The sequence below is a fragment of the Melospiza georgiana genome, chromosome 23 (genome assembly GCF_028018845.1).
Source record: "Melospiza georgiana isolate bMelGeo1 chromosome 23, bMelGeo1.pri, whole genome shotgun sequence".
Taxonomy (NCBI): domain Eukaryota; kingdom Metazoa; phylum Chordata; class Aves; order Passeriformes; family Passerellidae; genus Melospiza; species Melospiza georgiana.
The window spans coordinates 5,643,539-5,777,105 of NC_080452.1; the positions used below are offsets into that span (position 1 = coordinate 5,643,539).

The following is a 133,567-nucleotide window of genomic DNA, read 5'->3' on the forward strand; positions in this document are numbered from 1 at the left end:
CCCCCCAAAATATGGGATTTGAATACGAGTCCTCCAGAATAGAGGGGTTCAATATATATCACCCCAAAAATATGGCGGTCAAATGTGCATTCCCCCCAAAATATGGGGGGTTGAATACGTGTTCTCCAGAATGGAGGGGTTGAATGTATGTCCCTCCAAAAATATGGGGTTTGGATGTGTATCCCTCCACAATATGGGGGTCAAATATGTCACCCCAAAATATGGGTGGTAAATGTGTGGTCCCCCAAGATATGGGGGTTAAACACATGTTCCTCCCCAAAATACATGGGTGAAATATGTGTCCCCTGAAAATATAGGGGTCAAATGTGTATCCTCTGAAAATGTGGGGGTTTAATTCGTGTCCCCCACAAAAATATGGGGATTGGGCATGTGTCACCCCAAAACAGGGGTTTGGAAATGTGTAACCCCAAAATATGGAGGCTGAACCCATATCCCCCCAAAATATGGGGGCCAGATATGTGGTCCCTCCCAAAATATGGGGGTATAACACATGCCCCCTCCCAAATATGGGGATCAAATGTGTATCACCCCAAAATATGTGTGTCAAATGTGTGTGCCACCCCAAAATATGTGTGTCAAATGTGTGTGCCACCCCAAAATATGGAGTTTGGATGTGTGCCCCCCCAAGATATGGGGTTTGGACATATGTCACCCCAAAAGATGAGTGTTGGACACATTCCCCAAAACATGGGAGTCAAACATTCCCCCCCGCCCCCAAAATCCCAGAGCCAATTGCTGCTGTGCCCACAGACTCTCCCAGGTGATGGCAATGCCATCAGCAGGACCTAGGTGAAAATCAGGGGTCACTCCAGAGAAGGGGCAAAATAGGGGGGGCCTCATCCTGCAGAGGAGCAAAAAGGGGAGGGAGCAGCACACGGTGAGTCCCTACCCCTTCAGAACCTCTCAGGGCTGTGTCTGCTGCTCCGAGGAGTGGCTGCTCCATGCCCAGCCCCAGTGGGGGGTGTTGGGGTGCCCCCCCAGCACTCCCCAGCACCCTGTGCCTCCGTGTCCCCCCAGGTAAGGAGTGTGACCTGAACCGGCAGTGTGGGGTGCGGAACCCCGACACCAACAAGCTCTGCACCCGCCTGCTGACCTGCAAGGTAGTGGGAAACGGGGAGGGGACACCCCAATATCCCAGCCTGGGTGTTTTGGGGGGGTCCTGAGCCCCCCTCCCTGCTGTGTCTCCCCCAGATCCACTCGGTGCACCAGCGGCGGGAGGTGCAGGGTCGGGCCAAGGATTTCGATGTGCTGGTGGCCGAGCTCAAGGCCAGCACCCGCCGAGGGGACCCCCCAAAGGACAGGAGCCCCCCTGAGAAGGAGCCACTGCACCCTGCCCTGCAGGACCCCCCCTCACTGCTGCAGCCCCCCAATACCCCTCCCTGCCGAGCCAGGCTGCCCCACTGCTTGCACCCCCCCAGGTGAGTGCCCCATGGGTTTGGGGAGGGGTCTCCTCTCAGCTTTCCCCACCTGAATTGGGGGGGGATGCATGGAAAGGGCAGGAATGGGAGTGGGGATTTGTGGGGGGTTCCATGCCACCCCCTCCCCACTTGAACTGGGGGGATGTGGATGGGAGCAGGAATTTGGGGGACATGTGAATGGGAGCAGGGATTTGGGGGGTCTCATCTCATCAGCTGAATTTGGGGGATGTGGATGGGAGCAGGAATTTGGGGGATATGTGAATGGGAGCAGGGATTTGGGGGGTCTCATCTCATCAGCTGAATTTGGGGGATGTGGATGGGAGCAGGAATTTGGGGGATATGTGAATGGGAGCAGGGATTTGGGGGATCCCATCTCACCAGCTGAATTTGGGGGATGTGGATGGGAGCAAGGATTTGGGGGGGATGTGTCTCACCAGCTGAATGTGGGGGGATGTGGATGGGAGTAGGGATTTAGGGGGTTCTGTCTCACCACCTGAACTGGAGAGATGTTGGTGGGAGCTGGGATTGGAGGGGTTGTGTCTCACCAGCTGAATTTGGGGGATGTGGTTTGGAGCTGGGTTTTGGGGGGGGTCCTGTTCATCAGCTGAATTTGGGGGGGGATGTGGATGGGAGCACCGATTTCGGGGGTCCTGTCTCACCCCCTCACCACCTGAACTAGGGCAAGATGTGGCTGGGAGCTGGGTTTTGGGGTTCCCATCTCACCTTCCCCCCCTGCACTGGGGGTGTGGCAGGGCAGCAGGAATGTGAGTGCAGAATTGTGGGGTCCAGTCTTGGCCCCTCTGCACCTGAAAGGGGAGGGGAAGTGGATGGAAGCAGAGATTTGGGGTGGGGGGGTCCCATCTCTCCCCACCTGGATTGGGGGGCACATTGTAGGGATTGGGAGTGGGGATTTAGGGGGGCTGTATATTGTCTCACAGTGACCCCCCCAGTATCAGGCACCCCAAAAGTTCCTCTCTTCCTCTCTCTGGTGCAGGGCCCGCCTTTCCTCTGCCAGTGACCCTGAGGATGCTCCAGCCACCTCTGGGGAGGGGGGCACAGGAGGCCTCCCCCTGCCCCTGCCCAAGGGGGGCAGCCGCGTGTCCAGCGAGGAGAGCGAGGAGGAGGGGGCTGAGGAGCCCCCCCGGGCCCCCCTGCGCCCACCCCGGCCTCAGGCGGTGAGTGAGGGGACCCCAGAACAGGGCAGGGACCCCCAAAGCCACCAGTGACCAGAGTGGGGCAGGGATCCCCAAATCCACCTGCAACCCCCACCCATGTGAGACCCCAGTGTGGTGCAGGGACCCCCAAAGCCACCAGTGATCCATCCATGTGGGACCCCAGATTGGTGCAGGGACCCCCAAATCCACCAGCAACCCATCCATGTGGGACCCCAGAGTGAGATGAGACCCCCAACTCCACCAGTGACCCATCCATGTGAGATCCCAGAGCAGGACAGAGACCCCCAAATCCACCAGCAACCGCTCCATGTGGGACCCCAGAGCAGGGCAGGGACCCCAGAGTGGTGCAGGAACCCCCAACTCCACCAGTGACCCATCCATGTCAGACCCCAGAGTGGGGTGAGACCCCACAGTGGGACAGGAACCCCCAAATCCACCAGTGACCCATCCATGTGAGACCCCAGATTGGGGCAGGGACCCCCAACTCCACCAGCAGCCCACCCATTTCAGACCCCAGAGCAGGGCAGGGACCCCCAGCTCCACCAGTGATCCATGTCAGACCCCAGAGCTGGACAGGGACCCCCAAATCCATCAGTGACCCATCCATGTGAGACCCCAGAGCTGGACAGGGACCCCCAAATCCATCAGTGACCCATCCATGTGAGACCTCAGAGCAGGGCAGGGACCCCCAGAATGGTGCAGGGACCCCCAGCCCCACCAGCAACCCATCCATGTGGGAACCCAGAGTGGGGCAGAGACCCCCAAATCCACCAGCAGCCCATCTATGTCAGACCCCAGAGTGGGCTAGGGACCCCCAAATCCAACAGCAACACATCCATGTGAGACCCCAGAGTAAGGCAGGGACCCCCCAGCTCCACCAGGGACCCATCCATGTCAGACCCCAGAGTGGGGGTGAGACCCCAGGGTGGGGCAGGGACCCCCAAATCCATCAGCAACCCATCCATGTGAGACCCCAGAGTGGGGCTGGGACTCCCACCTCCACCAGGGACCCCCAGCTCCCCCCATGACCCATCCCCGTGTCCTGTTCCCGGCTCTGTGCCAGGTGGGTGGTTGAGGCAGGGTTGTGGGGGGGGCTGCAGTGACCCTGGCACGGTGCCCCCCCAGTTCTGCACCTTTGGCAGCCGCCTGGTGACCCCGGGCTGTTACGTGTTCGACCGGCGGCTGGACCGGTTCTGCGCCGCGCTGGGCTCCATGCTGGAGCAGCACCTCAGCGCACACAGGTGGAGGTGAGGGGGGCCCAGGGGACCAGGCCTGGACTTTGGGGTCCCCAGGGTCCCAGCATGGTGTTGGGATTGAGGGGGAGGAAGGGAGTGGGGATCTGGGGAGGTTTGTTGTACCCCCCTCTCATTCAAAGTGAGCAGGGTACGGTGGGGGTGCAGGGATTTGAGTGGGAAATGAGGGGGTCTCATTTCACCCCATTCTGATCCAAACTGAGGAGGATAAGGTGGGGATGGAGGGATGGGGGCGGGGATTTGGGACCCCCTCCCTACCTGAATCAGGAAGGATTGGGGGGACAGAGATGGGAGTGGGGATTTGAGTGGTCCCATTTCATCACCTTCTCACCCAAACTGGGAAAAGACAAAATGGGGATGCAGTACTGAGAGCAGAGATTGGGGGTGTCTGTTCACCCCCTCCTCACCTGAATTGGGGTGTAATGGACATTTGAGGGGATGTCCTGTTTCACCCCTTCCCATCCAAGCTCGGGGGGACAAGATGGGGATGCAGAGCTGGGAGTAGGGATTTATGGGGGCTCCCATCTCACCTTTCCACACCTGAATTGAGGAGGACAGGGTCGGGCTGGAGGGATGGGAGTGGGGATTTGGAGGGATCCCATCTCACCTTTCCACACCTGAATTGGGGAGGACAAAGTGGGGCTGGAGGGATGGGAATGGGGATTTGGAGGGGTCTGGAATGGGGATTTGGAGGAGTTCCATCTCACCTTTCTACAGCTGAACTGGGGAGGACAGGGTGGGGCTGGAAGGACAGGAATGGGGATTTGGAGAGGTCCCATCTCACCTTTCCACATCTGAATTGGGGAGCACCGAGTGGGGCTAGAAGGATGGGAATGGGGATTTGGAGGGCTCCCATCTCACCTTTCCACACCTGAATTGGGGAGGACAAGTTGGGGCTGGAGTGATGGGAGTGGGGATTTGTAGGGGCTCCCATCTCACCTTTCCACACCTGAACTGGGGAGCACAAGGTGGGGCTGGAGGGGTCTGGAATGGGGTTTTGGAGAGGTCTCATCTCACCTTTCCACACCTGAATTGGGGAGCACAGTGTAGGGCTGGAGGGATGGAAATGGGGTTTGGAGGGGTCCCATCTTACCTCTCTTCCCTGAACTGGGGGGATATGGTTGGGAGCAGTTTTGGGGGCTCCCCATCTCACCCACCCCCTCCCTTCCCACAGGAAGATCCCTCCAGCCGTCGTTCCCCCTCTTCACCTGCCCGCAGCCCCCCCCAGCCCCGCTGCGCCCCTTTACGGCCCCGCAGCCCCTTCCCCGCCGCTCCGGAGCCTGTCTGCGGCCGGGGGCTGCCGGCTCCCCACCAGCCTCACCTACACCGTGGGGTCCCCGCCGGCGGCGGCCGCCTGCAGCCAGCCCGAGTGCGGCGGAGGGGGCTCGCAGTCCATCACCTCCCCGCTCCCCGCCAACACCCCCTCGCCCTCCTTCAGCAAGCTGCCCCCCGGCAAGGCCAGCAGATCCCCCCGGGCACGGGACGCCGAGCCCCGGCCCTGGCAGCCCCCACCCAGGGCCGGCAGCCCGCCCTACAAACGGACCTGTTTGGGGGACAGCGTCAAGGGCAAAAATCAGGGCTTGGCTCCCCCCGGCAAGACGAAACTCACCCCGCCGGCTTCGCCCTCCATCGCCATCCTCAACGGGACCCCGCGGGTGCGGCGGCCGCCCCCCGGCCAGCCCTGCCGGGCCCCCCCCGCCGCCCGCGACCCCCAAACGCCGCCGCTGCCGCCCGGGCTGGGGCTGGGGGCGCCGCCCCGGGGGCTCTCCGAGGATGAGGTGAAGAAGCGCAAGAACGCGGCCACCTACTGCCGGGCCCTGAAGGGCAAGGCCGCGCCCGGCCTGCCCGGGCCCCCGGGCCCGCCCGGCCCCGGCAGCTCCGGCTCGGGGGGCTCCGTCCGCAGGAAGAAGCCGGGGACGCCCCTGGGGTTCGAGGAGAAGAGGAGCGCCCTGAAGGTAGGGCTGGGGGGTGGAGAGCCAGGGGGACCCCCCTGAGGGATTGGGGACATGGGGATTGGCGTCACTGTGCGCTGAGGGATGGCCTGTGCTGAGGGGGACACTGTGGGATGGAGGGGGAAATCACTGGGACATGCAGGGCTATGGGGGGACACCCTGTCCTGTGGGGGACACCCTGTCCTGTGGGGGACACCCTGTCTTGTGAGGGGACACCCTGTGCTATGGGAGGACACCCTGTCCTGTGGGGGACACCCTGTGCTATGGGAGGACACCCTGTGCTGTGGGGGACACCCTGTCCTGTGGGGGACACCCTGTGCTATTGGGGGACACCCTGTCCTGTGGGGACACTGAGCTCTGGGGGGACACCCTGTCAAGATGGGGGAACACCCTGTCGGGCTGTGGGGGGACACCCTGTGCTAGGGGCGACACCCTGTCCTTTAGGGGTACTGTGTGCTGTGAGGGGACACCCTATCCTGTAGGGGACACATTGTCCTGTAGGGGACACCCTGTGCTGAGGGGGGACACCCTGTGGGGCTGTGGAGGGGACACCCTGTCCTGTAGCGATACCCTGTGTTGTGCGGGGACACCCTGTCCTGTAGGGACACCCTGTCATTTGGGGGACACCCTGAGGACCCCCACCCCTGGGGACACCGTGGGGCTCCCCTGAGCCTGTGCAGAGTCCCTGCAGGTCCCCTCTGACTCGTCCCCTGTCCCCCCTGCAGTCCAAAGCCCATTAACAGAGGGGTCACCGGGGGCCCCCCCTGTGTCCTCCCCACCTGGAAACGCCAGAAAACCGATGAAGGGGGAAAAAAGAAAAAATCCCAAGGAAACACGAAGGAAAAAAATCCCAAACTTCCAGAAAATACCTCAAAACTCTCAGTTCTGTTCTCTTGCTGCTAAACCAGCCCCGGAAGGGGGGGGGCGGCACTGGGGACCCCCCCGGACCTCCCGGGGCCCCGTCGGCCGCGGATATTTATAAGAAACGGTTGTTGCTGTTTTTGTTCTTTTTGTAAAAAAAAAACAAACAAAGAGGAAAAAAAAAATAAAGAGTTGTGTGGTGGGGGATGGGGAAAAGGGGGATCTGTGGGTTTGGGGGTGGGGGGCTCAGTGGGGCAGGGGGATGGAATTATTGGGGGGCTGGGGGAGTGTCATTGGGGAGCTGGAAGGGGTCACTGGTGTTGTTCAGAGTGTTGGGGGTGGCAGTGGGGTACTGGGGGCTGATTGGGGGGGCTGTGGAGGAGAAAAGGGGGTCTTTGGGATGCTGGGGAGGCTCAGTGAATGGATGGGGGCATGCTTGGGACCACAGGAGGTTTTTGGGGTGCTCAAGGGACAGGTGGGGTTCATTGGGGTGCTAGAAGGGTACAGGGGACCACAGAGGGTCTTTGGGGACTTGTGGGGTCATAAAGGGGCTGGGAAGATCAGTGAATTGCTCGGGGGTGCCTCAGTACAGAGGGGGGGTCCTGGGGACCGTGGAGGGTCATTAGGGTGCTGGGGGGGTTAAAGGGGAGGTACTGGGGACCATGGGGGGTCTTTGGGGTGCTGGGGGGACAGGCAGGGGACCATAGGGGTCATTGAGGTGCTAGGGGTGTCAGTGGGGTCATTGGGGTGCTTGGGGCTGCTATAGGGGGGTGCTCAGAGCCCCCTCCCAGCACAGCGTGTCGGGGTTGGTGTCACACTGGGATGGGCACACTGGGGTGACTGGGGTGCCCCCTCCTGCCCCCCCCACATCACCCCCCTGCACCCCACATGGGGTGGGCAGGACAGCAGGTCCTCCCGACCCAGCCTCATCCTGGGAGAGTCCCCCAGCAGTGTCACCCTGTCCCCAGCCCACCCTCACCCCAGCAGGGGGACACCCCTGGGAGCCCCCCAGAAGGGTGAAGGTTGCACAGCACGAGGGAAACACGTTTATTTTGGCCAAGGCATCGCTGGGCATTGCCCAGTGCAGGGGGGAACATCAGGGGTGGGAGCACAGGGGACACAGGCTGGGCTGGCATGGGGACACCCATGGGCACCCATGGGAGGGGGCACCCCCTTTTTGGGGTGCAGGAGCCCCTGGGTCCCACCCCTGCAGGGGAGGGGGCTCTGCTTGCAGCTGTGGGTTGCAGGGGTTGTCAGGAGGTGTTGGGGGTGCCCCAGGGGGTTGACACAGCCCCGGTGTCCCCATGGGGGTGGCACATGCTCCCCGGGGGACTCATGCTTGGCCATGCACATGCCAAGGGGGGCGGGGGGAATGGGGGGGCTGCAGGAGGGGGGTTCTGCCCGGTGCTGCCGCTCCTGGGGGCTCACAGCTGTCACTGTCACTGTCCCTCAGTCCTCCAGGGCCTGGCGGGGCTGATGGCCTGCAGTTGGTGGCCACGCTGTCCTCACAGACGTGTCCCTGTGGTGACCTCGGCAGGGCCAGCAGCGATGCTCAGTCCTGAGGGGCAATGGTGGGACCCCCAAAAACGAGGGACACGGTGGTGGGAGTCTTGTCATCCCTCCTGCCCAGGGACAGGTCACAGCAGCAGATTGTCCCCTTGGTGTGTCCCCTCACTCCCTTTGTCCACTGCAGTCTCCCTTAGCAGGGGCCAGGGATGATGCTCAGTCCTGGGGGTGGTGGTGGGGTCCCCAAAAGCTGGGGACACGGTGATGGGGGTCCAGCCACCCCTCCAGCCTGGGGACAGCTCACAGTGGCACTGGGGACACAGGATGTCCCTGGGGACTCCCCACAGTGTCCCCTCACACCCCTGTCCCTCGCAGTCCCTCAGGGACCTCGGCAGGGGCCAGGGATGATGCTCAGTCCTGGGGGTGATGGTGGAACCCCCAAAAGCTGGGACATGGTGGTGGGGTCTGGCCATCCTTCCTGCCCGGTGACAGGTGACAGTGGGGGACTGCCCCATGGTGTCACATCCTTGTCCCTTGTGGCACAGTGACCTCGGTGGGGGCCAGCAGTGATGCTCTGTTCTGGGGAGCAACGGTGTTGCCCCCCAAGTTGGGGACATAGCAGCAGGGGTGCATCCACCCCTTCTGCCCATGGCATGTCCATGGGGAACAGGTGACAGCAGCAGTAGGAACCAGGGTGTCCTGGTGGACTGTCCCCATGGTGTGTCTCCTCACACCCGTGTGTCCCTCACGGTCCCTTTGTAGTCCCAGTGGGGGTGTGGGACAATTCTCAGTCCTGGGGGTTGATGATGGGACTCCCAAAAGCTGGGGCCATGGTGGTGGGGGTCTGGCCAACTCTCCCGCCCAGAGTCAGGTGACGGTGGGAGACTGTCCCCAAAGTGTGTGTCCCATCTTTGTCCCTCACTGTCCCATGGTGTCAGTGACCTCGGCGGGGCCAGCAGCGATGCTCAGTCCTGGGGTGTGATGGTGTGACCCCCCAAGCTGGGGACACGGCACTGGGGGTCTGGCCACCCCTCCTGCCCAGGGACAGCTTGCAGTGGCTGACACGGGGTGTCCCTGGGGACTGTCCCCACGGTGTCCCCTCACACCACGATGGGCGTGTCGGAGAAGACGGAACTCACCGAGTCTGGGTCCGACACCTTCCTCTGCGCCTTGGGGCCCTGCCGGGCAGGCACCGGAGGGGTCCCCCCGCCCTTGAACCGGCCGTTCTGCCCCGTGCCAGCCCCGGAGGCCACGTGGGACCCGCAGGGCTCCCCGGTGCCCCCGGCGTGGTTGGGGGTGGTGCTCAGCACCGAGGAGTTGATGCTGTCGTCGCGCGGCGCCGGCGGCTTCTCGGTGCCGCGGCAGCAGCAGCAGCGGCACGGGGTGAGGTACAGGTAGATGAGCACCAGCACCACGCTCAGGATGCAGCCCACCAGAGTGGTGTAGGCCGTGTTCAGCGTGTCGTGGGGGCCGTGCAGGGTGAAGTTGTGCACCAGCAGCTCCACGTAGAGGGTCTCGTTGAGGAGGGGCCCGACCACCCAGCAGGAGTAAGTGCCGCCATCCTCAGGGCGCAGCGCCCGCAGCTGCAGGCTGCCGTTGGCCAGCAGGACCACGCTGCCGTTGCCCCCGTCCCCCAGCACCCGCTCCCCGCCCGGCGTCACCCAGTGCCGGCTGCGCACGCCCTGCCAGCGGCTGTCGCAGCCCAGCGTCACGCTGTCCCCGAGGTGCGCCTCCAGCACGGCCTCCCGCGCCTTGCTGCAGTTGAGAGGCGGCTTGCCCGCCAGCTCCAGGATCTTGACGAGAGCCGTGGCTCCGGGCGGGACGCAGCGCAGCTCGTCCTGGAAATCCTCCACGGCGCTGAGGTGGCGGCGGCGGCCGCGGTCCAGCAGCTGGAAGAGCGGGCAGTCGCAGACCAGGGGGTTGTTGTGCAGGTAGAGGCGGTCGCGCAGCCAGGCGGGCAGCGCCTGCAGCTCCCCCGCGGGCACGGCCCGCAGCCGGTTGGCCGACAGGTCCAGCAGCGCCAGCTGCGGCAGCCGGGTGCCCTCCCGCAGCAGCTCCAGCGGGAAGCGGGCGATGCGGTTCTGCCCCAGGTAGAGCTTGCGCAGCCGGCCCAGGTTCTCGAAGGCCGTGCGATCCACCGTGGAGATCTCGTTGTTGTAGAGCAGCAGCACCTCCAGCTCGCCCAGGTCGCTGAACAGGTTCTCGTCCAGCACGCGCAGGCGGTTGGAGGACAGGTCGAGGTGGCGCAGGCGCGGCACATGGGCGAAGGCCTCGGTGGACACGAAGGCCAGCCCGTTGTGGCTCAGCAGCAGCGCGTGCAGGTGCGGCAGCCGCGCCGGGGCCCAGTCCGCGCGCAGCCGCGTCACGTTGTTGTGGCTCAGGTCCAGCACGGCCGTGAAGCGCGGCAGAGGCGTCGGCACCGTGCTCAGGTTGGCCTGCGAGCAGCTCAGCAGGTTGGAGGCGCAGACGCAGCGCAGGGGGCAGCTCCCTGCTGCAGACCCCCATAGCACAGGGGACAGCAGGGACAGAGCCAGCAGCAGGGACGGCGGCACCGTGGGGACACGCATGGCCACGCGCTGACGCGATGGTGGCATGATGGGGACAATGCGGAGTGGAGTGGGAGGGGGCTTCAGTCACATGGTGTCACGATGCGGGGTGGCTTGGTCACCCGGTGGCACTGCACAGGGTGGCTTTCAGTCACACGGTGTCACAGCAGGCGGCAGGCTGAGGGTTCAGCAGGTGTCATGGTGCAAAGGCTTGGTCACTTGGTGTCACAGTCCAAGGTGGCTTTGGTCACCTAGTGGCAGGTGCCACGTTGGTTGATCACTTGTCACAGTCCAGGATGGCTTTGGTCTGCCAGTGTCACAGCACATGCCAGGCTCAAGGCTCGCCCAGGAGTCACAGCACAGGGTGGTTTGGCCACCCAGTGTCACAGCATGTGCCAGGCACTGAGTCCCCCGGTGTCACAGCACCTGCCGATCTGGCTGCTCCCCTGGTGCCATGGTGGGGGGTGCTCGGTGTCACAGCGCTGTCACCAGGCGCCGTGGCGTGCACCCAGTGTCACTGCCTGGGTAGCTGTGCTCCCTCGGTATCACGACATGGAATGGCTTTGTGCTCCGGTGCTCCCCCGGTGTCACGACATGGAATGTGCCCCGGTGCTCCCTCAGTGTCACGGCTTGGGGGGTTTGCTCCTGGTGTCACAGGGTGTCCCAGGGTCACTGTCCACCAGGTCACGGTGCGGGGTGGCTCTGTCTCCACTGTCACGACATGTCCCCCCTGTCACGGCCCTCCCGGGGCACGTCTGGCCCGGAGCTCCTGCTGCTCCCCCCGGCCTGGATCCCCCCCCGCCCCCGGTCCCGGCCGTGCTGCGGACGGAGCGGCGGAGGATGCTCGCTGCCTCCCTCCCCCCTTCCTCCCGGGGCGTTACCGGGGCCGGGCTCGGGCCTGGGCCGGGGATGGGGTCGGAGCGTTACCGGGCCCGGTGCGGCGGCGGCCGGGCAAGGCCGGGCCCAGACGAACCGAATCGAACCGAGTCAAGCGGAGCCGAACCGCGGGAATCTCAGCGGGGCCGAACCGAGCCGAGAAAAGCCGAACCGAGACGAGCTGAGCCGAGCGAGCCCGAAGAAAGTCGAGGGGGCCGCGCCGAGCCAAGCCAGGCCGAACCGGGCCGGGACGAACCTTCCCGATCCTCCCCGAGCTCAGCCGAGCAGAGCCGAGCCCGGCCCGAACGCAGCCGAACCTTCCCGATCCTCCCCGAGCTGAGACGAGCGGAGCCGAGCCCGACCCGAACGCAGCCGAACGGATCCGACCCGGCCCGAGCGCGGCCGAACCGCCCCGATCCGCCCCGGGACGGGGTCTGGGGCCGGCCCGGTGCGCTCGGCCCGGCCCCATTGGCTGCGGCCGCTCTGCGCTCCGCCAATGGCGGCAGCGCGCGGCTTAACCCGCCCGGCGCCGCGGCACCGGCACCGACACCGGCACGGCCCGTGTGCGACACCGGCCCCAAACCCGTGTGCGACCCCTGCCCCAAACCCGTGTGCGACACCGGCCCCAAACCCGTGTGCGACCCCTGCCCCAAACCCCTGTGCGACACCGGCCCCAAACCCGTGTGCGACCCCTGCCCCAAACCCGTGTGCGACACCGGCCCCAAACCCGTGTGCGACCCCTGCCCCAAACCCGTGTGCGACACCGGCCCCAAACCCGTGTGCGACCCCTGCCCCACTTCCGACCCCTGCCCCGGCCCCATGTCCCACCCCTGCCTCGTGTCCGACACCAACCCCAGACCCGTGTCCCACCCCAGCTCCATCTCCGACCCCAGCCCCGGCCCCATGTCTGACTCCAACCCCGCTCCCGTTTCCCACCTCAGCCCCGGCCCCATCCTACACCAGCCCCATGTCCTACACACCTATCCCGTGTCCTACACCAGCCCCATGTCCTACACACCCATCCCGTGTCCTACACCAGCCCCATGTCCGCCTCCAGCCCCCGGCCCCATATCCGACCTCGATCCCCTGCCCGGCCCCAGCCCCGGCCTCGTGCTCATTTCTCTCCGCAGCCCTACGTCCGACCCTGTCCTCGTCCCTGTCCCGGCCCGTCCCCACTCCCCACTCCCCTCTCCATCCCCCTCCTCATCCCTGTTCCTGTCCCCGTCCCTTCTTTATCCTCATCCCACTCTCCCTCCCCAGCTTCTTCCCCAACCCCATCTTCATACCTCTCTTTATTCCCATCCCTATCCTGATCCCTATCCATGTCCTCTTCTCCATCATCCCAATCCCATCCCCGTCCCTATGCCCCATCTCTATCCTCACCTCATTCCCATCTCCGTCCTCTGTCCCTATCCCTGTCCTAATCCCCATCACATCCCTGTTCTCATCCCCATTTCCATTTCAGCCAGTCCAATCCAACCCAACCCAATCCCATCCCCATTCCGATCCCCTCTATTCCACCCCTGTCCCCATCTCCATCCCTCTCCTATCCCCATCCCTGTCTCCAGCATCTCTATCCCATCCCATCCCCATCCCCATCTTCATCCCCTCTATTCCATCCCTGTCCCCATCCCTCTCCTCTTCCCATCTCCATCCCCATGCCATCCCCTGCCAGCCCCAGCCCCATCCCACTGCCATCCCCTCTCCTGACAGCACAGCCCCGCATTCCCCATCCCCCCGAGTTCCTGACCCACCCCACAGCCCCCACCCCCCAAACAGAGGGGACTCCCCAGCCCCCGAGGGGCTCTCCTGGGTGTCCCAGCCCCAGCCAGCTGGGAGCCCCGCACCCCCACTCGTGGCTCTGCTTCCCGGGAGTATTTTTAGATCCAAACATTCGTGCCGGATTTTGGGTCCAAAATTAGAGGGAAAAGAGCTGGAACAAACCATGCTGGGATGATGCAGCTTTTTATTGCAAAGGGGGGGCAGGGATTAGAAGGAAGCCCTGGAACACAGAACAGGATGTCCTCAGGGTGCCCCTCACCCTGTTCCCCTCACCCCAACTTCCCCCCCCGGCTGGATGCCCCCCTAATCAGATGGGGAATTTTGTCCTTGGATCGTCCTTATTTTCCCAGCTTTAATCCTGGAGTTAATCCGCGCCCAGAACCCAGTGCCCGCACCCCTCCCGACAGCCGGCCCCACCCTCAGCCGGACACCCCCGGCCACACCGGGCTGTGGGGGGCCCTGAGTGTCCCAGGGGACAGCAGGAGGGACATGCGGAACGTGGGAGCACACGTGTGTCAGCACACACAGACACACAGGCGCACAAAACCACACACACACACACAGACACACGTGTGCACAGCCCAGGGACCTGTGTGTATGCCACTCACATGTGTGTGCACACAGACACAGACACACACAAACACACAGACACACACGTGTGCACAACCCAGGGACCTGTGTGTGCCCCTCATGAGTGTGTCAGCACACAAAGAGACACACACAGACATACAAACACACACAGGCACACAGACACACACGTGTGCACAGCCCAGGCATGTGTGTGTGCTCCTCACACGTGTGTGCACACATAGATGTATCTGCCAGATGTGTGTAATCCCCAGGCAGGCACACGTGACACAAGCGTGTACCCAGGTGTGCAAACACACAGAGACACACACACACACACACACACACACAGACACACACAAACACACACAGACACACACACACAGACACACAGACACACACAGACACAGACAGACACACACACACACACACACACACAGACACACACACACACACAGACATACACGCACAGACACACACACACAGACACACACACACAGACACACAGACACACAGACACACAGACACACACACAGACACACACACACAGACACACAGACACACAGACACACACACAGACACACACAGACACACACACACACAGACGCACACAAACACAGACACAGAGACACAGAGACAGACACAGACACACACACAGACACACACACAGAGACACACACACACACACACACAGACACACACACATACACACAGACACACACACACACACACACACACACACACAGACAGACACACACACAGACACAGACACACACACACACACACACACACACAGACACACACACACACAGAGACACACAGACACACACAGACACACAGACACACAGACACACACACACAGACACACAGACACACACACAGACACACACACAGACACACACACACACACACAGACACACAGACACACACACACAGACACACACACACACAGACACACAGACACACACACAGACACACAGACACACAGACACACACACACACACACAGACACACACACACACACACACACACACACACACACACACACAGAGGTGTGACCGTGCTTAACCCGCGTGTCCATCAGGGGCTCTGCAGAGGGGACAGGGATGGGGGTGCCAGGGTGCCAGGGGTGGGTACAGGGACACTGGTGCCCTGGGGTGTTGGGGTGCTGAGGTGTCTGGGTGCTGGGGTTTCACAACATTGGGTCCTGGGGTGCCAAGGTACTGCAGGATTTGGCTACTGAGGTATTGGGGTGCTGGGGGATGAGTACCCCAGGGTATTGGGGTGCTGGGGTGCCAGGGGCTGGGGGATGAGTACCCCAGGGTATTGGGGTGCTGGCGTGCCAGGGGCTGGGGGATGAGTACCCTGGGTGTTGGGGTGCTGAGGTGCCAGAATGTTGAGGTACTTGGGGGGCCAACTGAATTACTGGGGTGCCAGAACAATGAGGTACTGGGGTACCACTGCTCTGGAGCACTGGGGTGTTGGACTGCTGGGGTGCCAGGGTCCTGGGATAATGGGGTGCTGGGGTAGCAGGATGTTGGGGCGTTAGCAGCCTTGGGATGCCATGGTGCTGATATCCTGAGTGCCAGGATGCTGGGTACCGGGGTGCCAAGGTATTGGGTACTGGGCTCCCAAGGTGCTGGGGTAGGGGGATGCTTGAAGATTGGGGTGTTGGGGTGCCAAAATAATGAGTACTGGGAGGCCAGAGGATGGGATAAGGGGGTGCTTGAGGACTGGGGTGCTGGGTGCCAGGATGCTGGCATAGTGGGGTGACAGGGCACTGAGGTACTGGGGTGCCACTGCTCAGGGGCACTGGGATGTTCGGTTGTTGGGGTGCCAGGGTGTTGAGGCACTGGGATACTGGGGTGTGAGGGCTGGGATGCCAGGGTGCTGAGGTATTGAGTACTGGGGTGCCATGTGCTGGGTACTGGGGTGCCAAGGTATTGAATATTGGAGTGCCAGGATGTTGGGGTACTGGGGTCCCAAGGTGCTGGGATAGGAGATGCTTGAGGATTGGGGTGCCAAAATAATGGGTAGTGGGATGCCAGGGCCTGGGATAGTGGGGTGTTTGGGGACTGGGGTGTTGGGGTGCCAGGATGCTGGCATAGTGGGGTGACAGGGCACTGAGGTACTGGGGTGCCGCTGCTCAGGGGCACTGGAATGTTTGGTTGTTGGGGTGCCAGGGTGCTGAGGCACTAGGGTGCCAGGGCACTGGGATACTGGAGTGCCGGGTGTGGGAGACCGGGATGCCAGGCTGCTGAGGTATTGAGTTCTGGGATGCCATGTGCTGGGGTACTGGGGTGCCAAGGTATTGAGTACTGGGGTGCCAGGATGTTGGGGTACTGGGGTGGCAAGGTGCTGGGATAAGGGGATGCCTGAGGATTGGGGTGCCAAAATAATTCAACCATAAGGAGTACTGGGATGCCAGGGGCTGGGACAGTGGGGTGCTTGGGGACTGGGCTGTGGGGTGCCAGCAGTGTCAGGGTCCCCAGGGGTACCAGAGCGGGGTGTTTGCCACAGCTGGGTGTCCTCAGGTGTCCCACACAAGGGGAGGGTGCCCACAGGGGCTCCCAGGAAAAGGGGGGTCCGTGTGTCCCCCCACTCTGTGGGCCAGGGCTCACTCCCGTGCCCACCTTCCCCTACAGGGGCCGGAGCCCGGGCCAGGAGGGATCCCCGTGGATCTGCCGTGCTCCTTCCCGGTATTCCCGGTATTCCCGGTACTCCTGGTGTTCCCGGTGCTCCCGGTGCCCGGGGTCCCACCGGGAGCCGCCCGCGGGCCCCGGAATGCCGGGGCCGGTTCATCCGAGGTCGGGCGTTTCTAATCTGGTTTGGGTGGATTTATTTTTGGGAGCCCGTAGCCGGGCGATGGCCACGTGAGGCGCGGGGACACGCGTCACCCACGGATCACTTGTCACCCCCGTCCCGGGAATGAGAGCCGGGGGCAGCGCATCCCACCCGGGCACCCTTGGGATGCGCGGGCACTGCGGGGGCAAAGTTCGCATCCCGAGCAGGATTTGGAGGGATGGAAAAGATGGGCACCCCTTCCTGTAAGGGAATGGCATGTCCTGGGGAAACTGAGGCACGGGGCGTGGCGGGGAGGGGCACGGACTCCATCCCATTTGCTCCATTGCTGAACTGGGAGGGAGGGAAGGGGAGCTGAGGTGGGCTTAGACAGAGCTGGGGGGGCTCTGCGGCCCCTCTGAGCGGCCCCCCCGGCACCCTCCGTACCCCACTGTGAATCTGCACCCCATCCCCCCTTCCCACCTCTCCCCCCGAGACCACCTCCTCATTACACCCCCCGAGCTCCCTCTCCCCTTCCCCGAGGGGCTTCTCCTCCATGCCCTCCCCATCACTTTCGGGAGGCAAACGGGGAAACTGAGGCACGAAGCGACACGCGGGGCAGCACCCGGGGGTGTCGCACCCTCCGCTCCCCACTCGGGGGGCACAGCCAGGCTTCGGGAGGCAGCGATCGCCCCAGCGCGGGCCCCGCAGCCCCGGGCTCGGGGGCCGTTCCCGGGGTACCGAGGCGAGGCGGGCGGCACTAGGACCCAGCAGCCGGGCGGTGCGGAGCAGCCCTCGCCGCAGCGGCTCCAGCCCCGAGCATCCCCCGCCACCCCGGGGACACCCCCCGGCCCCGACCCCTCCCCCGGCCGGAGCGGGGACCCTCGGCCTCGGGCCGGCTCCATGCGGACCCCCAGGGTAGGTGCCGCGGCCGAGCAGCCCCGCCGGAGCACGGCCTGGGGAGCCGGGGAGATACCGGGGAGGTACCGGGGAGGTACCGGAGGGGTGGGCGAGACTCCCCCGGGGGTGGGAGGGGGTCCCCGACCGGGGACATCGCTCCGGGCTCTGGGAGAGGGACATGGGCTGTGAGAAGGGGAGGGGGGAGCCGCAGCTGCACCCCCGTTCTGACAGCATCCCTGCCCCGGGGGGCACGGGTGGGACCCCCGCCGCCGTGGGGAGCAGCCGGGGGGTCCGGGGTAGCCCCCACATCCCCCCCGTGTCCCCATGGAGGGGCTGCGAGCTCGGCGTGGGGGGGTCACACAAGGCCTCCGAGCACAAGGGGTGAACCCAGGACTTGGGGGTGCTGGGCCCTCCCCTCTCCTCATTCTCGGGAACCCCCAGCCATGCCGGCCCCCCCGTGTGCTCCCCACACTCTGGGCAAAGGGCTCCACTGGGGTGCTTTGGGTTGAAATGTTGGAACTGGGGGGTTTACCCCAGAACTGCTCATTTTTGGGAGAACGAGGCTTTTGGTTGGGAAGGGATTTGATGTAGAGGGTTGTGGAGATGGATGGGGGTGATGGGGACAATGTGTGGGGGTGTCACAGCTGTGCTGAACCATGCCTGGGATCTCAGGTGTTCCCCAGAGCTCTCTGTCCCCTCTGGCAGCTCCGCCTTCCCCCAGGTGCCTGGGGGCTGTGGGTGGGGGTCACAACTGGGCTGAGCCCCACCCTGTGTCACCCTGTGATCCCACCATGGCTCTCAGGGGTCCCCTCAGGGTCTCCCCTCTCTTCTGACAGCTCCACCTGCCCCCAGGTACCTGTGGGGTGCAGGTGGGGGTCCAGCTCAGCTCTCAGGGGTCCCCCCAGGGTTGTGTCTCCTCATGACAACTCCACATTCCCCCAGCACAGCTGTGGCCTCTGCATGGCTGTCAGAGGTGACCCATGAGCCCCTCCAGGCTATCAGGGGTCCCCCCAGGGTCTTCTCACCATGACAGCTCCACCTTCACCCCAGGTACTGAGGGGGCTGCAACTGGGGGTCCTGCTCAGCTCTCAGGGGTCTCCCCTGGGTCTCCCCCATGACAGCTCCACCTTCACCCCAGGTACTGAGCGGGGGTTGTAATTGGGGTCCTGCTCAGCTCTCAGGGGTCCCTTCAGAGTGTCTCCCCCTTTTCTGACAGCTCCAGCTCCCCCCAGCTACCTGGGGGCTGCAACTGGGGGTCCAGCTCAGCGCTCAGGGGTCCTCCAGGCTCCTGCCCCCTCCAGTGACAGCTGCACCTCCCCCAGGTACCCCCTGGCTGAGCAGCGGGGACATGAGCGGGGCTGGGGGGCACCTTTGGGTGCTCTGAGTGCCCCCCCACCCGCAGAGCACCAAGGATGTGACCCCCTGGCGATGCCCGGCCGTGCCACACTGGATGGAGCCCTTCCTGCCCTCGCCCTGGGGCTGGAATGGCTCTAGAGGGGGGGCCCGGCCCCCCAACAGCACCGCCGAGGCCAAGCCCAAGGACACGGCCTCCAAATCCGTGGGATTGTTCTTCATGGTGCTGCTGGACCTCACGGCCATCGTGGGCAACGCCGCCGTCATGACGGTCATCGCCAAGACGCCGGCGCTGCGCAAGTTCGTCTTCGTGTTCCACCTGTGCCTGGTGGATTTCCTGGCCGCGCTCACGCTGATGCCGCTGGAGATGCTGTCAGGCTCGGCCGTGTTCGAGAGCCCGGGGCTGGGCGAGGCCGTGTGCCGCGTGTACCTGTTCCTCAGCGTGTGCCTCACCTCCATGTGCATCCTCTCCATCTCCACCGTCAACGTGGAGCGCTACTACTACGTGGTGCACCCGCTGCGCTACGAGGTGCGCATGACGGCGGGGCTGGTGGCCGGAGTGCTGGCCGGCGTGTGGCTCAAGGCCGTGGCCACCTCGCTGGTGCCCGTGCTGGGCTGGCTGTCCCTTGACCGTCCGCCAGCACCTGGTACTCACGGCTGCTCCTTGCAGTGGAGCCGCGGGCCGTCCTGCAAGGTCTTCGTGGTCTTCTTCGCCGCCTTCTACTTCGTGCTGCCGCTCCTCATCATCGTCGTGGTCTACTGCGGCATGTTCAAGGTGGCGCGGGTGGCGGCCATGCACCACGGCCCGCCGCCCACCTGGATGGAAACGCCGCGCCGGCGCTCGGCCTCGCTCAGCAGCCGCTCCACCATGGTCACCAGCTCGGGGGCTCCTCGGACCACCCCACAGAGGATGTTTGGCGGGGGCAAGGCGGCCGCCGTGCTGCTGGCCGTGGGTGGCCAGTTCCTCTTCTGCTGGTTGCCCTACTTCTCCTTCCAGCTGTACACGGCGCTGAGCACTCGGCCCTTGGCCGGGCCGGCGGCCGAGACTGTGGTCACCTGGCTGGGCTTCTGCTGCTTCACCTCCAACCCCTTCTTCTACGGCTGCCTCAACCGGCAGATCCGCGGCGAGCTCGGCCGGCTCCTCACCTGCTTCTTCAAGCAGCCCCCCGAGGAGGACCTGCGGCTGCCGAGCCGCGAGGGCTCCATCGAGGAGAACTTCCTGCAGTTCCTCCAGAGCACCGGGCGCCCACCGGAGCCCCCCAACGCTGAGCGGGACCTGCCCCCCGTGGATTTCCGCATCCCAGGGCAGATCGAGGAGGAGGCGGCCGAGGCCAGGGAGTGGGGAGGGGGCAGCGGGGTGTTCGTGCCCGTGGCGGGCTCTGCCAAAGCGGGGCTGTAGCGTTTGGGGGGTTTGGGGTAAACGTGGCTCTGAGGGGAGACATGGTCACCGTGACTTGTTGAGGGGGGCTTTGTCACCGCCATGGAGGGTTGGAGGTCCCAAAATGCTCTCTGGGCATGGAGGGTGGGGGATCCTCACTGCAGCCATGGGGAATTGGGGGGCCCACAAGGCCCACTGGGGTGTTAGGGTGAGGGCTCCTCGCTGCAGCCATGGAGAGTTGGGGGTCCCATGGCCCTTGCTGGAGTGGGAGTGATCCACACTGCTGTGGGGGATTGGGGGTCCCACAGCACTCATTGAGGTTTGGGGGGGTCTCTGTCACCACAGAGGGGGTTGGGGGTCCTACAGCTGTCGCTGATGTGTGTGGGGTCCTTACTGCCATGAGGGATTGCGGATCCCACCGCGCTCATCGGGGTGTGGGGGGTCCCCATTGCTGCCATCACAGGTGAGGGGGGTCCTACCGCCCTGGTTGGGTTGATGCTGTGGGGGGTCAGCACGGCCACCACTGCGGGAATTGGGAGTTCCATGGCACCACCGGCCGGGGGGCAGCAGCTGGGGGCACAGGCCCAATGATGGGCCAGGGATAAGAGTGGGGGGCTCGTGTTTGGAGGGGTGTTCCCTGTACAGCCAGGGAGGGGAGGCTGCCTGAGGAGGGGGTCCCCTCCATCCCCCCGTGGCCCTGAGACCCCTCCTCACCCCGGAGACCAGCTCCCCTTCCCCGAGGCCCGGCCCTCTAGGGGTGCGGAGCCCGGTCCCCTCATGAGGGCGGGCTGGGGGGCTGGGGCCGCCATGGACCCAACAGACCCCCGCGAGGACTACAACTCCCATGATGCCCTCCAAACAGAGCCCGGAAGTAAAGCATTTCCCATCATGTCTCGCTCTATCGAGGCGGAAGTAAAGCGCTTTCCTCCCCCCCATCATACTCCGCTCTAACGTGGCGGAAAGCGATCTTTCCTCCCATAATGCCCCGCTCTACCGAGGCGGAAGCACTCACACTATCACCCCGCGGGACTTCATTTCCCGGCGTGCCCCGCGGCCAGGACCGGAAATCCGGCGCCGCCTCAGGAGCCGCCCGGGCCGAGGCAGCTGCGGCCCCGATCCCGATCCCGGTCCCGGCCCCATCCCGGTCCCGGTTCCCGTCCCCCCGCCCTCGGCCGCCCGGCCGCCCCCGCCGCCGCCATGGGGTGCACGCTGAGCGCCGAGGATAAGGCGGCGGTGGAGAGGAGTAAAATGATCGACCGCAACCTGCGGGAAGACGGCGAGAAGGCGGCCAAGGAGGTGAAGCTGCTGCTGCTCGGTGAGGAGGGGCCGGGGGGAGAGCGGAACGCGGCCTGCAGGGCTCTGGAGGGATTCTAGGGGGGGCAAGGGGGGCCTCCGCCCTCAGGAAGGAGTTTGGGAATGGAGAAGTGGGGGGGGGATCCCTGGATGGGCTGAGGAGGGTCCTGAGGGATCCTTGGAAGGGTTGAGGTGGATCCCGAGGGATCCCCGGGGGAGCTGAAGAGATTCCCGAGGGATCCCTGGATGGGCTGAGGTGGATCCCCAGGGGAGCTGAAGTGATTCCCGAGGAGTCCTTAGAGGGGCTGAGGAGAGTTCCGAGGGATCCCTGTGGGGGCTGAGGAGGGTCCTGAGGGATCCCTGGATGGGCTGAAGTGGTTCTCGAGGGATCCTTGGGGGAAGCCGAGGTGGATCCCGAGGGATCCGTGTGGGGGCTGAAGAGATTCCCGAGGGATCCCTGTGGGGGCTGGGATGATTCCCGAGGGATCCTCGGCAAGGCTGAGGAGGGTCCCGAGGGATTCCCAGGGGAACTGAAGAGATTCTCGAGGGGTCCCTGCTGGATGGGCTGAGGTGGATCCCCAGGGGAGCTGAAGTGATACCCGAGGAATCCCTGTGGAGGGTCCCGAGGGATTCCTGGAAGGGCTGAGGTTGATCCTGAGGGATCCCCAGGGGGAGCTGAGGTGGATCCCGAGGGTTCCCTGGGGGACCTGAAGAGATTCCTGAAAGGTCCCTGGATGGGCTGAGGCGGATCCCGAGGGATCCCTGTGGGGGCTGAGGCAGATCCCAAGGGATCCTTGGCAGGACTGGGGTGGATCCCGAGGGTCCCCGGGTGCTGAGGAGAGTCCCGAGGGTGCCCTGGTCCCCTTCTGAGGGAGAGGGCACGGCTTATCCCATCCTTGTGGGGGCGAGGCTGTTCTGGGCTGTCCTGGGACCGGGCCCATGGGCATTTCCCAGTGGAATGTCCCCTCTGTGTCCCCATGGAATGTCCCCTCTGTGTCCCCATGGAATTCCCCGCTGGGACTGGGCCAGGCCTGCCAGAGGCACGGCTCATCCCTGGGTCCCAGCATGGAAGGGAGGGAATGCTGGGGCTGCAGTTAAATTCCCGGTCAGGGAGAGGGGGTAAAACAGTAAAAGGGATTTCCTCTTTAGCAGCGTTTTGCTGTGTTTGGTCTGTGTTTTGGAGCTCTTGGAAGTGGTGGTGGGAGCTCAGAGGAGGCACAAACTGCCCTCCCTGAAGGGTGAGGAGCAGATTGAGATGAGATATTGGGCAGAAATCCCTCCTGGTGAGGGTGGGGATGCCCTGGCACAGGTGCCCAGAGCAGCTGTGGCTGCCCCATCCCTGGGAGTGTCCCAGGCCAGGCTGGACAGGGCTTGGAGCACCCGGGGATAGTGAAGGTGTCCCTGCCACAGCAGGGGATGGACTGGGATGAGCTTCTAACCCAAACCAGAGTAGGACTCTGGAGTTCTGTTCAAGTCCTCACAATTTTATGAGCACCACCCAGGGCTGATGAACCATCTGCTCATGCTGATTTCTCTTTTCAAGGTCTGGGTATATATTTTTGGTTATCCTGATTTTTCTTTCTCAGAGGAGACAGATGGTGTCTGTGAGGATCTGAACAGCAGCACTGAGTGGGTCCTGTTAGAGCAGGATGTGTGAAGGAACCATCCTGCTCCAGGAATCCTTTTTCTTTCCCATTTAGCCCTTTTTCTTCACTCCCTGCAGGAGCTGCTCTGAGCTTTGTACTTGCTGTGTCCATGGAAAAGCTCTTGGCTGTGTGTCAGGAGAATCCTTTGTTCTCCAGGTGTTTGTTTTGGTGTTAATAAGCAACACTTGCACATTCCCTGGAATGGAATAATTCTTTCCTCATATTTTTGGATGGCATTTTTTCTAAAGCACCCAAGGCTTGGAGGCTCAGATTGCTTTTATCAGCAAACATGGAATGGGGGGAATATCCCAAAAATCATACAGTCATCAGCTGGAATGTGTTAAAAACCAGGTGAGGCTTTAGAACTCAGAGCAGCAGCTGATTTTGGATGGCAGGAAAATTCCTGCACTCCCTGGTGTGTGTGCAGGTGAGGAGCTTTTTAGGAGGAACTGGAACCTTGATCTGGACCTCCCTCTCCATCTCCCTGATCCCAGGTCAGGTTTGCACCTGGCTGTCACTTGCAAATCTCTCTCAGGTATTTCCTGGTTTTGAAGCTGAGTGTGGTAATTCCTGGGGACACCAGGAAATGCTGCAATCTCCCCACACACATCCTTCTTGATTCCCAGAAGGAATTATCTGCAGTGGGACCATCCTTTCACTGAGAGAAGCAGAAAAGTCCATAAAGATTTTTCCATTGTTTGAAGAAAGGTTTTTTTTATCCCACATAAAACTGTCAGGATCTGCAGGATCTCTTGTGAGTGGTTTCTTCCCCTCTCAGAGAGGGTTGGTGAAAAAAAAAAAAAAATGGATTTTTCCTGAAGTTTGGAGTCCTCACATCCTTCCCAGCTCCATGAAAAGAGCTGCCCCAGTTTGAGGTGTGCAGAGCTGTGATGAGCAGGGAAAGGGCTGTGCCTGTGCAGAGGGAGCTGGATCCTTCCCAGCTGGGCTGGGATGGACCCAGAATCTGGAGGGTTGGAAGAGGAGAGGGAGAAAATGCAAATGCAGTGAAATTTGGGAGAGGAGAAGTGAAATACAGCCCAAATTGGGAGGTTTGGAAGAGGAATTAAATGCACATGAAAATCAGGAGATATGTGGGAGAGGAGAGGAAGTAAAATACACCTGAAATCAGGAGGTTTAGGAAAAGAGAGAGGAAGGTAAAGACACTGAAAATTGCGAGATTTGGGGAGACAAGAGGCAGTAAAAATCCAGCCAAAAGTGGAAGATCTGAGGAGAGGAAAAGAAGTCAAATACCCCAAAAATCAGGAGATCTGGGAGAGGACAGGAAGCTAGAAATGCCCAAATCAGGGTTTGGATGTGTTTCTCTTTCTCTTCTCCATAACCCTTATCTTCTTTTGAGGGGAGGAAAGAGAGAGAATTCCAGTTGTGTTCCTTCTTCTGTGAGCTTTGCCTTGACTTTTCCAGCACCTTCCACCTGGGAGAGGGCTCAGATGCTGGAGGAAGTGGCCCCAGCAGCAGGAGAACTGCAGGATTGCTGGGATAAAATCAACCCTGGAGCTTCTGCTCAGGGATTTCAAGTCTGGAGGGTTGGAAGAGGAGAGGGAGAAAATAGAAATGCAGTGAAATTTGGGAGAGGAGAAGTGAAATACAGCCCAAATTGGGAGGTTTGGAAGAGGAATTAAATACAGATGAAAATCAGGAGATATGTGGGAGAGGAGAGGAAGTGAAAAACACCTGAAATCAGGAGGGAAGAGAAGAGAAAGGAAGGTCGGGAGATTTGGGGAGAAAAGAGGCAGTAAAAATCCAGCCAAAAGTGGAAGATCTGAGGAGAGGACAAGAAGTCAAACACCACAAAAATCAGGAGATTTGGGAGAGGACAGGAAGCCAGAAACCCCCAATCAGGGTTTGGGTGTGTTTCCCTTTCTCTCCTCCATAACCCTTATCTTCTTTTGAGGGGAGGAAAGAGAGAGAATTCCAGTTGTGTTCCTTCTTCTGGGAGCTTTGCCTTGACTTTTCCAGCACCTTCCACCTGGGAGAGGGCTCAGATGCTGGAGGAAGTGGCCCCAGCAGCAGGAGAACTGCAGGATTGCTGGGATAAAATCAACCCTGGAGCTTCTCCTCAGGGATTTCAAGTCCCTCTGTTGTGTTTCCCTTTCACAACTCTGAATTTTGTTGAGCAATTCTAAGTTCTGGGGATATTTTATAAACCAAATGAAACCTGAGCATTGAATAATGACTGACCCTGGTTGTTACAACCCTGTGGGATGTAATTATTGTTCCATGCTGGAATGCCACCAGCAGCTCTGCTGGCATGGTTGGAGTGATGGCAACAGTGGAGTCACTCTCTGGAACAGCAGCTGAAGCTCTGGGGATGTTGGGAACAAGCTGGGGATGGCCCAGGAGCCCTCAGGCCCATTTTTCTGCTCCCATTTGCCCCCAGGAAAGGCTCTCAGCAGGCACACACAGGGTTCTGCTGGGGGGGGAAACCTGGCAGATTTTCCAGCCCAATGGAGGAGAGTGCTGGAGCTCTTCCTGCTGGGGTACAGCAAACCCAGATCCTCCACTCTGCTTGCAGTGCCTTTGCCAAGGTCTGGGATGTTGTTCAGGGGTCTGTGTCACCCTCTGGTCACCTCTGGATTCCAGAGCTGTCCCATTCCCAAATCCCTTTGGAAATGGTGGTTTTGTGGCTCTGTGGATGCACCAATGTTGGGCTGGTTTTGCCCCAAACACTCTTTATCCAGCCTGGACAGCTTCCCTGAGTTTGGGAATGCTGTGTAATTATGTTGAAGTGATGCTGCCAATTAATGCAAAAACAATTAAAAGCATGAGTTTGTTTTAAAATAACCTTAATTTGCATAATTCACCCTCCTCCACTACTCCAGGAGCCCTCAGCTTTTTCCTGACACTGATTCTTCCAACCTTTTTTCTTTCCTAAATACCCCAAGGCTTCCTCAGCACTGGTTCACTTCTGTTTTGGTTTAAGGTAGGAAAGTGTTTTCTGAGGCAGAGCTGGTGCTGCAGTTAATGATGTTGTTAATTGAAGTGGCTTTTGGAGCTCAGCAGCTCTGCCTATTCCAGAGGATCCATCTGGGGGTCGGACCTGGCTGCTCCTCAGCTCTGGAGCTGCTGGATGCCCTTGGAATGTTGATCTGAAGCTCTGTGGTGAAGGGTGGCTGTGGTGAGCTGGGGGTCGGCCTCTTTCCCCGGGCGACAACAGATAGAACAAGAGGACACAGTCTCAAGCTGCATCAAGCGAGATGTAAGTTAGAATTAAGAAGGAAATATTTCACAGAAAGAGTGGTCAGATACTGGAATCATTTACCCAGTGAGGTGGTGGAGTCATCATCCCTTGAAGAATTCAAAAAAAGACTGGATGTGACACTTGCTGCCATGATCTAGTTGAACAGTTAGAACATCGGCTGGACTTGATGATCTTATAGGTCTCTTCCAGCCTTGAACTTCTGTGATTCTGTGTTGGTCTCCAGATGTTGTCCCAGCAGTTGTTGCTGCTCCAGCACCCTCCTCCATTGGGCTGGAAAATCTGCCAGGTTTCCCCCTGTTGGATTCTCGGCTGTTTGGGTGGCCTGGAAAGGCCTGGGGTGGCTTTGGACAGCCGGAGCTTCAAAGGACGAGGAGAGACTTCAGATCTTTTCTTGGTCTTGGTGTTTATTAATTGTTTATATAAAAGATTTTCTCTTGGCTCAACAGAGGTCTGCACAGCAGCCAGCCATGAGCACACTGAGAGCCCTTGGGGCAGTCACCTATCTTTATACTCGAAGTTACGTATACAATATTTATCATTTTTCTCTAATACTTTTTACCCTTATTAACTGGTGCACTTTTAGTAATAACCAATCTCAAAGTGCCAACATCACCACAGAAGATGGAGGCCAAGAAGAAGAAGAAAAAGAACAGGACACGCCCCAATTCCTCCATCTTATTTCTTTAGACCCCCCTGTACAGAAATCCTAAACCCTGTGTCTCACACTCTAATTAACTTATCCCTTCACCATTCACCCAGTGAAATCCTCCCATCCTCATACAGGTGTCGTCTCCCATGCAGGATCAAAGTCCAGCCACCAGACACTTCTGGCAACATCCCAGGACTCCCGAGCCCCCCAAGGGTGGTCTCGGTCACTCTGCACATCAGTCCTGAGGTGCTGAGATCCCACACCCCCTGGGTGTGCCTGCTGAGAGCCTTTCCTGGGGGCAAATGGGAGCAGAAAAATGGGCCTGAGGGCTCCTGGGCCATTCCCACTTGCTTCTAACCTCCCCAGGGATTCAGCTGCTGTTCCAGAGAGGATTAGATGGGATATTGGGAAGAAATTTCTAGAGGATGGTGAGACCCTGGCACAGCTTTCCCAGACAAGTTGTGGCTCCCTCATCCCTGGAAGCAACCAGGTTCATTGGAAGGTCTCTCCGCTGTTGCCATCACTCCAACCATGCCAGCAGAGCTGCTGGTGGCATTCCAGCATGGAACAATAATTACTTGTGGGATCTGCTGTAGGAGTCCTGCTGGAGAAGCTGCAGGGAGCTGCTGTTTCTCTGATCTTGAAGGTATCTGGGTCTGCTGGAGGCTCCTGGTGACTCACAAGGACCTGCCTCAGGCCAGATTGCACCAGGGAAGGTTTGGCTTGGATATCAGGGGAATTTCTTCATGACAAAGGTTGTTCAGCCCTCCATGGGCTGCCCAGGGCAGTGGTGGAGTCGCCACCTCTGGAAATGCTCAGAAAAGATGTGGATGTGGCACCTGGGACATGGTTGGACTCAATCTCAGAGGGCTTTTCCAACCTCAGCAATTCCATGATTATAATTAATGTGACAGCAGCAGGTCAGACCTGGCTGCTCCTCAGCTCTGGAGCTACTGGATACCCTTGGAATGGTGATATGAAGCTCTGTGTTGGTCTCCAGATGTTGTCCCAGCAGTGGCTGCTGCTCCAGGTGTCCATCCTTGTAGGAATCCTGCTGGGGAAGCTGCAGGGAGCTGCTGTCTCTCTGATCTTGAAGCTATCTGGGTCTGCTCAGGCCAGATTGCACCAGGGAAGGTTTGGGTTGGATTTCAGGGGAAATTTCTTCATGACAAAGATTGTCCAGTGGTGGAATCTCCATCCCTGGAAATGCCCAAAAAACGTGTGGATGTGGCACCTGGGACATGGATTAGGGGTGGACATGGTTGGACTCGATCTCAGAGGGCTTTTCCATGATTATAATTAATGTGACAGCAGGTCAGATCTCTGTGAAGGTGCAGCTCTTCTCTGGGCTTTAAGCTCTGTGGAGATCTTTGCACAGCTGCACTGGAGGCTGGAATTTCCCTTCACCCATGTTCTCCCACCTTTCCATGGGGTCTCTGTGTACCTTCCCCTTCATTTTCTCTTCTGCCCCTTTCCCACCAAAACCAGAGGCAGGCCAGGCAAAATGTTCCTTATCTCCAGAGTGCCTGAAGCCCTCGAGTTTTACAGGAATCAGCCATGATTTATTTAATCTCCTGGGAAATAATTTATTCCACCAGGGTCAGATGCCCTCTTTTTGCACAGTGCCATTTTCCAGCTGTGGGATGGGAATTCTTCTGCCCCCTGTGTTGTGTGTACATCCTGTACTCTTGTCAGGACACCAGGCTGAGTGTCCATGCCCAGCTCTGGGATTTGGGGATGGACAATTTCCAGCTTGCTTGAGGAATTGGGATTCCATCTATGCTCCAAGAGCCCTCTGGACATGATTCAAGTTTCATTAAATTCTGAGGCAAAGCATTGAAATAACTTTTCTCAGAAGAGCAGAGGGAGCTGTAAAGAGGAATTTTTTAATTAGATCATGGATCTAATCTTCTGGAAGTTTGGAGCGAGCAGAGCTGTGCCTGCAGCTCCTGGGATGCAGAAGTGGGATGGAGAAATGGAATTGATGCCTTAGTTGGGGTTTGGAGCTGCACTGAGGGACAGATGCTGATGATTTTTCCAGCAGGCTCTTTGTGGTGATCCCTGTGCTGTCTCCTTTGTTGCTGGGGATCCGATGCCTGGCTCTGGTTTCATGTTTTCCCAGTTGGTGTTTGGTCACTTCAGTGCATCCTTTAACCTTCTCTGGTTACTGGGGTGGTGCTGCCTGGGTCAGCTTTAGAAACAAACACCGAGTGCTGGGCACAGCCTTGGCCTCCTGGAGCTCAGTGCTTGGGGTCTCCAGCCCTGCAAGCTCCTGGGGTTTGGGGAATGAGCTTATCCCTCAGCAGGGAGAGCCCAGCTGCGTGTTTGGAACAGCTCAGGGTTGTTGTTCCTGCAGAAATTCAGAGGGTGTTCGACTTTTAAAAACAGGCCTAGCACAAGGTGACTCTTGATAATCAGGAAAACGAAGAAATATCTTTTCCAAGCCCAGGTCTTGCCACTGTTCCCTCTCTTTCCAAGTTTTCTGTTGTTTTATCACCCAGCTCGTGTTTTACAGGCCTTGCTTGGCTGTTCCTCTGCTGTCACCACCCAGACTGGGATCCAAAGACACCAGACTTGGCCTTTTTATCCCATATCTCCAAGGAAATCCTGAAATGGATTGGGTTGGAATGACATTAAGGCTCATCTCATTCCATGGCAGGGACACTTCCACCATCCCAGGCTGCTCCCAGCCCTGTCCAGCCTGGCCTTGGGCACTGCCAGGGATCCAGGGGCAGCCACAGCTGCTCTGGGCACCTGTGCCAGGGCCTGCCCACCCTCACAGGGAACAATTCCTGCCCAATATCCCATCCATCCCTGCCCTCTGGCAGTGGGAGCCATTCCCTGTGTCCTGTCCTTCCATCCCTTGTCCCCAGTCCCTCTGCAGCTCTCCTGGAGCCCCTTTAGGCTCTGGAAGGGGTTCCAAGGTCTCCACCCCTGGCAGTGCCCAAGGCCAGGTTGGACAGGGCTCAGAGCAACCTGGGATAGTGGAAGGTGTCCCATGGCAGGGGTGGAATGGGAAGAGCTTTACAGCCCCTCCCAACATTCCATGATTCTGTAATCCCCTGTGAGTGGGGATGAGGAGCTGGGGGTGCCCAGGAGACTGGAGATGCTGGTTTGATGTCCAGCCAAGAGCCACACGAGGCCTCTCTCCATGGGGGTCTCCAGCCATGGTGCTCAACAGCAGCCAGAATTCCTTCAAAACACTCCTGGGGGAGATCAAAGAGCTGGGAAAACAAACTCAGATCTGAGCTCTGTGCTTATAGAATCCCTGGATGATTTGGGCTGGAAGGGATTTTAAAGCTTATCCCATTCCATCCCCTGCCATGGGCAGAGGCACCTTCCACTAGCCCAGGATGCCCCAAGCCCCATCCAGCCTGGCCTGAATCACTCTCAGGGTGCAGCAGAGGGTGTTTGCTGCTGCTGTGTGGCTTTCACCAACTCCTTTAGGAATTTCTGTGATGGAGTCTTGGTCTCCAGATGTTGTCCCAGTAGTGGCTGCTGCTCCAAGTGTCCATCCTTGTGGGATCTGCTGTAGGAATCCTGCTGAGGAAGCTGCATAGGAATCCTGCTGGGGAAGCTGCAGGGAGCTGCTGTTTCTCTGATCTCGAAGGTGTCTGGGTCTGCTGGAGGTTCCTGGTGACTCAGTGGTCACTCAGGTCTGGGGACAGGTCCCTCCAGCCTGATGGTTCCTAGGAATGGTGCAGAATTCCTGGAGATATTTCAGCCTTCTGAGTGGTCACAGGATGTTTCTAAGCTTTAAAGTAATTGTTTAGTTAGAACAGGATTGAGGCTCAAATAATTTCAAGGCAAAAAGGAAAATCCCTCTGTTCTAGAGAGAGGCTGGGAGAGCTGGGAATGCTCAGCCTGGAGAGGAGAAGGCTCCAGGGAGATCTTAGAGCTGCTTACTGTGCCTAAAGGGGCTCCAGGAGAGCTGCAGAGTGACTGGGGACAAGGGATGGAGGGACAGGACACAGGGAATGGCTCCCACTGCCAGAGGGCAGGGATGGATGGGATATTGGGCAGGAATTGTTCCCTGTGAGGGTGGGCAGGCCCTGGCACAGGTGCCCAGAGCAGCTGTGGCTGCCCCTGGATCCCTGGCAGTGCCCAAGGCCAGGCTGGACAGGGCTTGGAGCAACCTGGGACAGTGTGAGGTGCCCCTGCCATGGCATGGGATGGAATGGGGTGGGATTTAAGGTCTTTCCCAACCCAAACTAGGATTTCTTCTGTGATTCCGAATCTTCCATCAGGGCTGCTGCTCTTCCTGTGCATGTCCCAGGTACTTCTGGTGGGAGAAGCCTCATCAGCTTCAGCCCATGGGCTGCAGCAGGCCCAGCAGTGCTGGAATTTCACTGCTGTGACCCCAGGGTTGGTGTTGCTCCTGTTTCCAATATCCCATTCCTTACCCAAGCCTTCACTTTTTTCCCCTCTGCAGGCAGTGCCAGCCTCCAGTGGTTTACCCTGTGCCAGTCCTGCTGTTCCCTTTGCAGTGAGGCTGTGGCCAGCCCTTGTGCCTGTTTTATTTGAATATATTGTTTTTCCCATCATTCTTGTGGAACTGGGAGTGTCAGCCTAATCTCTCCTGGTTCCTGTTGACTTTCCCAACAATAGCTGCTTTTTTCAAGCCTGGAAGTACAACTACTGCTCCTTTCTCTGGTGTTTTTCCCTTTCTCCTGATTCCCAGTGCAGTTCTCTTGCTGTTTGTGATTCTGTGATATCCCAGAGTTTTCTAGATGTCCACTGAAATAAAAACCCTCAAGCAGGGAATATGGGATCTGTGTTAGCAGGGATGGCAGTGTTAGGAAGGTCAGGCTGTTGGGATCTGCATTCCACACAGTGAGGTTGGAAGGAGGGAAGTGGGGAAGAGGATGAGGATTTGATACTTCAGCTTTTTCCAGCTGGGCCTGCACAGGTCCATGGGGTGCTGGAGGTTGTTGGGGAGATATTCCTCATGGAATACAATCCAGGAAAGCTAAGGAGGGTCTTGGTGGGTGAGGAGAGGTGTCCATGTTCCTTGTGAGGTGGGATGAGTGTTAAATAAAGAAAATGTGTTTATCAGGGAGATACCCTGTGGGATTTGGGGTGATTTGAGCAGCTCCTGCTCCACATTTCCCATGGCTGTGAAGCCATTGGATAGTTTTGGGCCTGGACTCCTCCCAGCTTGGTTGAGCTGTTGTTTGGGCCTGTCTGAGGGGAGCTGGTTCTGTTTGGGATTTGGGAACTGTAACCACAGCCAGATGGTCCAGCATTGCTCCCAGCCTGCTCCTCACGTGGAGGATCCAGCCACAGTGCCAGGTCTGTAACTCAGCCCTGGAGCTTCAGGTGAACTCCTGGGGTTATTCCTGTGAAACAGCCCTGGACTGGGAGCTCACAAGGGCTGCAGGAGTGGGCTCTTGGAGTTCCTGCCAAATCCCTGCAGGGTTCCTGAGCTGCTGCTGGAGCTCCAAGGCACATGCCTGTGCCAGGCCCTGCAGTTTTATCTTCCTCATTTGTACTTTAATGGATTTTCCGGTGCATCCCTGTTCCCTCCCTGGAAGGATTTGTTTCAGCAGTGACCTGGTTTCTCTTCAGAAACTTGCAGATGTTCCAGGGCTTTTCCCCTTAATTATGTGTGTGGAATTCCTTTCCTGAAGTACAGTTTAATGCAGTTTTGATACAACTTCAGGGAAAAATACCACCGAAAACAGGATTTTTAGGACCTTCTGGAGCAGGAAACTGGGTGCTTGTGTCTGGAAGGTGTAGGGAGTCTGACCTACCTCCTTGGAGAGTTTCTAAAGCAAAAATCTAGAGTTGTTGCAATTCCTCTCTTGGAATCCCTGTGTTTTGTTGCTCTTTTCCCTGTAATCTCCAGCACAGGGCCATGCCAAGTTTTTTGCCATCTGCTGCTCCAGGAAATCCTCTGGAAATGGTTGGATGATCATTTCCTCTCTGTGCATCCTTTGCTTTCCCAGGGCCAGCTCTGATACAGCTGGAAAGCTGCTCCAGTTTGGCTGTGGGAGCTGACTCTAGGAATGGGTGCAGGGATTGCCACTCTTGGAGATGGAATTCCAGCACTTACATGCTGAGCTTTTCCCTAAGAACCTGTGGGATGTTACTGGGATGGTTACTGGGATGTTACTGGGATGTTACTGGGATGGTTACTGGGGTGTTACTGGGGTGTTACTGGGATGTTACTGGGATGGTTACTGGGATGTTACTGGGATGTTACTGGGATGGTTACTGGGATGGTTACTGGGATGGTTACTGGGATGTTATTGGGATGTTATTGGGATGTTACTGGGATGTTACTGGGATGGTCACTGGGATGGTCACTGGGATGGTCACTGGGATGTTACTGGGATGGTTACTGGGATGGTTACTGGGATGTTACTGGGATGTTACTGGGATGTTACTGGGATGGTTACTGGGATGGTTACTGGGATGTTACTGGGATGGTTACTGGGATGGTTACTGGGATGGTTACTGGATGGTTACTGGATGGTTACTGGGATGTTATTGGGATGTTACTGGGATGTTACTGGGATGGTTACTGGGATGGTCACTGGGATGTTACTGGGATGGTTACTGGGATGGTTACTGGGATGTTACTGGGATGTTACTGGTATGGTTACTGGGATGTTACTGGGATGGTTACTGGGATGGTTACTGGGATGTTATTGGGATGGTGACTGGGATGGTTACTGGGATGGTTACCGGGATGGTTACCGGGATGGTTACCAGGATGGTTACCGGGATGGTTACCGGGATGGTTACCGGGATGTTACTGGTATGGTTACTGGGATGGTTACTGGGATGGTTACTGGGATGGTTACCGGGATGGTTACTGGGATGGTTACTGGGATGTTACTGGGATGGTTTCTGGGATGCTATTGGGATGGTTACTGGGATGGTCACTGGGATGGTTACTGGGATGTTACTGGGATGGTTACCGGGATGTTGCCGGGATGTTACTGGGATGTTACTGGGATGTTACTTGGATGGTTACTGGGATGTTATTGGGATGGTTACTGGGATGGTTACTGGGAGGTTACTGGGATGGTTACTGGGATGGTACTGGGATGTTACCGGGATGTTACTGGGATGGTTACTGGGATGGTACTGGGATGTTACTGGGGTATCACAGGTGTGATCTGGCGTGTTGCTGGCTGAGATATGGGGCTTTTCAGAAGCTGTGGTGCCTCCTGGCTCCATCTGGTTTCCAGAGGGAATGGTTGAATGTTTGTGAAGGATGCACTGGGGACAGGGACATTGTGGAATTCCTGCCCAGTGTGTCCATGGAGTGGGACAGTCCCTGTGACAGATGAGCTGCTTTTTGTGTCCAGGGTGGGAGGCAGAGGTTCCTCACTGATATTTTGGGAAAAGGGAAGTTAAAGCTTCTGAAGCAGTTTTTCCATGGGGTTATGGCATTCACACTGAGCTCAGCCCTGGTTTCTTTGGCAGAATGTGATCCCTGCCTGGCTGTGCTCATGGGAGCAGAGGGGAAAGGTTTGCTTCTCCTTAGAAAGGCTGAAATGTCCCATGAACACCCTGATTTCCAGGGGTTTGAATCCACTCTCACATCTTCTATCTTTGAGGTCTTCCTGGCTCCCCATCTAGTCCCTGCCTAAGGTCCCAGAGTTGAAGGCTTTGCCTGAGAAATCTGTAAGAGTTCCAGTGTAACTCTATCCACTCTAGATGTGAATTTCTAGTGTGGAGCATCACTTTGCTGTAGGCTGCAGCAGTGTTTTAGTAGCATTCAAATTCTCATTTGTTACTCCCCTGCTGAACGATTCAGCCACGCTGGGTACAAACAGCACATGGAAGTCCCCAGAGGTGGGAATGAAGGGTGCAGGATAAAAGCTCCTGAGTTGGTCCAATATGGATCCCTTCAGGCAAACCCTTTCCAGTGGGTTGGGAAAAGGGGAATAGCAGCTTTGTCTGGTGTGAACATCTGCAAGTGTTTAGAGAACATCAAAGGACAGGAGTGAAACCTAGAGAGGTTGAAATTAGATCCAGAAAGGAAGAGTAAAATGGGAATGATTGGCTGGAGTGGAGTGAGAGAACCTTCCAGGCATTGCATTCCATCCCCCTGCCATGGCAGGGACACCTTCTACAGCCCAGGGTGCTCCAAGCTCTGTCCTGGGATCCAGGGGCAGCCCCAGCTGCTCTGGGCACCTGTGCCAGGGGTTTGCCACCATCACAGGGAACAATTCCTGCCCAATATCCCATCCATCCCTGTCCTCTGGCAGTGGGAGCCATCTCTCCTCATCCTGTCCTTCCAGGCTCTTGTCCAAAGTCCCTTTCAGCTCTCCTGGATCCCCTTTAGGCACAGAAAGGGCTCTAAGGTCTCCCCAGAGCCTTCTCTTCTCCAGGCTGGACACCAGCAGCTCTCCCAGCCTGGCTCCAGGATCATGGAACCCAGGGTTGTTTGGGTGGGAAGGTGTCGGTTTCTCGGCTGTTAACGAAAGGTTGGTGGTTCGAGCCCACCCAGGGACGCCACTTGTCGGTTTCTCGGCTGTTTGGGTGGCCTGGAAAGGCCCAGGGTGGCCTTGGACAGCCCGCACTCCAAGGGATGAGAAGAGGCTTCAGATCTTTTCTCGGTCTCGGTGTTTATTAATTGTTTATCTAAAAGATTTTCTCTCGGCCCAACAGAGGTCTGCTCAGCAGCCAGCCATGAGCACACTGAGAGCCCCCGGGGCGGTCACCTATCTTTATACTCGAAGTTACAATATTTACCTATTTTCCCCAATACCTTTTACCCTTATTGACCAGTGCACCTTTCACCCTTATTGACCAGTAATAACCAATCCCAAAGTGCCAACATCACCACAGAAGATGGAGGCCAAGAAGAAGAAGAAGAAGGACAGGACACGCCCCAATTCCTCCATCTTACCTCTCTAGACCCCCCTGTACAGAAATCCTAAACCCTGTGTTTCACTCTAATTAACTTATCCCTTCACCATTCACCCAGTGAAATCCTCCCATCCTCATACAGGTGTCGTCTCCCGTGCAGGATCAAAGTCCAGCCACCAGACACTTCTGGCAACATTCCAGGACCTCCGAGCCCCCAAGGGTGATCTCGGTCACTCTGCACCTCCGTCCTGAGGTGCTGAGATCCCACAGGAAGGGACCTTCAAGCTCATCTCACCCCCTGCCATGGGCAGAGACACCTTCCAATGAACCTGCTTGTTTCCAGGGATGAGGGAGCCACAGCTTCTCTGGGAAAGCTGTGCCAGGGTCTCACCACCCTCTGGCAATTCCTTCCCAAATCCCATCCAACCCTCCTTTGGTCAGTAGGGAGCTGTTCCCCTGTGCCAGCCTAGACATGGGCAGTGTTAATCCCTTCTCCCCCTGGCACTGCCCATCTCCTGGGCCATCCAGCAGCAGCTCCAGCCTCCATTGCAGAGCTGCAGCTGCAGGGGAGATGTTTGCAGTCAGGGTTACTGAGGTGCCTTGTCTGGGTGGCTCTTGCCTGAGAGAGACAACCTGGAACAACAGGAAAAACTTCTTTAGGAATAACAGCTCAGTGCTTGGGCATGGCTGAGGAGCCAGTCTGGGGTGGTGTGTTGGTGAGGAGACAGCTCAGAGGATGTGGGTTCCCACTTTCCCCTCTGAAGTAAAGTGTGAGTAACCTTGGAGAGGGGAATCCCTGCTGTCCCAGGCAGTGTTTGGGGTTGAGAGGGGTTAAATGAATCTGGTTGGAATCAGTGCTGCATTGTCTGAGTTGGATCTGATGGGGTTGCTGACAGGTAGAACAGCTTGGCTGTGGCAGGAGATGATTTTGAGATAATCTAAGGAGGAAACAGCAGTAATTGATGCTGAGAAGGCAAAAGCAGACAGGTCATGTCAAATGTCCCTTCTCAGTCTGGATTTGGGGCTCTTTGGGGACACCAGAGATTTGAAATCACTTGGATGCTGGGAATGTGGAGGGTGGGTGTGGGAAATAAAAATAAGGATTTGTGTCCTCCCAGGGTGGAAGTGCTGAGTCCACAGAGTGTTCGTGTTTTCACACCTGACCACAAACACTGAGCTGCTCTGGGAGAGCTGGGAATGTTCACCCTGGAGAAGGGAAGGATCAGGGAGACCTGGGATCTACAGGGGCTTCAGGAGAACTGGAGAGGAACTCTGGCCAAAGGCCTGGAGTGACAGACCCAGGGAATGGCTTCCCACTGCCAAGGGGCAGGGTTGGATGGGATATTGGGAGGGGATTGTTCCCTGGGAGGGTGGCAGGCCCTGGCCCATTTGCCCAGAGCAGCTGTGGCTGCTTGTCCTGGTTTAGGACAAATTATGGGAAATCTCCAAAAGGGAGCCCCCCAAAACAAAACAAACCTCCAACCACCCCTCCCCCAACACCGGGTTCGGGAAGGAATTTCTCGGAGGAGCAAAGTGGAAAACAAAACCTATTTATTTACAAGTAACAGAAGAACACTCCCCAACACAAGAAAAGAAAAGAAACCAGACTGTGTTGTGAGGGTGCCAAGCTTCTCTCACAAGCTCCGGGTGTCCTGGACGTCTCAGGTCAGGTCCAGAGCCGGTCCAGTATCTTCAGGGGAGGGTAAGAAAGAGGGAGCAAAAGAAAAGTAAAAAAAAAACAGTGCAAAAAGCAGAAAGCAAGCAAGCAAAGCAGCCAGCCAAGCCAAGCAGCCAAAAGCCAAAAAGGACCTGGTCAAACACTCCCCCCCTCTCTTCCCCGCCCCGCCGCAGCAAGACGGGGAGGGGGGAGAGAGAAAAGGCACAGCTGCCAGACACAACACAGGATATTGGGATAAAGCTGTCACCCCACGACACTGCTCCATCCCTGGATGCATCCAAGGCCAGGCTGGATGGAGCTTGGAGCAAGCTGGGACCGTGAAGGTGTCCCTGCCTGTAGCAGGGGGTGGAATAGGATGGGATTTAAGGACTCTTCCAACCCAAACCATCCTGGAATTCTATGGGTGATTTATTCCATCCAGGCTCACCTGAGTCATCTGTCCAACTCCAAGCAGGTCCAGCATCATTCCTTGCCTGCAGCTGGGGGAGTCTGGAGGCCAAGGAGCCCTGAGGCAGTGGCAGAGCCAGCTGAGCTGAGCTCCTGCTGCCACAGAGCTGAAATCCTGCAGTTCTGCTGACTTCAGGAGCTCTGGGCCTGCCCTTGGCACCTCCTGGCTGGGACAGGCATGTGGGGCTAAGCTCCACAAACCAGGAGAACTGATGTTTGCAATCCCTGTGTCCACTGCCCTGAGGGACTTCGTTTGGGAGTGCTCTGAGGCAAAAAAAAAAAAAAAAAAAAAAAAATAGGAAAAGCAGGGAACTTGCTGGGTTTTGCAGTCAGGAATAACTGACCTTGTTTCAAGGGGTAATTTGCCTTCCCAGGATAACTGGCCCTTCTTCAAGGGTTAACTGACCCCTGTCTGGGGTTAACTGACCCACCCAGGGTTAACTGACCCACCCAGGGATAACTGACCCACCCTCAGGGTTAACTGACCCACCCAGGGATAACTGCCCCACCCTCAGGGATAACTGACCCCTGTCTGGGGTTAACTGACCCACCCTCAGGGATAACTAAACCCCCTCAGGGATAACTGCCCCATCCTCAGGGATAACTGCCCCACTCCCAGGGATAACTGCCCCACCCTCAGGGATAACTGCCCCACCCCCAGGGGTAACTGCCCCACCCTCAGGGATAACTGCCCCACCCTCAGGGATAACTAAACCCCCCCAGGGATAACTGCCTCCCCCAGCCCTGCAGAGGTTTTTTAGCCAGGTGTTTTGACCAAAGGAAGGCTGTTGGGGTGCAGATGTGCCTGCAGCTCTGGGATTTCACCCCATGCCAGTTCAGGCCTTTCCTGCCCAGCTCAGCAATGGTGGTGCTGATGCACTTGGGCTGTCTTGGCCTGGAGTGAGGGATGGGAGCTGCTGTGTTGGAGAAATCCTCATCCCAGACCTGCCTCCCTTGCTGATCTCTGGAAATTGAGAAATTCCAGGGTTTTTTAGCCAATGAACTCATGGTGACTGTTGGCATCTGTAAATAAAATCCAGGAAGGATCTGCCAGGACAGTCTGGAGGAGCTCTACTACCAGCAGCAATGCACAAGGAATATCCTACTCCAAACCCCATCAACTTCTCTGTGGGAACTGGAAAAAGCACATCCTGCTTTTCCTTTCAGTTTCATGTGGTTAACTGGATGGTTTTTGTGCTTTTCAGGTGCTGGAGAGTCTGGCAAAAGCACCATTGTGAAGCAGATGAAGTAAGTGAGTGCAGGCTGCAACCTTTTGTTTTTGTGGGATAAAAAATGTGTGGTGCCTTTCTGGTTTGGCTTGGGAATAATAAGCTGGTTTCCTTCCAGGATTATCCATGAGGATGGCTACTCAGAGGAGGAATGCAAACAGTATAAAGTGGTTGTGTACAGCAACACCATCCAATCCATCATTGCCATCATCAGAGCCATGGGGAGGCTAAAGATAGACTTTGGGGAAGTTGCCAGAGCTGTGAGTATTGCATTTATTTCCTTTAGCCTGAACTTGTTAATGAATCCTGGAATTTCAGTCTGGGCCAGAATATTTTGTTTTCAAGATAAAGTAAGAAAAAAATCTGTCATAACTTCAGTGTGTTGTCAGTACAAAACATCAATATTTTACTGAGGTGCTGGGTAAGAACCTTTAGTAGTTTGAATGCTCAAAAAAGAAACAAACTCCAAATTTTTCTCTAAATGATTTGAATTTTTGGGAATTTAGAGTTTGAAGTTTTGGGAGGTTTGAGGTCCTGCTTTCACCCTTTCCTCTAGCTCTGCTCATTCCCTGGCCTGTTTCTTGCATTCATGTCCAGCACTTTGAGCTGGAAGTCAGGAAGCCTTGATGGTTGTGGTGGTGGGAAAGGCACAGAAGGGGAACTAGGGATTCCTGGAAATGTGCAGGAGAAAGGAATTGTGTCAGCACAGGGCTGCACTGTGACTGTTCTGCCTCGTGCTGCAGTTGATGCAGCCCCAGATAGTTTGAATTTATGGTATTTATTTTGGATTTATCATTCCAAGTCCTGGCCAAAGGGCACATCTTCACTCACATGTTCACCCAGGCTGTTGTTCAGCTGCTGCTTCAAATCTTCCTGGAGTTCTCTTCCATCTTTCTTGGTGCTTGTTGAAGCTGAGTTGGGATCTTGGAGCTGGAACAGGGAAGATACTGAATCCAGATCCTTTCTCAGTACCTGCCCATGCTGAGGTGGCTTCACAAGAGCTGAATGCCATGAATTTTCTCCATCTCAGAGGACAAAAACCTTCCCATGCTTTCCCAGGAAAAGGCCAAATGCATTGAGTGACCTCCAGAGATGCAGAAATGGGGTCCCTCTGCATTGGGCTGTTAACATCTGATAAGTTGGATTTGAGATCAGCACCCTGAGCTTGGCACATGCAGGGTTTGGGGCTCAGGGGAGAGCAGCTGGTGTTAGGAGGAGAATGCTGGGGTAGTGGAAGGTTTCTCACAGGTCCCAGAAGGACCTGACAGGTCTGACCAGGGTAGGAATAAAAGCAGAGGGGCCTGTAGGGCAGCGTGGGGTTCCCTGTCCTAATCCCCCTGGACAAGAGCATGATCCTGCTCTGGCTTCTGAGGGGGATTTTTCATGCTCAGATCCCAATCAGTCCATCCCATCTACTGGTGAAATGTTTTATTAAGGAATCAGTCAGCAAAATGCAAATCCCCAAAGCTTTGGTCCCATCACCTCTCAGAACTCACTTTTTTCCCCTTTTCCTGGTACTGTGCCACACCAACAGTGGTTTTCCAAGTAAAGCATCAGCATTCCCCCCTTTTCTTGAAACATGGCACCAAATGACTGAAATTCCATGGTTGTGGTGGGGATGGAAGTGCTGTGGCCATCTCTGATCAGGGCATCTCCCCCTCAGCCTGGAGCTTCCCCCCAGAAATTCCCTCTCTGGCTGCATGAGGTAAACAACTCTGACTTTTGGGAGAAAGCTGGATGGACTGGGCTGTGATTAATGAGAGCAGTGATTAATGAGTGCAGAGGTGTTGCTGTTGCTGGGAAGGTTGGGTGCATGTCTCAGGATGTGTTCCTGTCGTGCAGGACGATGCCCGGCAGCTGTTCGTGCTGGCTGGCAGTGCTGAGGAGGGGATGATGACAGCAGAGCTGGCTGGAGTCATCAAACGCCTCTGGAGAGACCCTGGAGTGCAGGCCTGCTTCAGCAGATCCAGGGAATACCAGCTCAACGATTCTGCATCCTAGTAAGGAACCAGCACCAGCTCCTGGGCTCCTCCCAGCTCCCACAATGGTCCAAGAGTGGGGTGGGACTGGGTGGGAAGGTCCTGTCTGCACTGGTCTGGCTGGGTGACACTGGGGATGGAAGGCTGTTTGTCTTTTCCCTATGGGAAAACCCCACATTGATTGTTTAGTGCCTTGGTGAATTTAATCCTGGAGTGGTTTGGGTTGGAAGGGACCTTTGAGCTGGCTGGAGTCATCAAATACCTCTGGAGAGACCCTGGAGTGCAGGCCTGCTTCAGCAGATCCAGGGAATACCAGCTGAATGATTCTGCATCCTAGTAAGGAACCAAGAGCAGCTCCTGGGCTCTTCCCAGCTCCCACAATGGTCCAAGAGTGGGGTGGGACTGGGTGGGCAGGTCCTGAATGCACTGGGTGACACTGGGGATGGAGAGCTGTTTGTTTTCTCCCTATGGAGCACTGGGGAAAATCCCACATTGCTTGTTTTGTGCCTTGGTGAATTTAATCCTGGAGTGGTTTGGGTTGGAAGGGACCTTTGAGGTCTCATCCTGATAACCATCCCAGTAACATCCCACAAGTCTTAGGGAAAAGCTCAGCATGGTGAATTTAATCCTGGAGTGGTTTGGGTTAAAAAGGACCTTTGAGGTCTCATCCCACCCCTTGCCATGGGCCTGGACACCTTCCCCTATCCCAGACTGCTCCAAGCCCCATCTCATCTGACCCTAAACTCTCCCAGGGATGGGGCAGCCACAGCTCCTCTGGGCAGCTTGGGCCAGGGCCTCTCCACCCTCACAGCGTGGGATTTAATCTGATTTTGAAAAACGTGATTTTTGAATTTACTGGTTTAATGGAAGAAACTTTGGCACCTGGTTTGGGTCAGGAACAATGAGTGTGTCCAGCAGGCCCAGGCCCATTGTCCTTCTGTTCTTGGCACTGCTGAGGCCTCACCTCCAATCTGGGGTCAGTTTTGAATTTCTGATGACAAGCAGGACATTGAGGGGCTGGAGCATGTCCAGAAAATGGAACAGAGCTGGGGAAGGGGCTGCAGCACCAGGAGCAGCTGAGGGAGCTGGAAAGGGGCTCAGCCTGGAGAAAAAGAGGCCCAGGGGGGACCTTGTGGCTCTGCACAGCTCCTGACAGGAGGGGACAGCTGGGGGGGTCAGGCTCTGCTCCCAAGGAATGGGGACAGGGTGAGGGGAAACAGCCTCAAGCTGTGCCAGAGGAGGTTCAGGTTGGACATCAGGAGGAATTTCTTCATGGCCAGGCCTTGGCAGGGGCTGCCAGGTGAGGTTTGGAGTTCCCATCCCTGGAGGTGTTCATGGACCAGCTGGACATGGCACCCAGTGCTCTGTTCTGCTCAGGGGTTGGATCCTGGAGGTCTTTTCCCAGCTCAGTGATTCTGGCATTCTGTGGAAGTGGCAGGTGCTTGGCTGTGTCACCTCCATTGTTCCTGCAGAGGAGAGCAACACTCTTAAATTTTCAACCTGCCACTTCCCTGACATTCAGCTGTTTCCAAAATGGGATCCCCTCACCTGGCAGGTCAATATTCTCAATTTTCTCCTTACAGCTTTCCTTTTCCTCCTGTCCCTGTGCCTGGCACCTCACAGGGAGCACTGTTGTAATTCTGAAATCTTCTTGTCCTGGTCCTAAATTAGCACAGCTGCTGAACAACTGGAAGGTTCCAAGTAGATAAACAGGCTGCTAATGGAATTTTTGATGAAATACCTCATCTTTTTCCAAGGGCAGGTTGGTGCAGGAAGGGGAAGCTGTTCCTTTGATGAGCAAAACAGTTGTTGGTTTTTTCCTCTTTTTTTTTTTAAACTCACATTCTTGGTCTTTGTGCAACAAATATTTGACACTCTGAAAGGTGATTTACAGCTGAAAACTCATCTCAGTTTAAGCTTGGAAAAGAAATGAGTTTAAATTAAAACTTGAAAAAAAAAGACTTGGAAAAATGAGTTGGGAAGAGCTTTGTGGAGAAGTTTTAGCTGTACCACAGCTCACTGCCTGCAGGGCTTTTCTGTTCACAGCATATTTGAGCTTGAAAATAAGGCAGAACCCTTCTTAATTTGCAGCATCTTGGCAGGGGTTTGAATCAAGGCTGATGGGAGTTTTCTTGGATTTGTGCATGCCTTTGCAGCAGGGAAGGAGGAAAATCAGGTTCCAGGGGAGGGAAGAGATTGATGAGGAGGGGAAAGGAAGGAATGGTTGAATGGAGAGATGGAAGAAGAGGAGGAAAGCTGAAGGACTTGGGCAGAGAGCAGGAATGGAGCTGAAGGAGCAATCTTGGTGTGTGTCTGGAGGGCTTTGGAAGAGGAGGAAGATGAAGGCAGCTGGAGAAATGGAGCAGATTAGGAAAGGAGGGTGTTACCCTGCTTTTGTAGGTACCTGCTTGACCCAGCTGCCCTCCAGAGGTGGAATTTTGGAGGGTTCTTCCTGTTCCTGGGTATTTGCCACCCACCCTTGTGGCTGCTGTGAGGAGCTGGCACAGCCTGGCATGGAGATTTTACACTTTCTGAGAAGTGCCCCAGAAAATTCAGCTTCCTGTCCCAAAACCACAGGAAATTGCACCAAACCAGCTTGGTGTTCTGATGTATCTGCAACTCAGCAGCTCCACAGTTGGGAAACACCAGCAGTGGTTGATTTCTTCATGGCAAATTCACCCCACTAAAGGGCTGCTTCTTCCACAGGACTTGCAGAATTCCCAGGATTTCAGGATTTTCCTCTCTCTCCTCACATGGCTCCTGACCTGCCTTATCTCTGCTGTTCCCTGGTTAATTCCCTTGTCCATGCTTAGATCATGGAATATCCTGAGCTGGAAGGGACCCACAGGGATCATCAGGTGCAACTCCTGGCCTTGCACAGGACACCCCAAAATCCCACCCTGTGTTTTTCCATGGATGTCCAAACACTCCTTGAGCTCTGTGACCATGGTCACAGCTCTCCCTTGGGGCTGTGACCATTCCCTGAGGAGCTGTTTGAGTGCCCAACCAAGGATGGATGTCCTGCACCCCTTTCTGTGGTGGGATGACACAGGCTTTGTGTCACTTCTCTTGGGAATTTCACTTCCCTGCTCCTTTCATTACCTCCTACAAACAGCACAGTGTGAGCAGCTGTTAAATCTGTGCCCCATTTGCTGGTTTTCCAGCTGAAATCCAGTTTTGTGCTGGGATTCCAGACCAGTTCTGCCTCCACAGCAGATTCTGAGGCTGAGACACATGAAATGGAGGAAGAGAGGAGCAGACAAGTAACTGCTTGTGGAAATCAGGTAGCATCAAGAGCAAGGCTGCTGTGGCAGAGAGCCAAGCATTTCAGCATAGAGTTGTTCCCAAACTCCCCTTCCTGCTGTTTCCTGCACTTCTTCCTTGTGCAGGCAGAGCTCCTGCCTGTCAGAGCACTGCCCTGGCAGGCTGGAAATGGCATGGGAGGAGAAGAGGTGGAGGATAACACTAATCCAAGCAATCTCTCCTGGAATCGTGGTGTTTTCCATGTTTTCTTCTTTTTATTATTTTTTTTTTTAAGAATACTTGAGTAGCTCCTGGTCCAAGCTGTTGATGTGGAAATGCTCAGTGCTTTTCCCAGCACGTTCTGCTAAACCCTCCTGCAGCTACCCTGGGTTTTGTGGAATGTTGCAAACGTTTATTTTTTTTAACTTGCCTTTTTGCAACTTCCTATTTGTCTTTCCCTCTGATGTGAGCAAAGAATCTGTGGCACCCAGCTCCTGCCTCCAGCCAGGGCTGTGGAGAAGCATTGGGGACCTCTGTGCACATTTGGGGAAGGGATTTAAATCCCATCTGATTCCATGGGCAGGGACACCTTCCACACCTTCCCAGGGTGCTCCAAGCCCCATCCAGCCTGGCCTTGGCACTGCCAGGGATCCAGGGGCAGCCACAGCTGCTCTGGGCACCTGTGCCAGGGCCTGCCCACCCTCACAGGGAGAATTCCTTCCCAATATCCCTGGCTCCAGAATCATGGAATCCCAGAATTCAGAGACCTTAAAGCTCATCTTGTTCCACCCCTCTGGCAGGGACACCTTCCACACCTTCCCAGGGTGCTCCAAGCCCTGTCCAACCTGGCTTTGGTCACTTCCAGGGATGGGACAGCCACAGCTTCTCTGGCCATTCCATTCCAGGGCTTCACCACCCTCACAGACAGGAATTCCTTCCCAATACCCCTGTTTGGGGTGCAGCAGGGTGAATGTGAAGGATATTTCCATTTCACACCTCTCCAGATTTTAAGGATCTTGGAAATGTCACCTAGCACATAATGTTTTAAAGTGTTTTGTTCCTAGTTTTCATACTTTTCCTGGATTTCAGGCAGATCCCAGCCTGTGGAAGCTGTAGGTAATTATCTGCAGTCTCATGGGCAATTAGCACAGTCCTGATCAACCTTCCTCTAGTCCTGCACATCTCCTCATGTTCCCAAATGCCAGTTCTGGCCTAAATTCCCTGATATGGTGCTGGATAAAACCTAGATTATTTCTAAGTGAGGTTTTTCCTTCTCCTGCTTTTCTCCTTTACTCTTTTTTCCCCCTCTCTCTTTTTTTCCCCTCCCTTCCTCTTCCACCCCATTTTTTCCCTCCCATCTTTTCCCCCTCCTCTTTTTCCTGTCCTCTTCTTCCTCCCTCCCCCCTTAAGGATTTTCAAAGCCATTTGTGGCCCTGAAATCCTTCTCAGCACCAAAAGCAGTGAATTGTAAGGAAAATCACCACTGCAAGGTTTTCCCCCCTCCTCTTTTTTCCCCCTCCCTCTTTTTTTCCTCCCCTCCTCCTCCACTGCTTTTTCCCCCTCCCCTCTTTCCCCCCTTTCTATTTTTCCTATCCTCCTCGTCATCCCCATCCCGTTAAGGACTTTCAGAGTCATTTCAATCTCATGTGAAGGGTAAGACCATACAGATGTTATAATTCACACCATTACCATCACAAACCAACTATTTCCTAATCACAATACATTATAAACTTTTCTTATCTTATCAGCTTTAGCCACACCATACTGTAATCACCTTAAAACTAATCATTTAAAATTACCCCGTATAAGTCCTACTACAATGTATCTTTTATTGTTTTATTTCTCTAAAATATCTAATCTTATTTACAAAACCATCCTTTGAAACTTATTTCTAGTTCCATTTCTCTTTCAGCCGTTTATCTTGTTCCATGGCATTTCTAAGTTAACATTTCTTATCTCAAAATTTACTTGCAGATACACACTATGTAAAAGTATAGTATAATAAAGCCTCCTGTCAGGCTTTAAAGATTTTCTATAAATCCATTTCCCACATCTTCCCAGCCAAACCATCCTGGAATTCTGGGATTCAGTGATCCCTGCACTCACTGGCCTGTGCCAGCCTGGCACAGGATGTCCCAGGAATGCTTGGAGAGTCAGCAGGACAAACAAGTGACACTGTAGGCTTGATCAGCACTTTTTTTTGTACTTAGGGCCAAATTTTAAGCATGAAAAAAGAAGGAAAACAAACCCAAAAGCCAAAATCCAAGTTGGCTTTTTGGAAGTTTGTGGTGTTGAGGGATGAGGAATAGCTGGGTCTGTAAACACAGGGATCCCAGGAGGGGAAGGAGGGATGCAGCCTCAGCCTGATGGAGGTGTGGGAAGGGATTGGAAGTGTTTGGGATGAGGGGAGGCACAGCAAGGTCAGTGTTTGCTCTCAGAGTGTTTGTGGAGCCACTGGGAACAAAGAGATTCTGCTTTCCCAGCTTTCTGGGGTATCCCTTTCAAGTTCCCCTTCATCTGAAATACAAGTGGCACTAGCTGGGCTCCACAGCCTGGATTTTTGGGAGGGCACAGCTGCTTCCTCTGCCCACACTTGGCAGGACTTCCAGGCTTTCCCAGAAATCCCCTTTGCTGGGTTTTCCAACTGCTTGTATTGCCATGGGGTTTGCCCTTTAGGTCTCCCTGGAATTAGTCTGGCCCAGTTTATTGTTTCAGGCAGCACCACTGAATCTGATATGCTTTATTCTCTGATTGAGTTTGTTTGCCAGCTCCATTCCCCCCTCTCTGGCTGCTTAATTAGGAATTATTTAGGATTTAATTAGGAATTATTCCACTTTCAGTGCCCATTGTTCCAAGTGCTGTTGGGAGCAGGTGCTTTACAGCTTCAGCTTGGCCTTGGCACTGCTGGGATAAGAATGGGGCTCTATCTTAAGGGACTTTTCAAAACAGTTTCATGATTTATCATATCAGTGGTGTGAGCTGTATCAAAGCCAGGCTTTGAGGAGCTGCTGGGTCAGTTCTTAGCATTCCCACTGATTTTTGATACACTGTGTCTCAGCTAAACTTACACTGCTAGGAGGGAGAGAGGAGAAAAAAATCTGGGCATGTTCCTGCCTCAGCAGAAATATTACTTGGTAGAAGCTGTGGAAGGTAAACACCTTCCAAATCATCAAACTGAAACTAAAGCCAGGCCCAGCCCTGGTCACACAGCAGTTTACAAAAACTGCCATCCTTCTGGAGCTGAGAGAGGGATGAGAGGAGTGGTTCTTCCTGGGCTACATCCACTCTCTGTGGGAAAAGCCCCGTGGCACTGGGCAGGTCCTGGCAGATCACTGGGATCTGGGCTTTGGAAACAGGGCAGGGCTCTGCAAGTCCTGGCCAGGGCAGTGCTGGAGCTGTTGGAGGAGGGATGTGTTGCTAGCACAGCTTCCAGGCACATGGGAAGAAGCAATGCCTGGCTGACAATGGATCTGTGATAATAATGTGTGATTTGGGAGGGTTTATTACACCCCTCAGAGCCCCTGAACCCTCCCATGACACGAGGCTGAGGTGATTAAAACCTGCTCCCAAGAAAGAACCCAGCCTGTGCCAGCCCTGCAGAGCTCTGGGATCCATCTCATCTCTGTGAGAGCAGGAGGGAAGACAGCTCAGAGGTGTTGCTGGCTGGAGTGGGATTTGTGATCCTGCTGGGAATCAGCTGTACCTCGTGCTGGTGTGTCTGAGAGCTGAACTCCAAAAGGAATGTGCTTGGGGCTGGAATTAGTTGAGGTCTTGATGGGAAAATTTCTGCAAGGATGTGGGTTGTATCATCAGAGTCAGCTTGTTGGGGAAGGGGGTGACTGGATCTGCCTGGTTTGGGATGGTTTTTAAGGGGTTTCATCCCTCCCTCCCAGCTCCCTTGATGCATCCCTGCCCTTTAACAACAAACCCTTGGATTTATTGCCTTGTGCTCTGAAGCAGAAGACCTTGACTGTGGCTTGCCCTGGGAGATCAGCCCTGGCACAGCTCTGCATTCCCTCCCTACCCTCCCCAGCCAGCTCAGCTGCACCAGCACTACCTCCAAGGTCATGCAGGGAGGGGTTAAAATCCCCAAACCCCCCTCAAGACAGCCCCAGGGGGTTGTTTGCTTCGAGGGCTGTGCTGTGTGCGGGAGATAAATAAATTCTGCGCTTTGTTCTGCAGTTTATAAAAGATTCATGGTGAGGCAGCTGACTAAAAAAAGCCTCTTGTGTTGTCTCTTCTGGTTTAGTTACCTAAATGACTTGGATAGAATATCCCAGCCGACCTACATTCCCACTCAGCAGGATGTGCTGCGGACCAGAGTGAAAACTACAGGGATTGTGGAGACTCACTTCACCTTCAAGGACCTGTACTTCAAGTGAGTGAAGGGCTGTGCCCGTGCCCTGTGCCCTGCTCTGGGGGCACACCCCACACTTGCTCCTGGTGTCACTGTCCTCCTTCCCTCCGTTATCCTCTCCTCACTGGAGAGACCAGTTTGACTTTGATTTGCCTTCTGTTCTTTTCAGCTGCTTTTATGTTGGAATCGCAGACACAGGTATTGACTGCTCGTTTCCAGGACCCAATCCCAACAATAATACTAAAAGGACACTGACTGGAGTTTGAGTTTGAGTTTAACCCTTTCCTCAGAGCAGAGGAACTGAGCTGTGTCCGTAGCCAGGCTGTGGCTCTGGGGTGCATGGTGTGCTCCATGTGTTCCTCTGGGAATTGCCAGCCTGGGCCTGGCACTGCAGGGGCTGGGACTTCCCTGTCCCCTCTGCTGATCCAGTCCCTGCCAGGCTGTGGATCCAGCCTGCTCCTGGCAGTGTCCCTTTACATGTCACTAACGAGCTTCCTCTAACCTCAGGGCAGGCTGAGGCTGCATCCCTCCTCCCTCACCTGGATCCCTGTAGCTCCCCTTCCTGCTGCTTAGGAATTCCTTGCTTCAGATCCCACAAACAGCTGGAGCCCCTCAGCATTCCTGTGCTGGAGGGTGTAGGACAGTGCAGTGCCTGTGGCTCAGCCCCCTCCCTCTGTCTGTACCAGTGGTTTGGAGTCTTTCCTGCTCACATTCCTAAAAATCCTGTGTTGGCTTATTTACAAATGGGCTGTGAAACACTTTGGTGGAGTTGCAGCAAAATCCAAGTGGTGCTTCTAAAATCCAAGGGTTTTAACAGGATCCCAGGTTGGTTTGGATTGGATGGGACCTCAAATCCCATTCAGTCCCACCCCCCTGCCATGGGCATGGACACCTTCAGCTACCCCAGGTGGCTCCACAACCTGTCCAGCCTGGCCTTGGACACTTCCAGGGATGGAGCAGCCACAGCTGCTCTGGGCACCCTGTGCCAGGGCCTCACCACCCTCACAGGGAAGGATTTATTCCCAGTATCCCATCTAACCCTCCCCTTGGGCAGTGGGAAGCCATTCAACCTGTTCTGTCCCTCCAGGCCCTAGTCCCAAATCTCTCTCCAGCTCTCATGGAGCCCCTTTAGGCACTGGAAAGGACTCTCAGCTCTCTCTGGAGCCTTTTCCTTCCCAGCTCTCCTGGATCCAGAGCAGAGGGGCTCCAGTCCTTGGAGCATCTCCATGGTGTCTTCTGCAGAAGAAAACTTTTGCACAGTTTTTGGGAGAACAGCATTTTGGCTTCCAAACTGTGCAATTTAAGAACGTTTTAAACAAAAATGCCAAAATACTCAGCATCATCAATTTATTTATGCAGCTTCTGCTCCATCCAGGGAATAACTTGTCTCCCTGTGGTGATGGATCAGGATTAGCATCTCCAGTGTGTTCTTTAATCATCTCCACCCTCCTGCCTGATCCTGCCCAGAGCCATTGATCATGTGCAGGGCCCCAGACACACGAGGTGCTGTCCCAGAGGGATTTGCTCCACAAAGGGAAGCATTAATCCATCAGAAACCCTGGTGCTGCCAGCTCTGCTCTGATATTCCATCTCAGACGTTAATAATGGGATGGGGAAGCTGCAGTGACTGGAATTGGGATGAGCTGAGGTGTCAAGGATGCTTTTCCTTCATGAATCTGTCTGTGCTAATGGCAAATGATTCAAGCTATGGAAATATCCTGGATTCTCACAGAGATTTCCATCTTTCCTTCTAGACCAGAGGGTTAAATAGAAGGTGGGAGTTAGTTTGGGATCGTTAAATCCTCTCCTGGACAGCTCCTTGTCTGCTCTGGGAACAAATCAATATCTATGACTTAATAACCCAGATATTAACTTGATTTAATTAAATCCCAATCCTGGGCTCTCATCAAAATATTTGGATGAGCAGGGGGGCTGGAACTGCCTGTGACACAAATTCCTATTTAATTAGAAATGAATTCAATTTATACAGAAATTCCATAAGCAACTGCTCAGCCTTTAACCTCTGGTACCTCAGATTATTTTTAATAAATGAAATTATTTCTTAACCCCCTTAATCTTCTCCTGGGTCCCAGCAGGAGCTTGCAGGTAGTGTGTTCCCAATAATCCATTTCCTGTGAAAAAGTGTTTGGAGTCCAGTCAAGCAAATGAGTTGTAGGAAAGAGAACAGAAAATCAGCAGAGCTCTGGATGGAGACTTCCAGTTCTTCCTGCTGAAAACCAGACTCATGGAGTGGTCTGGCTTGGAAGGGATATGAAATCTCATCCAGGGACAGCTGGAACCAGACAGACAGGGACACTTTCCACTTTCCACTAGCCCAGGTTGCTGCAAGCTCTGTCCACCATAACTTGAAAGAAAATAAAGAATACTGATTTAAAATCCCCTTTCCTGAGGGAAACTCCCGAAACCCTGCGTGTTCCCAACCCCTGCTCTGCCTCCCCATCCTTGGGGACACCACAGGGGCTGGGCAGGAGGGGTGTGCCCAGCTCCTGAGCCACTTGTGCCTCTGCCAGGATGTTCGACGTGGGAGGGCAGCGCTCGGAGCGGAAGAAGTGGATCCACTGCTTCGAGGGGGTGACAGCCATCATCTTCTGCGTGGCCCTGAGTGACTACGACCTGGTGCTGGCTGAGGACGAGGAGATGGTGCGTGCTGTGGCATTTGTGGCTGCAGGGAAGGGAGCTGGGAGCATCCTGGCTCCATCCTGCACCAGGCTGGAACGTTCCTGGTGTACTCCTCCTGTAGAATTTGCAGGGTCCCCCCACAAAGGGGAGAGAATGATGCATCTGACTCCACCTTATCAGAAAGCTGATTAATTACTTTATTATACTATACTATTCTCTACTATATTACACTGTATTACATTACATCTAAACTGATTCAATGTAATGTAGTAGAGAATAATATAATATAATAGTATAGTATAGTATATAATAGTATATAATAGTAGAGTATATAACAGTAGAGTATATAATAGTATAGTGTAGTATATAATAGTATATAATATGCATATAGTATATAATATATAATATATATAGTATATTATATATATACTATATATATTATATAGTATATATATACTATATATATACTATATATATAGTATATATTGTATGTATACTATATATACATTATATACTATATATACTATATATATTATATACTATATATATAGTATATACTATATATAGTATATACTATATATATAGTATATAATATATATATAGTATATAATATAATAGTAGAGTATATAATAGTATAGTATATAATAGTATATATTAGTATAGTATATTATACTGTATTATATTCTGTACTATATTCTATTATAGAATATAGTATTAAATTAATATATAGTCTAATATTATACTAATAATATTATATTCATATTAATATTATATTCAAATTAATATTTTATTCTATCCTATATTATATTCTATATCTGCCAAGCACTCAACTCTGCTCATATTGCCCAGAATCTCCTGACTGTCAGCCCACAGTCCCAGCAAACACACACACACACACGGTCCTGACAGGCCAAGGAAACAAAACACCATCACTGTGGGTAAACAGTCTCCATGTTGCATTCTACTTTTGCACAAACACAGACACAGCAAATGATAAGAATTGTTTTTTCTTTCTCTGAGGTTCAGAGAATGTGAAACCTAGAAATATTCTTGGGAAGAATTGTGCTTTGCTTTTAATTGTCTGAGAGCTGCAAGGATGAGCACTCTTTAGATAAGCCAGTGGAATCTTGCCCCCACAAAGTGATAAATACAACCCATCCATGAGGTTTCCACCTTCCTGGTTGCTGGGAGGTGCCTGGAGTTGTTCTCATGCCTTGTTCTCTACATGTGAGTCACTCCAGGAAGGAACAGGAGGAGGTGAATTGTCCCCCTGTGCTCCTCCTGGGGCAGTGGCAGTGAGGATGTGGCAGTGACACCCCAATTTTCAGTCTGGCCTGTGCAGCAGAGCCTCTGTCCCCCATCCCACCCTTCCCTAACATCTCCCCCGTTGGATTTCCTTTTCCAGAACCGGATGCATGAGAGTATGAAACTGTTTGACAGCATCTGTAACAACAAATGGTTCACAGACACCTCCATCATCCTCTTCCTGAACAAGAAAGACCTGTTTGAGGAGAAGATTAAGAAGAGCCCACTAACAATCTGCTACCCAGAGTACACAGGTAGGCTGGGATCTCTGGGATTGTGGGATCATCTGTGTCACTGGGCCAGCAGTCAGTGAGTCAGAGCCTTGCACAACCCAGAATCAGTTACAAACTTTTCCCCCAATTCTTTCCCTTTGCCTCCTGGACAGCTCTGGCCTATTTAGTTGGCTGGTGCTGTTTTCTTGGAAGAGCTGTGGTTGGGAGCAACCTTTATTCTTCCCTGGAATAAAGTGTTGCACTCCAATAAATCAAGGGGATTTTCTTTCACCGAAAGAGTAATAAATACTGGAATGCTCTTCCCAGGGAGGTGGTAGAATCCCCATCTCTGGATGTGTTTACAAAAAGACTGGACATGGCACTTGGTGCTGTAGTTGAGGTGTTAGGGCATAAGTTGGACTTGATGATCTTAAAGGTCTCTTCCAACCTCATTATTCTGTGATTCTATGAAGGTCACTTCCCCATTTCCACACCTAACTGGGACAATAATTCAATTTAAATTCAATTTTAGAGGCTGTGGAACTTAACCACCTCTTGCTCTGGCTCCTGTCCACCCTGGAGTGTCCGTGTTCAGCGTGGATTGTTCCAGAACCCATCCCTGCTGTGGTTCCACACAGGTGGAAGGTTTTACTTGGGCACTGCTCAAGACATTTACATGTTTAAAAAAATCCTTCAAATCTCTTCAAATCTGTTGATTTCTGTGATTCCTAGAGAAGCTGTGGATTCCCTGTCCCTGGAAGTGCTTGAGGCTAGGCTGGACAGGAGCAACAAGGTGTAGTGTAAGGTGTCCCTATTGCTGGTAGGGGGTGGAACAAGGTGGGATTGAAGGTCCCTTCCAGCCCATGGTTTGTTACTCTCTGTGCAGCCTGGCTGTCCCAGCACAGAGCAATCCCTGGATCCCATGGCCAAGGTCACTGCCCAGAGAACAGACTTCAGGTCTCCCAGAAGGAGTTAATGATGGATTTGGATTTGTAGCTGGATAAGGCAGATGGTTGCAAGCAGCTTAATAATGGACTTAAAAGCTCCCGTGAGGCGGTGGGCAAAGCCAGGGATCTTCTCCTTTGCAGGCTCCAACACGTACGAGGAGGCAGCTGCCTACATCCAGTGCCAGTTTGAGGATCTGAACCGGAGGAAGGACACCAAGGAGATCTACACCCACTTCACCTGCGCCACCGACACCAAGAACGTCCAGTTCGTCTTCGACGCCGTCACCGACGTCATCATCAAGAACAACCTCAAGGAGTGTGGGCTCTACTGAGAGGTAAATGCAGCTCTGGGTGTCCTGCTGGGAAGGGCTCTCTCTGCTCCCTTCTACATTCCCGCTTTCCTTCCCAGTGTTTGTGCCTGGTGAGCCCCAGCCTCTTGCTGCCTCGTGGGGACAGCGACGAGCGTGACCCAGGAGCAGAGAACATGTGGAATCCTGGAATTCTTTAGCACAATCTTCTGTCTTAGGGACCTTTTATTGCTGTGGGATGTGGAATTAGGGCACAGTGAAGCCACGTAGTGGGATTAGATCCTCCTGGCAACGTTGGACGACGTGATCTCCGGGATGTGCAGTGGATTCCAGCTGGATTCCAGACCTTGGATATGTAGCTTTCTCTCTTCCTTTGGTTAACAAGCCACCACTAGTCTGTTTTTAAGGTTATTTTTTTTTTCCATCGAGAAAACTATAACTTTACTAAACTTTATTTCTTTATTTGCAAACCTTGTTTTAAAAATAATAATAATTAAAAAAAGCAACAAAAAAAAAAATCACTTAACTATGCACATGTGAGCAGATCCTGCAGAAAATATTCCTCTTAGCAGGAATTCCTTGTTTTTAACACTTGCTATGGCCAGGATTTAATATTTCTGCAGCTACCAAGGGATCCTTAGAGCTTTTTTTTCCATGTGTGATTTGTTACCATCCTGCTCCCCCCAGGCTTTGGGAAAGGCTCCTGCAGCAGAAGGAAGGTTTAGGTTCTGTGGGGGGTTTGAGCCCAGTTTTATGCCAGTTTTATGGGAAGGGGTTTGTGCTCAGCATAATCCTAGCTCGGTGGGGAGAGGAGCTGAGCCCTGGCTGGGGGAAATCTGCTGCTTGCCAGCTCCCAAACCACTGATTCCTGTGCATTTTTTGGGATGAAAACGGTGCATTATTCAGTGCTGCCTTTCCCATGGCCCTCCCTGCCCCGCCCTGTCCTGAGCATGCCTTTACTTTGTCTGTGTGGTGCCAAATCCCCGTTTCCCTTTAGTGCCATCCCTAACCAGTCCTACATTCCTTTGCTGATCCATGATTGCATCCAGACTCCTCCCAGTTTGTCATGTGTACAGTTGGATCTGTTAGACTTGTTGGCAGTATTAAAATGGTGAGTAAAGATTGTAGCCTTTTCTCCACTTTATTCTTCCTTTTTCCAGGAGTGTTCCCAGCTTTTGTGCTTTGCTGGAGAAGGAGAGGAAGAGCTTTGATGGGAATTGGGTGGAATTATCTGGACAGGGATGTTCCTTGTGCTTTATCACCCACCACTGGTGGTGTTGTGCTGCTCCCAAAGACTTGAGTTGTCCTGGCACAGTTGGAACATGCCAGGAATCCCATTGCCCATGGGATTATTGGCAGATGGATAATTACTGTTTATTTGTAGCCCAAATCTCACTGGCTGCTGTGAGCCCCTTGGGGATTCTGCTCTGGGCACTTCTGTGGGACGGAGGTGGGACTGTTCTCAGAGCACTTGCTTAGAAATCCAGGGTAAATTCCTCAGGGAGGCTGCTGTGTGCTGGCAGGGGGAGCCCTGAGGGAGATTCCCTGTTCTGGAATCTTTTCCAAGCTGTCTGGAGCTGTGTCTGTTTGACAATTCCCTTCCAGCCATCCTACATGGGATAACTCATCCTTTAAACTCATCCAGGAGCTTCATCCAGGAAGGTTTTTGCCATGGTGACCCCCATCCCACCCCCAGGAGCCCAGCAGTGGCCGTGGGGTGATCCAGGTGAGATCCAGAGATCCACACACCCCCAGAATGGATGAAATATCCCTTGATCCAAGCTCTGGGACACAGGAATGGAGCAAAGTGGAAGAAAGGAAGAACATCCACATCATGCATATTCCTTTATTGTGTTTTCCTACAGTTAAATGAAGCTGGTTGGGAGATCTCTGCAGGAAACAGGGAGAGGATGGATACAGGGCTCATCTATGGATTATTTACAAACAGACAGAGCAAATGCAGCTCTAAGTAGCAGAATGAAAATCTTTCAAGTAACCATTTCCTCTTTATCCAGCCCATTGCTGGGCGGGAATTGGGATTCCCTTCCCCAGCCCCTCCTGCCTGAGAAATTCCCTCCATTTAGGGCCCAAAACAACCCCACAAACCCCTGATTTATCCTGCCAAGGGCTGAGGTTGGTTCCCAGGAATGAATGAGGGACTGAGGTTGGTTCCCAGGAGCGACTTGGGGGTAACACAGCCTCCACCTTCCCCAGAAATTTCATCCTGGATTGATCCAGCTTCGATCCAAGGGCAGGAATGGGCTGCAGAGGGATGGGCAAGGGGGCCATGTCTATCCTACCTCCCAAATTCCCTTAATATTCCTATTCCTGCTGGGCTCTCTGGTGTCAAACCTCCTGTGAAACGCTGAGAACAGGGGTTCTTCCTTGGAAAAAAAAAGAGGAAATGGCCATGAAAGGGAGCAGGAAGTTGAGCTTCAGCCCCTTCCAGGATTGGGTTTGGAAGGAGGCAGATTTGGGCAGGTCATAGAAAAAGTGGGAGCAGTGATGTGTGGTGAGGGTTGGTTCTTCCTTTGGCTCTGCTCAGCAGAACGGTGAGATGGGAATGTTTTCTTCTTCTGGGAGGGAGGGAGAGAGAACAGGGAGTTAAACACACCCAGGGAAGGGCTTAGGGGAGCAATTTTATGGAAAGAAGGGAAAAACTCAGGTGGGGTTCAGGGATTTGTGTCCCTTCATCCCTTTGCCTTCCTCCGTGATGATGAGTGTGGAGCATCCCCTCCCTCCCCCCCATTCCAAGTGTCACCTTCTGGTGCCTCCTGCCTGCAGGGAACCTGCTTGAGGTCTTTTTTATTGTTTTGGTTTCTTTTTGTAGCTTTTTCCTGCTTTTTTTGTTAATGTTCAAGGATAAGAGAAACACCAGAGGTTCCCTGAAAAGCAAAGTGCCAGAGCCAGTGGCTGGGAGCTGCTTGGAAAGGGGGGAGAGAGGATGGAATTCCTGCTGCTGCTCAGAATTAGTGTAAGATTTAGGATGATAAACCCTAATTAGAGTGATAAACCCTAATTAAAGTTTTAGGATGAGCTAAAAGACTCAGAGCAGCAGAGTGTGCCTTGGGATATTCCCATCCACTGAGGCTGGGCTGGAATTGCAACTGGAGAGAAATAAAATGATTGCCTTTAGCTCAGGTGGAGGATTTGGGAATCTCCATGTGCAAGGGGGGGAATTGTCTGGCTGAGCCCACCCCACTGTGGGGTGGGACTGAATCCCATGGGAGCTCAGCACAGGGATGTGACCATGTCCCTGGGCTGATGGGACTCCAGACTCCCCCTCCCCACTGCTCCCAGTCCATCCTCCCCTCCGCTACTCCTAGGATTTGCAGGACTTGATGGCAAAATCAGGGGGACCTACATCCCACCACCCCTCAAAGCAGGATGGAGCCAGCTCTGATCATCCTTATCCCCCCTCCCAGCTGTTTTTTGGGGGATGGAGCCAGCTCTGATCATCCTCATCCTCCTCCCCAGCTCTTCTTTTTGGGATGGTGCTGAGTCTGCTCATGCTTATCTCCAGCCCCTTCCCCAGCCTTGTTTTTGGGGGGGATGGAGCTGGCTCTGCTTTTCTTCATCCCCTTCTCCTTTCCCCAGCCCTTTTTTGGGGATGGAGCTGGTTCTGATCATCCCCATCCTCTTCCTTCTTCCCCAGCCCTTTTTTGGGGATGGAGCCAACTCTGCTCTTTCTCATCCCTGTCCTTTTTCCCAGCCCTTTATGGGAGGAATCCAGGTTTGATTGTTTTCATATCCCTCCCCTTCCCCAGCCCTTTTTTTGTGATGGAGCCAACTCTGCTCTTTCTTCTCCCCTTCCCAAGCTTTTTCTGCAATGGAACCAACTCTGATCAGCCTTACCCCTTCCCAGCCCTTTTTCTGGGATGGATCTGGCTCTGCTCTTCCTCACCTCCCTCTCCTTCCCCAGTCTTTTCTGGGATGGAGCCAACTCTGATCATTCTCATCCCAGTCCCCTTCCCCAGCCCATTTTTCAGAGAGATCCAGCTCTGATCATCTTTATTCCCCTCCCCTTTCCCAGCCCTTTTTGGGATGGAGCCAATAGTGATCATCATCCTCCTCTTCATTCCCCTTCCCTTTCCCAGCCCTTTTTGGGATGGAGCCAATAGTGATCATCTTCCTCTTCATTCCCCTTCCCTTTCCCAGCCCTTTTTGGGATGGAGCTGGCTCTGCTCATCCCCCTCCCATCTCTTTTTTCTAGGACCGAGTCAGCTCTACTCTTCCTCATCCCCTTTCCCAGCCTTTTTTGTGATGGAGCCAATAGTGATCATCTTCCTCTTCATCCCCCTTTCTCAGCCTTTTTTTCAGAGAGATCCAGCTCTGATCATCTTCATCACCCTCCCCCTTCCCAGCCCATTTTAGGATGGAGCCAATAGTGATCATCTTCCTCTTCATCCCCTTTCCATTTCCCAGCCCTCTTTGGGATGGAGCTGGCTCTGCTCATCCCCCTCCCCTTCCCCAGCTCTTTTTTAGGATGGAGCCAGCTCTGCTCTTCCTCATCCCCTTCCCCAGCCCTTTTTGGGATGGATCCAGCTCTGACCACCCTCCTGCCCTCTCCTGTCCCTGTTTTCTGGCTCCAGCCTCTCCCATACCTGCTGGTGCTCAGAAGAGGCCGCAGTCCTTGAGGTTCTCTTTGATGATCACGTCTGTGACGGCATCGAAGACGAACTTGACGTTCTGTGTGTCTGTGGCACAGGTCATGTGGCTGTAGATCTCCTTCACGTCCTTCCTCATGTTGAGATCCAGGAACTGGGTCTTGATGTAATTCCCTGCGTCCTCAAATGTGTTTGGACCTGCAGAGGGGGGGAATGCTTCCAAGCTGCTCCCATGGGGGTGGGTGTTGGAGGAAAAGGGTGGAGTGCTGACCAGGCGTAGCACAGAACTCCTTTTTACCCCATTTCTGTTCTTCCAAACACCTTCCTGAGGCCACATCCATCCTCTCCTCAGCTCCAGCCTCCCAGAATTTGGCTCACTACCTCACAGAGCAGAATGGAGCTGCTTCTGCTCATCCTCATCCCCTTCCCCAGCCTTTTTTTGGGATAGAGCCAGTTCTCATCATCCTCATCTGCCTTCCCCAGCCCTATCACAACATATCCCAAAACCATCTTTGCTGGGACCACACAACTCCCCAGCCCCTGCTTTGGGGGGTCTCAAAGAGGAGGGGTAAGGCTGGGAATGGTCTGGACTCACCGTCATACTCTGGGAAGCAGATGCTGAGATGGACTTTCTTGATCTTTTCCTCAAAAAGGTCCTTCTTGTTGAGGAAGAGGATGATGGAGGTGGCAGCAAAGAACTTGTGGTTGCATATACTGTTGAATAGGTGCAGGGACTCATGCATCCGGTTCTGCAGGGAAGAGGATCATCATGGATTGGCACCCCCACTGGGCCACTGCAGCCCACCCCCAAGCCCCCATTCCCAAAAAAAGAGCTTTCCCCTGTTTGCTGCAGCAGCAGCTGCTCTTGCTGCCTGCCCAGTCTCTCCTGCCCACCCAAAATCACAGATAAATCCACGTGATGCTCAGGGTAGGGACTGGCTCCAGTCCCTCCTGGGATTGTCAGAAATGAAGGATTGTAGTGATTTCACTGAGCAAATGATCCATGGAAACCTTGGAGCCTGTGAGGAAGGTGCTCAGTGAGCACCATCCCAGTCATCAGGGGGATGGTCTGTTGGACTGTGGCTTCTGGCCATTATCCACAGCTTCAGGAAGGAGCTGGGAAAAGGAAATCTCCAGTTTCAGAGCAGATATTTGAGTTCTTAGTTTGCTGCTGGGTCATCCTGAGGGGATAAGAATCCGTCTAGGCAGAGCCAAGTCCAGTGGGGGGATTTTCTTGATATAAGGGGGGTCCTCCATCTTTGTGGGCAGCAGGTGGGTTCTCCAGGGATGGTTTTCCCTTGTCCAGGTTCCCATCACAGCAGCTTTTCTGTAAGCAGAGCACTGACTGTGCCCAAATCCTGCCCTGTCCTGTGCTGGGTGGGCATTCCAGCCTCTCCCAAGGGCTCCCATGGGAAGGATGCTGTCCTGCACATGGCTGAGGAAAGGCTGTGAGCTCCTGCCTGGCCATGGCAGGGCCCAGGGATGGCAGATCCTGACCCTGATCCAGCTTCAGAAGGTATTTGGATCCCAAGCAGCAGCCATGGGACCTGGAGGAGATGCCAGGGAAGAAACCACTCCTGCTCTTCTTGTCTTCACCCCTTATCTCTTCAAAGAAAAACCCATTATGGAGCTTCCATGTTCCTTCTCTCTGGATCTCCAAGCTGCTTTTCCAGGGCTCTGCTGGTGCATCCTTCACTGGACACACTTTGGATCACGTCCTTGTGCCCCCACACTGCGAGGGTGGGAGCTGCCCCTCCTTCTCCCCTCTGCTCGCCCTGGAGGGCACAGCAAGACATGAGGTGCCTCAGGACCAGATTTTCCTTCATCCCAGTGGGTTCCTGGCTCTTCCTGCCCTTCCCTGTAGCTGGCTGGCTGTGTGGCCATTCTCTGGTGGTTCTCAGGATGTGCTCAGGAGCACTTGGGGGTTTCCTTGTAGGCAGAGCCATGGATTCATAACCCAGAGAAGTGCAAACACCTTTACTCACTGTGCTTTACCTGGGTGGGAACCAGCTCCTTCCCACATCTCCCACACCTTTCCTGGATCACCCAGAGCATCTGACAGTGCAAAATGCTGTTCCTTCCTCCTCTGATCCCCCTCAGAGCTCCCTGTTCCTCTCCCCCTCAGCTCCCAGTGCCTCCAGGACCCCAACCCACCACTTCGTCGTCCTCCACCAGCACCATGTCGTAGGCGCTCAGGGCCCCACAGAAGATGATGCAGGTCACCCCCTCGAAGCAGTGGATCCACTTCTTCCTCTCTGAGCGCTGCCCTCCCACGTCGAACATCCTGGGGAGGGGACAAGCATGAGGGACACACTCACACCTGGTCCTGACACCCCCCATCTGATGGTGCCACATCCTCAAGGGGTCAGGAATCACTGTGGGACGGCACTGGTGGTCCCTCAAGTGTCAGGGTCATCCCAAAATCCCTCCCCACCGTCAGGGCTGGGGAGAATCATGGAGGAGTGGTCGTGGAGGTGGGGGAGGCTCCCACCCACCTGAAATTCAGGTCTTTGACAGAGAACTTGGTCTCGATGATCCCTGTGGTCTTCACTCGGGATCGCAACACATCCTGCTCGTTGGGGAGGTAGTTGGGGGCTGTGATCCTGTCCAGCTGGTTCAGGTAACTGTGGGGACAGCAAGGGATGTGACCTGCTGCCAAGGGGCTGCCCATGTCTCCCCCTTCCCCCAGAGTTTTGGGGATGGTTGTGGGGATGAGCTCTGCCAAACACTGGGACTCCAGGGCAGTGACATCCCTGGGGGAGCTGAGGGACATCAAATGTGGTGGGGCTGCAGGTCAGCGGCACTCTTGGGATGGGGATGGCACTGGTGGGATGAATGATGACAGCGGTGGAATGGAGAATGTAGGACAGCACTAATGGAATGGAAGATGGCTGCAGTGGGATGGGGATAGCACTGATGGGATGGAGAAGGGCACTGGTGGGATTGGGGAATGGTACTGGTGGGATGGATGATGACAACAGTGGGATGGAGAATGTAGGACAGCGCTAATGGAATGGAAGATGGCTGCAGTGGGATGGCGGATGGCATGGAGAACAGTACTGGTGGGATGGAGGATGACACTGGTGGGATGAAGAATGGCAGACTCAGGGTATTCCCAGGAGCAGGGAGGAGATGGATTTTGCCAGGCTGGGTTGGAGCTGGCCATGAGCTGTCAGGGCATCCCCAGGCCAGTCCCTGTTGTGCCCTGTCCCCACTCACTATGCGGCTGAGTCGTTGAGCTGATACTCGGCAGCGCGGTCAAAGCACGCCTGAACCCCCCCGTCCTTCCACAGCTTCTTGATGCAGGACACCAGCTCGGGGGGCATCGTGCCCTCCTCGATGGAGTCAGCCAGGTTGAAGAGCAGCCGGCCTTCATCCTGCGAGAAGGACCTTCATCACCAACCCTGCCATGGCCCCTGTCCCCGCAGAGAGCCCTCAGGACTGGGGGGACAAAATGGGGCTGCATGGACGCTGGTTCTGGGGGCTGCCCTGGCCCCACGCCGTGGGGTTTGGGGGACAGGGACACTGTCCCAGCACTGACCGCGCAGGAGGACTCGGCGTAGTCAATGCCCAGGGTGGACATGGCGCGGATGATGGCCAGGATGGACTGCAGGATGTTCCCGTAGATAATGGACTTGAACTCCATGCACTCCTCCTCCGTGTAACCGTCCTGGTGGATGATCCTGGCAGGCACACTGGCCTCAGCCCCAAGCCAGGACATCCCCTCTACCAGGAATCACCACCCCACACTGGGAATCACAGATGCCACCCCCAGGTGACATGGGGGGTGACTGGAGATCCAGCCACCTCATGTCCAAGAGCTGGTGGCTCATCCTTATGGCCTCCCCCTCCCCAGTGTGGCTCAGGCCATACTCACTTCATCTGCTTCACGATGGTGCTCTTCCCTGACTCTCCAGCCCCTGGAAAAGGGTGGGAGGCACACCTTAGTGCCCATCAGGGCCTGTTGCCACAGTGATGAGCACCCCATGGGGATCAAAGCCTCTGCCCCCCACACATCCGCTGCCTTGACACCCAGCCTGGCCTCTTCTCATGACCACTGTCATCCCCACACTCCTGTCACCCCTTGCACCCTGTGTGGGACCACAGCTCGGGGACCCCCAGGGTGGTGGGATCATCCCCATGTTGTGTGCAGGTCCCCCCATCCCACACCTCCCACCCACCGTGGGCAGCGCCCGGCGATGCCTCTGGGGCCGTAAGCGGCTTAGGGCAGCACAGGAAGCTGCTTAGAATTAGGGTGTTAATCGCCTTGACCCCAGCCCCCCCACCTGGATACGGCCCCACTGCTGGCCCCTGCCCCATGGAGTCACCCACTGCCCCATGGAGTCACCCCCAAGCCCCATGGAGTGCAGAGGGACCCCCAAGGAACCATGTCCTCCTGCCTGGCACCATCAACAGGTTTCGGGGTGCTGGTGGCAGAAGTTCCCCAGGTTCTCACTGACGCCATGAGATGTGGCACATCCTGGTGGGACCCAGGATGGTCCTTTCAAAGGGTCTTGGTCCTTTCCCCATCCCCTCACTGTCCCCTTCGCGCCTGCTGTCCCCAAAAGCCAATGCCACATCCAGCCCTTCCCAGGGATAACATCCTGGTGGCAGGACAACATCTCCAGGCTGATGGTGACTTGTCCAAGGGGTACTAGAGCCAGGGCAGGAGGAGCCCAGGGGGTCACAGGTTCCCTGTCCCCCTCTCCATCCCCACATCCCCTCAGCCTCAACGGAGTGGGAACACAGGGACATCTCCAGGGGACATCCCCCCCAGCCTTACCAAGCAGCAGCAGTTTGACCGTCTTGGCCTCCTTATCTGCATCCTCCTGGAGCTTCTTCTCCAGCTCCTTGGACCTCTTGGCCATCTCCTTGTCCTCGGCACTGGCCCCGCTCCCCATGGCTTCGTCGTCCTCCTCCTCCTCCAATAACTCCACAAGCTCCTCTAGGTCCCCAGGCTTTTCCAGCTCTTCAAGTAGATAACACGCACACCTCGGGAACGAGGTGGGCACTGGGAGATGAACCAGAAATTCAAAAACAGGAGAGCCAGGTACCCCACACCTGATGTTGGGGTGCCCCAAGCCGGCAGCACTCTTCGGTGGGTCCTTGCTGCTGGCTGCCCCCCGCTCTCTCCCTTAATTCCCCATGGATAACCTGTTTTTTTGACCGTGGGATTTGGGGACTTTTTATCTTGCCATGTGACCCAGGAAATCCAATTAGCCCAAGATGGCAAAGATTAGGGCTCAGGGAGAAAAAAAAAAAGGATGGAGCATCTCAGGGATGTGGGCAGGGGGCTTTACATAAGGGGGGGCATCAGCGTGACACCCCCTGCCCGTGGGGACTGGTCCCCTGAGGTGACTTGAGAAGTGGGGATCATTTTGGGGGTCCCTCCTGTCTGTGGGCTGTGACCCCGTTTTGGGGGGCATTGAGGATGGGATCATCCCCATGTTGTGTGTGTCCCCCACCCCTGGGTGCTCCAGAGCGGTGGCAGGGGACTGGGCGGTGACAGGGGGCCAGGGTGGTGGCAGGGGGGTGATGGCACCGGGGGATTCCTCCTGCAGGGAAAAGGGAGCTAATTACCCCGGGGTGGGTAACGAGGGCCCCTAATCCTGCCCCGCTGGGTCCGCCCTCCCGCTGCCTAAGCTCTTTAATGGGATCGCGGCTCAGCCTTCCTCCTCCTCCTCCTCCTCCTCTTCCCGGGCTCAGCACCCCCCTCCCAGCCCAGCCCATCCCCCAAACCCTGGGCACAGGTGGGAGGCTCCCCCTTTTCCTGCGGGGCTGGCTGTGGGTGGGCACCGCAGGGGGAGCCCCCGCCCCGGGGGGGGGCTTTGGGACCCCCACAAGCCCTGCAGGTCCCCGATGTTTGGCTTTAAGGTGTCCTAAATCCCCGATGTTTGGGTTTCAGGTGTCCTAAATCCCCGCACTTCACAGGGTCACTGGGGGCTCCATGTCCCCGCACCGGTGTCCCCACGTCCCACCGGGCGCGTACTCGCTGCCAGCGCCGTTGCTTGGGGACACTCTGTTCCTGCTGTCCCCGCGGACACAAAGCCCTTTCTGAGCCTCTAATGAACTCGGCGCTAATGAGGGGGGTCCAATTAAAATACCAGACACCACCCCCCCCCTCCCCGCGGTGTGCGGACAGTGCTGGGCAGGGGACATGAGTCAGGCTGGGGGTCCCCACCGTCCCCCGTGGCTGTTGTGGCACAGCGCTGGCCCTGGTGGGTGGTGTCACCTCGCTGTCCCTTCATTCCCTCGACAAGGGGTGGGGGGCACAGAGGGGGGTGGGTGACATTCCCTCCGCTCTACCAGCGGCTAAAAATACCCCCCCGCGCCGGTGGCAGCTTAGGGGACACTGGGGGCGCTCGGAGGGGACACAGCCCGACGGCCACCCAGAGCCACCCCGGCACCAGGTAGGGACTCGCGGAGCGACACCCCCGGTACAGGCGACACCCCCGGCACAGGCGACACCCCCGGCACAGGTGACACCCCCGGCACAGGCGACACCCCCGGCACAGGTGACACCCCCGCGGCCGGGCTCTGCCTCTGGGGTGGCCCCACTTTGGGTGGGGGGTGCATTGGGGGGCAGGGGCTCCTTGGGGACATTCCTGGGGGGCTCAGGGCACCCCAGCAGGGTGTGAGGTGGGGAGTGCTGCAGGAGCGCGAGTCCTTCTTTTGGGGTGCAGTGCCATATCTGGGGGGGATCATCACTGCCCCATTTGGGGGGCACTGGCTGATTTCGGAGGTGCCTTTGGGGGTACAGTGTTTAACGGGGGGCTGAGGGTCTGTTTAGGGGGTGCAGTGCCAGCCTTGCGGAGGGGGGATCATCATTGCCCCATTTCGGAGGTACCCCGTGCCTTTGGGGTACAGTGTTTAACGGAGGGGGGGGTGACAGTCTGTTTAGGGGGTGCAGTGCCAGCCCTGGGGAGGGGGTGCCCATCCCGGGGGTGACGGTGCCCGCTGGGTGGGCAGAGGGATTCCCAGTGGGATTGGGAAGAAGGACCTTCTGTCTTTTTGGGGAGCAATGCCTGTTCGGGGGGGGGGGGGAATGTCCATATTGGGGGGGCATAATGTCCACCCATTATGGGGGGGGAGGGGGGGTTAACTCCATTAACCCTATTTTGGAAGCATCGCTGTCGCTTTGGGGGGGTCCCATCCCATCTCTCGCGGGGGTGCGATGCCCGCTCGGGGGGGACGTTAGGGCTGAGCCGGGGGGTAACGACTGTCCCCGAGGAGGGGCTTGGGCTGTGCCGGGGGTCCCACAGAGCCGCCTGGGGGGGCTGTCCCGGGGTGCACACGGCTGTCCCGGGGTGTCACGGCTCTCTGGGGGTCACGGCTGATCCCACACGGGTACAGGGCGTTCCGCCGGGGGTGTCACGTTTGTCCGTGGGGGGGTCACGGCTGGCCCAGCGCTGTCACAGCCCCAGCCCGGGTCTTGCCTCGCCCCCCCAACCCTCCAGCGCCGCAGCCACCTCCTTCCTCCTCCTCCTCCTCCTCCTCCTCCTCGCCACATCCTCCGCCCGCCCCATCCTCTTCCTCGTGCCGGTTTCCGGCCGGGCCCCGCCGGGGACTTTGGTCCATTCCCGGGTTCCTGCATCAATCATCAACCAGGGGAGAGAGCGGCCGCTGCGGCCCCGCCGCCGTAAGAGTCCCCCGGGCGCCCCCCGTCATTCACCCCCCGCCCCCATCACCATCATCACCACCATCACCATCATCACCGCCAGCATCAGCCCCTCCGCTCCTCCCCGGCCCCCCTGGAGCCGCCATGTCCTCTGCCCCCCCGGCCAAGTGCTCCTTCAAGAAGCGGGGTAGCCTGCAGACCCCCAGCCCCGCAGGTGAGACCCCCCCCAAGCACCCCGAGGGGACACCAGGGGACAGCCAGCTCACGGCCCGGGGTGGGGGGCGATGCTGCGAGTAGGGGGGAACATTGGGGCGGGGGGGCAATGCCGCCGTGCTGCTCTGAGGGTTTATTGTGGTTTATTTTGGGGAGGGGGGAGCCACCAGCGTGTCCCGGCAGCCGGAGGGGTGGCATCGGCGGGGGGGGCCCTGCGTGTCCCCTCCCGCCAGCGCAGCGCCTCGGTGGCGCAGTGAGAGCGGAGGAAGAGGAGGAGGAGGAAGGAGGGGGGGCGGACCCGGTTTGGGGGGGCTCCGCGGGGGCGATCTCGGGTGGCACTGGGTGGGGGGGCAGTGATGGCACGGGGTGGGCAAGGTGGCACTTTGTTGTTGGCACTGTTGGGAGAGGGTCTCGGGGTGCCGCCGGGGCTGCTCCCACACGTGGGTGGCACACGTGTGTTCTGGGTGGATGGCAAATGGTGGTGGTGACACAGGGTGAGTGTGGTGACATCACCGGGGTGAGGTGGCACTACGGGGTTGTCGCCTAGGGGGTCTAGGGGCATCACCGGGGCTGCTCCCGGCTCTGGTGAGCCACGTTTGTCCTGGGTGGGTGGCACAGGGTGTTCTGGATGGTGGCACGAGTGGGCGAGGTGGCACCTTGGGGTTGCCATCTGTCTGGCACCCGTGTTGGGGGGATCTTGGAGTGCCACCAGGGCCGCCACCTGTCACACGTGGGCAGCACAGGCTGTGTCCCGGGGGCACAGGCCACCCTGTGTGTCACTGTGTGCCCCAGGGGAGGCACCACCAGCACATCTGATGACACCAGTGCCATCCCTGCCCTGGGTGACACAGCCCCCATTCCCATTGGGGTGATGCAGGGAGCAAATGGGGTGGAGGCTTCTGTTTGGGGGTCAGGGGACCTGGATCTTCCCCCAGGCTGTGCTGGGTGGAGGGGCTCTTACTGGTGGACCCAGTTTAACCAGTAGGAGCTGATTTCCAGTGCCCCCCAGGCAGGCAGGTCTGTGGTGGGTTTGGGGTTGCAGTGAGGGGTGTTGGCATTGGGGTGGCACTGGGCATCCCCCATGGCTTAGTGCTGGTGGGACAGGGGGTGTGGGGCAGTGGGGTGGGTTTGGAGGGGGGATGATGTCACCTCTCCTACCCCAGTGAGGGGATGTGTCCCCCTGGGATGGGATGGGGGGCAGGGAGGTGGCCCTGGCAGGGACCCCAGTGTTGTGCCCCCCATGCTGGGGGGGTCCTGCAGCCCAGCCCCGAGCCCCTCATTCATTCACTGTTGGTTTCTCCCAGCAGCCCCAGGGGGATGGGGGGGGGGGGGGCTCTTCCCCTTCAGCTGCCTCAGTTTCCCCATCATCCCCATTGGGAACAGCATCCCAGTTCCATGGTGGGGAAGGGGGGTTGATTAACCCCTTCCTGCCCAGATGGGGGTCCAGGCCCCCCAGCTGATGTTGTCCCACTCCCTGCAGAGCTGCGGGGGGGGCCGGGGGCCCGGCCCCTGCAGTCAGCCTGGTCCCTGCCCGGGACCCCCCACAGCCTGAAGCATTTCCCAGTGGATCTGCGCACGTCCATGGATGGCAAATACAAGGAGATCGCTGAGGTGGGTCTGGGCCACACGGCTGGCCAGGTCTGGGGGGGTGAGCCTGTGTTGGGGGAGTGGGGGGGGTTTCCCCTCCATCCTTCCTCCACTCCTATCCTCCCCAAACCCTCCTCCCTTCCCACTTGTTCAGCTCTGAGTGTGGGAATCCCTGTGAGCCTTTCTCTGCCAACCCAGGGGCTGAGGTTCATGGCAGGGCTGAGGCTGCACCCAGCTTGTGGCAGGGCTGCTTTGGGCACAGTCCATAGGCTGCACCTAGCCCATGACATGGATGCTCAGGGCTCAGCTCATGTCAGGGCTGCTCTGGACACAGCTCAGGACTGTTTTAGCCACAGCTCAGTGCTGCTCTGGGCACAGCTCACAGCAGGGCTGCTCTGGGCACAGCTCAGGGCTGCTCTGGGCACAGCTCATGGCAGGACTGGGGCTGCACCTAGCCCATGACACGGATGCTCTGGGCTCAGCTCAGGGGTGCTCTGGACACAGTTCATGTCAGGGTTGCTCAGGGCTCAGCTCAGGGCTGCTTTGGGCTTGGCTCAGGGATGCTCTGGGCTCAGCTTGGGGCTCCTCTGGGCTCAGCTCACAACAGGGCTACTCTGGGCATAGCTCAGGGCTCTGGGCACAGCTCAGGGATGCTCTGGGCTCACGGCAGGGCTGGGGCTGTACCCAGCTCACGGCAGGGCTGCTCTGCAGGAGCTGTTTTGCCGCTCGCTGGCTGAGAACGAGATGCGCACGGCTCCCTACGAGTTCCCCGAGGAGAGCCCCATCGAGCAGCTGGAGGAGCGGCGCCAGCGCCTGGAGCGCCAGATCAGCCAGGACGTCAAGTAAGCCTGGGGGGTTCCCCCGTGTGCACCCCAAATGGCTGGAAGGGAGCCCTGCACGGGGCCAGGCCACCTCCCCGCCCCAAGAGGCTGTCTCTGTGCCAGCTCTGTGTGCCCTCTCCCGTGGGTGTCGCACTTGGTGTCCCCTTTGCAGTGAGTTTTTGGCTGGTTTCTGTCTGGTTTCTGTTGTTTTGGCATTAACGGGGTGTTTTCTCTCCCCGGCCCCCCCCATTTCTCTCCCCCTCGTCCCCCCGGCTGTCCCCCCCCTCCACCGCCGCCTCCTTGTCCCCAGACTTGAGCCCGACATTTTGCTCAGAGCCAAACAGGACTTCCTGAAAATTGACAGTGCTGCGGACTTACAGTGAGTGTCCGGCCCGGTGTCACCGGCCGGGGCCACGGGGGGGATCGGGGACCCGCCTGGCCCCGTCTGACCCAGCACACCCAAGCATGGAGCCAAGAGGTCCCTCCCAGCCACTCTCACCGACACTGAATGCACCTGGGGAGGGGGGTTGGGGTGAGCTGGGGGTCCCAGCTCTGCTGCTGGCACAGGACCCCTGTCCTGGCCCTGTCGTCCCCTGGATGGGGGGTCTGACGCTGTGTGTCCCCTCCCTCCTGTCTCCGCTTGGGAGCTGTCTCTGTCGTGAGTTTTTTTTTTGTTCTTTGTGCCCTTCCTCCTCCCCACTCCCACTTTTCACTGTGCTCATCAGGGCTGAGGGATGTGTTTTGGGAAGGGGAACAATGCCACCACCAAAAAGGACACAGGTGGCACAGCTGTCACAGCCTCGTGGTGGCATCCCTGGGGACAGCGTCACCGTCCTGCCACCCCAGGGCTGGACACAGTCCCTGGGGTGGGGCTCATGCTGCTGTTGGCATACATGGGAATGGGGCAGACCTGTCACTGTCCCACTGGCCACGTCTGTCCCCACAGGCTCTTCAAGGAGCAGAATGACAGCCTGGTGGACCATGTCCCCAAGGAGCGGGAGGCGCTGCTGGAGCGAGAATTCCAGCGGGTCACCATCTCTGGGGAGGAGAAGTGTGGGGTGAGCCTCCCCCTGACCCCCCTGGAAACCAGGCAAGGGTCTCCAGGCTGCCAACCCCAGCATGGGGGATGGTTTTTTGTTTGGTGTCCCCTCTCCAGGTGCCCTTCACCGACCTGCTGGATGCAGCCAAGAGCGTGGTGAAGGCTTTGTTTGTGAGGGAGAAGTACATGGGGCTGTCCCTGCAGAGCTTCTGCAAGACCACGGCCCGCTACCTGCAGGAGCTCTCTGAGAAGCCCCTGGAGACCCGAGGCTACGAGGAGGTGCCCGAGACCCCCGTGGCTGCTGGTGAGCACGCTGTGGGACGGTCTCAGTGCTGAGCTGGGGTGCTGCAGGAGCTTTTGGGGTGATGCTGGGTGTCTCCTGACTGCAGATGCCCCCGTGCACCCCCCGTTTGCTGAGCAGCACCCCTATGAGAAGTGGGACCCCAAGAACATGCCAGCAGATCTTGGCTTCGGGCTGAAGATGGTGGATGGTGTTGTGCACGTCTACACCAAGCAGGACATAACTGACAAGTGAGTTTTGTGAGGGGAGGGTCCTTCTCATTGTGGTGAGGAGTTTTTGGGGGTGCTGTGTGACTCTCACATGTGTCCCCCACCAGGAGCACGGAGCTGGACCTGCCATACCCCGACCTGCAGGAGTTCATCGCCGACATGAATTTCCTCATGGCTTTGATCATCAATGGGCCCATGTAAGGGGAAGGGTCCCATGGGAGGGTCCTACCCTGGGGGGGATCCCATGATGGGGATGTGACCTGACCCCCTGGACAGCCCCAAGGATGTGGCTGTGACTCTGGCACATAGTGCTGGTGCAGCTCCCATGTGCACCCTCACCTGTGCCCAAGAGTCTATGTTCCCATATGTGTGGGGGCACCAGCCTTTTGGGGCTGGATGTTCTGCTTCCTCACCCCCAAACTGAGCTCCTGTTCCCTGTTTTGGGCAGCAAATCCTTCTGCTACCGCCGGCTGCAGTACCTGAGCAACAAGTTCCAGATGCATGTGCTGCTCAATGAGATGAAGGAGTTGGCGGCCCAGAAGAAGGTGCCTCACCGTGACTTCTACAACATCCGCAAGGTACCTGGGGATCCTGAGCTAGTCCCAGGTTTTTTGGGGTTCCTGGGGAGCTCTGGGAGGGTCTCAGGGCTGAGCATCACCTCCCTGGTGCAGGTGGACACCCACATCCACGCCTCGTCCTGCATGAACCAGAAACACCTCTTGCGCTTCATCAAGCGGGCGATGAAGAAGCACCTGGATGAAATTGTCCATGTGGAGAAGGGGAAGGAGCAGACGCTCAAGGAGGTGTTTGAGACGATGAACCTCACAGCCTACGACCTGAGCGTGGACACACTGGATGTCCATGCGGTACGGGAGGCTCCCAAACCCTGGGGACGAGCGAACCCCATCCTTGGTTCTTTCCCAGGGGGTTTTCCCAGGGCACAGGGGGTTGGTGGGGGTTGGGGTGCGTGATGAGGACTCTCAGGTCACACCTGTCCCACGTTCAGGACCGGAACACCTTCCACCGCTTCGACAAGTTCAACGCCAAGTACAACCCCATCGGGGAGTCCATCCTGCGGGAGATCTTCATCAAGACGGACAACCGCGTCTCGGGGAAGTACTTTGCCCACATCATCAAGGTGGGCCACCTCCCCTCCTCGTGGTATAACTCATGTCCCCTTCTGGTGGCCAAGCAGTGACAGTTGTCACTTGTCCCTTCCCATCAGGAGGTGATGGCAGACCTGGAGGAGAGCAAGTACCAGAACGCGGAGCTGCGCCTGTCCATCTACGGGCGCTCGCGGGATGAGTGGGACAAGCTGGCCCGCTGGGCCGTCAGCCACCGCGTGCACTCCAACAACGTGCGCTGGCTCGTGCAGGTGCCCCGGCTCTTGTGAGTGAAGGGGGCACAGGAACCCTCACTTGGGCTGGGGGGATGCAGGCCACCCCACTATGGGAGATAAATACCAATAGAGCCGGTTGGAACGTGCCTGGGCTCATCTGGCCCTTGCTTGACCAAGGGTGGCAGCTGTGGTGGTTTCACCTCAGAGACACCTTTGGCTGGCTGGATGCTGCAGCTGGGCACTTGGGACAAGTCCAGGCATGCAGGAGCTCAGGTTTAGCTCTGGCGGAGAGGCTTCAAGGCCATGGTGAAGGAAAGGAGTTGGTTCTGATGGAGGGTTTGGATCCAGAGCTTTATTCTGGCCCACAGGCCTCTGAATCCAGCACCAGCTCCAACAGAACTCCCTGAGCCCATGGGTGCTGTTCCTTTTAACCCCAGGGAGAGGGGAGGGAAAGGGTAGGGTTCCCACCAACCGGGTAAGGGGGGGAAGTCTCAGGGGACAAATGACACCTGGATGGCCCAATGTCCCCAGGGCTGAGAGGCATCTTTTGAACTTCACCAATCACACCACGCCCTTGCTGAAATGCCAAGATTGACAGACAGCACTCAGCAGGGGCAAGGGAGGGGAAGGGAGAGGTTGTTGGCACACCTGGGGAAAGAACTGGGATGACTGAAACAGGCTGTTACCATCACACTGCAGCACCCCACTGCTGGCTGGCGTGGGGAGTGGGGGAAGCCGGCTCTGAGTGGGGTCCATTCCCTGCAGTGACATCTACCGGACGAAGAAGCAGCTGGCCAACTTCCAGGAGATGCTGGAGAATATCTTCCTGCCGCTCTACGAGGCCACAATCCACCCAGCCCAGCACCCAGAGCTGCACCTCTTCCTGGAGCACGTGAGTGCCGAGTCCTGCTCCCGGGGACACCCCAACCCAAACCCAGCTGGAGCGAGGGGTGGCATCCCACCCTGGGGCTGTCTCTCCTGCAGGTGGATGGCTTTGACAGCGTGGATGATGAATCCAAGCCAGAACATCACATCTTCAACCTGGATAGCCCTTTGCCAGGCAACTGGGTGGAGGAGGACAACCCACCCTACTCCTACTACCTGTACTACATGTATGCCAACATGACAGTGCTCAACCACCTCCGGCGGTAAGGACATGGCACATCCCCAATTCCCCCATTCCTGACCTGGAACACACGCCCCTCAGGAGGTTCTGGGGAGGTCACAGGGTGATGCTGACAGTCAAACACCCCTTGCAGGAAGAGGGGCTTCCACACCTTCGTCCTGCGCCCGCATTGTGGTGAGGCCGGTCCCATCCACCACCTCGTGTCGGGGTTCATGGTGTCAGAGAACATCTCCCACGGGTTGTTGCTGCGCAAGGTGAGCGGGGACGGGGTGTCTGGGGGGGCTGGGGGTGTGGTGGGACCCCCCTTACCCTGCTGTGCCCCACAGGCCCCTGTGCTGCAGTACCTGTACTACCTGGCCCAGATTGGCATTGCCATGTCCCCGCTGAGCAACAACAGCCTCTTCCTGAGCTACCACCGCAACCCCCTGCCCGAGTACCTCTCACGGGGGCTCATGGTCTCGCTCTCCACTGATGATCCCCTCCAGTTCCACTTCACCAAGGTGAGCATTTGTGGGGGGCACCAGCCAGTGACCCCCAGAGGGGCAGTGGGGTGGGCATGGCTGGGTGATGGGATGAGGCCGGTAGTGGGGTGGGGTTGATGGTGAGGTAGGGCCACTGGCAGCACTGATGGATTCTGGAGGGTGCTGGTGGTGTAGAGGGGCTGGGAGGAGGTGGGGACCCCCGTCCTGCCTGAGGGGTCTGTGTGCTGTGGTGGGACCTGAGGGTGTCTGTCCCCAGGAGCCGCTGATGGAGGAGTACAGCATCGCCACCCAGGTGTGGAAGCTCAGCTCCTGCGACATGTGTGAGCTGGCCCGCAACAGCGTCCTCATGAGCGGCTTCTCCCACAAGGTGAGGCCCATTCCCTCATTCCCCATTCTGCAGTTTGCCTATTCCTGATTCCCATTTGCCTCCATTTCCCCATTCCCCCCTTTGCCCAACCCCCTTCCCAGTTCCCATTTGCCTCCATTTCCATCCCTAATGCCCACATTTGCCCACTCCATCCCCAATTCCCATTCCCACTCTCATTTACCCCATTCCCAATTCCCATTCACACCCAGTTGCCCTATTCTCAATTTCCATTCACACCCAGTTGCCCATTCCCACTCCCAATTCCCCCATTCCAAATTCCCATTCCCTCCCAGTTCCCCAATTCTCATTCACCCCCAGTTGCCCCATTCGCTCACCCAATTCTCATTCACACCCAGTTCCCCCATTCCTAATTCCCATTCACACCCAGTTCCCCCATTCCCACTCCCAATTCCCCCATTGCCATTTGCCCATTCCTGCTCCCAGTTCCCCAATTCCCAATTCCCATTCACTCCCAGTTCCCCCATTCCCAGTTCCCATTCACACCCAGTTCCCCCATTCCTAATTCCCATTCACACCCAGTTCCCCCATTCCCATTCCCAATTCCCCCATTGCCATTTGCCCATTCCCACACCCAGTTCCCCCATTCTCAATTCCCATTCCCACTCCCAGTTCCCCCATTCTCAATTCCCACTCCCGCTCCCAATTCCCCCGTTCCCAATTCCTATTCACTCCCAGTTCCCCTATTCCCAATTCCCATTCACTCCAGTTGCCCATTCCCTTGTTCCTAATTCCTTTTCACCCCCAGTTCCCGCATTCCACTCCCAGTTCCCCCGTTCCCAATTCCCATTCACACCCAGTTGCTCATTCCCTTGTTCCCAATTCCTTTTCACCCCCAGTTCCCCCATTCCCAATTTTTATTCACACCCAGTTGCTCATTCCCTTGTTCCCAATTCCTTTTCACCCCCAGTTCCCCCATTCCCAATTCCCATTCACACCCAGTTGCTCATTCCCTTGTTCCCAATTCCTTTTCACCCCCAGTTCCCCCATTCCCAATTCCCATTCACACCCAGTTGCCCATTCCCTTGTTCCCATTTCCCACTCGCCGCCAGTTCCCCCATTCCCACTCCCAATTCCATCATTGCCATTCCCCCATTCCCATTCCCCCTCCCCATGCACTGAGAGCACTGGGAGCACTGGGGCAGCCCCGGGTCCTGTCCCCCCTCCCCAGGTGAAGAGCTACTGGCTGGGGCCCAACTACCTGAAGGAGGGTCCGGAGGGGAACGACATCCGCCGCACCAACGTGCCCGACATCCGCGTCAGCTACCGCTTCGAGACGCTGTGCCAGGAGCTGACCCTCATCACGCAGGCGGTGCAGAGCGCCGAGCTGGAGCCCATCCAGGAGGAGGACGTGCTCACCATCTCCCTGGGCACCCACTGACCCCCCAGTTCCCCCCCGAGCCCCCCAGGGCTCCGCCGCCGTCCCCCCGCCTGCCCTTGCCGCTGTCTCGGTGCCGTTGCAGGGCGCGGCGTTTGTTGAGTCCTCTCTGTTTCAGCTTGGTTTGGTCGTTTTATGGGTGGTTCTTTTTGTCTTTTTCTGTTGTTTTTAATTGGGGTCTCGTTGCTGGCTTGGGCCCTGCTGGCACCAGGAGGTGAGACGGGGGAGGGCACAGCCAGGGGGTCCTGGATTTACCTCCCAGTGACAAGTCAGGGTCCTGGGTGCTGCTGTGGTGGCAGTGTGGGAGTGCCAGCCCAGCCCCACCTGGGTCCTGATGCTCCTTAACCCTGGTGGCCTCTCAGCCTGCTCTTCCACCCGGTGGGGACAACCAGAGGAAGCCAGAGCTGAGGTCTCTGCTGTCGCTGGGGACACAGTGGCCCAGAGCACAGGGGGATGGTGCCTGCTGGGGGATGCTCCATCCTCATCACCACAGGGAGGAAGGCAGGGGGTGGCATGGGGAAGGTTTCATCCTCACCACCTCAGGGATGAAGGGAAGGAGTGCAGGTGACATGTGTCCCTGTCCCCAACACTCCCAGGAGATGTTTGTTTGTGGCCCAAATCGGGCTGGACCAGGCTTCTCCCATCCCTGTGGGGCACTGCCCCCTCTGTCCCTGCACTTTCCCGTCCCAGTGCTGCTCATCTGCATCTGGAGCCGGCATTCCTGGGAAAAAACAAAGTTTTGAGAAAAACCTAACCGAGCATGAAAAATAAAAATATTTAAGTAAAACACCAGAGTTGAAATGAGGGGAGGGATGGAGCCAGAGGGAAACTGAGGCACAGAAGGGGGTTGTGTGTGCCCTCATGCCTTGGGTTTCGGGGTGCCCAGGGTGATGTGGGAGGGTCAGGGGGCGGATTGCGAGCGGCGGCGGCAGCGGCAGCGCTGGCGGGACGCCCGGGCACCGAGCCTGCAGCGCTGACGACAGAGGGAGGGGACAGGGGAGGGTCCTGTCCCGGTCCGTCCCAGTCCGCCCAGTCCGTCCCGGTCCGTGTTCTCGCAGAAGCTCGGGCGGGTGTCACCATGGTGGTCACACTGGGCTACTGGGACATCCGTGGGGTGAGTGGCACCGAGGGGGGACGGTGGGGACGGGGGAGGGCACGGCTGTGGGAGTGCCGGGGGTCTCAGAGCGATGTGGGGGTGCGGGGGGTCCAGAGCGGTGTGGGGGTGCTGGGGGTCTCAGGGTGTGGGGGAGAGTTCCGGGGGTCTCTGGGGTGCCAAAAGCGGGTGCTGTGCCCCCAGCTGGCCCACGCCATCCGCCTGCTGCTGGAGTACACGGACACCCCGTACCAGGAGCGCCAGTACCGCCCCGGCCCAGGTGAGGGAGGGCAGGGGGGTGGGACCCCAAATCCCCTCACTCCCTTCCCCAGCCCCGCGATCCTGCTGTGTCTGAAAGGGGGGACACCCCCACTTGGCAACGTGTCCCGCCACCCCTCCTGCCACCTTTGTCCCCCCCATGAAAGGACCTTGATCCCTCTCAGTGCCAACGTTCTCCCGTGTCTGTCCCGGGAGGGGGCAGGGGCTGCCCCGGGGCTGGCGGGGAGGACGACACCCCCAATACCCCCTATGTGCACATGCCCCCATTTTTGTGGGTGTCACGAGTGGGGCAGAGGGTCTGAGGGAGCCCCCCCCCCCCTCATCTCTCTGCCCCCCCAGCCCCCGACTATGACCCGAGCGACTGGACCAACGAGAAGGAGAAGCTGGGGCTCGACTTCCCCAACGTAGGTGATGGGGGGTGTGTGCCGGGGGGTGTGTGTGGGGTTTGGGGGAGGTCTCCCGAGCTAACCCCCACCCCGACACCCGCAGCTCCCGTACCTCATCGACGGCAACACCAAACTGACCCAGAGCAACGCCATCCTGCGCTACATCGCCCGCAAGCACAACATGTGTGAGTGGGGGGGGTCCCGATCACTGGGGTTTGTGGGGGGTGGGCTGTGAGAAACGCCAATTGCTCATTTTTAAAATTTCAAAAGTTTAATGATAATAAAATAAAATGGCATAGTATAGTATAGTATAGTATAGTATAGTATAGTATAGTATAGTATAGTATAGTATTGCATAGCATAGTATAGTATAGTATTGCATAGCATAGTATATAATACAATGTAATATAATAGTATAGTATAGTATAGTATACAATGTAATATAATAGTACAGTATACTATACTATAGCATACTATAGCATAGCATAGCATAGTATAGTATAGTATAGTATATAATAGTATATAAAAGTATGTTATATATAATGTTATATATATATATTATATAATATCATATTACTTCTATTATAAAAATAGCAGTATAATTAGAGTAATAATAATTTGGACAATTTGCATTAAGGCAACATGTGACAATAACAACACACATGGACAGTCCAGGTACTTTTTTCTGGGCAACATAAACCCGAAAAAGGACCCACGTTAACAGAGGATTAACCCTTAAAAGCAACAGCCTGTTGCATGTTCATACACCTCATGCATGATGAAGAAATTCCGTTCAAATACAGGATTCTGTCTGGTCAGTGTCAGCTTCTTGCTCTAAATCCTAACGGTGTCATCCTACCTGAGAGAGGCAGGAAGAAGTTTGTTTCTTCTGATCACAGAGCAATAAATTCCCTTTTTCTGAAAGATTAAAGTTTCCTCTGGCTGCTGTCTCAGTGCCAGTACTGTCACTGTTAGACTGGACGTGACACACACACGTGATCAGGGTTCAAGAAGAAAAGAGTTTTCATTCTGCGTGTTCTCTAGTTTATGTACTCTTAACAAAGCGTGATCTTAAGTCATTAACTACATCGCAATAGCTTGTTATATTCATTGGTGCAAAGCAATTAACATCAATATAATTGGCGAAAGTTTTACAGAAATTCAATAAGGCACGTATACACATCTACTTAGGCACGTAGTCTAGCTTACAAAAATTTTCATGTATCTTTTCTTATCGGTTTCCATGCTCATGTCCTTGTCCTTTTCCTTGCTATGGATACACTTTTAAATCATCAATTGTTACTTCTATTAACTCAGTTTTGTTTGCAGGCCAGCTGTCAAACCCCTCCATAAGTACCTCATTCCTTTCCTAAATAAAATCTCACATACCTGGTTTCTATTTTAACATTATGTTATAACTATATTTAACACACTACTTCAAAAATGAATACAGCATAACTTTCTAACACAACACATGTAACATTCATTTTAGTATTTTTGAAAAGCCAATCATAAAATCTGCATTATTCACATGGGCTGACACCTCCCTTCCCTGCAGGTGGTGAGACAGAAGAGGAGAAGCAGCGTGTGGACGTGCTGGAAAACCAGCTGATGGACTTGAGGATGAATTTTGCCCGGCTCTGCTACAGCCCTGATTTTGTGAGTGCCCCTGGGGGTGTCATGGGGAGACAGATGCACCCTGTGGGGGTATTTGAGGGTCCCCAGGACAAGGGAAGAGATGAGAACCTTGACTCCATGTTTCAGAAGGCTGATTTGTTGTTTTATGATTTATATTATCTGAAAAGAAAATGGTATATTAAATCTACACTAAAGAAAGAGAAAGTTTTTCATCAGAAGGCAAGAAAATATTGACAATAAAATCTTGTGACTGACCAGAGAGTCCAAGCCCGCTGACTGTGATTGACCATTAATTACAAACAACTACATGAGACCAATCACAGATGCACCTGCCACATCCCACAGCAACAGATAACCATTGTTTACATTTCATTTCTGAGGCCTCTCAACTTCTCAGGAGAAAAGATCCGGGCAAAAGGATTTTCCATCAAATACATCAGTGACATCCCCCATGTGGGACACTGAGCCACCCCTGGCACGGGGGCACATCCCTGTCCTGGCTGCACTGGGGGTGATGCCCCTGGGTTCTGGGGGCCTGTGGGAGCAGCCCCCCAAATGTGCCCCCTCATGCCGTGCAGGAGAAGCTGAAGCCGGCGTTCCTGGAGCAGCTGCCCAAGAAGCTGCAGGAGCTGTCGCGGTTCCTGGGCTCCCGGCCCTGGTTTGCAGGGCAGAAGGTTGGTGGGGGATGCTGGGGGGGTTTTGGGGAGTCTCTGTGGGGTCTGACCCCCCTGGCCCTCCCCCAGCTCACCTTCGTGGACTTCCTGGCCTATGATGTGCTGGACCAGCAGCGCATGTTCGTGCCCGAGTGCCCCGAGCTGAAGGGAAACCTGGCACAGTTCCTGCAGCGCTTTGAGGTGAGCGGGGCCGGGACAGCCCGGGGACAGCCCGGGGCCACCGCGGTGTCCCGGCCCCACCTCCGTCCCTGACATTCGGTGTCCCCATCCCCCAGCCCTGCTGTGCCCTCACCATTCCTGGCGACACCTCAGTGCTGTGTCCTTGTCCCATCCCAAGCCCCACCCTTAAATCCCCGGTATTTGTCTCCATCCCATTCCTGTCACCCCTGTGACCCCAGCCCTTGACCCCTGGTGTCCCCAGCACTGACATCCCAATGTCCCCATCTCATTCCCGACACTCCAATGTCCCTGTCCCAATACCTGACACCTCAGGGTCCATCTCTGTCCCCATCCCTGACCCTCTGGTGTTCTCATTCCTGTCCCAAAAACCCTGGTGTCCCTGTCCCCATCCCCTCCATGCCACTGTCCCCATCTCACGCATCCCATTGGTCCCATCCCTCTCCCCAATACCCTGGAGTCCCTGTCCCCGTCTCAGACATCCCTGTCCGCAAACATCCCAGTGTCCCTGTGCCCCTCCAGACACCCCTGTCGCCATCCTCGTGCCAAACACCCCAGTGTCCCAGTCCCTGTCCCTGTCCCAAACACACCAGTGTGCCTGTCCCCATCCCAGCCACCCCCGTGCCCCCACCCCTGACCCTGTGGTGTCCAAATCCCTGTCCACAACACCCCAGTGTCCCCATCCCAGCCACCCCAGTGTCCCCACCCCTGTCCCCAACACCCTGGTGTCCCCACCCCTGTCCCCATGGTGCGTCCCTGTCCCCACGTGTCCCCACGTGTCCCCCAGGCCCTGGACAAGATCTCTGCCTACATGCGCTCGGGGCGCTTCATGAAGACTCCGATTTTCTGGCGCACAGCCAAGTGGTGCAACACCAAGGAGTGAGGGGCTGACTCCCCCTGCGCCCCCAAATCACCCCCAAATCCCCCCAATAAACCTCGAGGGGCTCCCCCTTGTCTGTTCTGTGTCTGTACCTTCTCCCTGAGCTGCTGAGGGGCTGCGGGGGGAGCGGGGGTAACTCCTCATTTGTGGGGTTGGGACCCTCCTGGGTCTGGGTTGGGGAGAGCCATTCCTAGGGGACCCCCGGAAAAAGGGGGACCCCCGTGGAAGCTGTGGGGAGCAAGGTGGGGTCCCTAATCCCCCCAGGATAAGGGAGATACCCCTGCAGCTGAGGAGATTGAATGGGGGGACCCCAATTAAGCTTGGGGGGGGGTCACAGAGGGACCCGTGGCCCCCAGGATGAGGGGCTTCCCATGGAGTTTGGGGGGCTGAAAATTTCCCCCAGGAAAAGGGGGAACCCTAAAGGAATTTAAAGGGGCTGCAGATAAAGGGGTCCCCATGGAGTTTGTGGGGTGGCAGTGCCCCCAGAATAAAGTGGTCCCGTGGGGATGGATGGGGTGTGTCACAGAACCCCTCGGATAATTTAGGGATTTAGGGGGGTCACAAAGGCACGAGGATGGGGAGGACCTCCATAGAACTTGGGGTGGCTGCAGAACCCCCAGGTTAAGAAGGACCCCCTGGAATTTAGGGGGTGGCAAACCCACAGGGATGGGGAGGGTCACAGAACCCCCTGTTAAGGGGGACCCCCATAGAACTTGGGGCTGCCACAGACACCCCAGAATAAGGGGGATCACCATGGAGCTCGGGGTGGTCACAGAACCCTCCAGACGAGGGGGTTCCCATGGGGGTGGGAGGGACGCAGAACTCCCGGGATTCGGGGAACCCCACGGGGTTTGGGGGGTTGTGGAGCCCCTGGGATAAGGGAGAATTCTGGGATAACGGGGATCCGATAAGGGGAAATCCCCGAGATAAGGGGGACGCCAGGAATTAGAGGGTTACGTGCAGGCCGGGATGACCCAAAAAAGCCTCTGCTAATGGGGACCCCGCTGAGCTTGGGGGGCGCAGACCCCCTGGATATGGGGGACCCCCGGGATAAGAGGGGACCCCGGGATACGAGGGAATCCCGGGATAAGGGGGGGGAGGGGGGCCGGGTTAAGGGGGTTCCGTGCAGGTGGGCGGGAGGCACAGAATCCTGTGCTAAGGGGGGGCCGCAGAGCCCCGGGATAAAGGGGGGCACCCGGGATAGGGGGGATCCCCGGGACAAGGGGCAATCCCGGCATAAGAGGGACCCCCGGGATAAGGGGGGATAAGGGGGGAAGAAGTCCCGGGATAAGGGGGATCCCCGGGATAAGGAGAAGTCCCGGGATAATGGGGACCCCCGGGATAATGGGCAACCCCGGCATAAAGGGGGACACCCGGGATAAGAGGGACCCTCGGGATAAGGGGAAGAAGTCTCGGGATAAGGGGGACTCATGGGATAAGGGGGACCCCGGGATAAGGGGGGGATAAGGGGAACCCCGGGGATAGGAGGGGATCTCCCGGATAATGGGCAACCCCGGGATAAGGGGGATCCGATAAGGGGGGATCATGGGATAAAGGGGACCCCCGGGATAAGGGGAAGAAGTCCGGGATAAGGGAGAATCATGGGATAAGGGGGACCCCGGGATAAGGGGGATCACCGGGATAGGAGGGAACCCCGAGATAAGGGGGATCCCGGGATAAGGGGGACCCCTGAGACAAGGGAGAATCCCGGGATAAGGAGCACCCCGGGATAAGAGGGATACGATAAGGGGGATCCCCGGGGTAAGGGAGATCCGACAAGGGGGACCCCTGGGATAAGGGGGGGATAAGGGGGGGACCCCCGTGGCCTCCCGTCCCGCTAAGCCCCGCCCCCAGCCGCGCCCTGCCTCAGCCCCGCCCCAAGCCCCGCCCCCAGCCGGGCGTGGCCGTGTCACGAGGGGGGCGGGGCAGCGATCGCGCGGCCATGGCGGTGTTGGGGTACTGGGACATCCGCGGGGTGAGTGGGGACCCCGGGACAGCCCCGGGACAGCCCCGGGACCCCCCCGCGCGGGGAAGGGGCTGCGCGCACCCCAAAGGCGGGGCCGGCCGTCCCCCTGCGCTTTTGGGGGGATTTAAGGGGTTTTCGGGGCTCCCCCCGCTTTTTTGGGGGGTTTCGGGGGGTCCCTTTGGTCTTTCGGGGATGTTCGGGGGGGTTTGTGGGGTCCCTGCTGGCTTTGGGGGTGGGCGCTGTGGCGGTTCCGCTGCATTCGGGTGGGGGCGTGGGGGGGCTCTGGGGTTCCCTTTTGGCCTGGGGGCGCTCTGGGGTTCCCTTTTGTCTTGGGGGGGCTCTGGGGACCCCTCTGAGCTTTTAGGGGGCAGCCAGGGGTCTGTAGGGGGGGTCCCACTGATCTTGTGGGGGGCTGCAGGAGCTCCCTTTGGGGTTGTGGGGGGTATTGGGGGGTGTTCCCTGGCTTCTGGGGGTTTATGGGAGGGTTTCGGGGGTCTCCTGTGTCATTTGGGCAGTTGTGGGGGTCCCTGTGGTGTTTTGAGGGAGGCAGCTCTGACCCCTCTTCCCCCTCCCCCCGCTCCTCATTAGCACATTCCTAATGAGCTCTAATGAGGCTCCCTCATTAGCCTTGGGGGGGGGACGGGAGGGGGTGCCCCTTGGGGGGCTCTGGTGAGTCCGTGGGGGTCCCTCTGGTGTTTTGGGGGGGTCTTGGGCTGTCCTCCTAACCTTGGGAGGAACTGTGGGAGCCCCTCTGGCCTTTGGGGGGAACTGGGGGGGACCCTCAGGTGTTTTGGGGAAGCTCTTGGAGGTCTCTTTGATCTTTTGGGGGTGGTCTGGGATGGATTGTGGGGTCCTGCTGCACTTGGGGATGGGAGGGTGTTGCTTTTGGGGGGGTCCCCCTGTGCAGGGGGTGCCGATTGGGGGTGCTGGGAAGGGGGTGCAGTTTGCCCTGCCCTGTGCCTCAGTTTCCCCGTGTGTGAGCCAGCTGCAGGCTCACGTTTGGGGGTGTTTTTGGGGTGTCTCACCGATCCCCCTCCCCAGCTCGCCCACGCCATCCGCCTGCTGCTGGAGTACACAGAGACACCCTATGAGGACAAACTCTACAGCTGTGGGGAAGGTGAGGGAGTCAGGGGGTCCCCACACCACCCTCAGCCTCTTTTGGGGTTTTTGGGGCGGACCCACCATCACCCAACTCCCCCTTCCCTTGCAGCTCCCAACTATGATAAGAGCCAATGGATCAACGAGAAGGAGAAGCTGGGGCTGGACTTCCCCAACGTAGGTGTGGGGGGCTGGGGGGGCAGGGGCTGGGGGTGTCTCGCTGTCCCGGTGTCCCCATGTCCCTCTGTCCCCTCCAGCTGCCCTACTTCATCGATGGCAACACCAAACTGACCCAGAGCAACGCCATCCTGCGCTACATCGCCCGCAAGCACAACATGTGTGAGTGGGGGGCACGGCATGGGAGTGGGGTTCAATTTGGGATTGGAGTGGGACTGGAGTTGGGGTTGGAGTTAGAGTTGCAGTGGGATTAAAGCTGGGTTTGGAATGGGATTATAGTTGGGATTGGAGTGGGGCTGGAGTTGGATTGAATTTGGGAAAGGAGTTGGAATGGGAGTTGGATTAAATCTGGGATTGGAATGGGTTTGGGGTTGGGGCTGCAGTGGGCTTGGAATTGGGATTGGAGTTGGGCTGGATTTGGATTAAATTTAGGGTTGGAGTGGGCTTGGAGTTGGGATGGGAGTGGGGCTGGAGTGAGGTTGGAGTGGGATTAAAACTGGGATGGGAGTTGGGGTTGGAGTGGGATTAAAGCTGGGTTTGGAGTGAGGGTTGGAATCGATTTGGGGTTCAGTTGGGCTTGGTTTGGGGTTGGAGTTAAAGGGACCCATAGGCAGGAGCAGGCTGGGGTCAGGGAGGGTTTGGGCCCCCAGTGCTGATCCCCCTGCGCAGGTGGTGAGACAGAGGAGGAGATCCTGCGTGTGGACATGCTGGAGAACCAGATCATGGATTTCCGCATGAGCCTTGTCATGGTCTGCTACAACCCTGACTTTGTGAGTGTGCCGCAGGCTGGGGGACCCCGTGCCAGCATTGGGGACCCTGTGCCAGCACTGGGGACCCCAGATTGGGAGGGTGCTCCCCAGGGTGGCTGCCCATCCTCAGCCCTTCCTTCCCTCCTCCCTCAGGAGAAGCTCAAGCCGGGCTACCTGGAGCAGCTCCCGGGGAAGCTGAAGCTCTTCTCCAACTTCCTGGGGGACAGAAAGTGGTTTGCAGGGGAGAAGGTACTGCCAGGGCTCCCGTGGGGGCTGAGGGGCTGGGGAGGGAGTTTGTCCTCACTATGTGTCCCCTGATGTCCCCAGCTGACCTTCGTGGACTTCCTCATGTTTGACGTGCTGGATCAGAACCGCATCTTTGAGCCCAAGTGCCTGGAGCCCTTCAAGAACCTCAAGGACTTTGTGGAGCGCTTTGGGGTGAGCAGGGGCACCCCGAGGCCACCCCTGGGTGGGGCTGCCGCGGTGGGGGCACCCCTGACCCTCTGTGTGTGTCCCCAGGCTCTGGAGAAGGTCGCTGCCTACTTGAAGTCCAGCCGTTTCCAGAAGATGCCCATCAACAACAAGATGGCCAAGTGGGGCAACAAGAAGGTGTAGGAGCTCAGCACGGGGCTCAGAGGGTGGGGGGAGTCCTCACCCAGCCCCTCCAGCACCCTCCACCCTCGGGGGGGGACAGCAGCGCTGGCATGACACCCCCCAGGGCAATAAATCATTTTTAGATGCGGCACCCTGTGCCCCCACAGGCCTTGTGGTGTTGGGGGGCACCTTAGAGCCTCCCACCCGTGGTTGGGGGTTGGTGGGTGTGGGGTGAGGGGGATCCCTGCCCCACGGGACCCATTCCCAGCGTGGCTGGGTTGGTTTGGGGCAGGAGCTCAGCCCGGCGCTGTTCCCAGGGCCCTCCCTGTTGCCCTGGGAAAGGGAGAAGGAAAAGCAGCCCCGCGGCTCCCTTCTTCCCGCCCCCGCTCCTCATTAGCACATCCCTAATGAGCTCTAATGAGGCAGCTCTGACAAAGCCCGGGGGAGGGAGCCTTGGTGCCCTGCCACCCACGCAGGGTGCTGAGCGGGGTGGGCTGGGGACAGCCCTGTCCCCCGGGGCCTCTCCTGCCATCGGCTCGCCAAGGTGGGCACCAGGGATGGGCCTTGGGTGCTGCGGAGGGGTGAAATGCAGGGTTCCTCTCCCTGCCCTTGTCCCTGTGCCCCTTGTCCCTATGCCCCTTGTCCCTCTCCCTACCCTGTCACTATGCCCCTTGTCCCTGTGCCCCTTGTCCCTCGCCCTGCCCTATTCCCCTTGTCCCTGTTCCCCTATTCCCCCATTCCCCTTGTCCCTCTCCCTGCCCCGAGGTGCCCCCCAGACTCTGCACACCCCATTGCTGTCACTTTTATTTTCCACATCAATCCCTTTACATTTTGGGGGTGCAAAGTCCCTTCACAGCGCCCGAGCCCGCCGAGGGGGTGCCTGCCCCCCTCCTTCCTTTGGGGGGGCCGTTCTGTGATTTCCAGGAGGGTTTTTCTGCCTTGGGGGGCCAGGCGGGATATGAGAGGGGGTTCGCCCCCAAACCCAGCCATTCCCAGGGTGGGTGCTCCATCCGGGGCGGGGACGTGATGGGGACATCGGCGTGGCCTCGGGGGCTCAGTCATTGGGGCCGATCTGCGGAGAGAGGGATGGGAGGAGTGAGGAGGGGGCGTGGGGATGAGGATCCCTCCCCCCATGGCCCCGGACTGGGGCGGGGCTGCAGGGCCGGGGGTCCCACAATCCCAGGAGTGAGGAGGGGGCCGGGGGTCCCACAATCCCAGGAGTGAGGAGGGGGCCGGGGGTCCCACACCCCCAGAGACACCCGGGGGTCTGGGGTCCCGCAAGGCCATCCCGGGGGTGGGGAGGGGGCGTGGGGCCGGGGGTCCCGAGGTGGGGTCCGGGGGTCCGGGGGTGGGAGTGCTCACCCCCAGGGATGTCCTGATGGGGGACAGCTTGAAGAGGACCCTGCGCCACTCCTCGGGACAGACCCCTCGCAGCTCGTCCGGGCTCATCTGCAGCAGTTCGCGTCCCCGCAGCACCCCCAGGGTCCGCACCGTGCTGGGGTGGGGGGAACAGGGGTGAGCCGGGCTCGCCCCCAGCCCCAAATAGACCCGGGCGGGTTTTTGGCGGGGAGGGGGCTCAAGGGAGCACCTACATCCGTGAGAAGCCCTTGTCCAGCAGCCAGGCCGTCACCTCTGCCGGCGAGGAGTTGGGGTGCAGGGTGGGGGGACTGTCCTGGAGCGGGGGACAGAGGGAAGGGACATTGGGAGGGGACATCGTGGTACCGCCGGCCACCCCCTCGTGGAGAGGGGCGCAGGGAAGGGATGGCAGAGGGGTCCCCACCTGTGTGGAGCCGAGCCCCGGCTCCGGGAGGGGCTCCAGGATGTTGCCAGGGACGTGTCCCCTGTCCCCCCGCTCGTCCTGCACCAGCCACCACTTCCTCTGCTGGTCCAGCACCTGGGCAGGTGACAATGGGGGCAGCTGGAGGGCACGGCCGGGGGTCCCAGCTGTGCCCCCCACCACGGAGGGGCCGCCCCGCTCCCACCTGCAGCGTGTCCCCCTTCCTGACGCTCAGCTCCTGCGAGTTCCTGGCCTGGAAGTCGTACAGGGCTCGGACCAGCCCCTGGGCGGGGAGCGGGGATCTGGGGGTGCGGAGGGGCTGCGTCAGTGCCCACCTCCTGCCCCGACCCCGCTCAGGTTCAGGGGCAGGGGGACGCTCACCCTCGGCCGGGATGGTCCCTCCAGCCCGTGCCCGGTGCCTGGGCGGGGGGCAGGGACCGCGAGGGTCGCGACAGAGCTGGGGAAACTGAGGCAGGCGCTGCGCTGTCCTGGAGGCTCCCCCGGCGCTCCTGCTCCATCACGGGGGGCAGCCACCCGTCCGAAAACACCGGGGTGTACGCGGGCACCCGGTCGCTATTGGGGTACTCGGCCCTACAACATCGGGGGGGCACCGCGGTGAGCGCTGGGCCCCCCCTCAAACCCAGACCCCCCTTTCTCGGTGTCGGGGGGCCGGAGCCCACCTGGATTTGTTCCAGGCGGTGCCGAGGCTCTTCCAGACTCCGTAATCGTCATCGCCCAGGGTCTCCTCGAGGAGCTGCAGCGCCTCGGGCACGAGCAGCGGGCTCTGCACGGCCGGGGCCAGCCCGGGGCTGGGGCAGTGCCCGAGCACCTGCGGGGCCGGGAGGGGGGATCGAGGGGGGTCCCCACCCGTGTCACACATCCCGGGGGTGATCCCCACCCGTGTCACACATTCTGGGGGTGATCCCCACCCGTGTCACACATTCTGAGGGTGATCCCCACCCGTGTCACACATCCCGGGGTGATCCCCACCCGTGTCACACAGTCCAGGGGGCGATCCCCACCCGTGTCACACATCCCGGGGGTGATCCCCACCCGTGTCACACAGTCCAGGGGGTGATCCCCACCCGTGTCACACATCCCGGGGTGATCCCCACCCGTGTCACACATTCTGAGAGTGATCCCCACCCGTGTCACACATCCCGGGGTGATCCCCACCCGTGTCACACATTCTGAGGGTGATCCCCACCCGTGTCACACATCCCGGGGTGATCCCCACCCGTGTCACACATTCCGAGCGTGATCCCCACCCGTGTCACACATCCCGGGGGTGATCCCCACCCGTGTCACACATTCTGGGGGTGATCCCCACCCGTGTCACACATTCCGGGGGCGATCCCCACCCGTGTCACGCATTCCGGGCGGTGGGACCCGCTCCGGGGGCACTCACGAAGGACAGAGCAGAGAAGATGAGGCGCAGCAGCTCGGGGGGGTCCGGGTCCGTCACGTAGCGGCGGTTCCGTCCCTATGGGGCGGGGGGGGGAAGGTGTCCCCAAGGAGCCCCCCTGTCCTTGCACCCCCCCCCTGTCCCCCACAGCCCCACGGAGCTCCCCAGCCCGCCCGCACCTCTGATCCCTACACACACCCTTGTCCCCATATGGCCGCTCCACCCCACAGAGCCCCCCAGCTCACCCACACCTCCCTCACCGCACAGAGCCCCTCCGCCCCACACAGTCCCCCCATTCCTAACCCCACAGACCCTCCCAGCCCCACACAGGCCCACATTCTCATGTAATGCCCCATCCCCACACATCTCCCCATTCCCACAGCCCCCCTTTCCCCACACAGCCCCACACAGCCCCACATTCTCATGTAATCCCCCATCCCCGCACACCCCCCTGTTCCCACAGCCCCTCCCAGCCCCACACAGCCCCACAGAGCCCCACATTCTCATTCAATCCCCCATCCCCACATCCCCCTGTTCCTACAGCCCCCAAATCCCCACACAGCCCCCCCATCCCCACACAGCCCCACTCCCCACATTCTCATTCAATCCCCCATCCCCACACCCCCCTATTCCCACAGAGCCCCCACCCTCACAGCCCCCCTTTCCCCACACAGCCCCCCCATCCTAACCCCATAGACCCCTATCCCCACACAGCCCCAGTCCCCATATTCTCCTGCAATCCCCCATCCCCACACCCCTCTATTCCCACAGAGCCCCCCCAATTCCCCTTTAGCCCCTTCCCCACATCCCCCCCACCCCCAGTCTCCCTTCCAGCCCTACCAACCGCACCTACCAAGAGGTTGAGGGCGTATTTCACCTTCTGGAAGAAATCCGTGTACTCATCCTTTGGGGGCAGCGCTGGAGGGGCACAGCTGGGGCTGGCACCGGGCTGGGCACCCCGAGCAGCCCCCGGGAACCCTCCCCTCCCTTCCCACCTGACTTCTTCTTCAGCTTCTTCTTGGTGCTGGGCGAGCTCAGCGCCGTTTTCAGCCGCCCCACGAAGCGCTCCAGGTCGTCCAGGACGTGGTTGAGGATCTCCTGTGGGTGCGGGGGGCAGTGGGGTGTGGGGTTCCCATAGGCAGGGAGTGTCGGGATTTGGGGTTCCCATAGGGAGTGCCGGGATTTGGGGTTCCCATAGGCAGGGAGTGCCGGGATTTGGGGTTCCCATAGGGAGTGCCAGGATTTGGGGTTCCCATAGGGAGTGCCGGGATTTGGGGTTCTCATAGGCAGGGAGTGCCAGGACTTGGGGTTCCCATAGGGAGTGCCGGGATTTGGGGTTCCCATAGGCAGGGAGTGCCGGGATTTGGGGTTCCCATAGGGAGTGCCAGGATTTGGGGTTTCCATAGGGAGTACCGGGATTTGGGGCTCCCATTGTCAGGGAGTGCCAGGATTTGGGGTTTCCCCATAGGGAGTACCGGGATTTGGGGCTCCCATTGTCAGGGAGTGCCAGGATTTGGGGTTTCCCCATAGGGAGTACCGGGATTTGGGGTTCCCATAGGCAGGGAGTGCTGGGATTTGGGGTTCCCATAAGCAGGGAGTGCCGGGATTTGGGGTTCCCATAGGGAGTACCGGGATTTGGGGTTCCCCTAGGCAGGGAGTGCCGGGATTTGGGGTTCCCCTAGGCAGAGAGTACCGGGATTTGGGGTTCCCATAGGGAGTGCCGGGATTTGGGGTTCCCCTAGGCAGAGAGTACGGGGATTTGGGGTTCCCATAGGCAGAGAGTACCGGGATTTGGGGTTCCCCATAGCCTGAAGGTGCCAGGTGACCCCTGCCGGGAGGGGTCGGTGGGGTGGGCACTTACAGCATCCCGCTCCGCCTCGGGCACGGCCTGGCCGGGAGCTCGGCCCCGGGACACCTGCGGGAGCTCCGGCGCACCTGGGGACATGGCCGGTGTCACCGCTGCTCCCGGGGAAATTGAGGCACGGCGCGGTGCCTCCCTGCAGTACAACACCTCCCTCCCTCCCCCCCAGCCCAGACTCACGGAAATCCGAGGAGAGCGGTCCCCGCCGGGGGGGTGGGTGGGGGTCGGGCTCGGGGGCCTCTGCCCAGCGCTCCGGGGCCGCGTACGGGGGGGGCTCCGGGGGGCTGCGGGGGTAACGGGGGGGGAACAGAGGGTGAGCTGAGCCTGGGGGGCTGTACGGGGTGGGGAGGGAACAGAGAGGGTGAGCTGAGGTTGGGGGTCTGTACGGGGTGGGGAGGGTGAGCTGAGCTTGAGGGGCTGTACGGAGTTGGGGGAGAGGGGTTTGTGTATGGGTGTGGGGCAGGAGCGGGGCTGGTTCCGAGAGTGGGGTGTGGGGTCTGTGGGTGTGGGGGAGAAGGGAGGAGGAGGAGGAGCAGCAGGGGGGGTCTGAGGCCAGTGATGGGGAATGGGGTGGGGGACGCTCTGTGCCCGTGGGGATGAGGGGACACCGAGCTCGTGGGTGCCCTGGGGGGGGAATCTGTGCCCGTGGGGATGAGGAAGGGAGGGTGGGAGAGGAGAGCTGAGCCTGTGGGTGGGATGGGGGGTTGTTCATGGGGTGGGGCAGGATGGGGGAACTGAGCCTGTGGATGGGGTGAGGGGAGCGGCACACGGGGATAAAGCAGGAGGGGTGGGAAGGAGGCTGAGCCTGTGGGTGGGGTGGGTGGGTTGTGTTCATGGGGTGGGGGCTGAGCCAGGAGCTGGGAAAGTGGGGACAAAGGGCCCCCCCATCACCCCTCAGGTGGGGCAGGGGGGCTTTGGGGCGCTGTGGGACCCCAAGGAGACCCCACCACCAGACTCACCACAACTTTGGGCATCGACACTTGGAGCCCCAGCCGAGCTGTCTCCAGGGATGGACCGCAGAGCCACTTACCCCCCATACCTGTGCCCGAAGTGGCTGCTCTGCTCCTCCTTCCTCTGCCCCAGCGCCTTCTCCAGGCTTCTCCTCAGCGTCTCTGCCTGCACGGAGCCGCTGCGCTCAGCGCCCATCCCGGGGCGCTGCCCCCCGCGTTTCCCCGCTCGGGGCTCACCCCCAGGCGCTCGCACTGGAAGAGCAGCACGCTGGTTCTCGGACGGTTCCTCTCCTGCACGCTGATGGCCAGCACGGCGTTGTCCAGCCCGGCCGAGCATCCCTGCACGCTTCCCAGCGGGAACGCCTCCAGCTCCTCCTGCCAGGCGGAACGCGGGGGGATCAGTGGCTGGGAAAGGGTTAAAGGGGTGCAGGGGGATTGTAGGTGTCGGGATTGAGGGGTTTAGTGGGGGTGCTGGTCGCATAGGAGAGTTTGGGGGCTGAGCTGGGGTGGGGCAGGGCTGTGGGTGCCAGGCTGGGGGTGCCAGGGCTGTAGGAGCTGCCAGGGTGGGGGCAGTGGGGTGGACTGGGATTTGGGGATACCCGGACAGGGGGCGGCCCTCCAGGGGTTTGGGGGTTCCCATAGCCCAAGGGTTGCCAGGATCCAGGGGATGCCCTGGCCGGGGGGGATTGGGATTTGGGCGTTCCCATTGCCACACGGTACTGGAACTTGGAGTTCCCCATAGCCCAGGGGGTGCCAGGATTCAGGGGATACCGTGGCCAGGGGGTACTGGGGTTTGGGGGTTCCCATAGCCAGGGAGTACCAGGATTTGGGGGTTCCCATAGCCAGGTAGTGCCAGGATTTAGGGGATATCCTGGGCAGGGGGCACCATAATTTGAGGGTTCCCATAGCCAGAGGGTACCGGGATTTGGAGTTCCCCATAGCCCAGGGGGTGCCAGGATTCGGGGGATACCGTGGCCAGGGGGTACCCGGGTTTGGGGGTTCCCATAGCCAGGAGGCATCCGGGATTTGGGGGGTTCCATAGCCAGGGCGTGACAGGATTTGGGGCTCCCCATAGCCTGGGGGTACCGGGGTTTGCACGTTCCCATAGCCAGGAGTGCCAGGATTTGGAGGATGCCCTGGCCAGGGGGTACCGGGATTTGGGGCTTCCTATAGCCTGGGGGTGCCAGGATTCAGGGCCAGGGGGTGCCAGGTTTTGGGGGTGCCCTGCCCGGGGTTTGGGGGAGCCCTGCCCGGGGTTACCTTGCTCTCCACATCGCTCAGCACCAGCTCCTGGTCCTTGACCTCCAGGAGGACCTCCTGGCCCCAGACCCGGCCCTGCTCCTCCAGCTCCCGCAGGCGCCCCAGGCAATCCTCGGCGCTGCGCAGCTCCCGCTCCAGGGGCATCGTCAGCAGGTGCTGGGGGGCACAGGGGCCACACGGTGCCATACAGTGCCACACAGCGCCACACGGTGTCACACGGGCCCCTGGCAAGGCTGGGGGGCGCAGGGCACTTTGGGGGGGCTTCTACCTCAACGCGGTGCTGGAAATCGTTCTGGAGCTTGAGCAGCGTCTGCCCGTAGTCCTTGCGCTGGTCTGAGGGTACAGGTGGGGTGAGGGGACAGGGACGAGCTGGGGGGGGCGCTGAGGGCGTTTTTGGGGTGCAGCCCTCACTCACTGTAGATGCTCTTCCCGCTGAGGCGGGCGAAGCTGTTGGGATGTTGGAGCGGGGTCCTGTCCTCATATTCGCTCCTGGACGGACAGACGGACATTGGCACGCCCTGGCCCCTGTCCCGCCCAGCCCTCGGGGGTCCCCGGGGTGGCGCTCACCGGGAGGGGCTGCTGCTCCAGCGGCCGAAGGGGTCTCCCATCCTGCCGGGGAGCAGCCGGAGCGCCTCGGTCCTGCTGTGGGATCCTGGGCACGGTCCTTGTGTCACCCCAAAAGTGTCCCCAAACCCCCCAGCCCGGTCCTTGTGTCACCCCAAAAGTGTCCCCAACCTTCCAGCCCGGTCCTTGTGTCACCCCAAAAGTGTCCCCATCCCCCCAGCCCGGTCCTTGTGTCACCCCCGGTGTGCCCCCCCCCGAGCCCGGTCCTTGTGTCACCCCAAAAGTGTCACCAACCCTCCGGCCCGGTCATTGTGTCACCCCCAGCGTGTCCCCAACCCCCCAGCCCGGTCCTTGTGTCCCCCCCCCAGCCCCGTCCTTGTGTCACCCCCGATGTGTCCCCAGCCCCCCAGCCCGGTCCTTGTGTCACCCCAAAGTGTCCCCAACCCTCCAGCCCGGTCCTTGTGTCACCCCCAGTGTGTCCCCATCCCCCCAGCCCGGTCCTTGTGTCACCCCCGGCGTGTCCCCATCCCCCCAGCCCGGTCCTTGTGTCACCCCAAAAGTGTCACCAACCCTCCGGCCCAGTCATTGTGTCACCCCCAGCGTGTCCCCAACCCGGTCCTTGTGTCACCCCAAAGTGTCCCCAACGCCCCAGCCCGGGCGGTGCTGTCTCTCAGGTACCGCCCGTCCCTCCCTCCCCAGTTCCCCCGCTCCATCCCGGCCCCTCGGGGGTCCCCCCATGTCCCGATGGGGTCCCTGCCCCGGGATGTCCCCTCTCACCTCGGTGCTGGCTCTGCTGCTCGGGCCGTGCCTGCGGAGGGTGACAGGGCAGGGGACAGGGCAGGGGACAGGGCTTGGCATCGGCCGCACCCAGCTGCTCTTTGCCCTCTCGTTAAAGCGGGGGAGGGACGCTGGGGACACGAGCACCTGGCACCGCCACCACCTCCGCGATCACCCTGGCACCCCACCCGCGGCAGGGCGCGCTGGCCCCGGGCATCCAGCGGGGATGGAGGTGTCCCCAAGGTCCCCGCCCCGGGGCTGGTGGCGGTGACGTCCCGCAGGCAGGCAGGGACCTGTGACCCTGTCACCCGCACCGCTCCGTGCCCTTGGCCGCGGGGCAGTCCCGGCTCACCCAAAGCTGGCACGGCCAGAAAATCCTCCCGGGGCGGTTTGCAGCCAGGAAGGGGCCGGGGTGAGGGTGCAGGATTTGGGGTGAAGGATGGATGCAGGAATCATCATCATCATCCTCAGAGCCGTGGGGTCCGCTTGGCCGGGGGGACACGGAGGGACACGGGGTGACCGGGATCGTGTCTGTGCTGTTCGCGTGACCCTCTGAGCCACCTCTCCCGGCACAGGGTTGTGAGGTTTGGGTTCATTTTAAGCCTTTTGGCTTCTCCGGTGCAATTCAGGCAGCGATGGATCACCTTAGCCGTGTCCCCTCTGTCCCCAAGGGTGCCATTTGTGCTCCCCAGTCCCCCAGGCTGTCACATCCCCGCTCGCCTTCTCTCCCCTTTGTTTCCCCAGGTTTACAGACAAACCCACCCCACCACGGGGGGACCCTGGCGTCCTGCACCCCTCAAGTTACACGGAGCAGGCGACACCCCTGGGGAGGGTTCGGGAACAGCGGGCAGCCACACACGGGCAGAACCGGGGGGATCAGGTGTGGGGGAGTTGTGAATTCCCCCCAAGGGGGAGGGGAAGGGGCACCGCTCGTGCCTCAGTTTCCCCGGGGATGGGCAGGGTGCAGTCCCCACCGCGGCCACGAGGGGGCAGCACGTTCCCGCTGCCCCCGCTGTGCCACCTTCCCCAAGGTGTGTCACCCCCCCAGGTGTCGCGCCCCCCAGATGTGTCGCCCCCACGATGTGTCACCCCCAGACATGTCACCCTCAGATATGTCCCCCAGGTGTGTCACCCCCCCCAGGTGTGTCACCCCCCCAGGTGTGTCACCCCCAGATGTGCCATCCCCCCAGGTGTGCCACCCCCCTAGATGTGCCATCCCCCCAGGTGTGCCACCCCTCCCAGGTGTGTCACCCCCAGATGTGCCACCCCCCCAGACATGTCACCCCCCAGATGTGTCACTCCCAGATGTGCGAACCCGCGCGGGGGTAGCGCCAAATGTGGGACTCCCCCCCCCGAGCTGTGCAGCTCCCTCAGACTCAGAGCCATGCCCAGATGGGGATCCCCAGTGTGTGACACTCCCCCAGATGTGTCATCCATCCCCCGAGGTGTGCAGCCCCCCGTAGGAGCGATCCCTCCAGATGTGGCCCCCCCAGATGTGCAGGGTCCCGGCTCCTGCCAGCGCCTCTGACACATTTGGGTGACACTCTTGGGTGGCGCAAGGAGCCACCTGCGGTCCCCGTGGGAGATTTGGGGTTACATCCCCACAAAAGCCGAACCCTCCCCGATTTACAGCTGTGACCCCCCCGGCAGGAGCGCGGCCCCTCCATCCCCACCCCCGGCAGGGCCAGAGCTCGCCCCGCCCCCCCCCCCAGCTCCTCCCAGTCACCCCACTGGGCAAACTGGGAACGGCCCCGGCTGCAGAGTCACTCCAAACCCCCTTTTTATTGTTTTTCTCCTCAATTCCCAGCCAGAGGCAGCGATTCCCTGCTCACCCCAGCCCGGCTGTGCCCCCCAGGCTCGAGAAGGAGCCACCAACCCCCCCAGGGAGGGCTCGGAGCCTTCTGGAGACTCAGAAATCTTCTCCCATTTCAGGAAATCTTTTCCCATTTCAGGTTTTGGAACCCCCAGCACCAAAACGTGCAGAATCAGTGAATTGACCCCAAAGCGCTTTAGGGAGGGAAATGGCCTCAAGCTGCGCCCCTGCTCTGCTCCTGGGGAGGGCACCCCGCACCCAGCAGGGACAGCGGTGGGGACATCCTAGAGACCCCACGGGGCACTTTGGGGTGTCGCCAGGCCCGGGGGCACCGCAGAGGCTGCAGGGTCCGGAATTCCCGGTGACACATCGCTCCGGTGCCGCGAGGGGCCGGGCAGCAGCTGCGGCGGCTCCGGGCGCTGGGTGCCCGCCAGGGACAGACAAACCGCCAGCCAGCCTGGATCCGTCCTCACGTCACAGCCCGGGCTGCGGTGTACCCGGGTCTGGCACCTAATTGCTGGGGACCAGCGTCTCTCCGTCATTTGGGGGTGGCTGGGGACGTTTAACCCCTCAGGGGCTGGGGAATGGTTGGGTCGGAGTCCCTGGGTGAGGGCAGTGGTGGCCGTGGCACGGATGGCATGGCACGGATGGCATGGCACGGATGGCATGGCACAAAGCACAGCCCAGGGGGGTGGTGACTCTCAGAGGGGCACAAATGCACAAATCCTGCCCTGCACGGGGACTCCTTGGGGGTGGCAGTGACAAGCCAATGTCACTGTCACTGTCACAGCTGTTCTGGGGTGACACAGGAAAACACAGAGGATGCTTGGGGACAACTTGATGTCATCCTGCCTCCACGTCTTGCTTGGTCTGCTCCTGGTCTATGGCCTGGTCTATGGTCACCTTGGCATTTTCATCCTGGTACGGTCATCCTGGCACAGTCCCCTTGGCATTGTCACCCTGGCACGGCCACCCTGGCATTGTCACCTTCGCATGGTCACATTGGCATTGTCACCCTTGTCTATGGTCACCCTGGTGTATGGTCACCCTGACACATCACCTTGGCATGGCCACCCTGGCATTGTCACCCTGGTCTATGATCACCCTGGCACATCACCTTGGCATGGGCACCCTGGCACGGCCACCCTGGCATTGTCACCTTCGCATGGTCACATTGCCATTGTCACCCTGGTGTATGGTCACCCTGGTGCATGGTCACCCTGGCACATCACCTTGGCACAGCCATCCTGACATGATCACCTTGGCATTGTCACCCTGGCATGGCCACCCTGGTCTATGGTCACCTTGTCACAGTCACCTTGGCATTGTCACCCTGGCACATTCACCCTGGCACATTCACCCTGGCATTGTCACCCTGGTCTATGGTCACCCTGGCACGGTCACCTTGGCATGGCCACCAAAGGGTGATGGAGGTGCTGAGTGGGTGACATCTGGGGGACTCTGGAAGTGAAGTGCCAATGTCACCTCAGCCAGGGGTGTCCACAGCTGGACACAGCTGGTGGCTCCTGGCTGGAGCCCCCTGACCTTCACACCATCATTTTCTTGCTTTGAGGAGGTTGAAATAGAAATTTGTTTGGGATTTCAGTGAGGGAGCTGCACGTGCTGCAGAGTGTTGGGTATTTGAAATAATTACCAACAGAGCTGGACAGGACGTGCCTGAGCTTGTCTGGGCCTTGCTGCTGAACCAAACAATGGCACAGTGGTGTTTCACCCCACAGACCCTTTTGCCTGGCTGGGTGTGTGGTGTTTCACCCCACAGACACTTTGGGCTGGCTGGGTGTGTGGTGTTTCACCCCAGGGACACTTTGGCCTGGCTGGGTGTGTGGTGTTTCACCCCACAGACACTTTGGGCTGGCTGGGTGTGTGGTGTTTCACCCCACAGACACTTTGGGCCGGCTGGGTGTGTGGTGTTTCACCCCACAGACACTTTTGGCTGGCTGGGTGTGTGGTGTTTCACCCCACAGACACTTTTGGCTGTGGGTGTGTGGTGTTTCACCCCACAGACACTTTGGGCTGGCTGGGTGCTGCAGCTGGGCCCGTGGGGACGAGTCCAGGCCTGCAGGAGCTCTGGTGGTGCTGGGATGGAGCTTCCCCCCATAACAGGGGCTGCTCCTCAGGTTTCCCTCTGTGGAGAAGCTTTAAGGTGATGGTGAAGGAAAGGAGTCGGCTCTGATGGAGGGTTTGGATCCAGAGCTTTATTCTGGCCCACCGGCCTCTGAATGCAGCACCAGCTCCAACAGAACTCCCTGAGCCCGTGGTTGCTGCTCCTTTAACCCCGGGGAGAGGGGCAGGGAAGGGGTAGGGAGCCACCAAGCAGGGACAGGAGGGGAGGGACAAAGGGACAAAGGACACCTGGATGGCCCAATGCCCCCCAGGGGTAGAGGGCATCCTTTGAATCTGCCAATCACTCTGTGCCCTTCTGGAATGCCAGGACTGACAGACAGTGCTGGGAGGGGAAAGGAGAGGTGACTGACACACCTGGGAGGGAATGATCAGGGGAGGGACCCGGGGTTCTGAGGTAAACCCTGAAATCACAACACAACAGCTGGGCTAAATCACTTGGGTGATCCTGGGTTGTTATCCCAGGCCAGGGGCAGGCCAGGAGCCCTGTGGCCACAGGCAGAGCTGGTTTTCCTCCACAGCCCCATGGCTCTGGCCACAAACCTGCACCAACCTTCTTATTTTTAGTGTGAAGAGGGAAAAACCAACATGCCCGTGGCCGCTCCTGTGTGTGGGACCCATCCTGTTTTCTTCCCACCATCCATCATCCTGGCAGTGCAGCCTGGGGATTTCCAGGGGGAATGGGGACTGGAAGGATTGTGGCACCACACAGATTTAATTAGAGGTGACGAGGGCATGCAAATGAGCAGGTTAAATCCTGCCTGGGGGTGGCCAAGCCCTGAGGATCCTCAGAGGGTTTGGAGGTGTTTCCCATGCTCTGGGAGCCAGGGGAAGGATGGATGTTGGGGTAAGCAAGGTCTGGGAGTCGTGGCGGGGTGGGAGAGGGTGAGGAGGGAGGTCAGGGAGGTCACAGCTCCACGGTTATTCCATGTTCCTCTCCAGCATGGAGATCCCCTGATGGGCTGGGATCCAAGGGAGCCCAAGGAAAGCTGGAAATTGGCTCTTTCACCTCCAATTTTGGCATTTGGGATGAATTCTCTCATGGAAGAGCTGGTGCCTTCTTTACCCCTGCATCCTGCTTCCCAGCCCTTCTCTCCTCCTCATTGCTTCCACATGCAGGGACAAACCTATTCCAAAGGATTCCTGACCTGCTCTGCCAGGGCAGCCCCTCTCTGGTGGTGGGATTTGAGCCTTGGGATGTTCCTCCAACTCTAAATCCCCCCAAAATTTAGCAATGAGCCCCAAATCCTCCATCTGGGATCTGAGTGGGGTCTTGGAATGGCACAAAAGGTGCTCAGCAAAGCTCAGGAATCCCAACTCTTCCCTGGAATAAAACAAGGGGAGTTCCTTGGCTGGATGGAGCCCCTGGAGCTGCTCAGAGACCCAAACCCAACATCCCCACGGACAAACCCAAGGACACTGAGCCTGTGGCCACGGTGGGGAGCAGGATGGGATCAAGGGTGCAAGTGGTGGCTTTTCCAAGAGGAAAAAAACTCCAAACATTTCCATGGCATCTTTGCAGGGAGGAGGATGAAGGTGGATGAAGGCTGAGCCTGTGACCCTGAGCTGGTTGGGCTGTGGGGGCTGCAGCCAGGAGGGAGATGGTGGGTGGGTTCCCTTCCCATGGGAATGTGTTCCTGGAGACCCCGTGGGCAAAGGGATTGGGTTGGGAACCTGCAGATTCTTCTGCTTCTTTTCTGCCAAGGTCAGGATTAAATGTGTGAGATGGTATTTCATGTTGGGACTCAGATGTTTATCAGTTCTTATCTCTGTCACAGACCCTGAGTTCTACAGCACTTCACTCTAACAAACTAAAAATGGAGCCCCATCTCTCTCTACAAGGCCTTTTAAGGATAAACTGTCCAATTAAGAGATGACACCTAAATTATTTGTACTTTTAACCCAATAACCAAACAACCATGCCCCACAACGTGGAATTTTGTATCCAATTACACAAAGCCACCCAAACCGATGGAGAAGAAGGTGAAGATGAAGAAGAAGGTGAAAAAGAAGGAGCAGCCTCTGCCCTAAAACCTCCATCTTGCTTTATATTTATTAATATATTTTAAGACCTTAAACTCTAAGTTTTCCACCCTGTGATGTGACACACTTCTGTTCAAAGTCCACACCCACAATCCCAGTTCTGTCATTCCCTTTTGGAAGCTTCTCCATGGCCTCAGGTCAATGCAGTGTTCTCCTGGGGGTCAGTGCCTGTCAGTACAGAAAGTCTGAAATTCTGAAATTCTCAGCACCCAGGGTTCATCAGGAACCCCACGAGGTGCCTGGCAGGGGGATGGGTGCAGAACGTGACACCCAGCACGGGTCAGGGAGGTTGCACAGAGGGAGAAGCTCTGCAGGAAGTTGTGAAAGGGGGAGCAGATGCCACCAGTGGGGTGTGGGGTGAGGAGAGCCCTTGGAGGAGCTGCCCAGGTTCCTCCTCACACATCATCAGAGCCCTTTGTGGGTCCTTCCTCCCTTTGGGTGGGAGCTGGGCAGGAGGGGGTTCCAGAAAGGCACAGGGCTCCCAGGAGCTGTTTGGGGGCTGTTTGGACAGGCTGAGGAGCACTGAGACTGCTGGAACCCCCCGGATGCTGAGAATTCCAGACTTTCTGTACTGACAGGCACTGACCCCCAGGAGAACACTGCACTGACCTGAGGCCGTGGAGAAGCTTCCAAAATGGAATGACAGAACTGGGATTGTGGGTGTGGTGTTTGAATGGAAGTGTGCCACATCACAGGGTGGAAAATTTAAGAGTTTAAGGTTTTAGAATATAGTAATATAGATAAAGCAAGATGGAGGTTTTAGGGCAGAGGCTTCTCCTTCTCCTTCTTCTCCTTCTCCTTCTCCTTCTCCTTCTCCTTCTCCTTCTCCTTCTCCTTCTCCTTCTCCTTCTCCTTCTCCTTCTCCTTCTCCTTCTCCTTCTCCTTCTCCTTCTCCTTCTCCTTCTCCTTCTCCTTCTCCTTCTCCTTCTCCTTCTCCTCCTCCCCCTCCTCCTCCTCCTCCTCCTCCTCCTCCTCCTCCTCCTCCTCCCCCTTCTCCATGGGTTTGGGTGGCTTTGTGTAATTGGATAATAAATGTCCCCATTGCAGGGTATGGGTGGTTGTTTATTGGGTTAAAAGTACAAATAATTTAGGTGTCATCTCTTAATTGGACAGTTTATCCTTAAAAGGCCTTGTAGAGAGAGTGACAGGGCTCAATTTTTAGTTTGCTAGAGTGAAGTGCTGTAGAACTCAGGGTTTGTGAGACTGTGACAGAGATAAGAACTGATAAACATCTCAGTCCCAACATGAAATACCATCTCACACATTTAATCCTGACCTTGGCAGAAAAGAAGCAAAAGAATCTGCATGTGACATGTTCTAACAAAACTCCAGCTGCTGCTGCTGCCCTCAGGTGCCACCTGTCACCCCTGGACACCCCCCAAAGTCACAGGATGGGAGTCCAGGTGTCCCAGGCCCCCCAGAATTGCTTCCAGCACGGTCCAGGCTTACTGGGACACAAACTGCTGTTTTCCCCCCAAAAAAGCAACTGTCTCCTGCCAGAAAACAGAATTCCATGGATAGATATTAGGAATGGGAAGTGTTTGACCTTCCCTACTGTTTGGTTGCTGTGGGAAGCTGAGCAGGAGGAGGAGCCCATCCTATTCCAGCCAGTGCAGCTTCTGCTGGATGTCAGGAGGGCTGTGCCCTTGGATGATGTGAATATCCAGGACCATTTTCTGTCCAGGAACAGGTTGATTAGGTCCTGAAATTGATCCAAAATGTGAATTTTTGGAAGAAGGTTATCCAGCCTCTGGAGTCATGGATGCTCACTCTGGCTTTGTCTGTGATTTGCCAGCTCCAGGCAGCATCTCCAGCCTGAATCCAACACAAATCCTGGGACTTTTCACCCTGGTTTGGAAGATGCCGGGTGATTAATGGATGGTTTGAGGAACAACTCATCCCTGGGAGTGCCCATTCCCTGGTCAGGGACTCAGAGACACCCCAGCCCTTAAAAAAAGAATTTCTGGGTCTAGAGGCTGAAATTGAGTAATTGCTGCCATTAAAATAAAATAAAATAAAATAAAATAAAATAAAATAAAATAAAATAAAATAAAATAAAATAAAATAAAATAAAATAAAATAAAATAAAATAAAAGGATTGAAAGGAAGAAAGATTAAATTAAGTGCACTAAATGAAAAAGAAATTAGATAAATAAGATAAAATGAAATAAATAAAATAAATTAGCATAATGAAAATAAATGTCATAGATAAAATAAAATAAACCAAACATAATGAAATAAAGGACAAAAAAAGTGAAATGAAATTTAATTAATAAACTAATTTAATTAAATTAAAATAGAATAGAATAAAATAATAAAATGTAATAAAATGAAATGAAATGAAATAAAATAAAATGAAATAAAATAAAATCTGTTTCTAGCTTCCAAGGGGGTGGAATTACAAGGACCCAGGTTTATGGGGCAGAGGGACAGGAGATCCTTTCCCCACCATGGCATCCTGAACCCCATCCCTGTGGATGCTCCATGCAGCACCACCCCTGCCATCACCCTTAGAGCTATTTTCTTGTGTTATTTTCCTGATTTCCCCCTCTTTTGCATTTAATTCTCCAGCAACATCCCATTGCTCCGGGGAGGAGCAGGATCCACCCAGCTCCAGCATTGGAATGGGGGATTGCAGGTGCCCAGGGGTGCCCAGCAGCACCAGGGGGCACCCACGGCAGGGAAAGGGGCTCCAGGAAGGTGGATTTGAGCCAGAGGGGTGGATTTGGGCAGGAGGGATGGGTTTGAGCTGGGGTGATGGCAGGGATGGTGCTGCATGGAGCATCCATAGAGACGGGGTCCAGCATGCTGTGGGGAAAGGATCTCCTGGCCTTCTGCCCCATGGACCTGGATGCTTGTAGTTCCATCCCCCTGGAAGCTAGAAACAGATTTAATTTTATTTTATTTATTTTATTTTATTCATTTCATTTCATTTCATTTCATTTCATTTCATTTCATTTCATTTCATTTCATTATTTTGTTCTATTCTGAATGGATCTGAGCAGGAGGGATGGATCTGAGCAGGAGGGATGGATTTGAGCAGGAGGGATGGATCTCAGCTGGGGCAATGGACTTGAACGGGAGGGATGAATCTGAGTAAGAGGGATGGATTTGAACCAGAGGGATGGATCTGGGCTGGAGGGATGGATTTGAGCAGGAGGGGTGGATCTGAGCCGGGCGGGAAGGGGTTCTGGGAAGGTGGATTTGAGCTGTGGGAATGGATTTGAACAAGAGGAATGGATCTGAGCCGGAGGGATGGATTTGAACCAGAGGGATGGATCTGGGCTGGAGGGATGGATTTGAGCCGGAGGGATGGATTTGAACCAGAGGGATGGATTTGAGCAGGAGGGATGGATTTGAACAGGAGGGGTGGATCTGAGCTGGAGGGATGGATTTGAACCGGAGGGATGGATCTGAGCCGGGAGGGATGGATTTGAATTGGAGGGATGGATCTGGGCTGGAGGGATGGATCTGAGCCGGAGGGATGGATTTGAGCAGGAGGGGTGGATTTGAGCAGGAGGGGTGGATCTGAGCCGGAGGAATGAATCTGGGCTGGAGGGATGGATTTCAGCCGGAGCCCGGCCGGCCGGAGGGATGGATTTGAGCAGGAGGGGTGGATCTGAGCCGGAGGGATGGATCTGGGCCGGAGGGATGGATCTGAGCCGGAGGGATGGATCTGAGCCGCAGGGATGGATTTGAGCAGAAGGGGTGGATCTGGGCTGGACGGATGGATTTGAGCCGCAGGGATGGATTTCAGCCGGAGCCCGGCCGGCCGGAGGGGCGAGGGCTCTGCCCCGGGAAGAGCCGGCTCACTTCCAGGCTGAGTAAGCGGCTGCTGCTGCCAAAACCCAGCGCCGACGGCCGTGGTGGGAATTTTGGGGCTGCAGAAGCGTCACTGGAGGCGGCGCACGGCCCCCGCTCCGCCACCCCCGCGGGAGGGAGGCGTTCTAATGAATCCCTTAATTAGGAAGCTGCGAGAGGCGCTGCCCAGATGTTGGCTGCGGATCCAGCTGTGGGGGCGGCCCCGGGGTCACTCGGCAGAGCCCCCCGGGGACGGCGGGGTTTGGACGGGGTTTGGACGGGGTTTGTGGTGGCGGTGAGGATGAGGAGCAGCGCCGGGCGGGGTGTCTGGCCAAGCCACGCTGGCTGTTCCCGAATCCCTGCCGGGACCACCCGCCCGGGGGCTGGAAGTGTCCGCTGGCGTTGGAATGCTGCGGGACACGCAGGGGTTAAACCTCGCCGAATCGCGGGGAGAGCCGGCTCCTTTCCAGCCCGAGCAAACCCGGCACGCTGCCAAACTGCAGCTCCAGGGTCCAAAATCCTGGATTATTACCCGTAATCCAGGCAGGGCATTCCCCTTGAGGAGCGCGGAATGCAGGCGGCATCACCGAGCACCCAAATCCCCCCGGAGCTGTCCCGGGACACCTCCCAGCCCTCGCTCCTGCTCTGCCTCCATCCCCTGCCGCTCCATCCAGCAGCTCCGGCATTTATTTACAAGTAGGATGGGAGTTGTGCCTCTGCTTCCCTTTATTTTTAAACTTATTTATCTTTATTTTGGATTTCTGACTCATCTCCACCCGTTGCCGGGAGGAAACCAGAATCAAAAAAGCCCCAGATATCGTTTGTATCAGCTGAATAAAATCCTCCCCCAGGGAGGAAAGTCCAGCAACAGCTTCAGGTCCTGGAGCCGCTTCTCCTTCCCCCACTTTCGTTCTCGCAGAGGAGGAAAACTCAATTTTTCCTCCTTTTTTTTTTTTCCCCTCCAAACCGCAGCTGGGTCTGCAAGCACAGAGCCAGGCCTGGAGCTCACAGAATGGGGGGCAGAGAGGTGACGGGTGCCCCCCACCCCTTGTGGGGCTGCCAAAAACAGGGGGGATGCCAGGGGAGGGGGGTGTCATGGGAGGGGTCCCACAATTAGGCTGCCCTATTAACAAGGGTGCCTGGTTAATGGGGGTACCCAGAGATGGGGTGCCCCATTAAAAAGGGTGCCTCATTAATAGGGGTGCCCAGAGATGGGGGTACCCCATTAATGGGGGTGTTTTGGAGACAAGGGAGCACCCCAGAAATGAAGGTCCACCATTAACGTGGCTGCCCCATTAATAAGGGTGCCCCATTAATGAGGACACCCCATTAATAAGGACACACGGTAGCCCAGAAGCAAAGGTCCCAAATTAATGGTGCTGTCCCATTAATGAAGGTGCCCTCTTAATGAGGGTGCCATGGAGGTGGGATGCCCCTAAAAACAAGGGTCCCCCTTTAATGGGGGTGCCTTAAAGATGAGGGCACCCCAAGGAAAAGGTGCCTGTTAATCTGGATGCCCCATTGTCAAGTTATGCCCTTTTTTGACCCAGAGATGGGGCAACTGAGAGGCATTTTAAAAACTTCCATTCCATTTTTAGTCTTATGTGAAGGGTGAGGCAATACAGATGTTATAATTCATGCCATTACAACTAGAAGCCAACTATTTCCTAATTATAATACCTTATAAGTGTTTCTTGGCATTTCTACGCCAGCATTTCTTATCTCAACGTTTGCAGACAAATGCACACTCTGTGAGCCTTCTGTCAAGCCTTGAGAATTCTCTACAAATCCATTTCCCACACCCCATTAATGAGGATGCCCTGAGGTCGGGGTGTCCCATTAATGAGGGTCTCCAATTAAGGAAGGCGCCCTGAGATTGAGGTGTCCCCATTAATAAGGATGCCCTAAGACTGGGGTGTCCCATTAATGAGGGTGCCTAAGATTGGAGTGTCCCATTAATGAGGGTGCCCCATTAAAAAGGTGCCCTAAGATGGAGGTGTCCCATTAATAAGGGTGCTTAAGATTGGGGTGTCCCATTAATGAGGATGCCCTAAGACTGGGGTGTCCCATTAATGAGGGCGCCCTAAGTTTGGGGTGTCCCATTAAAGAGAGTACCCTGAGATTGGGGTGTCTTATTAGTGAGGATTCCCTGAGATTGGGGTGTCCCATTAATGAGGGTGCCCTAAGATTGGGGTGTCCTATTAATGAGGGTGTCCCGTTAAAAAGTTGCCCTAAGATTGGGGTGTCCTGTTAATGAGGGTGCTCTAAGACTGGGGTGTCCCATTAATGAGGGTGCCCTAAGATTGGGGTGTCCTATTAATGATGGTGCCCTGAGATTGGAGTGTCCCATTAATGAGGGTGCCCCATTAAAAAGGTGCCCTAAGATTGAGGTGTCCCATTAATGAGAGTGCTCTAAGAATGGGGTGTCCCAATAATAAGGATGCCCTGAGATTGGGCTGTCCCATTAATGAGGGTCCCCAATTAAGGAAGGTGCCCTGAGATTGGGGTGTCCCATTAATGAGGGTGCCCCATTAAAAAGGTGCCCTAAGATTGAGGTGTCCCATTAATGAGGGTGCCCTGAGATTAGGGTGTCCCATTAATGAGAGTGCCCTGACATTGGGGTGTCCCATTAATGAGGGTGTCCCATTAATGAGAGTGTCCCATTAATGAGGATGCCCCATTAACGAAGGTGCTTTGGCATTGGGGTACCCAGTGCTGCTCCTCCCTGGGGAGGTTCCAGGGGTCTCCCCTCATGGTGGAGGACAGGACACCAGAAGGTCCCCAGACCCCTGGCAGGTCCCACATCCCTCCTTCAGGCAAACATTCCCAGCCCAGCTGGAATGTGTGAAGATTGGGGGAAAACAACCCAAAAGCAGCATCCTGGGGCTGTGAGGGTGGGCTGTGACTCTGGCACATGATGCACCAGCCTGGACCCCTCCAAATGCAGCCCCTTCCTAGGAAAGGCCAAATTCATCCCCCTGGATCTGATTTTCCTTTTCCAAGGGAGAAATGCTCTGGTGATGCCCAGCTTCATCCTGCCCCAGGATGCTGAGAGGATCCAGCTGCCAAGGGTTATGGATGCTGAGAATTTCAGATTTTCTGTGCTGACAGGCACTGGCCCCCAGGAGAACACTGCATTGACCTGAGGCCTTGGAGAAGCTTCCAGAATGGAATGACAGAACTGGGATTGTGAGTGTGGAGTTTGAATGGAAGTGTGTGATACCACAGGGTGGAAAACTTAGAGTTTAAGGTTTTAGAATATAGCAATATATATAAGTCAAGATGGAGGTTTTAGGGTGGTGGCTGGTTGTTCTTCACCTTCTTTTCCATGGGTTTGGGTGACATTTTGTAATTGGACAGAAGAGTCTGCATTGCAGCTCTTTGGGATCAGTTACTGGGTTAAAAGGGAAAATAATCTGGTGTCAGTACGTAATTGGATGGTTTAGTCTTAAAAGACCTTGTAGCAAGAGATTTTTTGCCTTCTAATAAAAAGCTGCCGAGCTCACAGTAATAAGACTGTTTTACTGATAAGAAATAATAAACACCTGAGTCCCAACATGAACTATCATCTCAAGTGCCTTCAGTCCAGATCCAGAGAAACTGATATGATCCCCAGGAGAACACTGCACTGACCTGAGGCCAAGGAGAAGCTTCCAAAATGGAATGACAGGAGTGGGGTTGTGAGCGTGGAGTTTGAATAGAGGCGTGCAATATCACAGGGTGGGAAACTTAGAGTTTAAGGTTTTGGAATATAGCAATATATATGGGGCAAGATGGAAGTTTTAGGGCAGAGGCTCCTCCTTCTTCTTCACCTTCTCCATTGGTTTGGGTAGTTTTGTGTAATTGGACAGAAAACCTGCATTGACAACTTTGAGTGATTAGTTTTTGGGTTAAAAGTAAAAATAATTTATGTGTCATTTCTTAATTGGATAGTTTAGCCTTAAAAGACCTTGTAACAGGAGTCTGTTGGCCATTCTGTGCCTTGTTAATGAGACTGCAGAACTCACTGCTGTGAGACTGTAACATAGATAAGAAACAATAAACACCTGAGTCTGAACCTGAGCTATTGTCTCAAGTGCCTTCAGTCCCGACCTCAACAGAGGTGGGAAAAAGAAGTTGAAAACCAGCACTAGTCCTGATAGCAGGGAGGACAGAATTGCCCCCCTGGCTCAGCAGTAAGGTTTGAAGGAGTGAAGGGAGGCTGTTGGGTTCTTATCCCAATCCTAATCCCAACTGTAATCCATCTCTATTGCAATGAGCTCAGGTCCTGCTCATTCCCTGCACATGGAGGAGCCATCAGCTCCTGGGTATGAATTAAATTTGTTCTTTTTTCAATCTGTATCCTGGGGATGATCCTGCTGTCGATGTCTCCTGCTTTCCTGGGGTTTGGCTTGGTTTTCCTCATGCCAAAGTGAAGGTGCTGCTGTGGGATCAGGTGCCTCAGTGGCACAGAAGGGCTGATGTGAAACCAAACCACCCTGGCCAGGAGAGCTGGCTCTGGAGAGCAGGATCAGCAGCTCTGGTGGTTTGGGCTTTTCCCAGGGAATGGATCCCAGCTCATGTCCTGCTTTTTCACAGCTGCTTGGGATAACCTGGGGGTCTCTGCCCCAAATCCCTTCCTGGCCTCTGCTGCAGCCAGGTCGAACTTTTGGAACCCATTTTTATATCCTGGTGTGTCCCTTCCCATGGTACCTGGGCTGCCTGGGAGCAGGGAGTTGGAGTTGGTATTTGTATCACATTTATTTGGTTTTTCGGAGGTGAAAAGATGATTTTAATAAAGCTGAGGGGGTTTCAGACCCTCCCCAAGCTGGACAAGTGCAAGGTTGGAGAGAGCTTTGTGAGCCTCCAATCACCTCTTTGGAGGTGGTATCCAGCCCTAGAGTTGGAGCTGGGTGGGCTCCATTCCAAGCCTGTGCCCTTCTAAGTATTTTAATTATTTTTAATTCCCATTTCCCTTCCTGCATCCTGCTGCCTCCAGCCCTGGGGAGGGACGGGGATCCAACCAGTGGCTCTGAGCCCTGGGGACATGTCACACAGGGGTGGGACAAGGAGGATGTGACCCATGTGGAAACCACAGAGGGTTTCGATGTGTTTATGAGCCTGGCACAACTTCCTCTGCCCAAATTTCCCAGTGAAGGACTCAGGTTCTCCAGAGGCACCCAGGATGTGCAGTGGGAGACCCGTGGGTGACAGCCCCTCCCATGACAAAGCTGCGGGACATCTGGGGAGGTGGATTGCATCTCTTTGTGTCCATCCCCTCATCCTGGGACGTGTGTGGGCTGGGAGCCTCTCCCATCACCCCAGAGTGATGCTCTCGTGGAAAAGGTGAGTGGCGCTGGCCACGGGTCACACTCTCACCCCCAGGAAAAGCTCAGGCAAGAGTTATTCTTGAAAAAAAAATAAAAAAGTCGAATTTCCTCTTTTCCTTCCTGGTGCAGGCACGTGGTGGTGAGGTCATGGAGCGCGGCGCTGGCCGCAGGACATGCCTCGGGCTCGGCGTAATCGCGTCCCCGGGGCCGCAGCCGGTTCTGGCCGGAGCGGGGGCAGCTCCGCGCCCCCCCTGCCCCTCCAGCCCCACTTTCCTCCCGGTCAAGCCGCCACATCCTGAGGCTGCCCTCGGGCTCCCCGCGCGGCTTCAGCCTCCCCGCGCTGAAAATCAGCCCCAGATGTGGCCAAACAGCTGCGGCTGCACCAGCGGGGCTGCCCAGGGACACGGGGACAGCAGCAGGGACCTGGTTGGTGGCCAGGTCTGAGAGTCAGGAGCTGCTGGGGCTGTGGTCCCGCCTGTGGGGCGGCAGGGAATGCTCTCAAGGGAGGGGTGACAGGGACACCCAGGGGCCCCCCAGTCCTTGGGGAGAGGCTGTGGAGCCTCAGCCTCACAGGACATAGGGCAATTCCCACTGCTCAGTGCCATCCTGGGGCTGTTTTATGGGAAGCAGGATCACTCACTGACAGGATCCAGGCCCCCATTGCTGTGCCACCACCTCCAGCACGAGCTGAGCTGTCCCAAGGAAGGGGTGACAGGGACACCCAGGGCCCTCCCGTCCTTGGGGAGAGGCTGTGGAGCCTCAGCCCTGCTGTGTGGCACAGCCTCAGAGGATGTGGGGCAATTCCTGCTGCTGAGTGCCATCCTGGGGGTGTGTTTAGGGAAGCAGGATTTGGCTGGAGTGCCATCCTGGGGCTGTTTTTTGGGAAGCAGGCTGGCTTGGTGACAGGATCCAGGTCCCCATTGCTGTGCCACCACCTCCTCCCAGCGGGTGGCACAGCCCAGCCATGGGGACATTGTGAATTTTAAGAGCCCTGGGGACCTCTCAGGCCCCAGGTCCCTGGCTGAGCGTGGGGCTGCTGGCCCTGCTTGGAGCTCTGGGGCGGGAACCACACGCTAATGAAAAGAGGATGGAAAACTCCTGTGGTTCCTTGGAAATCCTGCACAGCTTCGAGCAGCCCACACCGGCTTCCAGATGTGGCAGCAGCAGCCACGGGATGAAATTCTGATGGATTATCTTTAATTATGAGTGCTGGAGAGGGGGTGGCAGCTCAGATTGGCTCTGCAGCAGTGCTGGTCAGGGCAGCACTGTGGAGCCCCTTCCCCACGGCTGGAATTGGGTTTGGGGTGGCTTGGCTCTGCCTCACGCTCTCCTCATTCAGCTGGGACTTGTCTGGCTTATCTCAGGCCCTAAACTTTGCAAGGTCCTTGGGGATCCTTGATTCATTACATTCCTCTGGGTGTGAGGAATAGTTCTGGGAGCTGCTGACTCTCCATGGCTCGGATACCCTCAGCATCCTGATGCCAATCCTGCATCCTCCCCCTGCCAGAACATGGAATATGCCCCCTACTCAGGGTCCAGCTGAGGGTCCCCTGAGCATTGGGGGACACAAGAGCCCAGGCAGGTTTTTTATCATGTTTTTGTGCTCTTCAGCCTCTCTGGGCACCACGCTGGGGTGGCAGCAGCTCCGAGGACGCTGCGGGGCCAGAGGAGTCGCTGTGCCGGGGGCTGCGGGGCTGCGGGCGGGATGATGGGCGGAGGCGCAGCAGCACACGCCAAGATGCATCAGCCTGTGTTTTTCTGGTGGTGCCTGAAGGTTGTTTGTGCTGTCGCAGGGATGATCCAATGCTCTTGGCGTAGGTGCAAGAGCAGCCTCTGGGCACACACGCTGCTCTCGGTTGGGAGTGGGGTGATCGTGGTTATCACTGCCATAAACATCACTGCAGCCCCCTCCACACTGCTGTGGGACCCTGTTTCTTACCAGTTTTGCATGAGCAAAACTTTTCAGCAGTCTTCAAACCACCCCTTTGTGTAGGAGTGACAGGGGTAGGATGGTCGGGATGGATGGAGAGGAGAGATCTCTGCAGCCAGGGCTGGGAACTTGTGGGTTATTGCAAAGGGCCTGGGTGCAGGGCCCTGCTGGGAGCTGCCAGCCACAGCTGGGGCAGGACTGAGAGAAGAGAGGGGCAGAGAGGATGAGAGGGTGAGAGAGTAAAAGGGGAAAGAACATAAAAGGCAAGAACTAAGAGACAAGAGGAAAGAGTAAAAAGTTCCTTTACAATACCATAAATCTTCTTCTGTGCTGAATATTCTGATTCCCACTAACCAATCTAGTCCAAGATACAAATCCTATAGCATTTCCATACAGCCTATAAGAATCATTACATTACCACACTGTGTTACATTTTAAACCCTAAAAACTCCTCTTTGGGCCCCTTCTGCCAAGCTGCAGGGTCTGCTCTGACCCTTGGGCCTGTCTGCAAGCAGAGGGTGTTGTTCCATCAAAAGGGGATCACCTTCAGCTGCCACACCATTGTTTTCCAGTTGTTCAGTAACTGAGGGATCTCAAAGCTTGCTTTCATTTCAATCTTGCTTATAGTTTCTATATTCTCACAATCTTTTGCCAGGCATCCATATTTATAAGACTTTCCTGATTCATCTTCCCCAACACCTTTGCATCCACAGCACCGATACCACCCAGGGTTGGATGGAGCTTTTGGTCCTTGGATGAGCAGGGAAGCAGCTCACCTGCTGGAAGGACCATTTGTTTTCTTGGAGGAAGCAGCAAGCCACCAAAATTTGAGCCTCCAATTCCACACAAGCAGCTGGAGCCATTTCACCCCATTCCTGCGAGCTGCTCAGCTCCATTCTGGCACGGGCTGGAATTTTGATGAGCAGGGGGAAGAGAACGGGGAATGTCCCCTGGGAGTGAGGATGAGGACACTGAGATGGGGACGGGAGCTCCGTGTCCAGCTGTGAGGGAGATGGGAAAGGCCGGATTTAGCATCAGCTCTGGCCGGGAGCGTGGGAGCAGCCGGAGCTGCGGGGTTTGCAAGGGAGATTCAGGCCCAGCTCTGTCCCTGCTCCATCCTCATGTGTCCCTTCCCATGGTACCTGGGCTGCCTGGGAGCAGGGGGATGGAATCGATATTTAAATCCCATTTATTTGGCTTTTTGGAGGTGAAAAGATGATTTTAATAAAGCTGAATGGGTTCCTGATCCTCCCCAAGCTGGAGAGAGCTTTGTGAGCCCCCAAACACCTCTCCACCCCCTCTCCCTACCAGCCTTTGCAAATTCAAAATCTCCCATTTTCAGCCCAAAATGAACCCCTTGGCCTGAGCCAGGGCTGCCAGCATAGCTGAGGGGGCAGCGTGTGTGTCCTATCAGCTCCCCCAGGAGCTCCATCTCTTCAAAAACCTGCTTGGACTTCATCCCTGTGTTGGGAAAGGGGTGGATCCAGGTGTGGAGCCAGTGGTGGCTCCCCTACGAGTTCCATTCCTCCAAAAACCAACCCCAACTTCATCCGTCTGACGGGAAAGGGATGAATCCAATCCGGGTGTGAAGCAACAACCAACTTTCTCAGAACCACCATCCTTCCAAAAACTTGCCTGATCATCCCTCTGATAGGAAAGGGATTAATCCGGGCGTGGAGCCACAACCAACTTCCTCAGAACCACCATCCTTCCAAAAAACCTCCTGAACTTTATCCCTCCAAAAACCCTCCTGAACTTCATCCCTCTGATGGGAAAGGAATTAATCCAGGTGTGGAGCCACAACCAGCTTCCTCAGAACCACCATCCTTCCAAAAACCCACCTGAACTTCATCCCTCTGATGGGAAAGGAATGAATCCAGGTGTGGAGCCACAACCAACTTCCTCAGAACCACCATCCCTTCAAAAACCTCCTGAACTTTATCCCTCCAAAAACCCTCCTGAACTTCATCCCTCTGATGGGAAAGGAATGAATCCAGGTGTGGAGCCACAACCAACTTCCTCAGAACCACCATCCCTTCAAAAACCTTCCTGAACTTCATCCCTGCCATGGGACAGGTCTGGACTCAGGTGAGCCAGAGAGCTCCCACAGCCAAGGCTTATCAGGGATAAACCACTCCTGGCATCCCTGACCTGCTGCGGCATCCCACCTGCCAGGTAGGGCTCCTGCTCTCCAGGGCCATCCTGGAGCTGTTGGCAGGAGGGAGGAGGCAGCTCCACGGTGCTAAAATCGCTGCTGCTAATGAAAAACAGGCTCCAGGCAGCCAAACAGCTGATCCATGGCCGCCAGCTGAGTAATGCCTCGAATTCCTGGCAGGAGCTGCTTCCTTTTGGGAGGCGAGGGCTCCTTCTCCAGCAGGCAAGGCACTGCTGTCCCCCTGTCCCCATTAACCCCCTTCAGGGATCAGGGAATGAATGGGATGATGGAGATTACACACTGCTAGGGGTCTGTCCAATCCTCTGTCTGTCCATTTTTGTCCCCTTCCTTGTCTGTCTGTCCATCTTTGTCCCCCTCCAGAAGATGATGGGCAGAAGCTCCAAGGTGTCCATAGAGAAGAGTCCTTGTCCCCCCTGTCCCCATTAACCCCCAGCTGCCCTTCAGCAATCGGGGAATGGGATGATGGGGATTACACACTGCTAGGGGTCTGTCCAATCCTCTGTCTGTCCATCTTTGTCACCCTGCTTGTCTGTTCCATCTATGTCCTCCTCCTTGTCTGTCTGTCCATCTTTGTCCCCCTCCTTGTCTGTCTGTCCATCTTTGTCCCCCTCCTTGTCTCTCTGTCCATCTTTGTCATCCTCCTTGTCTCTCTGTCCATCTTTGTGCCCCTCCTTGTCTCTCTGTCCATCTTTGTCCTCTCCTTGTCTCTCTGTCCATCTTTGTCCCCCTCCTTGTCTCTCTGTCCATCTTTGTCCCCCTCCTTGTCTCTCTGTCCATCTTTGTCCTGCTCCTTGTCTGTCTGTCCATCTTTGTCCCCCTCCTTGTCTGTCTGTCCATCTTTGTCCTCCTCCTTGTCTCTCTGTCCATCTTTGTCCCCCTCCTTGTCTCTCTGTCCATCTTTGTCCCCCTCCTTGTCCGTCTGTCCATCTTTGTCCCCCTCCAGAAGATGATGGGCATAAGCACCACCGTGCCCTGTGAGAACACCCCTTGTCCCCCAAGGTGTCCCTTTGGCTGGCAAGGATGTCTGTAAGATTTCCGTGTACCAACTAAATAAACTATTCAGTGCAATACAACAGATGTCCCTCAGGGGGTCCTGCCGCTTTCAGGGATGGGGGCGAGCAGGGAAAGGAGCTCAGCAGCTCCGGATCGTGCTGCGGGGTGTGGAGCAAGATAAGGCCGTGACTCAGCCTCAGCCTCATCGCTGCTTCCCCTCCTTCCCAGCAAAGCCCCGCCGGCACCTGGGGACCGCGTCTGGGTGTCCGTGCGGAGCCGGAGCCGGGGCCAGCGCTGATGCAAACAGCTGCGGCTGCCGATAAACAAGCGGCCCCGGCGGGAGCACAAACAGCTCCTCTGTTCTGGCTCCGGGCTCTGCTCCTCCCCAGAGCCACCCCAGCCCCGTGTCACAGGGCTGGCACCCCACCAGCCTGCAGTGTGTGGGGCTCACATTCCCGGTTTGGGGGGTTCAAGTGGGGTTTAGTCCCACTTTAGGTCAGGGACAGTCCATCACGCACAGAGAGCTGTGGCATCCAGGGAGGGTTTGGTTTGGATGTCACCTTGCTCCTGGCCATGGTGACACACAGGGAGCCCCCAGGTGGTGCTGGGGCCTGGCTGCCCTGGGGCATTCCCAAGGTGCCCCCACTGGTGCCCAGCTGCTCCTGGCAAAGCCCCTGGACCCCCGGCCATGGGTCAGGACCCTCGTGGCAGAGCCAGGGCTGCCCCCACAGTGCGCTGTGAGCTCTGGGTGATGCCCAGCAGGGCATGGGGCACGCTGGGCACCGTGGCCTCCCAGCACCCTCGTTCAGGGTGTGCTGGGGGTGCTGGGGACTCCCCCAGAGCATGGGCACAGCGTCATTGCCCCAGGGTGGGCATCGTCCTGCTGCCACCCTGAACCCACAGCTGGTGGCACCTCCTGCCCTGGGTCTCCCCCACACTCTGTGGGTGCCCATGAGCAGCTGCCTGGGAAGGTTTGAAGGTTTGGAAGGTTTTTGGCTCCGGCCCTGCCACATTCCTCAGTGGAGGGAGGAGTGGAGCTGGAGCCTGATGTGACTCAGCCACAGCCACGAGCACTGGGGACATGCTGGTCACCCACACGGGGCTGTCACCCCTCTTTGGTCCCTCCTCTGACATGGGCACCCCTCCCTGACCCCAGGCTGGGCTCTATCAGTGCCCCAGGACCCCCGAGCACGTGCTGGGGTGGCAGGAGGTCTCCTGAGAGCCTCTGTGGTCGAGCAGCCCGGGTTATGATAACTCTGAGCAGGGACTTTCTCCACAGGCGCCGGACACAGCCTGACCCTGCGGTTCCCTCGCTCCCAGCCTGGCTGAATTCCCTGACCTGCATCAGCCAGGGCTGACCCTGTGGGGAGGGGGCTGCTGCCAGGGGACCCCGAGATCCCCCCCTGATAGGAGCTGGGTACGATGTTCCAGTGTCCCCATGGGTGTTCCAGTGTCCCCATGGATGTTTCATTGTCCCCTATGGGTGTCCCAGTGTCCCTATTGATGTTCCAATGTCCCTTAGGATGTTCCAGTGTCCCCATGGGTGTTTCAGTGGTTTCAGTGTCCCCATGGGTGTTTCAGTGTCCCCATGGGTGTTCCAGCATCCCTATTGATGTTCCAGTGTCCCCATGGGTGTCCCAGTGTCCCCTATGGGTGTCCCAGTGTCCCTATTGATGTTCCAGTGTCCCTTAGGATGTTCCAGTGTCCCTATGGGTGTCCCAGTGTCCCTTAGGATGTTTCATTGTCCCCATGGGTGTTCCAGTGTCCCCATGGATGTTCCAGTGTCCCACGGGTATTTCAGTGTCCCCAAGGGTGTCCCAGTGTCCCCATGGATGTTTCATTGTCCCCACGGGTGTTTCAGTGTCCCTATTGATGTTCCAGTGTCCCCATGGATGTTCCAGTGTCACCATGGATGTTCCAGCATCCCTTAGGGTGTTCCAGTGTCCCCATGGATGTTTTATTGTCCCTATGGATATTCCAGTGTCCCCATGGGTGTTCCAGTGTCCCCATGGCTGTTCCAGTGTCCCCATGGACATTCCAGTGTCCTCATTGAGGTTTCAGTGTCCCTATGGATGTTCCAGTGTCCCCGTGTGGAGCAGGCAGCACGGGAGGGATGGAAGGAGGAGGGGAAGGGGGGCATTTGCTGTGGGATGAAGGCTCCAGCCTCATCACAACATCCTGAGCCCTCCCCTGGCAGCGGCTGGGAGGGAAGTGCCTTCCAAGCCACATTCCTCCACTCCTGAAGGAACCAGCTCGGGACCTTCCCACGGGGATTTCCAGCCTGGGCACACATGGCTGCAGCTTGGATGGGGCTGGTCGGGTCCTGGCTCAGCTGCAGCACTCAGGAGACTGCGGGAGATCATCCTGGCCCTCCAGTGAATCACCGGGAAGGAACTGATTAAGACCTTGCAACATTTTCCTGCTGGAAATAACTTTCTCCACAGAGGCAGCCCGAGGCTGGTCCCAGGATGCAGCTGGGGGGATTGGATGTGTCACAGGTTTTATTATCCCTGCTTTGGGGGCTTGCTGGCTGGAAAAAGCCTCCCAAAATGAGGGATTGGTTGGGATGTGCTCTCACTCCCATGGGGGTGGGAAGAGAGGGTGTTGCTGAAGGAAGAGAATTGAGGGATGATCCAGCCTTGGCCATGGTGGAGCTGTGGCTGCAGGGGGTGGTGCTGGTGGCTGCTCCAGTCCCCTTCAGGGACAGGGACAGCCACCCTAAGCTTTGCCTCCCCCAGTGTTTCTGGCTACGGCGTGGGCACAGAACAGCTGCCACCTTTGGCTGCTGCAGGCCCTTTGGATATGCCACAGGTTTTACCCCTGCTGGAAAAAGCCTCCCAAAATGAGGGATTGGTTGGGATGTGCTCTCACTCCCATGGGGGTGGGAAGAGAGGGAATTGCTGGAGCAGGAGAATTGAGGGATGCTCCAGCCTTGGCCATGGTGGAGATGGGGCTGCAGGGAGGTGGTGGCTGCTCCAGGCCCCTTTGGAACAGGGACCATCCTGCCCTGCCTTTCCTCCATCCCTCCATCCTCTGTGCTGGTGCCAGCAGATGTGGGCACCTCTGGATGCCCAGGAAGCTCCACAGCCTCATCCCACCTTCCCCCCTTGGCTGGCAGTGCCCGTGGGGTGAGAGGGGCAATTCCTTCACAGCACCAGCATGGTGACAGCGCTGTTCATCCCAGTTTGCAACGGGGAGAGGGACAGCCACCCTACATTTTGCCTCCCCCAGGTTTTCTGGCTGCAGCGTGGGCAGGGAACAGCTGCCACCTCTGTCACCTCTGCCACCAGCCCCGTTTCGGCCCCGTGACTCAGGGATTTCAGCAGGTTTGGGAAGGGAGGAGGGGCAAAAGCCACTTCCCTGCCAAAAAAAAAGGAGGCGGATGCTGCTCTCGCCCTCTGTCATGCTTGAAGTGGATTAATATTAACCCGTCCGTCCATCCTGCCGTCCCTCTGTCCTGCTCTCCTTCTGTCCCTGCCCCACAGCTTGTCCCATGACCCAGCATATGACACTTTTCCTGTCCCTTTAAAGCAGAGGGCAATGAGTGTGTGGGACATGAGCAGCCCGTGGCCCCAGCCGGTGTGAAGGGGCCTCATGTGCTGCCACGGGGTCCCCGTGAGTCACCCCTGGTGCTGGCATCACTCACCCTTGTCCCTTGGTGTCCATCCTGGTGTCCTCCCAGCGTGGGAGCTGTGAGGCTCCCAGAATAGCTTGTGATGAAAAGTGGGGGTGATGTCTCAGCGTTTTGGGGAGGAAGAGCTTATCTGGGGAGGATGGCTGATTTCTCATGCAGAGCCCTCCCTCCAACCTGTCACCTTCAGCACCTTCAGACCTTTATCTGCTGCTGTTGCTAAGGCACACTGAAGGTGACAAGACCTGTGACATTAACGTGCTGGTGCAGATCTGACTCTACCTTGGGGCTGTCACTGCAGTCCCCAGCTCCAGCTGCTTCCCAGCTCTTCCCCATCTCCTCTAGCAGGTCACTGATCCCAACCCTCCACTCTTGGCATCAGCTCTCAGCTCCAAGAAAACCCCTGAGCACTTCTGCAGCCCCAGCAGGGTTTCCGGCCCAGGGGAGCAGATCCTGGAGCACATCCTCCATGCTCGGATGTGGTGGCTGTCACCCACGCGTGGCCCCACCGTTGTCACCGTGTCCTGTTGCAGCCTCATCCCTCTGTGTTTGTGTGTGTGTGGAGCAGTTTGCTTTCGGTTTCCCGTCAGTCAGAGTGCTTGGCACTGCCATGGATCACCTCGTGGCCACTAATCGCTCCCAGTCGCCTGGAAATAAACAGGCAGCGAAGAGGAAAATCCCAGAGCTGGGAATGGGGCTTGTTGTGTGGCTCTGTTGTCCCCAAATCCAGTCCCTCACAGATCCCTGTGCACGGACCTGTCCAGGGATCCACCTGCACCTGTGCAAAGGGATCTGCTTGTGCACATGGGGATCCATCTGTGCACAAATGGGCCCAGCCATGCACGCAGGGATCCACCCATTTACACATGGATCCACCAATGTGCACATCAATGTATACATGGATCTGTCATGCAAACTGGATCTGTCCATGTAAACATGCATCTGTCATGCAAACATGGATCCACCCATGTACACATGGATCTGTCCATGCAAACATGGATCCACCCATGTACACATGGATCTGTCCATGCAAACATGGATCCACCCATGTACACATGGATCTGTCCCTGCCAACATAGATTTATCCAAGTTTGCAAACATGGATCTTTCCATGCCAACATGGATCTGTCCATGCACACAGGGATCCATCCATGCAAACATAGATCTGCCCATGCACACAGGGATCTCTCCATGTAAACATGGATCTGTCCATGCAAACATGGATCTGTCCATGCACACATGGATCTGTCCATGCAAACATGGATCTCTCCATGCCAACATGGATCTGTCCATGCACACAGGGATCCATCCATGCAAACATGGATCTGTCCATGCAAACATGGATCTGTCCATGCAAACATGGGTCTGTCCTTCCATGTGTGCACCCATTGATGCCCCCGGATCTGTCTATGCTCATGTGAAACCATCCATGCACATGATTTGTCCGTGTCTGTGCAGATCTATCATGCACACGTATGCAGCTGTGTGTCCATGCACATCCCTGCAGATGCCTCTGCTGGTGCACGTGTGGGTCCATCCGTGCAGATGGATCTGTGCTCACGTGGGCTGATCAATGCTCATGGATCTATCCGTGCACACCCTTGCTGATGCATCCATCCCTGCACGTTCTAATGGGTGTCCATCACATGTGTGTGTGTCTGTGTGTCTGTCTGTGCGTCTGTGTGTATGTGCATGTGTCTGTGTGTCTGTGTCTGTGTGTTTCTGTGTGTGTGTGTGTGTGTGTGTCTGTGTATGTCCGTCTGTATGTCTCTGTGTTTGTCTGTGTGTCTGTCTGTGTCTGTGTGTTTCTGTGTGTGTGTGTCTCTGTGTTTGTCTGTGTGTGTCTGTGTTTGTCTGTGTGTCTGTGTATGTCTGTCTGTATGTCTCTGTGTTTATGTGTGTGTGTCTGTGTGTGTCCCCAGGGACAAGCAAGCACACACATGTGCCAGGCCCGGAGCTCTGTGCTCTGAGAGAAGTCCCTGCCCATCCAGGGGTGTTGTGTGTGTATGTTCACACGTTCACAAGCGCCCAGGGGTGACCATATACACACCCAGGAGTGTGTGAGCACACACGTGCATGTTCCGTGTGCTTGCATGCACAGCTCTGTGTGTGCACACACGTGTGCCAGGCTCAGGGCTGTGTGTGTGCCCATGGATACCGGTGCCTGGCGTGACCGTGCCCATCCAGGGCTGGTGTCTGTTCCTGGCACGTCTGTGCAGATGTGTGCGTGTGCCCAGGTGAGCACACCGCGTGTGTTTGTGATAACGGGGGCTCACACACGCGCTGCCCCGGGCCGAGCCGAGCCGATCCAATTCCGGGAAATCCGAGCCAATCCCATCATAACCGAGCGGTTCCCGCCTGACCCGAACGGCGCCGATCCGAGCCCAGCGGTGGCGAGTCCAACCCTCTGAACCACCCGAGCGGTTCCGATGGGATCCAGCCCGACCCGCGCGGTTCCGATGGGACCCGAGCGGTGCAGATGGGAGCCAGCAGCTCCGGCCGGTGCCGCTCGGTGCCCTCCCGGTGCTGGCCCGGCCCGGGCCCCGCGGGGCCTGGCGGCTGGCCAAGTGCTTTCTCATAAACCACATGCTGCCGCGGCGCTATAAAGGGGAGCGCGGCCGCGGCGGCGGCTCAGCCCGGCCCCGCTCGGCCCCGCCGCTGCCGCCGTCTCGCCTGCTCCGCCCGGCCCCGGTCCCACGGCAGCCCCCATGCCCCGCCTCGGAGCCAAGGTACGGCGGCCCCTCCCGCTCCCCGCGGCCGCGGAGACCCCCCCTCAAGCCGGCCCCCGCTGCCACCTGTGCGGTAGCGGCGGCCCCCGGTGTCCCCGTGTCCCCGTGGCGGGTCCCTTCCTCCGGGGGTCCCGCTCCCGCCGGGGGATGCTCCAGCCCCGCCTCGGTTGGCGGTGGCAGCCCCGGAGCCGCGGGGCGAAGCGGCGGCTCCAGCCCCGCTTCCCGGTTCCCGGCTCCCGCCCGGTCACCATTCCCAGCGCCGGCGTGGGGAGGCCCCGGTTTCAGCCCCGGCCCCAGCCCCGTCCCCGGCGGGGGGATGCTGCAGCCCCGGCTCCATTCCCGGACCTGCGCGATGAGGCTCCAACCCCCAGCCCGGCTCCGGCCCCGTCCCGGCTCCAGCCCCGTCCCCAGCCCCGTTCCCGTCCCCAGCCCCGTTCCCGTCCCCAGCCCCGTTCCCGGCTCCAGCCCCATCCCCAGCCCCGTTCCCGGCTCCAGCCCCGTCCCCAGCCCCGTTCCCGGCGGGGTGAGGCTCCGTTCAGCCGTGGCCACATCTCGGCGGTGGCCCAGGCGGCATCTTGGAGTTTCACAAGAGGGGAGGATTCCTGGATATCATCCAAGGGAAATTCCCCCCCACCCATCACCCAGGCACCCTGTCCCTGCCGGTGCCCCGGGAGCCGGGGGTGCGCCCCCACCCCAGGGTCCCCGCCGCCCCCTCCTCGGGAGTGCTGGCGCTGGGACAAGCCCCGCTTCTCACCGGGGTCCCGCCACCGATCGGGGCCTCCCCGCTTCTTTGCAGGGGGATTGGGAGGGAAATTTGGGACGAGGCCAGAGCTGCTGCATGGAAAGAGCCCGGCGGGTGCAGCTGGGGGGGTCTGGAGGGTGGGAAGAGGATTTTTGGGGATGGGTGGGTCAGTGTGTCAGATGGGCTCTGGAGAGCCAGGGCGGAGGAGGAGATTTGCAGGAGAGACGGAGAAATGGTGCGGGAGAGGGGAGAGGGGCTGGATCGGGAATGTGGAGGTGGCCAAGAGCCACATCCAGGCTTGTGTCACCGGGCCTTGGGAAATTCCCTGCTGACCTGGAGCTCCTAAAAATAGCAGGATGGGGATAGGCTCGGGGTTGGAGGACCACAGTGGGATTATCCCGCTGGACCGTGGCCAAGTCCCGGCTGCCACAGAGGTGGTCACGCTGCGGGGTGGTGGAGCGGGGCAGAGGGCTTGGTGCGTGTGTGTGGGTTATCCCTGCTTCAAACTCTCCCCGTGTCGTGCTCAGGTGTGCCTGCTCCGCTGCTCCCTGCTGCTGTCCCTCCTCCTCCTCCTGCTCCGCATCCATGAGACGGAGCAGAACAGCTACTGCGAGCAGATCATCACCGAGAGGCACCTGGCCGAGCTGGAGGAGCTGGTGAGTGCCGTGCCGGGGCTGTGCCGTGCGATGGGGGCTCATTTGGGGCCAGACGGGCACGAAGTAGCTCTTTTTTAGTGCTGAAATAAGGAAATGGGGCGATTTTCAGCTGCCCTAGTGAAGGGATGGTACCCAGGAGCTGAGCATCCCTGGGCACAAGGGACAAGTGGGCACCGGGGGTGACAGATATCGTGCCTTTATCAAAGATGGCCGTGGAAAAGTGACACCAGGAGGAAAAAGAGGAGACAGAAGCAGGAGCGAGGCCGGGACGGGGAAAGGAGCGAGGCTGGATGGGTGCAGGGGCGCGGGGGGGCCGGCGCTGCGGGCTGCTGTGCTTTTTTGGGCGGCTGCGCAGGGGTTAAGCAGAGGAATCCGGCTGCATTCCTGAGTCCAGCTGCTTGCCTGGAAGCTGGGCTGGCAACGGGGCTGTGGGTGGGTGGCAGGCAGCGAGGGGGGCCCGGCCGGGCGATGGAGCCGGGCGATGGGGCCGGCATCCCGCCCAGCCCGTGGGCAGCTCTGGGCGCTGGCAGCCGCCCCGCAGCACGGCCAGCCCTGCCCCAGCCCGTCCAGCTGCCGGGGCCCTATCTCTGTCTCCGTGGCCCTTGGCTCACCTCCGAGCGGGGAATCACGCGGATGTTCAGGGGAGAAGCGGGAATCGGGGGCACGCAGGGATTTGCAGGGTTGTCGCAGATTAAATTCTGCCTGCGGCAAGAGGGGTGTGCGGGCCAGGGACGGGACTCGGGTGTGCAGCCTCCGAGCCCCCGAGAGCTGCTCCGAGCTCGGTGTAACCGCCGTGTCCGGGCTCGCTTCACCTCTTCCTCTTTAACCACCGAGCTGCGGGGCCAGGAGCTTTGCTGTGGGCGAGCTCGGCTTCCTCTGCCCGAGCTCTGTCTGCACAGCACATCCCGGAGCCTTTGCTCTCCGCCCAGGGATTAAAACCGGGTCCGCGGCTGTGGGAGAAAGGGGACGGAGCAGGTTTGAATGGAAGATGTGGTTTTCCTGCCGGGGATTGCAGCCCTCTCCCCGCCGATGGAGGAGCTGGCCCTCGCTCCAGCGCCTGCAGGATAATGGAGCAATTGTTTCCGGGACGGCATCCCAGGCTAGGAGGAGAATTGCCGGCCCGCAATTCTGCCAGCCCTCGCCTTCCCAGCCTGGGATGGCAGCCCGGAGGGAGAGCGTTTGGTTCGGGTGGGTTTTTCCTGCCATTGGAAAGGGTCGTGGCATGGGCGGCCGGCAGCGCTGCGGGTGGGACCCCGGCGCTGTGTGATCCCGGGGAATGTGTGACCCTGGTGTCACGGCCACCTCCTGCACCGCACGATGCTCTTTTGCAGCCTGGATTTAGAGGAGAGAGTGGTGCGGGAGAGAGCCGAGGAGAATGAAGCAGGGCTGGGCTGTGCTGTGGCGCTGGCAGGAAGAGGAGGAGGAGGAAGAGAGGCGGGGTGGGAGCAGGCAGGGAAAGGCAGGAGAAGGTCCGTGAATTTGGAAGTAAAACATCCTGATGGGAGCAGGAATCCTGAGCTCACTCCTGCCACTGCATCAACCTTAGGAGGAGGAGTGCGGGGTGGGATGGGATGAGCAGGAATGGGAGCAAAGTCCTCCTCGCCCTGTGGATTTGGGGGTCTCAGGCACCCCATGCCCAGAGCATGGCATATGTGGGGCTCAGCGCTGTCCCTGGGCATGTGGGTGACATCCTGCTTTGTCCTTCCTGGGGATGTGGGTGACATCCTGCTTTGTCCTTCCAGGCTGACACCCAGATGCAGCACCCGGGCAGGGTCTCCTTCAAGTTCATTGACAAGATGCAGTTGGTGAGTGGTTTCTTGCTGGGGACAGTAGGGGACAGGCATTAGGGCTGGCTGGGGCATGGTGGGGGTCCCCAGATCCCCACTCTCCCCTCTCATCTCCCTTTGTAGGAGGGACCCATCCTGCTAGGCCACTTTGGGAACCCTGTGGGATTGTAGAAAGGCATTTGGTGCCTCTGTGCCTCAGTTTCCCCCCGACAGAGTGGGACGCCCATCCGGTAACCGCTGTCACTTTTTGTCACTGTGTCCTTGCAGAACGACTCCACCTGCTATGTGAAAGCTGCTTTTCCCTTGATGGGCAAGATCCTGGAGAGAACAGAGTTCAAGGAGAACTCATCCAATGCCAAGAAGATGGAGATGGTGCGCAGGATGTACAAAAGCATCGATGACAACATGGACCCCTGCATCAGGGAGGAGGATGATGAGGAGAGAATGGTACAGTCACCACAGCCTGGTGGGGCTTTGGGCCTGGGTCCTCATCCTGGGGTGCAATGGGATGAGCAGAGTGTCCTGGGGTGCAATGGGATGAGCAGAGTGTTCTGGGGTGCAATGGGATGAGCAGAGTGTCCTGGGGTGCAATGGGATGAGCAGAGTGTTCTGGGGTGCAATGGGATGAGCAGAGTGTCCTGGGGTGCAGTGGGGTGTGCAGAGTGCACTGGGGTGCAATGGGGTGTCCAGAGCATCCTGGGGTGCAGTGGGGTGTGCAGAGTGTCCTGGGGTGCAATGGGGTGAGCAGAGCATCTTGGGGTGAGATGGAGTGTCCAGTGTTTCACCCTGGGGTGCAATGGGATGAGCAGAGCATCCTGGGGTGCAATGGGGTGTGCAGAGTGTCCTGGGGTGCAATGGGGTGTGCAGAGCATCCTGGGGTGCAATGGGGTGTTGAGAGTGTCCTGGGGTGCCATGGGGTGTGCAGAGTGCCCTGGGGTGCCATGGGGTGAGCAGAGCATCTTGGGGTGAGATGGAGTGTCCAGTGTTTCATCCTGGGGTGCAATGGGGTGTGCAGAGCATCCTGGGGTGCAGTGGGGTGTGCAGAGTGCCCTGGGGTGCCATGGGGTGAGCAGAGTGCCCTGGGGTGGGTGCAATGGGGTGAGCAGAGTGCCCTGGGGTGGGTGCAATGGGGTGTGCAGAGTGCCCTGGGGTGCAGTGGGGTGTGCAGAGTGCCCTGGGGTGCCATGGGGTGAGCAGAGTGCCCTGGGGTGCCATGGGGTGAGCAGAGCATCCTGGGGTGCCATGGGGTGAGCAGAGTGTCCTGGGGTGCCGTGGGGTGAGCAGAGTGCCCTGGGCTGGGTGCAATGGGGTGTGCAGAGTGCCCTGGGGTGCAGTGGGGTGTGCAGAGTGCCCTGGGGTGCCATGGGATGAGCAGAGTGCCCTGGGGTGCCATGGGGTGAGCAGAGTGCCCTGGGGTGCCATGGGGTGAGCAGAGCGTCCTGGGGTGCAGTGGGGTGTTGAGAGCGTCCTGGAGTGCAATGGGGTGAGCAGAGTGCCCTGGGGTGGGTGCAATGGGGTGAGCAGAGTGTCCTGGGGTGCCATGGGGTGGGCAGAGTGCCCTGGGGTGCCATGGGGTGGGCAGAGTGCCCTGGGCTGGGTGTGTGGCAGGGCTGTGGAGCAGAGCAGAGCAGAGCTGGGCTGTGCATGGACACGGAGCCACGAGGAACCAGCAAGTCCTGCCTTGGGAGCGCTGTGGTGTCTGTGGGGGTGACACTGGGCGGTCATGGAGCTGATGCTGAGCCTGGTGCCTCCTCCAGCTCTCACAGATGTGCTTCAAGGAGTTCACCACGTCCCCCTACGAGATGCTGGTGCTGGTGAAGGATTTTTTCCAGGACATCAAGCGCCTGCTGGAGGAACAGGAGACTTTTGCCAAGGATTGCAGCCGAGTCTATCGCAGGGTGTGCCTGGGACCCAAGAAGGCTGGATCCTCACCAGGTGAGATGCCAAGGCTTGGCCTCTGCCCAGTAAACCTGTGCCAGTCTGGGGGGCTTGGGCTTGCTGCATGGAGCACCTTAAGAGTCGTGTGTCTGTGGGTGTGGCACGTGTCCACCTTGTCCCCTTTCCTGTGTCAGCGAGCTCTGCATCAGTGTCAGGAGAGAAGGGGCTGGCTGCCATTTTGAAGGTGGGATTTGGGCTAAATCCTGCTGGAACAAGGCAAGGGAGAGATGTGAGGGGGACCAAGGAGGCATTGGGCTCTATCTCAGAGCCCCAATGCCAGGTGGAGCATAACAGAAATGGAGGGACTGCTGTGCCACCAACACGCTGCATGACCTTGGCTGTGTCACTTCAGCTGCCTCGTGCCTCAGTTTCCCCTGGCCAAGCCTTCGGGGCGAGTGTTGCTGCCGGGCTGGAGGAGCCCTGTGGTGCCGTCCGTGCTTCCGCGAGCGCCCGTGCTGTGTTTGCATGGAGGAGATGTCCCAGTGTCACCCCATGTCGGAGCTGTGCCATGTCCTTGTGCCGTGGGGACCTTAAACGTGGCTCTCTGGCTCCTGCAAGTTGTGACTAACACACTGCCACCAGCTCAGGGGACCCGGTGACTCGGGTTTGCTTCATCCCACCCGCTGCTTGTCACCCTCACGCTGCTCCTGCCTGTTCCCTGCCTCTCCCATTTTTGAGGGGCTGTTTGACCCGCCTGCCTGGGGCTGCGGGGAGGGACGGGGACAATGCCCCCGACCTCAGATCTGCTGCCTGTGCCCCTCTTGGAGGCTGGTGACCCCAAGGCTGTCTCTTCTCTCTCCTTCTTTCAGGTGTGGGGACAGATCCTGACTGCAATTGCCTGTCCCCTGCCCTCCCTTCTGCCACCCAGCCCTCCCTCTCTGCTGCCGCTGGCAGGGACACGGCACCCGCTAGCACCCGGGTCCCTTCCAGCCTCCTCCATGCCACCCTCGCTGACTTAGAGGCCCCATCTCAGCCCCCCAGTAGCACGGACGGGGGCTCAGGGACCGAGGAGGTCCCGGCTGCCGTGCTAGGTGACACACCCGGGATGAAGCAGACAGCTCCAGGCAGCAGTGCCGAAGCCCTCCAGGATCCGGCCGGGACGCTGAGCCTGGCGCCGGGTGACATCCCCGTCCTCCGCGGGGATGGAGAGCTGGTGGAGTGGGGCACCGGGCACCTGCCGCAGGATCCAGGCCAGCAGTGGGGAGGCTCCATCCTCCCGGAGCAGCGCGGCGGGCTCAGGATCAGCCCTCCGACAGCATCGCCCGGCGCAGCCCGGATCCGCCCCGCGGCTGTCACACAGCTCCGCTTCTCCAGGATGGCCCCGGAGCTGCGAGCCCCGGGCAGGGACAGGGCCAGGGCGTGGGGCTGGGGGCTCAGCCGGCTGCGGGGCCCCGAGGATGGCGGCGGGGCCGGGCCCAGCTTTGACTCTGCCTTTGTTCTGGGCGCAGAGCAGCGCAGGAAGGAGCCGCCCGCCAGCGAGGGCCGCCAGGAGCCCCTCATCTACATTACGGTGGCCAGTGTGGTGGCCGTCCTGCTGGCCACGGGAGGGCTGCTCTTCTACAAGTATAAATCCAGGGTAAGACCCCACCTCGGCTCCTCCCCGGGCACCGAGATTCTCTCCTGCCTCAGTTTCCCCACTTGTCTCCTGGCCAGTGTGGCTTGAGCCCCATTTTCCTCATAATTTTGGGGTAAGACCCCACCTCGTCTCTGCCCCGGGCACCAAGATTCTCTCCTGCCCCAGTTTCCCCACTTGTCTCTTGGCCACTGTGGGTTAATCCCCATTTCCCCTATAATTTTCTTATAATTTTGAGACTGGAGGACAATTAATTGGTGTTGTTGAGCATGGTGGGAGGATGTAATTTGGGAGATTTGCCACCCTCCTCCCCTTCCCCAGGGCTCATCTCCCTCCCTCCACACAGGTCCTGCAGCGGCCGCTGGAGGATGGAGGCTGCGACCCCGAGGAGCCAGAGAGGAGGTGGGTGTGACCTTAATGGGGGGGCTTTGGGGACCCCCACTCTGGGTGACCCTGCTCTAAACCCCCCCATCTTTCTGTCACAGGGCGCTGCAGGGAGCAAGGGAATGTTCAGAGCTGGAGACTCAGGATCTCTGAGGTGATCAGGGGCTGGGTGAGGACAATATTGTGTCCCCATCGGTGCTGACCTTGGCCATGGGCAGGGAAATTTTGGGTGGGAAGACACGGACAGGAGCAGGTCTGCGCCCTGGCGCTGCCAGCATGTGGTTTCGCAGCTCGTTAATCCATTACTGGCACTTTCTTAATATACATAGTATTTTTTCCTGTGGTTTTCGTGTGTTTCTCCCCACGCTGCCCTCCCTGGCAGAGCCCCAGCTCCTGCTCATCTCTCTGCTCCTTTTCCCAGGGCCCCAGGCAGGATGTGAAGCTGCTCGGGGGACGGATGCGGACGGAAGGAAGGTTGGCACGCGCCGGCCTCGCCGCGATCCCACCGTGACGCTGACACTCCCTCTGCCCTCGCCCCGTGCCCGTGGCCAGAGACTGCAAAAAAACTCCCTGGCAGGGACAGAAGGATGGGGGGATGTGCCCTGAGTGGGACCCCTGGGCAGCAGGAAGCGAAGAAGGGCTGGAGCCATGCCTGCAGGCTGGTGTGACGCTGCGGTGCTGAGCAGGACCATGGAGTGCTGGATGTGGGCGATGGAGCTGATCCGGCTTGAACACAGCCAGAGCTGGATGAAGATGGAAGGAATTGGCTCCCCAAGTCCTCTGGCTCTTCTCCCATCCCAGCAGAGTGGGTTTGGAGCAGCACCCACCGCCCCTCTTCACCCTGCCTTTCCTGAGGCTTCAACTGGAGCATCCTGAATTCTGGGGGGACCCCCAGCCCTGACTTTGCAACTCAAACCCTCACACTGTGAATATTTAAAGCCCACCCATCCCTGCACGGGGCTGGGTTTGGGGTGACCCTTGGCACCATCCCAGCCCCTCCCCATCCTCCTGTTGTTAGGGCTTATTTTTTATTTTTTAGTAGAGTGGATGAAAGTCTTTATCCTGCACAAGTGTTCTGGGGGGGGCCGCGTGCCCCTCACAGGGTCCTCACCACGAGCTGGCCTCGCTGGGATTCCATTTCTTTGGTGACTGCGCTTTGGAGAAGGGAATGGGGCTGGGAAAGATGGGATCTACGTGGGTGTAAGAGCTGGAACTGCCCCAGCTGGGCGCCCTGGGGCTTTGGGAAGAGCCTGGTTCGGGACACACCAGCCCTGGAGATGCTCTGAAATCCAACGGCTCCCTCCAGCCCCGGATGAAGCGTGGCCCCTGCGCTGCTCTGGGGATTTCAAGCATTATTTTTATATGAAGGATGAAAATACGGACAAACCCAACTGTTTTTAAAGAAAGCATCGCTATTAATTAGGGGTTTTTTATATAAATATATATATATATGTGTGTGTATTTATGACTGGCAGAAGGAGGGGGTTCCTGGGCGAGGGACTGGTGTAAATCAGGATAAAAGCCCTGATGCAGCAGGAAGTCTGGGGCCAAACTCCTGGTGGTGTAAGTCACCAGTTTACACTGTGGAGGAGCTGCTCCTGGGGGAGAAAACTTGCCTTTACCCATGTTGGATTTATTTTGCCTTTTTTTTGTTGTTGTTGTTGTTTGGTTGGGGCTTTTTTGTTGGTTTTGGGATGGGTTTGTTGTGTTTTTTTTTTTTTATACAATGAAATCCTGAAATATTTTATACAAAGGCATTTAAAAGTCTATTTAAAGAAAATAATGGAAAACAACTTGTATATTTAATATTATTAATAAACAGAGAGGTGTAGCTTGGTGTAAGAGTGGGATGAAAGGGGGGACTGAGCTGTCTCAGCCCTGGGGTCCCTGAGGAGGTGATTGGGGTTGAGTTCTGGTATTTTTACCCTGACCTGCTTCTCTGTGGATGCATGTGGGAGTTCATGGTCACTGGAATGAGGGCAGAGGGATTTATTTGCCCTTCCTGCCCCAGCTCTGCTGGCATTGCTGAGACCTCCAGGCACCAACTCTGGTGCCGGGGGCCCCCCAAAATCTGTGTGAACGGTTGGGAAGCAGCTGTTTAAAGCAAACACACTTGAAGCAAAGTTTCCTGGAGCACTTTGCTTCGAGTGACACTCCTGGAAGAGGCATTTCCTCCCTCCTGCTGCTCCCCCTGCTTCCCTTCCTTCTTTCCAGGAGCAGGGGAGCCCCACATCCTACTCCCCCTGCACACATTCAGCATCTCCAGGGGGATTCCAGAGTCTCCCACATCACCCTGGGTCCCTTCCAGCCCATGGGGTGTGCAGGGTGAGCACCCCCATTGCTCATCCAAGGGGGTGGCAAGGGCAGGAGGGGATTTGGGAGCCTTCTGCGAGTGCCAGGGTTGAGCTGCTGTCCTGTTTGCTGACAAACAGGATTCCTCGAGGGGAGCTGACTCAGCCCAGCCCTTCCTCTCCCCAGCAGCGGCCGGGGGTTTCCCAGGTCCACATCCCCTTCCCAGGGAAGTGGGACCTATTTATATCCTGCTGGATCCGTGCCACGGTCATTATGGTCACATGTGGGGGGTGTTTGAGGCCAGAGGCTGCTCTTAGGGGTGGGCACCGTGCCCGGGTTTGGGGGTGCTGAGGGCAGTGAGTCCCTGGCCTGCTCCAGGATGCTCCAGGGTGCTCCAGGGTGCCCCAGGCACCTCCACAGCTGGACAGGAGAAGGTGGCTGGAGCTGAATGATGGGAGCTTGAGGTTGTGGCAGAGCTGGGGGGCAGAGGTGAGAGCATGCCAGGCTGCCTGGCATATTTTATTTTTTCACCAGTCCCCAACCCCTCTCTACTTACACCCCACAGTCCCTCACCCCTGACTTTTTCTGGCTGCTCTGTGTGCTCTAAAAGCACCTGGAAACCGCAGGAAAAAAGCTGAACTCTGTCTCCCTGCCCTCAGGTACAGGCCAGGAGGGTCCCTCTGCTCCTCATGCTCCCAGCAGGGGCCTTTTCCCCACCCTGTGAGCTGGCAGGATGTGATTCCCTGCTCTGGGCACCTTCCACCCCCAGCCCCTTTGATCTGGGGGGCAAAACCTGCTCTCAGCCCCCCACCCAGGAACCCCATGGGGCTCCATCCCTATCCCTCAGCACTTGTAGGGGAGGGTAGAAAAGAACCCCCCCATCCTGGGGCATGGAGGGTGAGGGCACCTGGGGGTCCCTCATGGGGTGAGTTTGGCACTGCAGAAAGGAGCTTTGATGGGATAATAACAGGGGGATAGGGGGAAAAGATGGATGGTGGGAGGGGAAAGCATCAGCAAGGACCTGAAGCACGGGCTGGCACGGAGTGGCACAGACTGTGGTCACCGGGTGTCCCCACACCCCTGCTGCTTGTGCCATTGGCAGGGCTGGGACACCTCAGGCTCATGCCGTTGTTCCAAAACCTCCCAAGCACTCGGAGAACCCCCCAGGATGTGCTGAGACCCCCGGCAGGAGCCCCCAGAGAGCTCTGCCCGCCCTGGGAGCGTCCCCAGCGCCACCGCAGAGCTGCTGACGGGGCAGGAGCGGCGGAAAGGCCCCGCGGGCCCGGGGCACGGCGGCTCCGGGACAGGGGTTTGGCCCGGGAACTGCTGCAGGATTTAGGTGCCCAGAGGCCGTCTTGTGGCCAGACAAAGTGATTTTGGTTAAAAACCGTTATCTGCTGTTTCCCCCGTGGGTTTTAACCCACACGCTGATGTTTTCCCAGCTTGGATTTTAAGGGAACAGCCCCGGGGAAGCGAAGGAGGAGCAGGGCTCAGGCCCAACCCGTCCCGGCTGCCTGAGGGGCGTTCGGGGATGGGGTCGGGCTGGTTCCCCCGCCTGTCTGTCTGTCTGTCTGTCTGTCCGGGAATGTCCCCAGAGCCCGTGTGGGGACTCTCTGGAGCCCCTCGGTGTCCCTGAACCGGGACAGATTGGTTGTTACCCTCCCTGGAATGCAGGAACCAGCAGAGCCCGCTGCAGGAGAGTGAAGAGGAGGAGTAGGGGATGAAGGCCTGGCGAGGCTCAGCGCCCCAAAAAGTTCTCAGCGACCCCAAAAAGTGCTCAGTGACCCCAAAAATTGCCCAGCACCACCACGCCGGGCTGGGGATGCGGGTGGGTGAGTGCAGGGACGCGGTGGCTCCGCTCGGCTCGTTAATGGCTAATGAGGGCCGGGAGGGCACTGCCCTGACCCCGGGCTGGCACCGAGCAGGGACCGCGGGGCCAGCACGGCCGAGACTGCCTGGGGCCAGGGAACCGGCACCGAGGGGGTTAACACAGCTGGGGATGGGCACATACACACCTGGGGTGGGCACACACACCTGGGGATGGGCACACACACACCTGGGGTGGGCACACACACCTGGGACCGGGCACACACCTGGGGATGGGCACACACACACACCTGGGGATGGGCACCTGGGATGGGCACGAACACACCTGGGGTGGGCGCACACACACACCTGGGGTGGGCACACACACCTGGGGATGGACACACACACAGCTGGGATGGGCACACACACCTGGGGTGGGCACACACGCACACCTGGGGATGGACACACACACCTGGGGTGGGCACACACACACCTGGGGATGGGCACACACCTGGGGTGGGCACACACACAGCTGGGATGGGCACACACACCTGTGTATGGGCACACACACAGCTGGGATGGGCACACACACACCTGGGGTGGGCACACACACAGCTGGGGTGGGCACACACACACCTGGGGTGGGCACACATACACCTGGGGTGGGCACACACACCTGGGGTGGGCACACACACAGCTGGGACCGGGCACACACACAGCAGGGATGGGCACACACACACACCTGGGGATGGGCACACACACACCTGGGACTGGGCACACACCTGGGGATGGGCACACACCTGGAGATGGGCACACACACACACCTGGGGTGGGCACACACACACCTGTGGATGGGCACACACACACCTGGGGTGGGCACGCACACCTGGGGATGGGCACACACACCTGGGGATGGGCACACACACACCTAGGGTGGGCACGCACACAGCTGGGATGGGCACACACACACCTGGGGATGGGCACCTGGGATGGGCACGAACACACCTGGAGTGGGCGCACACACCTGGGGATGGGCACACACACACCTGGAGTGGGCACACACACACACCTGGGACTGGATACACACCTGGGCATGGGCACCCACAGCTCTGGGACCAGACACACTCCTTGATATTTTATTTTTTCACCGATTTACTTTTACCCCTGTTTTATTCAAACTATTTTCCTAATTAATCGTGTTTTTCCTCCTGCTTTTAGTCTTCCCTCTGCTTTAGTCTTCCTCCTGCTTTTAGTCTTCCCTCTGAGAAAAGACCATTTTTGTTTTTTACCCTGAAAACTTTCATTCTTTAGCTTCAGCTTTTGTTTCCCAATTAATGAATCAATTAATTTCTGTAACTTATTTAGTTTCTGTATTCATTTAGAAAAATTATATACAAATTTATATAATTTATGAATTAAATTTATATAATTCAGTTATTCAACATATAAATTTATGCACATTATACTATGTATAAAATGAATTTATGCAAATTTTGCAGTTTATAATAACTTATAAATGTAAATGTATATACCTTATAAATAAATTAATATAGATACGTTTATAACTTATATATGTTACAAATTAACATATATAATGTATATAAATTATAAACAAATTAACATATTTTACAGGTTTATATATAATTAATATTTCATATATATGGCTGCTATTTAATGTATAAAATTAATCCTTATAATTGCTTCATTTAGTCTGAGTAATTAATTAATTCGTTTAAATGTTTAAATATAATGCCTCTATAAACATTTGTATATAAATTTATTTAAATTATGTAATTATTGCGGTTAATTGGGATTTGGCCGGCGCTGAGGTTCCACCTCCCGGTTTGACCACGCCCCCAGTTTGACCACGCCCCCACACCATAACCACGCCCCCACACCATAACCACGCCCTCACACCATAACCACGCCCCCACACCATAACCACGCCCCCACACCATAACCACGCCCCCACACCATAACCACGCCCCCATACCATAACCACGCCCCCACACCATAACCACGCCCCCACACCATAACCACGCCCCCACACCATAACCACGC

At 57.4% G+C, this 133,567-nt stretch overlaps 11 protein-coding genes across 14 annotated transcripts in view; 8 read left to right on the top strand and 3 right to left on the bottom strand.

The window, feature by feature from the left end:
- ATXN7L2 (ataxin 7 like 2) overlaps positions 1–6,833 on the top strand; it is a 12,685-nt gene extending 5,852 nt beyond the window's left edge. Inside the window, exons 6-11 of the mRNA XM_058039833.1 lie at positions 1,039–1,121; positions 1,213–1,439; positions 2,434–2,614; positions 3,740–3,861; positions 5,042–5,822; positions 6,545–6,833. Of these exons, the coding sequence (XP_057895816.1) occupies positions 1,039–1,121; positions 1,213–1,439; positions 2,434–2,614; positions 3,740–3,861; positions 5,042–5,822; positions 6,545–6,559 (1,409 nt within the window). The 3' untranslated portion in view covers positions 6,560–6,833. The remainder of the gene's footprint in view (positions 1–1,038; positions 1,122–1,212; positions 1,440–2,433; positions 2,615–3,739; positions 3,862–5,041; positions 5,823–6,544) is intronic.
- An 879-nt stretch (positions 6,834–7,712) lies between these two features.
- Positions 7,713–11,502, bottom strand: AMIGO1 (adhesion molecule with Ig like domain 1). Its single transcript, XM_058039834.1, has one exon. It carries the CDS (start codon positions 10,778–10,780, stop codon positions 9,287–9,289), a length of 1,494 nt encoding a protein of 497 aa, XP_057895817.1. The 5' UTR covers positions 10,781–11,502; the 3' UTR covers positions 7,713–9,286.
- Positions 11,503–11,641: 139 nt separating this feature from the next.
- On the top strand, positions 11,642–18,023 carry LOC131093015 (basic proline-rich protein-like). The gene is made up of 4 exons (XM_058040015.1): positions 11,642–12,766; positions 16,603–16,764; positions 17,129–17,721; positions 17,870–18,023. The coding sequence occupies exons 1-4, from the start codon at positions 11,642–11,644 to the stop codon at positions 18,021–18,023; spliced, it is 2,034 nt and encodes a 677-aa protein (XP_057895998.1).
- GPR61 (G protein-coupled receptor 61) lies at positions 17,573–20,390 on the top strand. Of its 2 annotated transcripts, none has more exons than XM_058039835.1 (2): positions 17,573–17,656; positions 18,855–20,390. In XM_058039835.1, the coding sequence occupies exon 2, from the start codon at positions 19,089–19,091 to the stop codon at positions 20,388–20,390; it is 1,302 nt and encodes a 433-aa protein (XP_057895818.1). In that variant the 5' UTR covers positions 17,573–17,656; positions 18,855–19,088. The 2 variants fall into 2 exon arrangements, with proteins under 2 accessions (XP_057895818.1, XP_057895819.1); XM_058039836.1 differs by having other exon boundaries at positions 17,574–17,656; positions 18,961–20,390.
- A 1,059-nt stretch (positions 20,391–21,449) lies between these two features.
- GNAI3 (G protein subunit alpha i3) lies at positions 21,450–55,490 on the top strand. Its single transcript, XM_058039837.1, has 9 exons — positions 21,450–21,684; positions 39,337–39,379; positions 39,479–39,620; positions 41,203–41,360; positions 48,832–48,960; positions 51,471–51,600; positions 52,985–53,138; positions 54,185–54,378; positions 54,453–55,490. The coding sequence occupies exons 1-8, from the start codon at positions 21,567–21,569 to the stop codon at positions 54,373–54,375; spliced, it is 1,065 nt and encodes a 354-aa protein (XP_057895820.1). The 5' UTR covers positions 21,450–21,566; the 3' UTR covers positions 54,376–54,378; positions 54,453–55,490.
- Positions 55,491–58,955: 3,465 nt separating this feature from the next.
- Positions 58,956–64,185, bottom strand: GNAT2 (G protein subunit alpha transducin 2). Its single transcript, XM_058039838.1, has 8 exons — positions 63,742–64,185; positions 62,836–62,878; positions 62,500–62,641; positions 62,178–62,335; positions 61,454–61,582; positions 61,113–61,242; positions 59,554–59,707; positions 58,956–59,156 (listed from the first exon to the last, which is right to left on the bottom strand). The coding sequence occupies exons 1-8, from the start codon at positions 63,857–63,859 to the stop codon at positions 58,966–58,968; spliced, it is 1,065 nt and encodes a 354-aa protein (XP_057895821.1). The 5' UTR covers positions 63,860–64,185; the 3' UTR covers positions 58,956–58,965.
- Positions 64,186–66,619: 2,434 nt separating this feature from the next.
- On the top strand, positions 66,620–76,243 carry AMPD2 (adenosine monophosphate deaminase 2). The gene is given in 19 exon segments (XM_058039820.1): positions 66,620–66,790; positions 68,270–68,400; positions 69,088–69,218; positions 69,508–69,576; positions 70,144–70,255; positions 70,354–70,540; positions 70,626–70,767; positions 70,854–70,943; positions 71,195–71,324; positions 71,418–71,612; positions 71,753–71,884; positions 71,972–72,135; positions 72,851–72,977; positions 73,070–73,233; positions 73,345–73,465; positions 73,538–73,711; positions 73,950–74,060; positions 75,250–75,439; positions 75,442–76,243. Coding segments are annotated over 19 exon segments (2,673 nt in total). The 5' UTR covers positions 66,620–66,720; the 3' UTR covers positions 75,675–76,243.
- Positions 76,244–76,484: 241 nt separating this feature from the next.
- LOC131092889 (glutathione S-transferase 2) lies at positions 76,485–80,653 on the top strand. Its single transcript, XM_058039843.1, has 8 exons — positions 76,485–76,570; positions 76,754–76,829; positions 77,168–77,232; positions 77,318–77,399; positions 78,773–78,873; positions 79,431–79,526; positions 79,596–79,706; positions 80,491–80,653. The coding sequence occupies exons 1-8, from the start codon at positions 76,535–76,537 to the stop codon at positions 80,584–80,586; spliced, it is 663 nt and encodes a 220-aa protein (XP_057895826.1). The 5' UTR covers positions 76,485–76,534; the 3' UTR covers positions 80,587–80,653.
- A 1,844-nt stretch (positions 80,654–82,497) lies between these two features.
- Positions 82,498–85,318, top strand: LOC131092890 (glutathione S-transferase Mu 3-like). Its single transcript, XM_058039844.1, has 8 exons — positions 82,498–82,558; positions 83,591–83,666; positions 83,760–83,824; positions 83,905–83,986; positions 84,494–84,594; positions 84,727–84,822; positions 84,901–85,011; positions 85,093–85,318. The coding sequence occupies exons 1-8, from the start codon at positions 82,526–82,528 to the stop codon at positions 85,186–85,188; spliced, it is 660 nt and encodes a 219-aa protein (XP_057895827.1). The 5' UTR covers positions 82,498–82,525; the 3' UTR covers positions 85,189–85,318.
- An 891-nt stretch (positions 85,319–86,209) lies between these two features.
- Positions 86,210–93,028, bottom strand: EPS8L3 (EPS8 like 3). The gene is made up of 18 exons (XM_058040016.1): positions 92,988–93,028; positions 92,836–92,909; positions 92,689–92,753; positions 92,421–92,576; positions 91,398–91,535; positions 91,250–91,326; positions 90,391–90,494; positions 90,211–90,284; positions 89,345–89,447; positions 89,203–89,267; positions 88,353–88,427; positions 87,625–87,773; positions 87,326–87,535; positions 87,150–87,282; positions 86,948–87,061; positions 86,760–86,839; positions 86,530–86,662; positions 86,210–86,239 (listed from the first exon to the last, which is right to left on the bottom strand). Exons 1-18 carry the CDS (start codon positions 93,026–93,028, stop codon positions 86,222–86,224), a joined length of 1,809 nt encoding a protein of 602 aa, XP_057895999.1. The 3' UTR covers positions 86,210–86,221.
- Positions 93,029–120,249: 27,221 nt separating this feature from the next.
- CSF1 (colony stimulating factor 1) lies at positions 120,250–129,215 on the top strand. Of its 3 annotated transcripts, XM_058039829.1 has the most exons (9): positions 120,250–120,328; positions 121,598–121,726; positions 123,469–123,531; positions 123,781–123,960; positions 125,271–125,448; positions 126,261–127,027; positions 127,371–127,426; positions 127,510–127,562; positions 127,830–129,215. In XM_058039829.1, the coding sequence occupies exons 1-8, from the start codon at positions 120,308–120,310 to the stop codon at positions 127,559–127,561; spliced, it is 1,446 nt and encodes a 481-aa protein (XP_057895812.1). In that variant the 5' UTR covers positions 120,250–120,307; the 3' UTR covers position 127,562; positions 127,830–129,215. The 3 variants fall into 3 exon arrangements, with proteins under 3 accessions (XP_057895812.1, XP_057895811.1, XP_057895809.1); XM_058039828.1 differs by lacking the exon at positions 120,250–120,328 and having other exon boundaries at positions 121,340–121,726; positions 127,510–127,577; XM_058039826.1 differs by lacking the exon at positions 120,250–120,328 and having other exon boundaries at positions 121,340–121,726.
- Positions 129,216–133,567: the final 4,352 nt, after the last annotated feature.

What these genes read in the sequence shown, in the direction of transcription:
- AMIGO1 (XM_058039834.1), bottom strand. Translation starts at nt 10,780, where the DNA reads ATGCCACCATCGCGTCAGCGCGTGGCCATGCGTGTCCCCACGGTGCCG.
- LOC131093015 (XM_058040015.1), top strand. Translation starts at nt 11,642, where the DNA reads ATGGGGTCGGAGCGTTACCGGGCCCGGTGCGGCGGCGGCCGGGCAAGG. An exon ending in CCGACCCTGTCCTCGTCCCT is followed by an intron (nt 12,767 to 16,602) that starts GTCCCGGCCCGT and finishes CTTCCCCTACAG; the next exon opens with GGGCCGGAGCCCGGGCCAGG. An exon ending in GCCGGGGAGATACCGGGGAG is followed by an intron (nt 17,722 to 17,869) that starts GTACCGGGGAGG and finishes CCGTTCTGACAG; the next exon opens with CATCCCTGCCCCGGGGGGCA.
- GPR61 (XM_058039835.1), top strand. Translation starts at nt 19,089, where the DNA reads ATGGAGCCCTTCCTGCCCTCGCCCTGGGGCTGGAATGGCTCTAGAGGG.
- GNAI3 (XM_058039837.1), top strand. Translation starts at nt 21,567, where the DNA reads ATGGGGTGCACGCTGAGCGCCGAGGATAAGGCGGCGGTGGAGAGGAGT. An exon ending in ACCATTGTGAAGCAGATGAA is followed by an intron (nt 39,380 to 39,478) that starts GTAAGTGAGTGC and finishes GTTTCCTTCCAG; the next exon opens with GATTATCCATGAGGATGGCT. An exon ending in CTGCTACCCAGAGTACACAG is followed by an intron (nt 53,139 to 54,184) that starts GTAGGCTGGGAT and finishes TCTCCTTTGCAG; the next exon opens with GCTCCAACACGTACGAGGAG.
- GNAT2 (XM_058039838.1), bottom strand. Translation starts at nt 63,859, where the DNA reads ATGGGGAGCGGGGCCAGTGCCGAGGACAAGGAGATGGCCAAGAGGTCC. An exon ending in CTCAACGACTCAGCCGCATA is followed by an intron (nt 61,583 to 62,177) that starts GTGAGTGGGGAC and finishes CTGTCCCCACAG; the next exon opens with TTACCTGAACCAGCTGGACA. An exon ending in TGGTGGAGGACGACGAAGTG is followed by an intron (nt 59,708 to 61,112) that starts GTGGGTTGGGGT and finishes TCTTCCCTGCAG; the next exon opens with AACCGGATGCATGAGTCCCT.
- LOC131092889 (XM_058039843.1), top strand. Translation starts at nt 76,535, where the DNA reads ATGGTGGTCACACTGGGCTACTGGGACATCCGTGGG. An exon ending in CGCCCGCAAGCACAACATGT is followed by an intron (nt 77,400 to 78,772) that starts GTGAGTGGGGGG and finishes CCTTCCCTGCAG; the next exon opens with GTGGTGAGACAGAAGAGGAG. An exon ending in CCTGGTTTGCAGGGCAGAAG is followed by an intron (nt 79,527 to 79,595) that starts GTTGGTGGGGGA and finishes GCCCTCCCCCAG; the next exon opens with CTCACCTTCGTGGACTTCCT.
- LOC131092890 (XM_058039844.1), top strand. Translation starts at nt 82,526, where the DNA reads ATGGCGGTGTTGGGGTACTGGGACATCCGCGGG. An exon ending in ACTCTACAGCTGTGGGGAAG is followed by an intron (nt 83,667 to 83,759) that starts GTGAGGGAGTCA and finishes CTTCCCTTGCAG; the next exon opens with CTCCCAACTATGATAAGAGC. An exon ending in AGTGGTTTGCAGGGGAGAAG is followed by an intron (nt 84,823 to 84,900) that starts GTACTGCCAGGG and finishes TGATGTCCCCAG; the next exon opens with CTGACCTTCGTGGACTTCCT.
- EPS8L3 (XM_058040016.1), bottom strand. Translation starts at nt 93,028, where the DNA reads ATGGGAGACCCCTTCGGCCGCTGGAGCAGCAGCCCCTCCCG. An exon ending in TCCAGTGCGAGCGCCTGGGG is followed by an intron (nt 91,327 to 91,397) that starts GTGAGCCCCGAG and finishes GGCTCCGTGCAG; the next exon opens with GCAGAGACGCTGAGGAGAAG. An exon ending in AGCAGCCACTTCGGGCACAG is followed by an intron (nt 90,495 to 91,249) that starts GTATGGGGGGTA and finishes TTACCCCCGCAG; the next exon opens with CCCCCCGGAGCCCCCCCCGT.
- CSF1 (XM_058039828.1), top strand. Translation starts at nt 121,427, where the DNA reads ATGGGGATAGGCTCGGGGTTGGAGGACCACAGTGGGATTATCCCGCTG. An exon ending in GAAGGCTGGATCCTCACCAG is followed by an intron (nt 125,449 to 126,260) that starts GTGAGATGCCAA and finishes TCCTTCTTTCAG; the next exon opens with GTGTGGGGACAGATCCTGAC. An exon ending in TCTACAAGTATAAATCCAGG is followed by an intron (nt 127,028 to 127,370) that starts GTAAGACCCCAC and finishes CCCTCCACACAG; the next exon opens with GTCCTGCAGCGGCCGCTGGA.